Source organism: Boleophthalmus pectinirostris, unplaced genomic scaffold (assembly GCF_026225935.1).
Source record: "Boleophthalmus pectinirostris isolate CB_2022bp ecotype Guang Dong unplaced genomic scaffold, ASM2622593v1 HiC_scaffold_4, whole genome shotgun sequence".
Taxonomy (NCBI): Eukaryota; Metazoa; Chordata; class Actinopteri; order Gobiiformes; family Gobiidae; genus Boleophthalmus; species Boleophthalmus pectinirostris.
In genome coordinates this window covers 30,272,843-30,417,021 of record NW_026571353.1, presented here as the reverse complement: position 1 = coordinate 30,417,021, position 144,179 = coordinate 30,272,843, and the positions used below count along the sequence as shown (strand labels likewise).

General features: G+C 38.6%; 4 protein-coding genes across 9 annotated transcripts in view; 1 reads left to right on the top strand and 3 right to left on the bottom strand.

Annotated features, from left to right (window-relative positions):
* Positions 1-23,519: 23,519 nt before the first annotated feature.
* plk2b (polo-like kinase 2b (Drosophila)) lies at positions 23,520-36,288 on the bottom strand. Its single transcript, XM_020932307.2, is given in 15 exon segments — positions 23,520-24,517; positions 24,519-24,581; positions 27,031-27,141; positions 27,719-27,848; positions 28,626-28,785; positions 29,488-29,568; positions 30,211-30,343; positions 31,177-31,271; positions 31,999-32,146; positions 32,863-33,061; positions 33,608-33,791; positions 34,804-34,933; positions 35,409-35,525; positions 35,616-35,723; positions 36,096-36,288. Coding segments are annotated over 15 exon segments (1,971 nt in total). The 5' UTR covers positions 36,279-36,288; the 3' UTR covers positions 23,520-24,388.
* A 9,265-nt stretch (positions 36,289-45,553) lies between these two features.
* si:dkey-190g11.3 (uncharacterized protein LOC567059 homolog) lies at positions 45,554-55,067 on the bottom strand. Of its 6 annotated transcripts, XM_055161502.1 has the most exons (7): positions 55,010-55,035; positions 52,666-52,927; positions 52,393-52,564; positions 50,109-50,213; positions 48,929-49,069; positions 48,138-48,188; positions 45,554-46,165 (listed from the first exon to the last, which is right to left on the bottom strand). In XM_055161502.1, the coding sequence occupies exons 2-7, from the start codon at positions 52,761-52,763 to the stop codon at positions 45,983-45,985; spliced, it is 750 nt and encodes a 249-aa protein (XP_055017477.1). In that variant the 5' UTR covers positions 52,764-52,927; positions 55,010-55,035; the 3' UTR covers positions 45,554-45,982. The 6 variants fall into 6 exon arrangements, with proteins under 6 accessions (XP_055017477.1, XP_055017479.1, XP_055017476.1 ...); XM_055161504.1 differs by lacking the exon at positions 52,666-52,927 and having other exon boundaries at positions 55,010-55,067; XM_055161501.1 differs by lacking the exon at positions 55,010-55,035 and having other exon boundaries at positions 52,666-53,180.
* A 3,322-nt stretch (positions 55,068-58,389) lies between these two features.
* rab3c (RAB3C, member RAS oncogene family) lies at positions 58,390-99,103 on the top strand. Its single transcript, XM_020932354.1, has 5 exons — positions 58,390-58,407; positions 64,605-64,829; positions 82,529-82,647; positions 95,381-95,505; positions 98,913-99,103. The coding sequence occupies exons 1-5, from the start codon at positions 58,390-58,392 to the stop codon at positions 99,101-99,103; spliced, it is 678 nt and encodes a 225-aa protein (XP_020788013.1).
* A 17,751-nt stretch (positions 99,104-116,854) lies between these two features.
* The window catches only part of pde4d (phosphodiesterase 4D, cAMP-specific), a 563,267-nt gene continuing 535,942 nt past the window's right edge, over positions 116,855-144,179 (bottom strand). The window contains exons 7-16 of the mRNA XM_020932310.2: positions 124,044-124,137; positions 123,131-123,303; positions 121,281-121,379; positions 120,981-121,145; positions 120,315-120,414; positions 119,926-120,080; positions 119,392-119,514; positions 118,622-118,804; positions 117,109-117,496; positions 116,855-116,967 (exon numbers count right to left, since the gene is read on the bottom strand). Coding sequence (XP_020787969.1) covers positions 116,855-116,967; positions 117,109-117,496; positions 118,622-118,804; positions 119,392-119,514; positions 119,926-120,080; positions 120,315-120,414; positions 120,981-121,145; positions 121,281-121,379; positions 123,131-123,303; positions 124,044-124,137 — 1,593 coding nt within the window. The remainder of the gene's footprint in view (positions 116,968-117,108; positions 117,497-118,621; positions 118,805-119,391; positions 119,515-119,925; positions 120,081-120,314; positions 120,415-120,980; positions 121,146-121,280; positions 121,380-123,130; positions 123,304-124,043; positions 124,138-144,179) is intronic.

Sequence of the window (144,179 nt, the reverse complement as noted above, 5' to 3'; positions counted from 1 at the left end):
AGTCTAAGCTTTATAATAAGATATAACATGCCCACGTGAAATATCGGCCCATTTTGACAAGATCTAGGCCGATCGCCGATATGTTTTCAAATGCCCATATCAGCTGATAATATTGGCCAACCGATATATAGCAGCCAGGCCCTAGTAACAATGTTAACTCAGCTTAAAGATTCCAAGAGTCAATTTTAGGAGATATAAGACCTTTAAACTCAAATGGGTACTTACACAATACAGAGTACATGGTGTTTTCCTGATCTAGAGAAAATAAAAATCAGGTTCAGTGTGTTCCATTTTAATCTACTGTTGCCCAAGAAGTAACCATCAGTGCTGTTTATTTCAATAGTGACATTCATATAAGTATTTCCTCACAAGTAATACTTGTAGGTGCCAGGATCAGTAATAAAAATGCATACCAGGGCCCACGATTTTAGAGCAGAGTAACAAGTCTTAAACTGTGCTGTGTCACAACCACACACCCTCTCATTTACTGCTATGCCTGGAATGTGATCACTGCTCTACTCTCAGGCTCCCAAAGTCATTACAAACCAAGGGAGTTTCAATGATTTTCTATGCGACAATTTTAAAGACGTATTGTACTTTTTCAGGTATCACATAAACGATCACTTTGTAGATTCTTGTTTTGCATTTTGTTAATTGTAAAACACACTACTAATTTTCTGATCTATGTTATAATGTTGTTTCCTCATCAAAAACAGACCTGGAGTTGTGTTTTGTTTCTTTCACATGTTTAACTCTCAAATCCTGCATATTTAGGAAGAACTGTAACATGGCTTAAAGCTCACAAGAGTCAGTTTAGTGCTTTTTCAAGTATCAAATAAACTTACTTCTTGTTTTATATTTTATTCATTGTGATGTCTCAATAATTGATTTCCTGTTCAGAGCTGCAGAACTGTCTCTGCTGCCGGCGTTTCATCATTGCAAGTGGCTGATCTTGATGTGAGATGTTTTTATTTTTAAAGGAATAGCTAGTAGTAACGTTCTTAAACATTTTTGTATAATTTTTTTTCCAATGAATTACAAGTAAATACAAGGCAGTGGACAGGATAGGTGATAGGTAGGGAAGTAACAATAACCAAAATATTGTGATATCGTATTGTCAAGTCTCAAAATCATATCGTGGGCTGTCACAATATATCAAATTACAAGTTTCTTTGCTTAAATGCGTTGTTTTATAGTAGTAACAGCTTATAAACATAGGGAACTACATATCCCATGATTCATTTCAGTGCAGACAACATGAAGAAATATGTTTTTGACTTGAATTCTTGGGATTATGATAGAAATAATTCACACCAAAATCGTGTCATGGTATTTTAAAAGCGATAAAATGTCCCGTCTACAATTACATCAGCCTCTCCAAAATACTTTATTTGTATAGCACATTTTATAAACAAAACAGTTTCCAAAGTGCTTCACATAGCAATATAAAACATTTTACTTAAAAAAAAAAAAAATAAATCAGCAGAATTTTGTTTCAACCATAAGGAAACTAATAGAATAAATAAATAAATTTATAAAAATAAAATCAACAAACTAGAAATAATAAAATCAATACATAAAAGCAGTACTAAAAATGAAATAGAAAAAAACAATAAATAAATAAATTAAATAAATGACACAGAGGACCACACACTCACGCGGTTTTAAGAGCCAGAGAATAAAAGTGAGTCTTAAGCTGAGACTTAAAACACTCGACCGTGGGGGCTGATACATATTGGGATAATATCATACTGAGAGATTTGGATATTGTTACATCCCTAGTGATAGGTAAAAACAGACATTTAGACAATACTGAATGACTAAAACATGCATGCCTCATTCAAAATAAAGCACTGAGTAAGGATGTAACCATAGTCGAAATATTGTGACATTTCTCACAATAATATCATGGACCATCACAGTATATCAAATTACAAGTCTCTTTGCTTAAATTAAGAGTTATGGTGCAGCAATAGAAAAGAAAGGGAACTACATAGACCATGACCCTTTGCTCCATTTCAGTGCAGACTACAAGAAGAAATAACAGTTCTAAACACTTTTAAGTCTTAGTTCTTTGGATTAAGTCTTGTCAAGGCATTTTAAGAGGATAAAGAAGCATATTAACAGTTTTAGTTGTTTAGTCTCCACAAAATATTGCAAAAAATATCGTACCGTGAGATGTATATTGTGAAAATATTGTACCGAGAGATTTGGATATTGTTACATCCCTAATCGTGAACCTAACCACCATATCATGAGCTTTCCCACGATATCGCAGTAAATATCGTATCGTGAGGTTCATACCGTGATGATATTGTATCGTGAGACTTGGATATCATTACACCCCTAGCACTAAGTAAACAATTTCATAAAAGTCTATTTGGCTTAATAATGATAATAATAAATCTCCTTTTAACCCACTGTACCACTTTTTTCCATGTATCTGAGTAAAATGTGTCCAAAATGTTGCCCTAGTACAGATATATTGTATTGTACGGTCTGCATATAAGCTGATCTGACCAATCTAATAATCAGGAAGAGTGTGTGAGCATGTAAGCTTTACCCTCATAGCGCAACTATGAAATGGCCTCTGAGTGCAGTAAAAAGCATTTATAAACTCATCGTGGTGAATAATTAAGCTGCTGGGGATGCATAAGGTAAGTGAGGAATAACTTAAAAAAAACGTAAATAAAATAACGTAAAAAAATTGCACAGCTCCTTAAATGACACACAGCAGGGAGAATCATGCTAACAGCTTTCACTTTGTACCATGCATTAAGTCTCAACACCTAACTACAGCCTTCCAGGAAAATCATTGGGGGTTCTGTAGTGATTGCAAATGGTCCTCCTAATTAACACTGTTGAAGAATTGTGTTGGATTGTTTAATTTTTTTTTTTCTTGACGTCATTCGGTTCATTCACTGTGTTGTTAATTCTAAAGCATTTCAGGGTTAGAGTCGCGCACACACATAAAAGAAGCATTACACTGTGTATCTGAAAGCGCTTGGTACTTAAAGTGCATATGACTTCTAAATCTGGCGGAATAAAACTGCTGTAAATTATAGTTTTACACCAATCACAAGGCAATTCATGAAGAAAAGCTGAAAAATATGTTGAAAATTACAAGACATAGAGATGGCATCACACTGGGAGAGCTAAACGTTCTGCACAATTTCCATGCAAGAAACACATTTTTTCTGATACTTTAAACGTGATTTCACCAAATAAAGTTGTTTTCTTACATTTTTATTTGTCAAATCATAATTTCTGTCTACATTAGAAAAGTTTTGGACAACATGGTTGCTAGGTAACAGTTAAGGAATCCCCAAGTATGATGTGATGTTTTCCAAAATTTCAAACCTAAAAATGTCAAACTGGGAAAAAATGTTAATATTTTTGTAAAATTTTAAAGGTGCACTGCGAAACATTTCTATTGGAGGGTCTGCCATTTACTGGTCTTTATGGAGATGTTATTGCTTTGCCTAGAATGTTCCACAGTATCAATTAAACCTATTTATCACGATGAAGACAAGGAGGTTACAGCTCCATGCCACATTACGATTCAGATCTGCGGAGAGTCCCCCCATTCACAGAAGGAATTATTGTGTTTTTGAGCAACAGAAACTCCTGTAAGGATTAAATGATAGATGTATATATTTAATGTAATACCATGGAACATTCCAGGCAAAGCAATAACATCTCCATGGAGACAAATAGGTAGCTGCACCTGCCACCAAAAATTTGTGCAGTGCACCTTTATACCTAATGATTTTATCTGTGTTTTAGTCAAATCATCCAACCTGTCATAGAGACTTTAAATTGGCAAGGAAGGCATAAAAGGTCTGTTGTATTGTTGTACTGTAATGTATTATGCCTTAAAATGCAATTCAAGCAACATCCTCAACATGAATACACAAATGAAACTGTATTTTAAATAGGCTGTGTGCATGTTCTCTGATAACATTGTGAATTAAATGGGCTGGGGGTAGATAAATAAGTGCCTTAACCAAATCCTTGATGATGTTATTGCTTTGTCTGGTGTTCCACAGTGTGACATTAAACAGCTCTACTTTATATTTATTCAATCACAAGTGCTTTTATAGCTCAAAAATACAGAGAAAAACAGGCATTCTGGTACATGGTACATGTATTCATGCTGAACTGTTTCGGTACGGGACCTTCGGTTCGGTGCAGGGCTGTGCACGAGTAAGTTCACTCAATTTGTGTGTGTTTATGTTCTGCCACTACATGTGCAGCTACACAAAGGCTCGGCTCTTTAATATTCATGAGGGAACTCGTCCGCGATTGGGGTGGCAGTATTTACCGCAGCGCTTAATAGTTAGGGTGACCGCCTTGACAACAGTTGCCTTCCACCTTGACTATGTTGCTCCGAACCACATGAATCCTCACAAAACTGCGTTGCGCCGTGGTCCTCACTTTTGTCTTTCGCCAGCACGAAATCTCCAACGTGACAATGTGCACAAGTTGGTTTTTGATTGAATAAAACTTCATGCTGGAACTGTTAGTGCTGCGCTTTACTTTTCGAAAAGTTTTGTTTACTGTTTACAAGGAATTTTATTTTTTTTAATAATATTTCATACATTTGTTGCTTATTTGAGAAGATTTTATTTAACTTATTAGTATTACCAAGCAGCATTTTGCATTTATTTCATTTTCATCCTGTTTGTATAATGTTAAAACAAATTGGTTGGTTTAATAAAAACACAAATAAACAACAAGCAAATGGTTTTGCAGTTTGTTCCCATACTGTACCGAAAATGAACTGAACTGTGAACTCAAAACCGAGGTACCATGATTTTCGTGTACTGTTACACCCCTAATGAGCAGGCTTGCCTCTCCCCAGATCTGACCTATAACTTGGTCTGGTTTGGTCCCCATGAAGTTCAAAAGGTTTAATATCATACTGTGAAACATTCCAGACAAAGTAATAACATCTCCATGGAAAAAAGCATTTGAAGAACCCTCCACCAGAAAAGTTACGCAGTGCATCTTTAAACTAATCTGTTACCAAGGAGAAAAGTAGGTGATGTGACAAACCTCAATGCCATGTTTGGTGATACAATTATGTTGTTTTCTTGCAGTGACATTATTGATGAGTAAAACTGCGTCATCTTGAAACTCAACAACCAAAAATGGCAAACGGAACTCTTCTCATGACGATATGTGAGTCTCTTCTTCTGTAACTGCTGCTGCTAAACTAATGACCAACTTCCCCATGATGTGCTCCACGCTGGTCTCCACTAGTCCGGCTCCTCTGCCCACACAAAGCATCTGATGTCAGCAGACAGAAGGCACAAAGCCAAGAATTTAACAAATCACATTTTGTATTGAGCCTGGGAAATGTAGGACAAAAACTGTTTGATAAAAACTTGAAATAGCACGGCAATGACGCAAGCCTATGCATTTGTTCAATTTGGTTCACTTGCCTCTTTATAAGTTGTTCATTTGACAAAAATAGACAAGAGGAAATATTCTTTGTACCGAAGATGTCACTTGAGAACAAAATAATGTAGTTTTTAATGGGTCTGGCGCAGCTTACAATTCAAATTACATTGTACAAATAGTGCTATTCTAGGTAAATACAGTGTTTTCTTAGATTGCAGAAAATTGTAGGAATCAGAAGAACATAAACGTTATAATATAACGGAAATATAACGTCATTTGGTGAGTCATTTTTAAAGAGGGAAAAATGCAAATACCGTGAACTTTAAGGTAAAGGTCTTTGCATGAAAATGAGGACAGGAATATAAGAATCAATCATGGAAAAATGGAGATGAGTCACAGCTCTAGGTAAAGTTGTTCTTATAGAGAAATGTTCTCTGCATTTGACCCATCCTTCAGGGTCTTGCCATTGTACAGATATATTGTAAAAGCAACTCTTAGGGTCAAATGAGACTGCTGTGTGCTGTCTGTGTATTGCCTGACAAATTGAGACTATCTCTCTGTCTCGTCCTCATGCTCTTTGGGTCACCCATCACTTTGAGCAGAACACATTTTTTCCTATCTATTTCCTCGTAAACAGTCAGATTATGCTTGTCCCTGATTGGCTAATCCACCTGTCAATCATACCCATCTGAACTTGGGGAGATTCAGTGGGGGATTATCACGATTCCGGGTTTTGTGGGTGGGATTTGTTGATTTTGTGCACTTCTGCTTCCGGCACAACAACAACAATGGCTCAAATGACGGTCAGATGTCACTGCTCTGTTCCTCTTTGTTTTTCAAATAAACAACGACAACCATACTTTAACTTTCACGGATACCCGACTGAACCTGTATTAGAAAGAGGTGGGTTATAGTGAGTCGCAGAGATGAAGAGCCAAACTTTAAAATTAAGCAAAGGAGTATGTTTGTTTGTAGCTGACACTTTAGTGAATCCGATTATGTTACAGGTAGTACTACCAGGCTAGATTTAGATCGATTGAAGCATCTGAAAAACGTGTCTTTATTTCCAGTGGAATAACTGGGGACTGCCAAGACTCACATCATAAAATTACATTAAGTAAAACATTTAGGAAGTGTGTAATCTGGATTCCAACCAAGTTTGTATCTTATTATTGCATTGCTTATCTTTACCACATACCAGGAAATAATGTTGGTGCACTGTTAGCATGCTAGTTGTTGTTAGCATTACACCCAAACTGTATCTTTCTGGAGGTGGCATGTCCTGCACCTGCATGATTCCATGAAATAGAAAGTTCAAACTATTGACGTTTTACTTTGGAACATTCTCCATAGATATATGTTTTATGCCATACTGTGGAATATTATTAGCCTGATTCATCAGCCGGTTTCACAGCATTAGGATTAGTTTGCTCGATGGTAGGTAGGTACTTTTTTTTTTTTTTTTTTTTTACCAATCTCTGCTATTTGGTTGTAATGTATGTAATGCGCCGCTACCAGGGCTAATTGGTATATTAAGCTTTTCCCAAATCCTGTAGGAAGAAGGGCAATAACGTCTTTCCCCTTGATAAAATTCATCAAACATTCTCTTTGGTCCGGTTTTAAATCCTTGATCTCGGGAATCGCCGACACATGATGTATGGGTCTTTGCTGATTGGCTGGTGCCTGGACTTCGCACTTCCTGGGTTCTTGCAAACTGTTTAGTGTATCCCGATTCCTGACCTAGTCGCTGCAGAGAAAAATGAAATTGAGCGGAAGCACTAGGTGGCGCCCTCCTGCCATGGAGACAAGTCAGTGGAGACCCTCTTTCAGGCCAAGTAAGAGTCAGGTTTGTGGAGATGCAGTCCTCTGTGTGTTTTTTTTCTACATTTTTCAGTGCAATAAAAACAACCATCAGGAAAACCCAAACATGCTTTTATTTTTGTATTTTTGGCTAAATGTTAAAAACTGTGGCGTTAGTGTGATGGAAATATCTGTTGAATTCTACTTAAAACCAGCTGAACTGCTTCTACTGCTCTAAACCCTCTGCTGTCTGGAGCTTGTGCACAGTGTAGGAGTAGAAATTTGATATGCAAAGGTTTTCAAATGCCTGCCACTCCACCTCATGAGGAAGCATCAAAGCCTGCTCCCTGTTGAATTGTTGTTTTTTTTTTTTTTCTTTTATGACTCACGCTGTTGCCTGCAGAGAAAACTTTCACAATCACAAAGCTTTTTGAAAGATTCCGCCTGTGCAGAGTTCCAGAGTACAAGCCCGTTCGGAGCTCCTTTCTCTGGGTACATGACATAAGCGGGGCTGCCTGTGTGGGTGGCTGCACCGGAGAGGAGGAGAGCTCATTTCTACTCACCGTGCTCTACAGACTATAGTGAGCTACAGCTGCTGGGGACTGTCTGGTTTTAATTTTAAAAAATGCTTGATAAAAATTAGGTGCACCATTCTGAGGACATTTGTGATGTGTAATTTGTTGATTGACAATAATAACCGCCCTGAAGGAGTAAATAAATAAATGAAAATAAATGAACATTAGATTATCTCAGAACTCACCCACTCAAATTTCTGACAGTCTGCATACCACCATTATTGTATTCAATTTATTTATCGCTGTGTAGACAAGATAACAAGTAAAATGCCATACTACGGAACTTTCCAGGAAAAGCCAAGGAGACGTGCAGATGGTGGATGAACAATTGGAAAACAGAAAACAACTGGAAAACTCCTCCTGCTCTCTTTATCCGAAATACTGTGAAATTGTATCATCAAAAGTCTCACAATAATGTCGTGGGCTGTCACAATATATCAAATTACAAGTTCCTTTCCTTAAATGCATTTTTTTACTTGAATTCTTGGGATTATGATGTGAATAATTCACACCAAATTCTTGTCAGGGTATTTTAAAAACAAAAAATTGTCCTATCTTGCATATCCATAACCATAATACACAACTCCCGCCGTCTCAGCAGAGTGAGGAACATCATTAAAGACACAATACAATACGCACCCCGGCTTCCACCTCTTCAACCTGTTCAGGCGCTTCAGGTCAGGTCCAACCAGGACAAATAGACTCAGGGACAACATCTTCCCCAAAGCACCATACTGAACTCATCTTTATACTCAGAACTGTTCATTTGTTGTTTTTTTTCTTGCACTTTGATGGAGCAGCTCTGGATTTCATTATACTGTATAATGACAATAAAGGCTTTCTGTTCTGTTCTATTCTATATCATGATCGTACTGTCTGATTTGGATATTGTTACATCCCTATTACAAAAAACATTCACTCAAGTAGAGGTACAAAGCAAGGCTGTGCAATTTATTGAATTTTGATCACGATTTCGATTTATGTGTCAAACGATCTCTAAACTCATCATCTTTTTGGGATATTTGGGATATAAGTTTATTTATTTTATTGAAGAAAGATAGTTAGGACAAAGCTCAGTAAAATAAGAACATCATACTGTTGGACAATGTCAAAATATATGTGTATGTAAATGTTTGTATAATGTTGTATAAAGTAACGCATTTTGGGGTTGCCAAAAGCAAATGAATGAAAGATATGGGAAGGGAATAGAAAATATATAAATGTACATTTTATCTGACAACCTTAAAAATGTAAATACACACATGCAAATACTGCATTGAGAAACTCTGTACTACACCCCCCCCCCCCTTTTTTTTTTTAAATTATTATTATTATAGGTTTTTTTTTTTTTTTTTTATTATTATTTTTTTAGTTGTTTGTTATTATTGTTATTATTTTTTGTTATGCGTGATTAGTTAAGTCTGTCTTGTTGTGGATGTGCTGGGTATCCAATTCCTCAATCTTGACAAATTATAAATAAATGAAAAAAAAAAAAGAAATATATATATATATATATATATATATATATATATATATATATATATATATATATATATGTTTGTCTCTGCCTTATTTCATGTTCAAAGTATATTTTATTCATTTTATGTTTTATACATCGCAACACTGCTCTAAGGTACATATTTGTTGCCTATATTTATTTTCAATTTGAAAGTTTTGTGTAAATTATCAATAAAGTGTTTTTTGAGAGAGAGATGCTAAATAATTGCAATGTGTAACCAAAAAAATAATCGTTTGAATAATTGTGATTTCATTATTGACCGAAATAATCATGATAATGTTTTTTTTCCATAATCGAGCAGCTCTAGTAGAAAGTAGTCATACAAGAAATTGAGTAAAAAAGTAGTAGTAAGGAAAGTACTGAAGTAAGAGTAATTTAATCTATCTGGAGGTGACATCAGGGTTAATTTTATTGGACCACAAAATCCATTATTTTCAAATAAATAGTTCACAAATATGAGAAAAAAAACTATAGACTTTCTGAGGAGCAGTGCAAGGAACATAACCTTGTTGTCACTTACTCACAGTGGAAAGAGAAACCAAAACTTTAAGTAGAAGTAAAGTCTCAGAAACCTACTTCAAGAAGTTCATCTGTACATCCTGTCTGTTTTCTGTAGGGTAAAAAAAAAAATTTGAGCCTGACACAGACCCCAGGACGAATAGTTGCTGTTTTTCAGTAGCTAATGGGGATCTAAATACAAACAAACAAACAAACAAACACTTTTTATTAGAAAATAAACAGAGTGCTTTGTATGTGACCCTCACTGAAGTCTTAGAAAACTGTTAAGGACTTGGCTGATGAGTTACCGATTCTGATCACTGTCCAAGTTATAAAAATACAAAATAGTTAGAGGTGCGTTGTGTCTCCCTGGAGATTAAAGTTAATATTAAAGTTAGATTTCATATTTTATTACTTCTTTTTCTATTTTATTTTGACTTTTACATTATATATAATTATGCCTTATTGACGCGTGACTCTTGCTCTTTTGTGCTACTTATTAAGAATTTATTATTACCATTTACATTTTTGCTATTTGTTATTATATTAAATTGTGATGTGTGAGCTACTGTGTCAAAATAATTTCCCTTGTGGATCAATAAAGTTTGTTTAACTCTAAGTTTAATGCATTCCTGTAACATTGTAAGCAAAGCAATAACTGTGGTGTAAAGCAGGTAGTGGACCTTCCATCAGAAATGTTTTACCTTTAAAAATATTTCACTTCTATGAGATATTAAACAACGCATCAACATGTGTTTATAAGCTTCACTTTTGTCTCCCCTCCCCTTGCTCTCCATGCTAAGTCACACCCCCCTTCAGAGCGCTAACACGAAACCATCAGGGCCTGTTTACACGAGAACGCTTGCGGGTAAAAACAACAAAAGAATTTATCGGAAGTGCTTTTTGTTTAAACGGTGACGGCGTTTTCGGGGCTTAAAACCGCAAAAATCTGAAACCACCCTCCAGAGTGGAAAAGTTGAATACGTTCCGCCGTAGCGTTTCCGTGTACACTTCCCAAGACGCAAAACTCTGGTCACATCTGCTCACACGTTTACGTCACAAACATCATACCCAATCGAATTCCACACACTTTTGCGTCGCCGTATGCACACAGATTTCCTCCCAAAAACGCTCGTCTAAACGTGGAATAAAAAGTGAAGACGCGACGCCACTTTTGCATCTTCTGTTCAGACCATCATCACATAAATGTAGCCTTAGACTGCGTCTCGCTAATCAAACTACTGCACGTTGCATCAGGTTTGTCAAGTTGCTGTGTACAGTTTTGTATTGTGCTTTTGTGTATTTCTGGAGAATATCAATGGAGCATGAGTGATTTAGGCTTGTAGCTTTGGACAGAAACTTACAGCTAATCAAATGTGTCATGAGAGAACTGAATTATAGCATGGTAGAAAACGCCAACTACTATGCACCTGAGTGACCCATATCTATAACTGAGTGACTCATGTGTATCTCTGAACCATACCAAAGCTTTCAAAAACTGTTAATGCACATTTTCTGGCAAAGACTCCTACCTATTCATTATATAAGCTTTAATGTTCCCTCTGTTACATGTAATTCCTTCACATGACCCAGTTTCAGAGTCAGAGCTGTCAAGTGTCCAAATTAGCACAGTCTGAGTCAGTCTCAAATCAGAATAATTGTTAATCAGCTGGAAAAGAACATAATGATGTTACTTACGAACGCCGCCGGGGGCAGTGATTGTACTCTCTTTGTGCTGCCTTTAAATCCAATCATAGCATCAATAGAAACGTTTTCAAGAATCCTGAAGCCTCTATTGTAACTGGCTGTGGTTCTCATTACAACATTCTTGAATAACTGTAGTTTAAAGGTCCTATATTACACATAATTGACTCTTGTTAATTAATGTTAATGATATATACATGTTGTTACCTCATATAACATACCTGTGCTTTGTTTCATTCACACATGTGTGAGCAAATCTGCATCTCCAAAACTAAAATGCTCTTTTCCACCTTATGATGTCATGAAGCAGGGCAGCAAACAGGGATGGACAAAGGGTTTTAGGGGCCCAAAATTAGACTCTCTCTCTATTAATTGATTTTAGAGGGGGCCCATATGAGGCTTCTTGCCCCGGGCCCCAAATTTCTGTCAACGGGCCTGTCATTAAGTGGTATTTTCAAGTTAACCTCTGCCTTTTTCCATCTGTTCCAGCGCTGAAATTATCCAAATGATTCTAGTGAAGGTTTATGGAGTTTAAAAACACAGTGGAGCTCTTCCTGTATTACCACATGACATCACAAGGTGGTAAAGTGTTTTTCATTTGAGATAAGAATGAATGAATGAAACAAAACACAACTCCAAGTATTTTTGTGATGAGGAAACAACATTTTAATACAGGTCAGTAACAGTGTGACAGGTCAGAATGTTATCGTGGAATTTTCTGTTCAGATTGCAGATGTTTTGACCTGGTTTATGGTTATTATCTCTGTAATTACTGGATCTACCCACATGGAGCTAAAACTGGTGGAAGGTTTATAGTCTTCTTTGTTATCATAAATAAACATGAGTCAAATTATCTGTTCAAAATAGCTGCAGAAAGTGGTGCCATTATTCATCTCCAAAGACGTGATTGTTGTCAGTTGAAAGCACTTTGAAGTTTGTGAATACTCAACAAATAATGATAAGGTTCAAAATATGGGGATCAGAAGTTTAGACATTTCTTACAAAAACAGTGAATCTCCTTCAGTTCTTTTCTTCAGTACTTTACAAAGATGTGAGTCTGGTCACTGGAGAATCAGATGGGCGTGACTGAGTGATTGGATTAGCCAATCAGAGACATGCATTGTAGAGTAAATATGGCAGAAAAAGAGAAAACATCACAAGGGACTGAGAAACATCTGCAGAGTCATTAAATTAAGCCTTAAACCCTATTATTTTGAGGTGAGAAAAATGTTAAACAATCTCTCCAGTTAAAACAATAACATCTCCAACATCCTAGAAAAGTTACATAATGTACCTTTAATTGTGTATACTGTATTTGTGTTCAGTCTTGATACTAAGGAACAGAGATGCACCAGTCCAGGTTTATCTGTTCTAATACCGATACTTTGGCTTTAAGTATCTTCTGATATCTGATATCATCTGAGACCGGGGCAAAGACTGAAAATATCATTTATTTCCTTTAAACACAAACAGCATAAGGTATAAGGTATAATAAGGTTAATCCAAATGTCTTTGGTAACTATAGAACATCCATACACCCATTTTGTTCCACTTATCCGTGCCTGGGTCGCGGGGGCAGCAGTCTAAGCAGGGACTCCCAGACTTCCCTCACCCCGGGCACTTCCTCCTGCACCTCCAGGGGGAACCCAAGGCATTCCCAGGCCAGCTGAGAGACATAGTCCCTCCAGGATCTTGGTCTTCCCTGGAGCCTTCTCCCTGTGGGACATGCCCAGAACACCTTCTGAGTGAGGCGCCTGAGCCACCTCAGCCTCTCCTCTCAATGTGGAGGAGCAGCAGCTCTACTCTGAGCTCCTCCGTGTAACTGAGCTCCTCACTCTAGCTCTAAAGGAGCCACTTGTCCTTTCGGTCACCATAGAACAGCTTTGCAAAAAATACAAGTTTAATGTTATGATATTTGGGGCCAGTAAATAGTCTTATTACACCCGTTCATAAACCAAAATGTGCTACTGGACTGAATCGATATCTTGGAAGCTGATATCCAATCCACCAAAATGTTCAACATCTGTGCTGATATCCGATGCCAGCATTGTATTGGTGCATGCCTACAAAGGAATAAACTCAATACTCAATAGCAATTCCAATACCATGAGTATTCTTTAGACCAGGAGTCTCCAGCCTTTTTCCTCTGGTGAGCTACCTTTATAAAACAAAAATGCAAGAGAGCTACTAGTTTCAGTGATCACAAGAAAATGAGTAAATAAGAGCTGCAGCCATAGATGAGGAAACCATTAGCCATTTATTAGTGCACAAAGTTAGGGATACTCATCCACAATGGTAACAGGCATTTAATGAATCAAATTTTGCTTATTCAGCACAATGCATGTAATTCAGAAATCCCTTGGTGAACTACTTGGAAGGGGGTGGAGAACTACCAGTAGTTCCTGAGCTAAAGATTGGAGACCGCTGCTTTAGACATTACGTGATTTTCAATATTAAATAATAGTACTTTCTTTTATATTGTGATGTGATCTTATATCTTTGTAATCCCTCAGTGGTCCAGGTAGGTTCCATAGTGGTCCATGGGCGTGTTATACTAGTCTATGCGCTCTTATACTTGTTCTAGTACAGCTCAAAATCATTCTAAAACTGTTCAAGAAGGTTCATTTCAGTCCTGAGAAGTTTTAATATCAGTACCTGCTCAAATGAGGATCTAGTTTGGACACTAGTTTCAGTGTAGATTAGTATCTTTCAGTCAAAACTTAGATTGGGCTCAGTTGCGTCCCTTGTTTGTGGTGAGTTTTTGTTTTGTTGAAAAGATCATCTGGAGAGGTGAGTCAAACTTCCATGTTGAATTGCTTACATAACAACAAGTGCAGAGGAGTCTACTCAACAGGGGAGACTAAGTTCAAATGTAGGAAGTGATCGGCCAATCAGCTTCAGCGTAGGAGGCCAGGGTATACTTTTAACACGCGCGTCATGTACTTGGCTCATGTGTACATTTGTGTATTTCTGTGTAGTAGTTTGCACACCTCACACTTATTTCCGACCGCGCTGTGCCTTGCCTGTTGCCATGGTGACGCACTGCCTGTGAAAGAATGCCCAAGAATGAATGCAAGCTCTGATGCAATTTGTGTGAGTAATTTTATCACCTTTTTTATCTCTTTATGGTCATTGTTGTCGCGAAACCAGCCGGGGTTCCTCGCCGCTACGCCCCAAATAATGATGGGTAAGATGCGTCACCATGGAGATCGTACGAAAACACCAAATGGACTGAAAACGTAAACAAAAATGTTGAAAGTGAAAGTTGTTTTTGCGCAGCTTATAGTAGGTCAGACTGTAGAAGAGGGTGATTGAGAGGATTTTAGAGAGTTTAAAGAACTTTTATGGAGACTATCACCTGCGTGTCCCTACAGAAAAATACGCCATTGCTTTTCCAGAAATGTTCCACAGTATAACATTAAAGGGCCCATACTACACTGTTTTCTGATTTATGTTATAATGTTTCCTCATCACAAACATACCCAGAGTTGTTTAACACACAAATCCCACATATTTATTTTTTCTCTCAAAAGGAAAACACTCTGCTCCACCTTGTGATGTCATGTGTTAATACAGGAAGTGCTTCACACGGTTTTTAAATCTCATTCATCTTCACTTGAATAATTTGGATGATTTCAGCCCTGGAATTTACTATTTCTACTGAACTAAAAGGAAAAAAAAAAAAAGTAGCTGTTAACTTAAGATGAAAATTGCCACTACATGACATCACAAGGTGGAGCCATTTTGAGTATGGGAAATGTCGACACGTGTGAATGAAACAAACCACAACTCCAGGTATGTTTCTGCTGAGGTAATAACATTAACAACATTAAAATCCAAGTTTATTCCTGGTCTAGTCCAGATTTAGTCCTGGCATAGTCCAAGTCTTGTCCTGGTCTAATTCAGGTTTAGTCCTGGTATAGCCCAAGTCTTGTCCTGGTCTTGTCCAAGTTTAGTCCTTGTCTAGTCCAAGTTCAGTCCTGGTCTAGTCCTGGTCTAGTCCAAGTTTATTCCTGGCCTAATCCAAGTTTAGTCCTGTTATAGTCCAAGTTTATTGGACCATAACAGGTTTAGTCCTGGTCTAGTCCAAATTTAGTCCTGGTCCAATCCTGAATCAGTGGTGGTTTAGTCTGCATTACAATATATTACTGTATATAAACATTATTACAATGAGCAAAAATATAAATTATAATAATAAACTCAAAATAAGCATCAAAAATAGCCTGGTGTCAAATAAGGCATAATTATATAAATGTGTGCAAGTAAAAAATAAAAAAAAAATAGAGAGAAATATAGTAACACAAATATATATCTCTTGACATGACACAAGTTTATCTTTTACGTAAGGGTGAGTTGTTGTACAGTTGTAGGGAGTATTATCTGTTACATAAGAGTATATTTCTGATGAGGTGACAACATTATAAGAGTCATTTTTGCACAATATAGGCCCCTTTAAACTTATCTATCACCATGGAGACAGGTCTGTACAGTTCAAATGTGTTTCTCAAAACATTTATTGGAAATATTTTAATTCTAAGAAAACTGTTGAAATGAAAGTGACTCTCTGACCTACTTTATAGCAGATTCTAAAACCACTTGAACCTCACTGTGTATGCAGTGTTCGTCAATAAACTCTCAAGTCACTCTACTGCAGAGTTTGTACATGTTTAAGCGCTGAGGCTGCACTTAGCTCAAGTAATGTATTAAGTAATGACACTAGGTCTAGTTACTGGTCAGGTCTGTGGAGAGGTGACCCCACTCACAAAAAGTTGTATGTACCAGCATGCTAGCTATTTGATTCTCTTGAAAAATTCTAACATTTTCGCACAGTTTCAACAAATTATTATTATTTTTTTCTAATCTGACCTGAGCTCTTCAAGAGACTGGTCTTAAGAATTAGCTGAGGCTGTAAACACTGTGATACCTGAACAGATTTTGAGTTTAATTGTGAGTTTAATTGTGAGTTTATTTATTTATTTATTGTTATATCTATCACTATTCAATTAGACAATAAATCAATATAGCAAAAAATGCAAAGGTGCATTGTAGTGTCAGAACTCGAGACCGGTCTTGGTCTCGAGACCAGCCTCGAGACAGCTTTTTATGGACTTAGTCTCTTCTCTGACTCAAGCACATTTGGACTCGGTCTTGTCTTGGTCTTGATGGTGCTTGGACTCGATCTTGTCTCTGACTTGAGGTCTGACACTTGAAGAGTGCGATCATATTTCATTACAGCTCGTAAATTTGCAGAAGCTACTAAATATCACAGCAAAACCTGTAAGATAATGTAACTGTAAATGTTAAGAACTTGAAAAAACAAACAAACACTTGATTAACTTTGAAGAAGTTTTCTGTAAAGTGCCAGTGGAAGTGGGTGACGGTCCAAAAAGGGGAGTGCAGAGTGTTTAAGTGCAGTACAGTTTGCTTGGCTTATTTTAATTTTAAATGAACAGATAGATCGAGACAGATTTATAAAAACATTGATATGTGCCAGAATATTTGTAAGAAGCAAATAAATGTAGGAAATGACAAGGATGGTCTTGATTTGGTCTCGATGGGCTGTGGTCTTGGTCTCGGTCTCGACCTTTAAAAGTCTTGGTCTTGTCTTAGTCTCGACCCTCAGAGGTCTTGGTCTTGCCCTGGTCTCGGGACCCTGTGGTCTCGAACTGGTCTTGCTCTCGATTAGTGCGGTCTTGACTGCATCACTAGTGCATTGTGTAACTTTTCTGGTGGAGGATCCATCACCTGCTTCTCTCCATAGATACTGTCTGGAATGTTCTATAGTATGGTATTAAACACTGCAGGACCAAGTTACAAGTCAGATCTGTGGAGAGGCGAGTCCACTCACAGTAAGAATGCAAGTATTTAGGGAAAAAAACTGTTATTGAGTAAATGCAAGATAAATACATTTAATGCCATACCGGGACATTTTAGACAAAACGATAACATCTCCATGGAGACAGAAAAGTTACACAGTGCATCTTTAAATGCCGTACTGTGGAATATTCCAGTCAGTGCAAGGGAGTACAGTACAAATAAGGTTGGAGACCCCTAACATTTTTTAGTTTTTTTAGTTTGTTTATTATTTATCTATTTATTTCATATTTGTTTGTTGGTTTGACACTTCACAAGTAAGAGTCGGTGAGTTCTGCTTCTTTCTTCACAACATGTTTACTTTTCCTGAACCATTTCCCCACTTTTTTTTTTTTTTTTTTTTTTGTCCCGTCTAAGTTCACTCTAGTCCGATGATCAAAGCATAAGTTTATCTCTAGAGCAACAGCATCAAGGCCACTCTCCCTCTCCCTTTTCTTTCATGTGTGGTTCAACTCAAACACTACATCAGCTCTTTTGAACCTGGTTTAGTCCTGATGTGCACACGGTTTGGCCCTGGGCAAGTCCTGGGCATGTCCTGGTCTAGCCCAAGTTCAGTCCTGGTATAGTCCAAGTTCAGTCCTGGTATAGTCCAAGTTCAGTCCTGGTATAGTCCAAGTTTAGTCCTGGTTTAGTCCTCGTCTAATCCATGTTTAGTCCTGGTATAGTCCAAGTTTAGTCCTGGTCTAGTTCAAGTTCAGTCCTGGTATACTCTGTTTAGTCCTGTGATAGTCCAAGTTTATTCCTGGTCTAGTTCAGGTTCAGTCCTGGCCTAGTCCAAGTTTAGTCCAGGTCTAGTCGAAGTTTAGTCCTGATCTAGTTCAAGTTTCTTCCAGGTTTAGTCCTTGTCTAGTCCAAGTTCAGTCCTGGTTTAGTCCAAGTTTAGTTCAAATTTAGTCCTGGCCTAGTCCAAGTTTAGTCCTGTTATAGTTCAAAGTTATTCCTGATCTAGTCCAGGTTTAGTCCTGGTATAGTCCTGGTTTAGTCCAAGTTTATTCCTGGTCTAGCCCAAGTATAGTCCAGGTCTAGTCCATGTTTAGTCCTGGTCTAGCCCAAGTTTAGCCCAAGTTTTGCCCTGGTCTAGCCCAAGTTCAGTCTTGGTTTAGCCCAAGTTTAGCCCAAGTTTTGCCCTGGTCTAGCCCAAGTTCAGTCCTGGTTCAGTCCAAGTTTAGTCCTGTTATTGTCCAAGTTTATTCCTGATATAGTCCAAGTTTAGCCCTGGACTAGTCCAAGTTCAGTCATGGTCTATCCCTGTTTCAGTCTTGAACTAGTCCAAGTTTAGTCCTGATTTATTTGGCATCACAACATATTATAATAACAAAGAGCAAAAATATAAACGATAATAAAATATGCAGCAAAAATATCCAGAAGCTGGTGTCAAATGTCAAATGTGTGAAAGTAAAAATAAAACAAATTTAGAGAAATATAATAGTAACACAAATATATCTCAGCTACATACAAGAGGTCGTGAGGGCGAAAAAAAGATCCAAAGATGAAATGGTGATTGACATGACAGAAGTTTATCTTTTACATAAGGGTGAGTTATTGTACAGTTGTAGGGAGTATTATCTGTCACATAAGGGTGAGTTATTGTACAGTTGTAGGGAGTATTATCTGTCACATAAGGGTGAGTTGTTGTACAGTTGTAGGGAGTATTATCTGTCACATAAGGGTGAGTTGTTGTACAGTTGTAGGGAGTATTATCTGTCACATAAGGGTGAGTTGTTGTACAGTTGTAGGGAGTATTATCTGTCACATAAGGGTGAGTTGTTGTACAGTTGTAGGGAGTATTATCTGTCATGTAAGGGTGAGTTGTTGTACAGTTGTAGGGATTATTATCTGTTACATAAGGGTGAGTTGCTGTACAGTTGTAGGGAATATTATCTGTTACATAAAGGTGAGTTGTTTGACAGTTGTAGGGAGTATTATCTGTTGCATAAAGGTGAGTTTATTGTACAGTTGTAGGGAGTATTATTTTTACATAAGGGTGAGTTGTTGTACAGTTGTAGGAGTATTATCTACATAAGGGTGAGTTGTTGTACAGTTGTAGGGAGTATTATCTGTCACATAAGGGTGAGTTGTTGTACAGTTGTAGGGAGTATTATCTGTCACATAAGGGTGAGTTGTTGTACAGTTGTAGGGAGTATTATCTGTCACATAAGGGTGAGTTGTACAGTTGTAGGGAGTATTATCTGTCATGTAAGGGTGAGTTGTTGTACAGTTGTAGGGATTATTATCTGTTACATAAGGGTGAGTTGTGAATATTATCTGTACATAAAGGTGAGTTGTTTGACAGTTGTAGGGAGTATTATCTGTTGCATAAAGGTGAGTTATTGTACAGTTGTAGGGAGTATTATCTGTTACATGAGGGTGAGTTGTTGTACAGTTGTAAGTTGTAGTTGTAGGGAGTATTATCTTTTACATAAGGGTGAGTTGTTGTACAGTTGTAGGGAGTATTATCTGTCACATAAGGGTGAGTTGTTGTACAGTTGTAGGGAGTATTATCTGTCACATAAGGGTGAGTTGTTGTACAGTTGTAGGGAGTATTATCTGTTACATAAAGGTGAGTTGTTTGACAGTTGTAGGGAGTATTATCTGTTGCATAAAGGTGAGTTGTTGTACAGTTGTAGGGAGTATTATCTGTTACATGAGGGTGAGTTGTTGTACAGTTGTAGGGAGTATTATCTGTTACATAAAGGTGAGTTGTTGTACAGTTGTAGGGAGTATTATCTGTTACATGAGGGTGAGTTGTTGTACAGTTGTAGGGAGTATTATCTGTTACATAAGGGTGAGTTGTTGTACAGTTGTAGGGAGTATTATCTGTTGCATAAAGGTGAGTTGTTGTACAGTTGTAGGGAGTATTATCTGTTCCATAATGGTGAGTTATTGTACAGTTGTAGGGAGTATTATCTGTTACATGAGGGTGAGTTGTTGTACAGTTGTAGGGAGTATTATCTGTTGCATAAAGGTGAGTTGTTGTACATGTGAGTATACTGTTGTAAGTGAGTTGTTTGTACAGTTGTAGGTTGATATTATCTGTTACATGGTGAGTTGTTGTACAGTTGTAGGAGTATTATCTGTTGAGGTGAGTTGTTGTACAGTTGTAGGGAGTATTATCTGTTACATAAAGGTGAGTTGTTGTACAGTTGTAGGGAGTATTATCTGTTACATAAAGGTGAGTTGTTTGACAGTTGTAGGGAGTATTATCTGTTACATGAGGGTGAGTTGTTGTACAGTTGTAGTTGTAGTTGTAGTATTATTCCATAATGGTGAGTTATTGTACAGTTGTAGGGAGTATTATCTGTCACATAAGGGTGAGTTGTTGTACAGTTGTAGGGAGTATTATCTGTACATAGTTGTACAGTTGTAGGGAGTATTATCTGTTCATAATGGTGAGTTATTGTACAGTTGTAGGGAGTATTATCTGTTACATGAGGGTGAGTTGTTGTACAGTTGTAGGGTATTATCTGTTACATAAAGGTGAGTTGTTGACAGTTGTAGGAGTATTATCTGTTACATGAGGGTGAGTTGTTGTACAGTTTGTATTATCTGTTACTAAGGTGAGTTGTTTGACAGTTGTGTATTATCTGTTCCATAATGGTGAGTTATTGTACAGTTGTAGGGAGTATTATCTGTTCACATAAGGGTGAGTTGTTGTACAGTTGTAGGGAGTATTATCTGTACATAAGGTAGTTAGTGTTGTACAGTTGTAGGGAGTATTATCTGTTACATAAGGTGAGTTGTTGTACAGTTGTAGGGAGTATTATCTGTACATAAGGGTGAGTTGTTGTACAGTTGTAGGAGTATTATCTGTACATGAGGGTGAGTTGTTGTACAGTTGTAGGGAGTATTATCTGTTACATTGAGGGTGAGTTGTTGTACAGTTGTAGGGAGTATTATCTGTTACATGAGGGTGAGTTGTTGTACAGTTGTAGGGAGTATTATCTGTTACATAAGGGTGAGTTATTGTACAGTTGTAGGGAGTATTATCTGTCACATAAGGGTGAGTTGTTGTACAGTTGTAGGGAGTATTATCTGTTACATAAGGGTGAGTTGTTGTACAATTGTAGGGAGTATTATCTGTTACATAAGGGTCAATTGTTGTACAGTTTGGAGTCTGTCCTGTATCTCTCCAGTCCTGGTTGAATCCCATTTTAGTCCTAATCTTGATGTGGTTTGTGTGTGTACAAATCGAGTGTAAACAAGTGGACTATCTATACATGCCAGAGTGGAGTCTTCCTGTAGCTAATTCCGTCTTAGGTCTCTGTAATTGCTTCGCTCCGCTCCACTGCAGAGATGGAAAGCTAAATGAACCCTAATTTATCATTGCACGCCATATGAACTGCAATTTGCATAATATATTTGGGTGGAATTGTGATGATCTTGCGCATTCAGAAAAAAAGGGAAAACCGGGTTAAAACACACACACACACAAAAAATCTGGTTATTTCCAACGACAAAGATAAGCTTCAAAGAACTGCCAAAGATTTCAAAGGAGAGGGGAACTGGGAGCTTGTTACCTTGATCTTTTTTCAGAATGCAAAAAGTCACAGCTTAAAAATCCAGGTTTTGCGATTATATCAAAATGTGAGCTATTAGAGCTATTTGCTATTTCAGCTGTAGACTGGAACTAACCACGCTAGACGCCGTGTTCCAAATAGGAAATCTCAAAGGAGGTATTTCCGATGTCCTGTCGATTTGAGCTACCTAGTGCTACTGCCCTTGCGCACAACCCCCAAGCACAGTTACAGTTTAAATGCCGTCGATTTAAGCTCCCAAGAAAAAAGTGGAGTAACAAGAAACATTTTTAAGGTGTGTTGGTTTTATTGTATGTTTTGACCAGTTAAGCAGCGATATGTGCGTGTTAGATTTGCGGCAGAAGACCTACGTTAGATGATTGAATAGTTTGGATTTTATCGTTATCGTTTTCATTTTCATTACATCACATTTTATTTTGTTTACATTTGTAGAAAATGTTGTAACTTTGTTTAGAAAGGTGCTGTATCAGTAAAATATCACTATATTATAATAATAATAGGAAATTCACATTGTAGCCTATGATATTTATTTAATATAAAGATTTTAGTGTTTCCAGTTATTTCTTTCTTTCTCTTATATAGTGGGAGCCTTATTTGATAGAAGATATAGGCCTGTCGAAATGAGCTACCTCTACCCAAATTCATATAAATGAATGAATAATGGTGATTCTACAGTGGGAGCATTATTCGATGGTTACATTGGCCTGGCGATATGTGCTACCTTTAATCTGAGCCCTATTTGACTGTCGAAATTAACTACCTGCACATATTCATATAAATGAGTTGTTTGTGCAAACAGCATCAAACCCGCTGTCTCGAATCCAAAGAAATAGGTTGTAAAACTTGGGAGGTTCGCTTTATTGGATCTATACAACATGAATAAACATAAAGCTTGTCGAAGGGGTAGTGTGAATCGATTACATGTCACTGTCGATTTAGGCTACGGGGAGCTCATTTCAACAGAACACCGGCTCCTCCAGATCCTGGCTCCAATGGATTTACACTGCAATGTTGTCCCTTTCTCTCTCTAACTGCGGCTGTTTGCTCTGTTTGCTCTGTTTTGGTCCTAAAATGTTTGTATTAACCCACTACATGATCCTGAAGGAATCTCAAGCTTCATGAAAACGGAGCACTTACAGTATATGGGCCCTCAGGTTAGCGACTAATCACAGAGCAGTGCTGAGGTTTGTGCAGAAACCAAAGCAGATTGAGTCTGGCTTTAATTCTAGTAAAATCCTAGTTTAGTTTTTTGTGTAGTCCTGGTTTAGTTCTTGCATAGTCCTGGTTTAGTTCTTGTGTAGTCCTGGTTTAGTTTTTGTGTAGTCCTAGTTTAGTTCTTGCAGTCTTGGTTTAGTTGTTGTATAGTCTTGGTTTAGTTGTTGTATAGTCCCGGTTTAGTTGTTGTGTAGTCCTGGTTTAGATCTTGTATAGTTCTGGTTTAGTTCTTGTGTAGTCCTGGTTTAATTCAAGCTCAGGTCCTAGTTTCCTGACATTTTTGATGTGTGAATGTTCTCTTAGTTTGCACCAACCCAAACAGTAAATGTCCTATTTTAATATGTGAAAATTAGAAAAAAAAAGACTCTTTAGAGAAGGAAAAGTACTCCGGGGTAGTTTTTTTTTTTACAAAAAGGTTTTTATTATTAAATAAATAAATACGGCACTTTGAACACAATAAATTATTCTGAACAGTGTTTTTACTAATGGCTTCAGACCAGAATCTGATCTGTTTGTTTTGAACGTCTTTCTCCTCTGGCTCCAATACGCTGTCCATTGTGTCCAATATTAAAACATATCACAGTTTTCAATTTCACTAGCATCATTTACATACACTGTACAAAATTTACAAATGTACAACAAGCCACTTTTAAACTCGTCTCCACTGCAATATAATCTATAAATCAGTCTTTTAATAGATTGCGTTCACTTTCTAGATTTTGACGATGTTATAATTTCGGATGGAGGGCAGGAGTTTTGTAAATCTACGGGAAATTTGCGGTTTTTGAAAGACAAACTTCTGATCCAGAGATATTACAGACATATTAACCATAAACCAGATCAACAAATCTGCAATGTGACAGTCAAACCCGCAAAATCCCACCACAGAACTCTGACACATCCTCCACCTCAATTTCAAAACTCTTGGGATTCTCGAAAGTTGCGAGTATCCGTGAACACAACCTATTTCATCCACATTTGCGCCAGTTCCAGCCCAGCGTTTATACATTTCTGTCTCTTTTACTTTTCAAAACGGTCCATTCACGATAACATACTCCAACTCCTCTTCATCGTCTCCTCCTCTTCAACAGTCGACATACAAAGCAGCCCTTTTTGCATGACCCGCCTCCACATTGCTACATCGCATTGTCCTTATACGTCCGCGGTCTAGCTGGCGTGGGTTTTGCTAATAGACTTGGCTAGCGTCAGTCCCACTCGTTTGCATTGTTCCCAGTGGCATTCTCCGTTCTGTGGTCGGTTCTTTAGCTACACCTCTGCAGCAGCATGTTGAGCGAGTAGACCATGCGCTCGCGTAGATCCGTAGGGCATCCGGACGAAAGGAGAGAGCTGAGTTTGAAGCTCTTGGAAACCCGATCCTCGTTGATGTACGTTCAGCATGTACTCGTCGCGCTGGCAGCAGAGGATGATCTTGGTGTGGTCGTGGTAGAAGTTGACCTGGAAGAGACAAAAAAGGAAAAAAAAACCCGTTAAATACATTTTTTTTTTAAATGTTGTGGATAGTTTTAACATTGTAAAAACGTAAATTAAACATATACATCTCTATTAATGTAAGAAGCAGCGACCAGGCTAAGTTACTAGTCAGATCTGTGGAGAGGCGAGCCCATTCACAAGGCAAATGTTTATCAAGTTTTTTTTTTGTTTTTTGTTTTTTACAATTTTGATAAAAGCAAGATAGATACGTTTAATGTCATACTGCGAAACATTCAAGGCAAAGTAGTAACTGTCGAGAAAAAGTTACACAGTGCACATTTAAATTAACGTGAATTAAAAATAATGAAAAGTCTTGACTAATTTAGGGTTTAGTTATATTTGGATGCAAAAAAATCTTGAAATTACCGAAGTAATATTGGACAAAATGCATAATTGAAACTACTTAAACCAAGTAATTTTCTATGGGTGGGACCAAGTTGTTGTTTTGCAAGTCTCAAGTAAGTCTCAAGTCTTTGACCTCAAGTCCGAGTCAAGTCCCAAGTCAAATACAGGCAAGTCCACAGGCGAGTCACTGGCCCAAAAGTCCAAGTCCAAGTCCAACTTTAAGTCATTTCAAGTCTTTAAACCAAAGTTCCAAACACAGGAAGAGGAGGATGTAAGGGTTGTAGAAATGTTAATTTTTCCTTTTTAAATGTCTTGACAAGATCTTAGTTTGAATCATTAAGTCAAAACAGAAAGAATTCAGATTTAAAAGTGATTCTCAAGTCTTCTCAAGTCCAAGTCAAGTCCCAAGTCTTAGTGCATTTTATCAAGTCAGGTCTCAAGTCCTAAAAATAGTGACTCAAGTCTGACCTGAGTCCAACTCTTGCAAGTCCACACCTCTGCTACAGTAGATGCAAGCAATCCATATAACAATAGTGTATGTCACTTTGAATTGAATCTTGAACAGTTGGATTGTCTTGGCATCATTGTCCTAGTCCAGTTATGCAACGAACAGCTTGGTATCGTGTTGTTGTTTTTTTCTTCTTTCCCTTCAATAAATAACTCGACCAGAAAAACTTCCACTGTCGAGGTGTCAGACAAATTGAACCTGCTCCATTCAAAGTGTCTAAATGTTCCCACAAAACAAACTCGTCCAACTCCTGTGAACCAAAGTGGAGTTCGATTGCATAAATAATTACATAAAAGTGGTCCATGGGCGTATACTAGTCTATGTGCTCTTATACTTGTTCTGACAGCTCAAGATCATTCAGGAAAGGTTCATTTTTGTCCTGTAAATATGACTTTTTTTAGTATAATTTGACATCTGAATTTCAAAACTTTTGACAACCCTAAATTATTGGTTTTCCGGATCCTTTTCAAACCCTTTGCAAAGAAATGACTAAGGTAAAAAAGTCAAATATTTAAGCCATGAGTCACCGTAGGGAGTATTCTTGAGTCTGCAATTGAAGCTCCATCAACATTAGCTTCATTGTAGAACATTTACAGGAAATCCTAATATCCGATTTAGTAGGTGGGCACACCTTTAATTACTTTATGAGTAGTTTCACATATTAGTTGACACAAGTCCATTGTGAGTTGGATAATAATCTTAAAATGCACTTTTACTCTCTGGCTTTTAGCACCGTGTGAGTTGTGTAGTCTTCTATATTTATTTGTATTATTTTTATTTTATTTATGTTTTATTTTTATTTATTTATAGTTTTTTTGTTTTGTTTTGTTGCTTTTTTTTTTTTTTTTTTACATAATTTTTAGCTTCAGCATTTTAACACTTTTTATTTATTGTTTTTATTCATGATTTACTATTGTATTAATTTGTCTGTGCAGCACTTTGGTGACTGTCATGTTTATAAAATGTGTTATACAAAATAAAGTAGATTGGATTAGATTGGCAATTCCCCATGCAAATATTAAGTAGAACTGGATAATTAATAAAACTCAGTTAATAATTTGAGAACTAAATATGACCTACTGTGACCGTCAAGTTTTTTTTCTTTATTTTTTTGTAAATGGTGGTGGGTTTGACACCTATTTTTCTCCATGGATATGCAATTTCTTTGCCTTGAATGTTCTGCAGTAAAGCGCTGAACTTGTCTATTCCGATGAAGATGCAACCATGCCAAGTTACAGGTCTGATTTGTGGAGAGGCAAGCCCGCTCATGGTACAAATTTGTGTTTTTCAAGGCATTCATGAGCAAATAAAGACAATTAAATGTAATAAATGAAAAGCAGATGCAGTTAATGCCACACTGGAGACCATTTCACACAATTATGCCTAAATTGAGACAAGAAGTTGACAGATTCTCCATCAGAAACGTTACAAGTTCACCTTTAAAATGTTTTGTTTAATCCCAAGTCACTGATCTATTCTAATCAATCAATCGTCACAGTGAAATGTTACGGGACCAGCTCCGCCTTCCCTGCGCCAGTGAGTCTACAGTTTGTTATTTACCTGGAAAGTGCCGTCGTTGAAGAGCATCATGAGGGCGCGGTCAGACTTGAGCCACTGCAGCAGGTAGAGCCGAGGCATGTGAGCGTCTGTCATGGTGCCCAGGTCCCCGCCCTGTGCAAGCAAACAGTAACAGCTTTAACATGTGGCAGGCTGGGACACGAAGGCACCACCATACAAATGTTCCAAGTGCACAGAACAGGTTTTCAGGATTTGGTTTGGTGGGGTAGCAGCTCTGGTCAATATTTATCATAGTTTTGTATTAGTTAAGTGGGAGTCGTAAAGAAAAGTTTAGAAAAAGGTGAGAAGTACAAAAGTAGCTCTCAGGAATCCCTCAATCTATGCACAAAACTCCAAGGTATGCAAAAGGAGCAACATTGTTGGTTCAGTTCAAATGTTAATTTAGCAAAATAAAGGTGTTGTAAATGATATATATTCATCAAATTATAACTAGTGTGTAAATTAGATGAGTTTTGGCTCTTTTTAACTGGATGGTTGCTAGGTAACAGTTGTCGAATTACCTCTATATATATATTTCTGCTGCACATGTCCATCCAAGAAGTAAAATTGTAAATCAAAATGTCAAACTAGGCAACATTTTTAGACAATTCTTGTAAAGGTAACTAGAAATGAGTAGTCTAACCTGTTATATGCACTTTGAAGAGGTTGAAAAGACTTAAACTAAACTTACATCCATGAGATTCTCCTCCATGTAGTGGGAGAAATACTTCAAGACGGTGACTTGTCCCACAAAGTGTTCTGGGACCTCACACGTTGGAAAGACAGAACGCTGGCCCAACTCTGCGTAGTAATGGATCGTTCTGAAAAAAAATAAAAAAATAAAAAATGTTAGTAATCATGCCATGCCAACATTTTTTGGCTTCACTATGGGAAAAATATATATTAAAAAAAAACATTTATTGTAGCATTAAATCAGATAGAAAGGCTGCATGACCTACTTCCTTCCTGCCAATCACAGCCTGATATATTTATCTCTCAAACAAATACACAGTACACACAACTACTAATCAATAAGTGTGGGTAAAAAAAAAAAAAAAACTATCTAGAGTCCTTTTTTCTCCATTATCCCAAAGATGTTAAGGCAATCCATCAGAAATGTGCTTAAAAATGCGTGATAGTTTTTTAATTTTCAATATTCTAATTTGCCTTTCATCAAAGCAATTGCAATCTGTGTTTTTGATGAACTTCTTGTCTCTGCGAATAATTTGTGTCCACTGCAAAAACTAAAATCTAGCGAGGTTAAAATGACTTGAAGTAAAAAAAAAATTATCATGATTTGAGTAACTTTCACTTGAACTTTTTGTGCTTAAAATCTGAAAATACATCTTGCTGCACTTAAGAAAAACAACTCTTTGCACTTCAGTGTTATTTTTAATTTTTCCTTCATTTTAATTTATCTAGACATCGTTTTTTGTTTTTGTTTTTTTTCCCTGGTGTCCCTTGTTGACTTTTTATATCCATACACTTTCCCAGTTCTCCCATGTTCAACTACGTAACCAAACATGCACCGACTAATCCAATAATAACTAATAATACCTGAGAAATTAAAAGGTAAAGTTTATTTAAAGGGTGCGTACTTTCTGTCTGGCAGCAGGCTCATATGGGTCCCATTGTTGAACAGGACTCCCACAGTGTGATCCGACAGTTGGTAGCCAAAGCCGTACTTGTTGGAGTAGTCCACCCATTTAGTCACCCACTGCAGGTTACAAGTGCTGGAGCCCTGGGGCATGTTGTCAGCTGTGAAGGAACACAAGAACAATGAGCACAGACTGACAGTTAACCAATAGAATTAGTCCTGTCACGATAATTACTCCATCAATTCTGTACTTGGACTTAAACCGCTCATATTGTTCTGTGTTTTGATCGATGTTATAACGTTGTTTCCTCGTCAAAAAACTGACCTGGAGTTGCGTTTTCTTTCATTCACACATGTTTAAAAACACACAAACGCCGCGTATTTAGGATGTGTTCTTCTCTCACGCTGTTCCAACTGGTGCTCCACTGTGTTTTTAAACTCCATACACCTTAACTAGAATCATTTGGATCATTTCAGTCCTGGAATTGGAAGTCACTACTGAAGAAAAACGAAAAGGTAGATGCGAACTTGAAAACTACCGCTTCATGACGTGAGTTTTGGAGATGGACAAAGTGTGTGAACTCCAGTTATGTTTTTTGAGAGGTAACAACATTAAAACATAGATTAAAGCGCACGAAAGTCAATGTTTTGCAGAATACAGGATCTTTAAGTGCTTCTTTCTGTTCTGACTTCATTGCAAATCATGTTTTTTTATGATAATAGACATTCAGAATTGTTTTTGTGATAATCCTGCCTATAGGACATGGTGTCTGTATCCAATCTGCATCCAATCTAATCCAATATTTGCATAATTCAATAATATAAAGTGCATTAGTCATCATTATTCGCAAGCAGGGACTCACCTTTTGGCATGTTCTCCAGACATCCTCGTAGTACGCTGGCCACGGTTTCTGCTACACTGCAAGTTGTGTTGTCTTCCAAGCCTTTAGGGGCAGAATAAATAAAGTACAGACTGAGCAGAAGTTCGTTACCAAAGAACATGAGAAATAGTTAAACAACATGAGGTTAGAGAAGCATTATTGATGTTTACAGCAAAAATGATTGGATCTTTGAATGAAAATCCCATTATGATGAGTCAACCCTTAGACAAAATTAGTTTTTTGTATCTTGTATCTATTTTTGTTTGTAATTTTTCTTTTAATTATGGACCAAATAATCTTCCGTGTCTGAGAATAAAGTTTGTAGAGGGTTGGACATAAATAGTACAAGATAATTGGTGTTTGAAGAGGACATTATGTTACTTAAAGCTTTACAATGCAACTTTTCTAGTGGAGGATCTGCCATGGAAGAGTATCCACTTTGCAGTATGGCATTAAACATATTTACAGTGCTTTTATTTAATTACGGGTACACCCAAGCAGCTGGCAGACCTTCTATCAGAAAAGTTACACAGTGCTGCTTTAGATAATTGCAGCCTGTACCAATTGCGACCTTTCAAACTGTAATTTAGCTTCGATTTTGATGATAAACCATCTGAAATCCGCCAATAACGTGATAAGATTTTGATAAGTTGAGAATAAAAATGCAATTACTCTGAAATGGGCTTAGCATGAGACACTACTCACATTCACTACTGCTGCTGCAGCTCCCCAGACTGCCTCTCACAATCAGGCGGATTGTGTCCTGCGACGTGGGGGACTGGCTCTCTGTTGCCACGGCGACCGGGCTCTCGGCAGACGGCGGAAGTAGAGCTCCATTCTGAGGAGAGGAGAGATGACGAAAAAAGGACTTTAAGAATCGGGGGGTTTTAGCTCATCCCTGCCTCGTGAGTCAACACACTCCCACTGATGTAAAGCAGGAGGAAATAAGCACTTCTGGATGTGTGTTTCAACTGTGAATGCTGGAAGTTTTTTATCAAGGTGACTCACTCGACTGTTCTCAGGGGAAAAAAAAGGGCTCAAAATATGTCATAAGTGCACCTCAGCTATTTCTGTCTGTGGCTCTATCCACGGTTTGATCATTTCGAGAGGTTTTCAGGTTGAAACTAGATATTATTTGCAGCACATTTCAAATAATTTGTAAGATTCAATATCAAAGCACAAGTATTTTCTGCAGCAAATACTTACTTAATGTACTTTCACATTCGATAGAACAACTTTTACTTATATCAGAGTAATATTTGATCACGTGTATAAGTAATAAAATGCAGTACTTTGACCAACTCTGACCATTTCTTAGTCTAAGTCAGTAAAAGGAAGTACAGAGTTTTAATATTCATTCACTTGATTAGAAATGTTTCATGATTTATATTTTAAAACCACTTGTAATTAAGTAAGCGGCTTGTAATTTCTCTACGTTTTATGGGGGAAAAGATTACACACATTTTTTTATAATTAATTGGAGCAGTAATTGTAATTATGATTAGAATTTGATTAGTTGCACAGGCCTGGGTTTAAGGGTGGTAATTATTTTCTCAAATCCAAAGTTTTTCTGTTTTTATTGGCTAAGACCAAACGGAACATTGCATATCTACAGTGAACTCAAATGCACTTTTAGTCTTATTATTGAAGTTTTATAATGGGACCACAAACCTCGGTGATCCTGCGATTCTGTTGCTGGCTGATAACAGTCCTCTCCAGATTGTGTTGCAGTTTATAGATTTCCTCTTCCTCTTTTGTCAGTTTGTCTACGGGAGAAAAACAATCACATCGTAAAGCGCCAGTCCCACAGCCACCATCGTTTCACTCAACATAATGGTCGTAATTGAGTTTTACAAATGCTCTGGGGAAGAAACTTTGTGATTTTAGGATTAAAACTTACTAAAAATCTACAAAAATCCTTTATTTATCTTCAATTTAATTCACAATAACAATAGCATGTAAGTTTACTTTTATGTGTGCAATTGAAAATAACATTTAAAAATTTAGTTTTCCGCTTTGGGATGTTAAAAGTGATAATCAAGTATGTAAATATATGCTTAAAGCTGCACTATGTGACATTTTACGTGGTCTGACACCTGCTTATCTCCATGGAGTTGTTATAGTTTTACCTGGAATCCCACTGTATGGCATTAAAGTTACCTAAAAACAAACCCTCTAATTGAATAAATGCAAGATAGACAGCTTTAATGCCATACTGTGAAACATTTCAGGTAAGCAACACCATCTCCATGGAGACAAGCAGCTGACAGACCCTCCAAAAAAAGTTACACACCTTAAGATTGCACTTTCATCATTGCTACTAAATATGAAACACTATATTGCAAATAAATCCTAAAACCAATTATCTCTGAAATCATATAGTCATATACAAAGCCATGGATACTTCTAAATACAAATAATATCCTTGTTTTTCTTGCGCAACTCATCGAGGTTTTGAGAAATGCATCAGGTTTTATCAATAGTCGTACTCACTCAGGGTTTCGTAGTATTTAACCTTGTCCCTCCTGCCCCCGAACAGAGCGGCTGCAGCTTTCTTGAAGAAGCTCTTGGCCGGACTAGACACATGGAAGTCTGGAGGAGAGTGACAGCAGCTCGGGGACAGACGGTCTGGACTGAAGCCCTGTAACGAACACACCAAAGTGGGTCAGTGTGCAACCGATGGCAACAAGGTCAACAAAAAACTCTCCAACTGTGGGCTTTGTCAGGAGAGTACATGGTGAAATAGATAATAAGGACAGCACATCATTTTGCAATACAAACTCTCTCTGCAAACACCACGAGCACTGAAATTACACTAAGTAAACTACGTAGACCATGATCCTTTGCTCTTTTGTGCAGTCATTAATCTAATCTTTGAAATTATGTACACCATGACATCACTCAGAGCTTAATTGTGATGAGGTAATGCTCGTAGTCCTCGCCACAGTCGCCCTTTTTCGCACGAGATGTTACGCTTTGCCTGGCATGTTCTATCGAGCTTACTCACAAGTCAGATCTATGGAGAGGCTACCCCGTTTACAGTAAAAAAGCATGTTTTCTAAGGCGTTGCTCCAGTAGTTAAACACATGCAATTGAATAAGTAATAATTGACGAAGTAATAATCTAACTGTGGACACAAGCAGATAAAGAACCACCTGCCAGAAAAGTTACATAGTACACCTTTACCAATAGTAATTTGCCCAACCCATCTCTGTATAATAATAAGATAATAAATAAGATCATATAGATAGTAATAAGTTTGGATATAGTCACATCCTGTTGCGCTATTATGTAATAACTTGGCAAAGCTTTCAAGGATTCACTATTGGAACAAAAAAAATGGCAGCGTTGTCGTACCTGTGTGAAGAAGTCGTGCCTTAGGATATGGTCGAGGTTGGGTCTGTCGTCTGGGATCTTGGCCAGGAGGCTGCTGATCAACTGTTTGGCTTGAGGCGACAGAGACGAGGGGAGGGAGTAGCGCGCCTCTCGGATACAGCGATACGTCTCTTTAAGGTTTGTGGTTTCAAAAGGCGGTCGCCCCAGCAGCATCGTGTACCTGTGGGCAGGAAGTTGAGAACTGTGTAAGAAAACAAGCAGAGAACTTTGCAGAATGGAAGGTATTCGTGGGTTTCAACTGTTATGTGTTATGCCATTTTGAGGACGTTTTTTTTTGCAAAAGCCCCAATTTTTCAAAACTCTGAAACCCATGGACAAGAGCTTTTACATCACAGAGTTTTTTGGTGGGGCGGTGGGAAATACACAAGAGAAAGTCGAAATCTAAAATAAAATAAGAATAAATTAACTTTAAATCTCCAAAATGCAAGCTGATCTTCCAATATTGGGTCATTTTTCTGTATTTTTGTGGTTAATTATATAGTCCTTTCACATTTGTGCAATTCTTGCGCTTGACATTTAGACATATTTGTATCATATACCATTTTTTTAAATAATCTCACTTCAAATTTCATAACCTTTGCCATTTTCGCTGTGTTAATAATCACTGACCAAAAGAACATCTAGAGACATTAACTTCAGTCAGTATCTCTTGCCCCTATTTGCTGCAGCTCTTTAATCCCAACACAAAACAGTTTTGATTACTCACATTACGCAGCCCAGAGCCCATATGTCCGATTCACAGCCATGGCCTTGTTTGTTGAGCACTTCAGGGGACAGATAGTTTGGAGTTCCACAGATCGTCTTTCTTCTGTTCCCCGCCGGCTCCAGTTTGGCAGCAAGACCAAAGTCCCCAACCTTCAGCTCCATGGACTCGCTCACAAAGAAATTACCTAAAGGCGAGAATTGGAGAAGATTAACATTTGATGCACAAGATCAATGAAGAGGCATGAGTCAACACAGGACAGAAGATCAAACACGCCGAGCTTAGTCGGCTACTTTGGAGGCTCAACCAATCACAACTCGGGCTTTTCATGGAAGCGCACTCTCTCTCCTCTGTCAATCTCTCTGTCAACTGTGTGAATCAACTCCCTTTCGCCCAAAGTTAGACACACTGCATGACTTTTTTGATGCTTTACTGTCATGAAACAAGCATGTTAACCTAAATGTTCAATGTGTAACTTTTCTGGGAGGGTCCATCACTTGCTTGTGTCCATTGAGAAGTTACTGCTTTGCCTGGAATGTTCCATAGTAGGACATTAAACATATTTATCTTTCAAGTTATGGTCTTTTAATGCACAAAAGTATGTATACTATATGCCTTGAGGTGCCTCTTTTTTGCTTTTATGAAGAAAAGTAATGTTTAATACCAAATTATGGAGCATTATATACAAAGCTGTAACATCTCAAAGCAAATGGGAGATGCTCCACCAGAAAAGTTACATAGTCCACCTTTAACTGAGTTCATCGTTTCAAAATGATCCACTGATTTTGATCGATCCTTCACTGCTGTTATCTAGAGCAACCTGTGAGGACCCATCTTCACCGAGGTTTGCTCAGAATGACCTTATCTGGAGAAATGCCAATTATTATGCATATTTTGGGTTGATCATACACACCAAGAATGCCTGAATCTAACCCACAACCTTCTAGATGTGAGGCCACTTAGCCACTGTGCCACCATTTCCACCGCAGCGGCAGAACAGTCAACTACCTCAAACCTCTCCTCCTCCTCACCACTATGTCTAAACTTAGACAAACTTTACTGATCCACAAGGGAAATTATTTGGACACAGTAGCTCACACGTCACAAGATAATATAATAACAAAGACAAAAAAGATAAATGGTAATAACATCTCAACATGCCAGAAGTTAATTCACTGTATCGAGTTGCAGTCTCTTACCAAGTTTGAGGTCTCTGTGGAGGATCTCCTGTTCGTGAAGATACTTGAGCCCGGATACGATTTGCCTGAGGTAGTAACGCACTTCTGGCTCTGTGAGGACTTTGCGTGCCTTCAGGATGTGGGCTAACGACTAAAACACAAAACGAAAGACAATGAATAGACTATTTATGCACGTTCTTGTAATAATGCATTTGTAAGAAAGCTCAAAGGTCCTATATTACACAAAATTGACTCTTGTGACCTTCAAGTCACGTTAGGATGCTGTTACTTCACCAAAAACATACCTGGAGTTGTGTTTTGTCTAGATCTCTAAAGCTCAAAATGCTCTGTTCCACCTTGTGATGTCATGCAGTGGTAGTTTTTAAGTCAACAGCTGCCCCTTTTACCTTTTCTTAGGTAAAAATTGGCAATTTCAGAGGTGAAATTAATAATGAAGGTGTACATAGCCTAAAGATGCAGAAATTGTGTGAATGCAACAAAACACATCTCCAGGTATGTTTTGGATGATGTCATGCTCCTAGACTTTATGAGAAAATAGCATAAAATACATGTTTAAGTGCAATGCATGAAAACGTAAGCAGGTAGAAACGTGCAAATTAACATACCTTTCTACTGCAATACTCCAATAGAATGTAGATGTTTTCTTTATCTTCAAAATGGTGGTAAAAGTGCACAATGTGTCTGTGGTTTAACGCCTTGTGCAGCTCGATTTCTCTGTCAATCTTTCGAAAAACAACACAATAATCGCGTTAGAATAAAAAGTACAAATGTCAGTTGTTCAGGAAGTGGTTTCCGTGCGTCAGAGTTTTTACCTTCTCCCTTTGGTGTGGTTTGGAGACGCGAGAATGAGGGATGATTTTGGCTGCGTAAACTTTGCTAGTGGACAAGTCTGTCAGCTCGTAGCATTTTGCAAAACCCCCCTGAAAATAAAACAGCGTTAACACTGCGGGCAAAACTACGACAAAACAGTAAATTAAAGATTTTTTTTCGTTTTAATGATCAAGCATAATTTTGGATTTTACTTTGATCTACTAAAAGCACATCCAATGTCATTTTCCTGAACATTTATAGAGTCAAATCTAAAAATAAAACTTAAATGTCTTAGTCTAAAATCTGAACTCATGCACAAACCAGAAGAAAGAAACATTGGATTAAAAAGACCAATGCAACATGATCGATTAGCGGTGCATTCGATTCAAAATCAATCAATTTCACTGCAGCTCTAGAACTTAACACTGCAGACGCTCTTTCCCTCAGCGATTACATCCAAGTTAGAGGCAAAAAGTAAGTACCTTTCCCAAAACTTTGCCGCGGCAGTAGCATTTCCCCGTGGCCGGATCGGTGATAATCCGGGCCATTTCCGACGGTCCATTGCGCTCGTCCGTGCGTTTACGCCGCGGCTCGCATGCCCGCTGCGTGGACTCGCACATGCTGGCGCTGTGGTTGTGTATGTTGGTGTGTACTTCCATAGACATCACGGTTTACATCCAATACTTTAGAATGAAGCCTAGAGGTCCACGGCGCGCGCTTTTATACCCGGCCAAGAGTCCCTCCCCGCGCGCGCCGCCCTCCCGGTGACGTCACAGTGTTAAACCAGGGCAAACCAGCCTCGTACCGCAGATTTTTAGATTTGAGATTTATTTACTAAAGACTGGCTTGGCAGAAGTCAGCATGACATGGTAATCCTGAATGGTGCCAATCATAACATCAGAAAAAGATAAAAAACGTTCTTGTAAAAGCTTTAAATAGGAATACACGATTAAATACACTTTATATTTGTGTAAAAGCATTGCAAATTACATGCTTAATAACAGTAATGTAGATTTAACTATGAAAAATAGGGTCTAATAACAACTAAACAACAACTAAATCACCAGTTTATCCAAATAAGAAAAATAATCCACACACAAACCAAACTTCTCCAAAACTTCCCACTAATCTAAATACTTTTTAATAGTTTTAGATTTCCACATTTTAAAACACGCATAGCTGGTGGATGTCTTATTCTTTTGCACTGAATGTTCCACAGTATGGCATTAAATAAGTATATTTTGTATTTATTCAATTACAGGTGCTTTTATTTCTCAAAACTACCGCAAAAAAATAAAAAATAAATAAATAATCAGTTCTGTGAGTGGGTCCAGTTCTCCACAGATCTGACCTGCAACTGGGTTTGGTGATGTGGTCTCCTTGTCTCCATGGAGATAGTTGCATTAAATGTCACACTGCAGAACATTTCACGAATAAAACCACCATGGAGTCAAGCAGGTGGCAGACCCTCTATACGAGAAAAGTTACACAGTGCACCTTTAAGTGGACCTGGAAGTACTGAATGAATATGACATGTGTATAAATCTAAAATGTGGGCCTTTTTTGTTACTGTTAATGTAGTTTTCCTTTTTTTTCTGTGTAATAGCAGCATTTTACAAGTGTTGCATAGTCTAGTCTGTGTTACCAGATTCTACCGTGATGTCCCGTTACGTAACATTAAAAAAAGCTTTGTATTGATCACCCTTTTGAGCGTGGAGAGGAGAGGGGGGTCACGGAGGGCAAACCAGACAGATTAAATTGAAAACCCGCTGGATATTGGATTCAATTATGCCCCTGAAATGAATGAATCTACAATACAATCTGTGCGTCACGGTGTTTGAAAGCCTTATTAATGATCTATTTCGAAATTTAAACTGCCTTTGCTTTACAAATAGAAAGTTTTATATCTCTAAGTGTTCTTTTTCTTTGAGACAGAGCAGGATAATGGATTGAAAGGGGCTTCACTTTCATTGACTGCAGCTCTGAGGCGGACTGTCTGGAGCACTGGCGCCCTCCGCTGGACACGATGGCAACAGCAAGCCCTGTTTTGAATGGCAAATCACATCCACCATTAAATTTGTGCACTATATTGATGCAAATAAAAGAGACAAGTGCACACAAATGGACTATCAAATCACTGTGCGGTATATGCGGATCACAGGGCAAAAATAATAACAAAACAGTACACGCTAATCCTTTTGGCCTTATGCTACTCTCCCTGCTACTGTCCTCTTGTGTAATGTTATTTTAATGCAATATTTAAATAGTATTAAATGTACTATTGCGTTTACCTTCCTTTAAAGCATCACTGAAGCCTTCGGGAACATATTTCATTCTGTCATGTTGTTTTTTTCGCATGTTGGAATAATAAATAAGGCAAGTGGTACCTTCAAAAGTCAAATCAAATGGATGTTTTTCTCATTCCTGCTGGATCTCTACCACTTTTACTTTGTTACCTTCCAACACTGCTAGATTTCTGTGCTTAAGTATACATTTTAGGCATCTGTGCTTTAATTAAGTAAAGTGGATACGTTTTATTTTAACGTCACTACATTTGAGAGCATGTATTTGTACTTTCTACTACGTTTTTCAACAGGACTGAAAAGGAAAAGTACTTTGTCATTATAGTTTGAGATCTGCTGATACACCTGAGGGTTTGTTTTCAATGTTCATAGTCTGAGAAAACAAAAATATACACATAAAAATGGAAAAAAACTAAGTGATTCAAATGTTTCTACTGAGCAAAATACAGCACAAATCTTTATCAAAATCACTACAAGCTTCATTGGATCTCCAAATCAAATGTAAATCTAAATCTAAAATGTGAAAGTACTTTGTTATTATAGTTTGACAGCTACTGAAAAGCCTGAGGGTTTATTTTTTTAACACATTCATAGTCTGAGCAAACAAAAATATACAAAGAAAAATGGAAAAAAACAAACTGATACAATTGTTTCTACTGAACAAAAGCACAAATCTATCAAAATCACTACACATCTGAAGCTTCATTAGAACTCAAAATCTGTGTGAAATACTTACATTTTGTACTCTTTAAGTACATTTTTAAACAGGTAGGCTACTAGGTAATAATAGATTATAGATTTTTTCATGTGGACCACTGGACTTACTTATACTGGACTATTTATTTGCTCCAGTATCTGTACTTTTACTTAAGTAACAAAATTTAGTCCTTCTTCCACCAATGATTTCTACAGAGACCAGGTTTCATAAGCCATTGCACACTTATACACTTATTATAATTCTTTTGTAATAAAGTTGCCATGATTAGTCTATAAACAGTTCCCCTTTGCACAGTTGGTTTTATATGTTCATGATAAAGAAGCAAAAATGTTCAGCTTGTTTTACGTTCTATGGGGAAATAAAATGAGTCTGGGTGTGTTTCGTACATCAACATCAACAGTGGGATCAGATCGGCCTCTCTGGGTCTGTGCCACGCCAATAATAACAGAGTAGTAGAAACAAAACACTGTCACATCTCCTGAGGGTTAAAGGCGGTTTTGAATGGAAAATCACATCCACCATTTTATTTGCGTATATATTAAAAATACCCAAAGTGTTTTACTAAAATATCAAACTCGATTTCAATGCAAAGGATTAGACTCAATACTGATTCCAATATCACTGTGTTAATAAAAACATTCTTTAATAAGACAATAGAATGTCATTTTAAACATTAAATCATAGTACTTTCTATTATATTACTATGTGGTTTTATATCTGTGTACTCCCTCATCCTAAAGCTTTAACATGTAATATTTTATTAATGATAGCCCCTTTGCCATCTCTTTTTCAAGGGAGATATATTCATTCAGCTACTGAGGAAAAGTCCATCTCTATCCAGTGAATTTAGTATCAAAACTTGCTCAAAAGAGTGTTTAGTTTTGATACTAGTAGATGCTTTTAGTATCAATTAGTATCTGATTTTCAATACTTCTGACAACCCGTCTGAATTCTGTTATCGAGATACTGTAAAAAAAAATATTACAATATTACTTTTTTGGTTATATCGCCCTAAGTAAGTAAATCTTTATTTATGTAGCACTTTCACAGACATTTTCTGTCCCCAAAGACGCTTTACACAGCATTATTCAGCATTATTCATTCAGCATTCATTCATACAGCATTATTCATTCACTCTATACCTGGTGATGGTAAGCTACTATTGTAGCCACAGCTGCCTATGGGGCGCACTGACAGAGGCGCGACCGCCATGCCACTCGGTGCCATCGGTCCCTCTGACCACCACCATCACTCACACACCACTTTCATACTAGGCAATGTGGGTGAAGTGTCTTGCCTAAGGACACAATGATTGAATTGATTGTATTTAACTAACCATGACTATCAACTGTTTTATGGAGACCTTTGGCATGTTTTGGGTTGATGGGGGAAACCGGAGCACCCGGAGGAAACCCATCCAGACACGGGGAGAAACATGCAAACTCCACACAGAAAGTCCCAGGCGACCTGGGGATCGAACCCAGAACCTTCTTGCTGTGAGGCATGAGGCCCTAGTGCCTCTGCTCAACTTCATTATTCTCCAGCAACTAGGTCAGGAATCGGAATACACTAGACGGTTTGCAAAAAAAAAAACAGAAGTGCAAGTTCAGGCACCAGTCAATCAGCGTAGAGTCATACATTCTGTGTTGGCAGCAATTCCCAAGATCTAGTCTTTAACGCTGGAACATAGAGAATATTTGGTGAATTTTATAAAGGGGAAAGACGTTATTGCCCTTCTTCCTATGGGATTTGGGAAACGCTTAATATACCAGTTAGCCCTGCTAGTGGTGCATTACATATGTCACAACCAAATAGCAGCAATTGGCTTAAATAAAAAAGTACCCGTCTACTGTCGAGTGAACTAATTCTAATGCTGCGAGGCCAGACGGTTCCTACGAAGTGAAACCAACTGATGAATCAGGCTAATATCGCCCACCCTTGCACTTTAGATTCTTGTGAAGGCCCTACATTACACAAAACTGACTCTTGTGAGCTTAAAGCCCTGTTATATATTATGTTATAGCGTTGTTCTCTCATCAAAACAGACCTGGAGTTGTGTTTTGCTTCACTCACATGTTTAAGTGATCCTTTATTATTAGTCTGTCTACATCTAAAAGTTCAAAATGCTCTGTTCCACACAGCTACTAAGAGTTTGTTTTCATACCTGACAGTTTCAACCATTTCTGAAATACGGAAACATGCCCATGCAACTATAAACCGGGATGAGGGGGCTTTTTTACTCTCACACACCTGGGATACAGTCCTGAGGAAGTCGGACTGTAGATGGCGCTGTCTTCCGGCCTCCTCCAGTAGGAAAACAGCGTCAAAACCTGTATAAATCACAGACACGTCACAGCAACATCACGTGACCATTCTGAGGAAAACCACTAGTGAGCAGTCGAAACAATCAGGTATGAAAACAAACTCTTGGTCTGAAAAAAGAACCTAATAACATAAATTATCGGAAAACCAAATGAACCTCATTTAGCTTTAGTTAGGCAGAGATTGGCAGTTCCAGAGCTACAATTATCCAAATGATACTAGTGAAGGTGCATGAAGTTTAAAAACACAGTGTTTTCAGTTTGAGGAAAAAAAAACAACTCTAAATAATGCAGGGTTTGTGTGTTAAACCTCCTCCCACGTGAATGAGATGATACACAACTCCAGGTCTGTTTGCGATGAGGAAACATTATATCAGAAACTAGCGTAATATGGGCCATAGCTGACTATTAACAACACCTGAGCACTTATGATGTCCCTGGTCCTGACTAATACATTTTATAATACTGTACGTGAGTAACTCTGAGTGAAAACCCTGTATCCGGTCTGAGATCAAATGCCCATTATTGGTCCCTCTGTTGGTAGCTCTCCACTGTTAGAATGAGTAACATCAGAGGCTGCACCGCGAACACAGTTTGAAAAGCAATTTCCCACAAATCCATTCGAGATGTGAGATAAGGGCGTAAATTAAAAGCATTGCGTGATGGTGATTGCAAAACTAATGGCGTTTTTGTAATCGTAATTGCGTGAATGTGATAAGAATAATTACCAAAGCAGCCAACAAAGCAAGGGCATGTGCTTCTGGTGGAGGGTTTGCCACCTGCTTGTCTCCATAGAAATGTCATTGTTTAGGCCTAGGAATGTTTTACAGTATGGCATTAACTAATTCATTCAAACTGATCTATCTCATGGAAAGAAATAGGATTACAACAACAGGTAAGATCCGTGAAGAGGCGACAATGGGCAAAAATCATCATTCACAAGATTACATGTTTTTCATCCTATTTTAGTAAAAGTACATTGCATTTTTTTTTTTTTTTCTGGTAGAGGAACCATCAAAAGCTTTTCTCCATGGAGGGTCTTCTTTGTGGCCGACCCCAAACTCTGAAACACTCTGCCCCCCCCCACGTCCAAACAGCTCTCACAGTGGAGTGTTTTTAAGTCTCGTCTTAAGACCCACTTTTATTCTCTGGCTTTTAACACCGCGTGAGTTGTGTGGTCCTTTGTGTCTTTTATTTATTTATTCTATTTATTTATAGTTTTTTTTTTTTTTTATTGTCCATTTTATTTTTTAGTACTGCTTTTATGTATTGATTTTCATTATTTTTGTTCATTGATTATTATTATTATTTTATTTATTGATTATTTTAGTTTCCTCATGGTCTCATGGTTGGAACATAATTTTGCAGATTTTTTTTTTTTTTAGTACTGCTTTTATGTATTGATTTTTTATTATTCTTGTTCATTGATTATTATTATTTTATTTATTGATTATTTTAGTTTCCTCGTGGTCTCATGGATTTTGCTGATTTTTTATTTTTTTATTTTTTTTTAGTACTGCTTTTATGTATTGATTTTTATTATTTTTGTTCATTGATTATTATTATTATTTTATTTATTGATTATTTTAGTTTCCTCATGGTCTCATGGTTGGAACATAATTTTGCAGATTTTTTTTTTTTTTTAGTACTGCTTTTATGTATTGATTTTTTATTATTCTTGTTCATTGATTATTATTATTTTATTTATTGATTATTTTAGTTTCCTCGTGGTCTCATGGATTTTGCTGATTTTTTTTTTTTTTTTTTTTTTTTTTTTTTTTTTTTTTTTTTTTTTAGTACTGCTTTTATGTATTGATTTTTATTATTTTTGTTCATTGATTATTATTATTATTTTATTTATTGATTATTTTAGTTTCCTCATGGTCTTATGGTTGGAACATAATTTTGCTGATTTTTTTTTTTTTTAGTACTGCTTTTATGTATTGATTTTTTATTATTCTTGTTCATTGATTATTATTATTTTATTTATTGATTATTTTAGTTTCCTCGTGGTCTCATGGTTGGAACATAATTCTGCAGATTTTTTTATTTAAAAATTTTTATTTTTTTTTAGTACTGCTTTTATGTATTGATTTTCTTACTTTTGTTCACTGATTTTAAAATGGTTTACATTGCTATGTGAATCGCTTTGGAAACTGTCTTGTTTATAAAATGTGCTATACAAATAAAGTTGGATTGGATTGGACTGGATGTTATTTATTGCTTTGTCTGGACAGCTCCACGTGATTATTTATTTTATTTATTTATTTTATTTTATTCATTGTTTTATAATTTTCAGTTTTATGCAATTTAATACTTGTTATTTATTGTTTTTAAATATGATTTACTGTCTTTTATTGAATTAATTTGTCTGTGCAGCACATTGGAAACTGTCATGTTTATAAAATGTGCTATAGAAATAAAGTGGATTGGACTGGATCGGAATGTTTCACAGTATGGCTTTAACCTTTCTATATTCATGGAGCCCAAACCAAACAAGTTACAGGTCAGATCTGTGGAGAGGCAACCCCACTCACAGTCAGAATTCCTGTTTTTCTAGGTATTTTTAAGCCATAAAACCATCTGTAACTGAAGAAATGTAAGGTAGATCTGTTTAATGTCATACTGTGGAACATTCCCGACACATCCATAGAAACAAGCATGTCACAGACCTCCAAACAAAAAGTTATACTGCAATATTAAGCAAGACTTCCCCACATATACTGAGGAATATTCCAAGTAAAGCAATAACATCTCCATCTCCAAAAATTACATAGTTTATCTTCAAATACGTATCGAAATGACTGCAATAATTCAGTCAGGAAGCATCATTTCTTTAGATGTTTTCTTTAGTCAAACAAAGACACTGAAATCAACCCATGTAACAATGATAAGACAGTTAAAAATAGATCGCACGATTCAACAAAACACAAGATCAAGCCAAGATACTGCTAAATTAGCCCACACTGAATCACCACGTCCCAAATAAAAGGCTATTTCTGTTTGTAGTCTGTTTCTGTACGAGTATTAGCAGCATCAAAGCGTGAAGGGTCCTTAAAAATCTTCCGTCATTCGTGCTGTTGATTTTTTTTCGTATTTTTTGTGGGGATATGAATAAAGATAAGTCAGAACAGGCAGCACACGGGAGTCAAGTTGTCCTGACTTTTACTACGTCTCCCACTCGCCTCCCACTCACCCTCATACGATCCAAGACTTCGCAACACAAAGCAAGTGCAGGGTCCATTTCCGAGACAAAATTCCACATAGAGCACTGAGAGTTTAGAGTCACATTTAGTGTTCCAGTGCAGGACGAAGTAACCATGGCGACACGTTGCTTGCAAGAGGACAGGCAGCCACCTAAAATGTATTACGTGAAATTTACTCTTGTGAGCTTTAAGCCACGGTATACTGCTGTTACCTCCTTAAAACAGACCTGGAGTTGTGTTTTGTTTCGTTCACACGTTTGAGTAATCCTTTATTATTAGTCTGTCTACATCTCCAAAGCTCAAAATGCTCTGTTCCAACTTATGATGTCGTGAGGTGGTAGTTTTCAAGTTAAGAGCTCCTTTTTACCTTTAGTTCAGAAGAGATTGAGAATTCCTGGGCTGAAATGATCCAAATGATTGTAATGAAGTTTATAGAGCACAAAGTGATGAATGTTTTCAGTTTGAGAGAAGAACTCAGCCTAAATATGCAGGGTTTGTGTGTTAAACATGTGTGAATGAAACAAAACACAACTCAAGGTCTGGAGGAAAGAGTATAACATAGATCAGAAAATAGAGTAATATGGGCCCGTTAAAATATTTAGTCTGTTAAAAAAAAAAGCAATGGAATAAGGACATGCAATTTCAACCTGTAATTAATATTTATACCTGATTCTCCAACTATTTACAAAAAATATGTAATTAAAATCCTCAAAACCTGGCACAGAAACTACCACCTAGTGCCTCTGCTCAATTTCATTTCTCTCCAGTGATTAGGTCAGGAAACAGAATACACTGGATGGTTTGTAAGAACCCTGGAAGTTGTAGACCGCGCATCGGCCAGTCAGTGAAAAACTGTGAAGCCATGACGTCAAACTCAAACACCTGTCTGGGTCCCTTTTGTGGAACAGCACAACAGTAAACAAAGCGGTCGAGATGGATGTAGACGAAGACAGACGTTCTCTGTTGGCGACGATTCCTAAGATCGAGGATTTAAAGCTGGAACAAAGAGAATGTTTGGTGAATTTTATTAAGGGGAAAGACATTACTGCTCTTCTTCCTACGGGATTTGATGCATTACATACGCCACAACTAATAGCAGGAATTGGTTAAATAAAAAAGTACCCGCGTACCGTTGAGCGAACGAATCCTAATGCTGCGAGGTCAGACGGTTTCCACGAAGTGAAACCCTCTGATGAATTAGGCCACACAGAAACATGTCAACTTGATAATACATAAACCTATGAATTTCAGTTGTGACCCTTTGTTTTTGATGCCAAGGAAGCCCTAACTAGGAATTATTATACGCCATTTGCGGACTGCAGGAAGAATAGTCATCTCTATGGTAATAACTAACTGCGATCCATAATAAAGAACATGTGTGGAACCTTTATTATTATCAGGCAGTGGCGGCGAGTACATGTACACCCAAAAAAGATCAAATTCTGATGTTGGTCCCTCTGATTATTTGTATCAGATTTTGCTATTTACCTGTCATTTATGTAATCTTGCATATCCAGAAATTAGATTATAATCAGATTTTGGTGTGCATATGAACAAGGCCACTGTTATTCGGTTTAGATTTTTATTTTCCAACATAAAAAGAAAAACAATCTATTATACAACTATACAAATACAAATTGGCTCAATTAAGTTCATGAAAGTAATGCAATTTGGCAGCAACTCATTAAAACTATTAGAACAAAACCCGGTGTCTTTATGCTACAGACATTGCGGTGCTTCCAGTTAGCTCTAACCTCCATCCGTTGTCATGGAGATTGATGATAGTGCAAGAAGAAGAAGAACTGATCCGAGATGTCCGCTTTACTCCGTAGCTATTGTCTTTTTTAAACTTTCTCTCACGGCGCTGATGTCGTAGGCGAATGTTTGGTCCAGATTGGAGCCGATGGAAGAGTGAGGAGTCCAGCGAGGAACCGGGAATCTGCAGGAGACCACGAACGCACCATCGGGAAGCTCCTTCAGCAGTTTGTCACTCAGCGCCTCCATCTGTCAATCAAATAACAGGATTCCGCACTAGCACTATCCAGGCGGGGTAATTTTGACAATGCATTTCATCTAGAATTAGTTTTAGTGTAATAGGACTTTGTGAAATTTTCTTAGTCTCGAGCTGGAGCTTGTGGTGGTTAAGACGAGACTTAAAACCAGCGGGGACAGGGTCTTCTCTGTGGTCTGCCCCAAACTCTAGAACATTCTGCCCCCCCACATTTGAACAATCCCCACAGTGGAGTGTTTTAAGTCGCGTCTTAAGACCCATTTTTATTCTGTGGCTTTTCAGAATGTTTTTTTTTTTTTTTTTTTTTGTAATATATTTATTTATCTATTTATTTATTTTTTATTGTATTCATTTTTATTTATTTATTATTTTATTTATGTATTTATTTATTTTTTATTGTTTTTTTTCTATTATATTTTCTTAGTACTGCCTTTATTTATTTATTTCATTTTTTTTCATTTATTATTATTATTATTATTTAATTTTTTAATTTTTATTTTTTTTAATCTTTTGATTCTATTAGTTCCTTTTGTTTTGATATAATTCTGTTGACTTTTTAAAGTGAAATGTTTTACACTGTTATGTGAAGCACTTTGGAAACGGTCTTGTTTATAAAATGTGCTATACAAATAAATTTGGAGCTATTAAGTCACTTTCTTGAAATCCCATAATAGTTTAAGGATACAGGGAACATTCATTTTCTAATGTTTGTGTGCTAATGCAATTTCTGCGAGCGATTATAATATGAAGCTCGTGATTTTTCCTCTGACACTGGGAGACGCTACATTTTCTATTCAAATGATTTTGTAAGACAACAGAGGATTATTATGATCAAATATAAACTTAAAACTTTGCTCATTTTCCACCTTTTAAATACTTTGTTTTACTAATCTCATTCGATCTCTGCGGTCCTTTGCTGTTGAAATTTAGTTAAAAAAAATGTCCTCATATCTTATCCTGTTTAGTTGTCTTAATATTCTATAATGTAATTTGAAGTCTTGCATTTATGGAATTTAGAATGAATTAATTTTGATTGTTTTAAATGTTTAATGATGAATTGGATTGCGGTTATTTTAAGGACATACAATTTCTGATAAAATGTTTTTATTAGAGTTGGTTTAATGTAAATTGTTTCTTTAATGTAGTTTGTACCCCCCCAAGGACTGCAGATGGAAAGTAACTTTTAGCCAAATCTGGCACAGAGCATCTTTTCTCTCTAAGATTAATGTTTTCTGTGCACTGTCCTTGTTTTAAATAAATAAAATAAATAAATCAATCAATAAAATAATCTTTGCTTAAATAAATATTGCTTTGTACTTCTGTTTGCATTAACTTACACTATTTCAATCAATAGGACCGTATAATCAATCAAGATGACTGAAGTAACTGGCGATACTTTCCAGTAACATTATGCAGGGGAAGGTTCTACGTGTATGTCTATGGCAGAATGTTGAGCAGTCATATTAGTAAACAGAGCCAAAAAAGTTTGAAGAGTCAGAAAATGCTACAAAAAATACAAAATTGATTTAAATGAGACTAAACTTTCAGGAACTTGTGAGCAATACGAGCCTCCATGGTGCTGTTCAGGTGTTTGATTTTTAACAAAAAAGGTGAGTGTGACTAACACGAGCTCGCTTGTGACTGTCATTTTATGTAAGAAGGAACACAAAATCGGTTCACCTGTTGTAGCTCCAACTAAGTCAGTTCTTTATATTCAGATAATGCTCAAATTGAAGTCTAACTTGAGGTGTGTGTGGTATAAAATGTTCAACTTCAGCCTAAATGGTTTAAGTCTACTCTGCGTTGTCTGTTGTCATTTATTCTAGTTTCTTTAGTTTAAGGAGTTATTAAGTTAACTAAGAAAACTTTTATATATCCACAAAAGTATCACATTGTCGCTTATCTTTGTCCGTGCCAGTTCACACTTAAAATAATCACTTCTTTGTGAGGAAGAAACGTTCTCACCGCTCCAGGAGCAAGAAAGGCTGTCACGTTGTTGTATGAGGACAGATCAGTCTGGAAACAAAAGATAAAACTTAATATTTTATCTAAAAGAAGAGAAACTCATTCTTAATACACTTGGTTGGGGGTCCGTCACCTGCTTATTTCTAGGGATACGTAATTTCTCTGCCTGGAATGTTCCACAGTATGACATTAAACCTTACATTTATTAAATTACAGGTGGTTTTATAACTCAAAAATACCTAAAAGAAAGATAGAAAGGACAGAAAGGTTTAATACTGTGAAACATTCCAGACAAAGCAATAACATCTCCATGGAGACAAGCATTTGACAGACCCTCCACCGGAAAAGTTACACAATGCACCTTTAACATACACTCCAAAAGCTGATCAATATGGGATTTCTGGACCTTTAAGATTCCCTAAATGAAACGTAAACTGCAAAATCCGATCAGAGTCTTTTTAAATTTCATTTCAATAAGACCACAATCAAGATAAAATTTTCAAACACAAAATAATAATACTTTCTTCATATTAGCATGAAGTCTTGTGTTTGTTCTGATAAGGCTCAAAACTGTTCAGGAAAGCTCAAATTTTGTCCTCTTAATGTGTTTTTTTGCAGTATTTTTTGCAGATACTTGCTCAAATGAGTGTCTAGTTTCGCTATTAGTTTTAGTATTGATTAGTATTCGATATTTTATATTTTTGACAACCGTATTTCCAGAACAACTGACTAACATGGAGGTCTCACAGGATTTAATAATACAGGTTTTTATAAGAGTTACTGGGACAAACCTTCCAGAAGTCAGTCTTAACAAAGTTGGCCTGGCTGGAGGGCAGGCCTGTCCACTGGGCCTTGGCTCGGGCGTAGGCCACGAGGATGGAGTTGATCTCAAAGCCGGTGCACTGGAACCCAGCAGAGGAGGCTGCAAACACCTACAGTACAACACAGATGGTTAGGGTTAGAGGGCAGATATTACTAGGATGTGATGCTACAGTGGAAAAGTATTGTGATTGCAATTAGACGTGCCATAGATGTTTTTTTTGTTTTGTTTAGTTTTTTTTTTTTATTTACTGAGGCTTGGACTGCAAATGTTTTATTGTATCTAAACTTAAGGGCTAACAGGCTTTTCTTTTGTAAAATTGTCCAGATTGTTCCTTGCAGTAGATACTTCAGTAATTGCAACCTACGTAATTTTGTCTAATTTACTGAACTAACTTATAAGGGCATTTCTACAATAATGTGAGCCTATACTCATAATATTGCTATAAAAATGTTACTGCTCAAATAAACATATAATCAGAAAATGTCTCTGAAGTCAGACTTGACATACAGTATTAATATTAACAATGATTTTTAGGCATGTAACAATAACCGAAATACAGTGATATTGTATCGTCAAAAGTCTCACAATAATATCATGGGCTGTCAATATATCGAATTACATGTTTCTTTGCTTAAATGGATGGTTTTATAGTAGCAACAGCTTATAAACCTCGGGAACTACATATCCCATGATTCATTTCAGTGCAGACAACATGAAGAAATATGTTTTTTACTTGAATTTTTGGGATTATGACAGAAATAATTCACCAAAATCTTGTCAACGTATTTTAAAAGAAGAAACATGTCCTATCTACAATTATATTAACCTCTTCATAATTAAATATTGCAATAAATATCGTACCGTGAGAAGATGCATATCGTGATAATATTGTACTGAGAGATTTGGATATCGTTACATCTCTAATGATTTTACATGATATTGTACAGCCTTTGTTATGGAGAGCATGAAGACAAATGTCCTCTGTCTGAAGTCAGATGGAAGACCTTGGCATTTGAGTGACCTATATAATCCTTGAGATAAGGTTAATCTATTATCTGACATTACAACAATAAAGCTTTTACATTATAGTAAGAGACAGATCTCGTTATGAATAGAAAGTACAGAAATACAAAGGTCTGTCCACTCACCAGTCTGCCGTCCCCTGAGCCCAGGTCTGCCAGACGACCTGAACGTCCGTGCAGGTGCCTCATCACGTTCACTGTCTGCTGTTTACTCGAGGGCAAATATGGAACCTACAAAGTCCATGTGATTCTTATTATTACACTCAATTTAGTAGTTTCTTCAGCTACTTTTCTGGTGGAGGGTGTACCACTTGCTTGTCTCTATGAAGATATTAATGTTTTGCATGAAATGTTCCGCAGTGTGGCATTTAATGCATCGATCTCTATGGTGAGGAGCAGGGAGAGTCACTAGGCTAAATTACAGGTGGTTTAAATTACAAACTGTCGAGAAGCGATTCAGCTAAAACACAGAAATAATATGTTTTCAAGATATTGTTTCACAATAAAAACACCTACTGTATTTTTCGTACTGTAAGTGGCTCTGGAGTCACACCAGCCAAAAAATGCATAATGAAGAAAAAAAAAAAAAACATGTAAGTCACACCGGACTATGAGTCGCACTTTTTGGGGGAAATTTATTTTATAAAATGAGAGACCGACATTTCATCTTGAAAGGCAAGTTATAGTAATAACAACAGAACAGAGAACAACAGACTGTTAACGTCACACATGAACAGTTCTTCAGATAAACTATAGCATAAACAACAGAACAAGTTTACCAAACTCTCCATCTCACTCCAAATCACTAAATCCATTGAATTCTTCATCCTCCCTATCACTTCTGAGCAACTCCACAACCTCCGGAGGTAAACAGAGCGCTGCTTCCTCTTCTGTGTCGCCGTCGTCAGACTTGGCATCAGTTCCAGTTACAATTATTCCGGCCTTTCTGAATCCCAACAGGATGGTTTCGGTTGTTTTTATGTTTGTTTAAATTTTAAATTGTCAGTGATACAGAAGTAATGGTGCGATCGACTGACATGATACCAGACGGGACAGTGGCTCTGTCTCTTCTGCAGCTGACATGCGCAGTAGAGTGAAGTGACAGTGGCACAGGAGCACACAAGCCTAGAGCCTCTCGCAGACGTCAGTGTGAAAATTTTAACATATAAGTTGCACCGGAGTATAAGCCGCAGGGCCACCCACACTATGAAAAAAAGTGCAATTTATAGTATAGAAAAGTACGGTGCTTGGATCTATACTTGAATGTACTGTAAAGATTAGATTAATGCCTTACTGTGGACCATTACAGGCATCAATAACATCACCATGGAGACAAGCAGGCATCTAATATATTCAAGATTTTTGTGTCTGAATTAAATATATTACATAACATATTTGATAGTTGTAGGAAACAGGAACCATTCATTTTCTATTGGCTTGATTTGTGTAACTAAAATGTGTTCTGTGCTAATACGATTTCTGCATGCAATTATAAAATGAAGCTTGCAATTTTTTCCACTGTCATTTTCTATTCAAGTCATTTTTATAAGAAATGAGGTGATTATTATGATCAAATGTAGACTTACCACTTTGCTCCTTTTCCTTTTCCACATTTGTTGCGCCAAAATAAGCAAATCATTACCGTGCAAGTTATGATAATTGTGCAGATCGTACACATCAGGCATGCAAAATGTAAACTTGGGAAGCGCTGTACATTTATAGATCACATTCCAGGGATGGCACAAATTAAAACTGATACAGAGAATATGTAGAAATATACTTGTAGAATTACTTGTACTAAAACTGCAACAATGTAGGAAAAAAAATAACTAAAATGAAGAATATTTTCAGAGTCATGCATTATATAATCCCACACCAATAGTTGTCAGTTTTTAATTGCCAAGTTCTTAAGACAGAATGACTCCCAATTCTAAACAAAAATAGTGTCTTGTTGTTGACAAGTATAAACCCCCTACTAGGGATGCAACAATAACCAAAATACCGTGATATTGTATTGTCAAACATATCGAAGTACAAGTTCCTTTGCTTAAATGCATTGTTTTATAATAGAAAAAGCTCATACACATTGGGAACTACATTTCCCATGATTCATTTCAGTGCAGACAACATCAAGAAATATGTTTTTTTACTGGAATTTTTGGGATTATGACAGTAATAATTCACACTAATATCTTGTATTTTAAAAGAAAAAAAAAAAAAGTGTTCTATCTATAATTATATCAGCCTCTCCAAAATATTGCAATAAATATCATACCGTGAGATGCATATCGTGAAAATATCGTACCAAGAGATTTACATATTGTTACATCCCTACCTCTGTATTTAATTTGAACTGTTTATATTCTCTCATTTGCCACAACTCAGACTGTAAACGAAGCCTCTCTCTGACCTTTAGTTTCCATGGCACCCTTCGGAAGCCGGGCACAGCGAACAGGCTCCAGAGGCCGTACATGCCGGTGAGCAGAGCCCCGGAGCAGGCTGTGACCACAGGGTGCTCCCTCTGCAGAGACAGGGGGGAGTCCTGGAGAATCACCTCAATGCAGTCCTCCATCACAAACCTGCTATGTAGAATAATACGAGAATAATACATGCATCATAAATTTCCAGTCATTGCGCAATGCATACTGGGAAGGATTTTCCAAAAAAGTGAGCATCAAACCACCATGTTTGATTTCCCAGTGGGATGCGTCTATTGACAAAGTCGATCTTTTCTAGTCTTTTGAACCATATCGCTTTTGTTTCTGGTTCTGATATCGTCATATTTTAGTTATCGGATTCGGACATCGTAATTGTGTGGTTGTTGGATGTCCTAACAGTGGAAAACGGCTCGAGAAAGAAAGAAGTTTGTGAACTCCATTAATGAAAAAGGGAATCAGATCTGTCACTGCAAACCTCCGTTCAAACTGTTTTCCTTCCCAACGGAACTGAAAAATAGTGAAAAGTGAAGGCGATGGTTAGTATTGATACACAGGAAGGACGAAAAAGGTAATTTTTGGCTGCCATCCCGAGTTTGCAGTGAACATTTTGTATGTGGTCTGAAATTCATGATGCATGTATACAAAACAAAGTTATTTCTGAATATTTATACATAAAATACATGTACACAGGTATGAAACCAATGCATTAAAGGTGCATTGTGTAACTTTTGTGGTGGAGACATCTTCAAGGAGATGTTACTGCTTTGTCTGGAATGTTTCACAGTATGGTATTAAACATTTCTATCTTCATGGAGACCAAACCAAACCAATTACAGGTCACATCTGTGGAGAGATGAACCCATTCCCAGTAACGCCTGTTTTTCTAGGTATTTTTGAGCTATCAAACCACCCGTAGAGCTGTTTAATGCCATGCTGTGGGACATTTCAAGCAGAGTAATGACATATTGACAGAAACAAGCATGTGACAGACCCCCAGCCAAGAAGTGTACAGATTTTTGACTAACTAATTGAGACAATGGAAAGTTGTTCATAATTAGGAAGACTGATAGTAATAAAACACCCTCTGGAAATGGTCTAGTTGTATTTTTATAAAGAATCAAAGTACTTTCTGTTCTACACACCATGCTGTTTCATGGTGGCTTCACAGCTTTGAGAAGGAAATATGAGATTAATCTAATTTAAAAGGGCCCACATTATTATCTATCTGATCTATGTTATAATGTTTTTCCTCATCACAAACAGACCTGGAGTTGTGTTTTGTTTTTTTTTTTTTTTTTTGTTTCATTCACACCTTTAACACACAAACCCTACAAATTTAGGCCAAGTTCTTCTGTCTAGACTAAAAACAATCTGTTCCATCTTGTCATGTCATGTTGTAATACAAGAAGTGCTCCACTGTGTTTTTAAACTCCACACACTTTCACTAGAATCACTTGGATGATACCAGCCCTGGAATTTCCAATCACTACTGAACAAAAGTGTTGTTGATGAGGTACCAACATGACTAAAAGCTCACGATAGTCAATTTTGCATAATATACTAGCTTTACAGAAAAATGTGTATATGTATTTGTTATGCCTAGAATATTTCACAGTGAGAAATGTATATATCTTCTTTCTGTGATCTCCTTGGAAACAGTAATAATAGTAATTCAATGTGCAATGTAGAAAAATTTTAATCATAGTGGAACCAGGCAAAGCAATAACATATCCAGTGCGTCATGGTGTGAACTGAGTAGAAATGATTTATATTCTACGCCGGAAATCGACATGTTTGATTAATTTACATAATTTCCAACAGATAAACTGATTCCCAACATGCGTCAGACTGGGCAATTTTTTATTTTATTTTATTTTTTTTCCATGGGGCCACATGAGAAACAGAAAATATTGTGGAGGACTGGGCTCAATTCTGTGTAATATTAATTGTATTTCTTTATAAAAATCATTAAATATCATTGTTCTGACAAGTGTAAGAGTTTATGTTATGACTAAGCAATGAAAAAGTGAGGTTGCCTTACAAAAAATTTAAAAAAAAAACAAATCTAAAATAAAAGTAATGCAGATTTAGTCCATGCATGAGGTAAAATTATAAAATATGTTTATTTTGTAATTCCAAATGGAGCCAGAGTCAACCAAATGGCCGGATAATGCGCCAGGCAGAGCTCAGACTGGAGTTATTTTTCCAACCAGCAGATGGCGCCGGAGTGACCTTAGTAACATTCTAGAAAAGCATGTTTACCACCACAATCTCGCCTGGTTCTAACAGTTTTTGAGGGTTTGTGAATTACTTTTTTTGTCCACTCAAAGCCATCACAGCCTGTACAATTATGAACGTGCGTTTTTTAGGGCACGAAATACAAAATAAACAACCACTTTTCTGGAAAACCCCAAGTTTGTCAAGGCATTTTTGTTGCAGAGATCAACATCAGACCAACATGACAACGCTACGATCCAAATTATAACATTAAAAACCATGCAACGTGATGTTTTAGTAAAGTTTGACGGATTTTTGTAAGTAATATTTGCACATGCGTTGCAGAGAAAGTGTTTGGAGTCTGGAGCTCACCTGGCACGCCCCCTGTTCTGGACGTTACGCACGCTGCACGGCACGTACTCCAGCCCAGCGCACGGATACGGTTTCATCGCCCGCCCTGTGACTTTAATACCGCCCTATCAAATGAATACGCTCTGCTGCTATTGGGAAACGCGCCTGTCAGATAAAGCACACACCCAATCTATAACCAGTTGCTCTTGCGCAATCATTGTTGTGTTTGGTAGTCACTTTTTGATACTACTTTGGATTAAAGGTGGATCAAAGTGGCCAAAGTGAAAACAAGAAGGCAGGCTACTCAAGTCAAAATGAAAGTGGTCGTCCAAGTTATAAGATATGAATATTTGGAAAGTATTTGGTCATAATTCCTAGTAGTAATTTTCAGTTTGAGAGTAGAACTCAATCTGAATAAACGTGTGAATGAAACAAAACACAACTCCAGGTCTGTTTATGATGAGGAAACAATATCATAACGTAGCTCAGAAAATATATGACCAGTTTTTCTTTACTGTTTATTGTGTCATTGCACTCTGAAATGAAAAAACATAGAACAAATAAGCTATTTGAGTTGAAAAAGAAATTATGGAATCAATTTATTGACCAAAACATGTTCTAAACTTTTGATTCATCGAAGTGTTCACCTTTGGCAGATATTACAGCTGAACACTCGTGGCTCGTTCTTTTTACAATAGAAATCAAATATTTTTCGGAAAGTTCTTCCCAAGTCTGTTGCAGGAGTTCCCATAAATGTGTGACACTTGTAGGTTGTTTGTCTTTCACTCTTCTGTCCAGTTCATCCCAAACCAACTCGATGGGGTTTAAGTCTGGAGACTGTGCTGGACACTCCATGTTTTCAAGTTTACCATCTTGTTCTTTTTTTGTGAGTTTTTAGCAGAGCTTGGACTTGTGTTTTGTCATTACAGTTTATTTATTTTTTTAACCTCTGGCTGTTCTGTTCTTACCTTTGTACCATTTCAAGCTCTTCATTGGACTTCCACGACTTGAAACGCAATAAATAACTGGAAAAATTAGGGTTTTCTAAAACTTTTGATAGTGTATTTTTAACTGTTTTAATGCGATATCTTGTTTTATTTTGTTTTTTTGTTGATTTAAGACATACATGCATTAGGCCTTTGTTATTACTTAAATGTGCACTGTGTAACTTTTTGGTGGAAGGGTCTGCCACCTGCTTGTCTCCATGGAGATGTTATTGCCTTGTCTGGAATATTTCTCAGTGTGGCATTAAGCTCTATCTAATCTATAGCTTAGTCCAGTGGGGTTCATTTGGTCTTCCGATAATTTATGTTATTAGGTTCTTTTTTCATACTGAAGAAGAGTTTGTTTTCATACGTGACAGTTTCGATTGCTCTTCCTCAGAGTGGTCACTTGATGTTACTGTGACGTGTCCGGTCAGCTGATTTAAATAGGTTTTGGCGCTGTCTTCCTATTGCTAGTGAGCAGTCGAAACTGTCAGGTATGAAAACCAACTTTTGGTCTGAAAAAAAAAACAACAACTTAATAACATAAATTATCTATAGTTTCATTGAGACAAGCAGGTGACTTTGTCAGGTGATACAAGTCGAATCTGTGCTGAGAATCGTGTTTTTCATCAGAAATCATGCAGAATCCAGGCCAGATTGACATGTTTATGTTTAGTGTGGGACATTCAAAGCAGGTAGCATCTCCATATAGAAAAGTTACATAGTGCACCTTTAAACTAACTTTAAAGGGCCCTCATTACGTTATTTTTATGTTATAATGTTGTTTCCTCATCAAAAATATCCACAGAATTGCATTTTGTTTCATTCATGTTTAACACACAAACCTGCATATTTAGCCTGTGGTCGTCTCTCAAACGGAAAACACTCTGTTCCACTTTGTGATGTCATGTGGTAATACAGGAAGTGCTCCACTGTGTTTTTAAACTCCACACACCTTCATTAGAATCATTTGGATTGGATTTCAGGCCTGGAATTGCCCATCTCTATTGGACAAAAAGTTAAAAGTAGCTGTTAACTTGAAAACTACCACTACATGACATTACAAGGTGGACCAGAGCCTTGGAAGATGTAGACAGACTAATAATAAAGGATTACGCAAGCTCCAGGTATTCTTTTAGTGAGGTAACAGCATTATAACATATCTTAAAACTCACAAGAGGCAATTTTGTGTAATATAGGACCTTAAAAACATTTTGCAGGTCCTGAGGTACTTGGCCTGTATAAAAAGAATAGAATAACATCACCATTTGATTTTCTCTTATGCGTTTTGTAAACTCTATGGGAGAGTTTATGTTCAGTATAACCTATAATATCCAGTCCTGCATTCGTGTGACGCAAATGTAGCTCCTGTAATCCAGTTGCATTCGTTTCCCCTCCTGCTCATCCGCCCTGGCCTCACCGTGCACCCGCTCCATTTGAAAGGCCTCTAATGATAATATTCATCAGCACTCAAGCGGCTCTTATTCACTCCCTCCCTCCCTCTCTCTCCCTCTCTTTCTCTGTGTGTATGTGTTTCTCTCTCCCTACCTCTCTCTCCATCTCCCTCTCTCCCCCTCTCTCTCCTCTCTCTGTCTGTCTACCTCTCTCTCTCCATCTCTCTCTCCCTCCCCCCTCTCTTTCTCTCTCCATCTCTCGCTCTAACTCTCCCTCCATCTCTCTCTCCCTCCTCTCCATCTCTCTCTCTCTCTCCATCTCTCTCTCCCTCTCTCCATCTCTCGCTCTAACTCTCCCTCCATCTCTCTCTCTCTCCCTCCATCTCTCTCTCCCTCTCTCCATCTCTCACTGTAACTCTCCCTCCATCTCTCTCTCCCTCCTCTCCATCTCTCTCTCTCTCTATCTCTCCATCTCTCGCTCTAACTCTCCCTCCATCTCTCTCTCCCCCTCTCCATTTCTCTCTCTCCATCTCCCTCTCTCGCTCTCTTTGTCTGTCTCTCTACCTCTCTCTCTCCATCTCTCTCTCTCCTTCCTCCTCTCTCTCCCTTTCTTCACCTCTCTCTCCCTCCTCTCCCTCTCTCTTCATCTCTCTCTCTCTCTCTCTTTCCATCTCTCTATCTCTTTCTAGCTGTATCGCTTTCTCTTTCTCTCTCTCTCCCTGTCTTTCTCTCCATCTCTCTCTCTCTCTCCTCCTCCTCCTCTCTCCATTTCTCGCTCTCTGTCTCTCCATCTCTCTTTCTCCACCTCTTTCTTTTCCTTCCTCTCTCTCTCTCTCTCTTTCACTGGTTGTTGCAGATGCACGAGGAGAGGAGGGGGGAGGAGGGGACGCACGGCAACCAGCAGTGACGCAAACACGACTCAGGCCATTCAGGTTCTTGAAAGAAATGAAATAGGCCTCCCAGCTGTTTTATGTTTGTTATATCATCGATTTTAAAGTAGCTGCAGCCGGACCGCGCTCTCATGGAGCTGTACGGCAAGGTAAGACCAGACACAAGATACACTGTTTACGTTTAATAAGACTGAAAACACACTTAAAAACTACTAATGTGGGTAAAGAATAAAATAATGTAGCCTATATATCTCTACAAATGTTTTACAGCTGGTTAAACTATATTGTTATTCGTGTTTGTTTAAAATAACTCAATTTGACAGAACCACATTTACGCACAGCACGTGAAAGATGAGATGACATTAAAACATAAATTAAACGCAATAGATGTTGGTAATTAATGACACTGAGTAGGGAATAAGGCTACTAATAACTCCTACAGTATTTTTATTAAGCTATAGGCTAGTTTATGACACGTGCATGGTCAAAATAACTTAATTTGATAATCAAACCACATTTACGCACGTTTAAGATTAGCTGTCGTTTAGATACAAACAAATTCAATGCTTTAGATGTTGCTAATTAATGACATTGTGTAGGGAATAAGGCTGCTAATAACTCGTACAATATTTTTATTAAGGTATAGTTTATGACACGTGCATCAAAATAACTCCATTTGATAACAAAACAAGCAAGTTTAATGCTGTAGATGTTGGTAATTAATGATATTATATAGGGGATAAGGCTACTAATAACGATTCGTATAGTATTTTTTATTATGCTATAGTTTATGGCACGTGTTTGGTACAAAATAACAAAATAATTTGATAATAAGACCAAATTTACGCATGCGAAAGATTAGTTCAGCTGTCATTAAAGATCAAGCACAAACTGAATGCTACGGATTTGGTAATTAATGTCATTATGCTAGCTACTAATAGGGTTATGCTAATGTTTATTTGTACAATATAAGCTATTATTTTATGATTCATAGTTGGTCAAAATAACTTAATTTGATTTTAGTCCTTGATTTACATTTACGCACGTCAAAATCATAAAATAAACAACGCTGCCAGACGGATATCGCACAACAAGGAAATCGACCGTATCCCCCGTTGCATTCTGGGAAACGTAGTGCAATTATGGCCCGGCCAACCGTCTGACCCATTCCTCGTTATCCTCCGTAAAACTACACGGGCTTTCTTTCTTTCCTAATGAAAAGAGCGTTCACGGTGACGCTCCATTTACGCACACACGCACGAGACCGGCTCGCTCCTGCGCGTGCCTCGTCAGCTCGGGGCGCGTGCAGGCGGCAGCAGCTGAGGCACAGTGGACAGCTCCGGTGCTGAAGCAGTCTGCAGCGCACGGGAGGAGACCAGCGCAGAGCGGAGGGGAAAAAAAACGCCTGCGATCACAAAAGCCATTTCAAAGCGTCATTTTGCAGATAGTTCAGGGCTTGCACTGATCCGAGGCGTGCGAAACAGGTTAGTTACTTTACTGTATTCGTTTCTGAAAGGAAATATTAACGCTATTTTGCTCGTTGGAAGGTGAAATGACCTCCTGGATTGAGGAATAGCCAGTTTACACGTCAGCGTCGCTCGGAATTGGCGACATTTTTTTTAACGAATCAGTTCTTTAGCTCAACATCTCAACATTGCACGGTCTTGTCCTTGCCCCATTTGTGATTTTATTTAAGGGGCGGGGGGAGAAGAAGGAATGGGAGGAAGGGAGGGAGGGCAGGTGCAGGCCCGATATAGGTCCGATATTTTTTTGTTTTTTTTTTCCTTTGCTTGGGCTGAAATCAGTTCTTTATCGCGTTTGGCACGGGAGGAGCGCGCAAGCTTTGTCATAACATTTCACCTTGGAGAAAAGATGACTGCTCTTGTCATGCTACCAGTACTCAGCCCTCCAGCGAAGGGGCTTTACTGCATAGGCAACCCAAAAGGCGTTTCACATATGGGTGAATGAAAATGATGTGACCTCCTTACGTCTACTCTGGTTGAGCGTCTGAAATGGTGTGAAACTCGTAAGAAACACATGACATAACATCTGATAGAGCAACCTTAAACATGTCCGCCGGATATGCAAGTCCTTGTATGCCTGGTTTGTATTCCAAATATTGATTTTCTGTGTACATTTCATAAGCAGTTATTTGATACCTTTACGGTCTATTGCTTCGTGGGTTAAAGTGAATTTCTATTACGGAAATGGAACACAACAGGAGCCAAAATGCATCCTTGAAAACCGCTTTTAGGATGCGTTCATACTTTTCCCGACTTGATTTTGGTTTCTTCCCATTTTAATCCTGGTCTAGGCTTGGTTTAGATCAATTTTAGTTCCAGTTTAGTCCCAGTTTTGGTGTGGTGTGCAAATGTGACTGCAGTTGATTAAGCTTTGGCTTTGTAACCATTGGCTCACATTGTGTCCATGAGCAAGACACTTAATTCCCCATTCCACTCAGTTATATTGCTGGGACAGGAATTGGATCTGTGAAAAAAAACTGTCACACTCTTATTTTTTTGGTATGAAATCAACCCATAATGACAAAGAAGGCAGCCAATATGATTCTACTATTGACAGAAATACAATTAATATTCAGATAAATAGCATAAAGTAGTAGTAGTAGTGGTGGTGGTAGTACTAGTCATCTTGTAATCAATGTTACTTTAAAAATGGAAAAATCACATTATCTATTTAACCTGCATATTGTTGAGTATGTCCAAATGAGCATAAATACAACCAAAATAGATGCCATTTATGTGTAAAATGCTACAGCAGATCAAAACTTAAGATTAAAAAAAAAAAAAAATTACATCTGTGGTTTTAGTATCACGTTTTTTCAAATTTTAATAGTTTTTATCATGTTTTTCTTATTAAGACTAATATATAGAAGTGCTCCAATCGAGCAAGGTAAAAAAAAAAAATAACATGATTGATGTTGGTGATTCGTGGTTCCTGATTGATTTTGATTCTTTGTTTAGAATAATTCATTAAAATCAAAATTCCTGTTTGGCACAAGTAGAAAATGCATCCAGTTTAGTTCATCTAGACCCTTATACAGAAAACTCATCATGTCTTCTCACTGTAGAACTATCGGCAAACCATTTAGGGCACACGTCTCGAAAATGTTTGTGATTACTCCCTTATCCTTTCTAAAAATATATGTTTAAAGGCCCCATATTAGACTATTTTCTGATCTCTGTTGTAATGTATTTCCCTCATCACAAACAGACCCGGAGTTGTGTTTTGTTTAATTCCCACATGCTACACACACAAACCCTGCATATTCAGGCTGATTTCTTGTCTCAAACACAAAACACTCAGTACAGGAAGTGCTCCAAAGGGTTTTTAAACTCCATACAGCTTCACTAGAATCGTTTGAATAGTTTCAGCCCTGGAACTGTCAATCTCTACTGAATAAAAGCTAAAACGAGTTGTTAACTTGAAAACTATGACTACATGACATCACAAGGTGGAACAGAGCATTTTGAGCTTCAGAGATGTAGACAGACTAATAATAAAGTGTTACTCAAACATGTGTAAATGAAATAAAACACAACTGTTTTTTGAGGAGGTAACAACATTATAACATGTCTTAAAAATCCATGTATCAATCGTTCATTAGTTTTTTCAATATAAAACCAAAAATAAGAAAATGAAAAAACAACTATTTTCTTTATTGTTTTCTTTATTATTACCCAAATGAAAAAATGGATAATGATTCTTTTTTTTTTTTTTTTTTTTTATGAATAATGGAAAAAAATGGATAATGGCCATTTCCATGACTTAAACTGCGATGACGAACTTTTATGGTTCGGACTGAACCAGGACTGAACCAAGTCTAAACCAAGTCTAAACCAGGTCTAAACCAGGACAAAACAGGTGTCAGTTCTGGTCTGCTCCCAGTCTCAGTCCTGGTCTCCTTTCTGGTCTGGTCCTGGTTCCAGTCTCAGTCCCGGTCTGGTCCTGGTCTGGTCCCGATCTCAGTCCTGTTCACCCGACGGGCTCACCTCCTGGGCCTATCCTGACACTCAGTACTGGTTTAGTCTTGGTTTAGTCCTGGTTCAGTCCGTATGCCGCGCAAAAGTCCGGCATCACAGCTTAAATCACGGAAATGAGAAACGGCCCTTATCCGTGTTTTTTTTTGTTTTGTTTGTTGTTTGTTGTTTTTTTTCCATTTTAGTTTTGGAGACAAATAATGAAGAAATTAGTGTTTTTTCATTTTCTTATTTTTGGTTTTATTTTGAAAAACAAATGAACGAATGATACATGGATTCTTAAAGCTCATAAGAGTCAGTTCAGTTTTGCGTAGGATGGGACCTTTAAAATAGCAATTACACATTTTCCTAATCAAAACCAGCGCCATTACCTGCACCTCATTGATACCACGTTAACACATCACTGCACGCTGTTCTGAGCTAAGAGTCATGCTGGTTTCCCTGACGCAGCCTTCTGTCACCTCTGATCAGCGGAGTAAACTACCAGCTCCTCTCTGCTCCTGCTCTTTGCCCTATTGTACTATATATTCTACACCATATATACGATATACAGGGACTCGTCAATACAACTGTTCTTCAGATGAAACTCAAGCTGTTGTGTAACATAATCACCACAGCAACATTCTGGGTGACTTCAAGGTGAGCCTCTCAAAGTCTTTCCGTTGATTGGCCTGTTTTTACAGCGTTTCTACAATTAGATCAGACTGAGGATAGACGGGTTTTTGTTTAACTCCGGGAGAAATTCACTGTTTAATAAGAAATCAGCAAAACAGAAAATCTACTAATGTAACTTTTCCTGTGGAGGATCAATCACCGTCATGTTCCAATAACTCTACTTTACATTTATTCAGTTACAGGTGGTTTTATCTCTCAAAAATACCTAGAAAAACAAGCATTCTGTTTGTGAGCGGGGTTGCCTCTCCACAGGTCTGACCTGTAACTTGGTCTGGTTTGGTCTCTGTGAAGATTTAAAGTTTTAATGCCATACTGTGAAACATTTCAGACAAAACAATAACATGCAGATCAGCTGGAAAGTCCCCTTGGCTGGAAGGTCCCCAAGCTGGAACATCTCTTTGAATTGTACACTTTATGAAGTTAGTTAATCTACATATACATAAAAAAAAAAAAAAAAATCATTATATGTTGTTGTTGTTGTATTAATTATATTATAATTATGAATTGCCAATACTCTCCTCAGTCCATCTGCAGTATTTGGGATGTGGCTCTTAAGATGATAAAATTTTCTAAAAGGTTCTATGTGTTCATGTTTATGGCAGCAAGTAAGAAAATAATTACTATTTCTTCCAAAATCAACAGTTACAGATGCTATAGGACATGATGAACAAGAGAAAAAGATTTAAAATACGATTTAGTAGTAAACGTCTGCAAGGAAATGAGGATTATATTGATATTACTTACTGAAATATGTGCTCCACTTCAGGACGATGGGTAAAATGACATAAACAAGGACCGATATTTGGTCTCACTACATTCACATCACAGTTCCCGCCGATGAGAATGGGACACTCGAGCTGGGACTTTCAAGCCAGGGGGATGATCGAGCTGGTATTCAGATGTTTTTCCATGAAGAAAACCATTTGACAGACCCTCCACCAGATAAGTTACACAATGCACTTTTTCAATTGCAGATGTTTTCATGGCTAGAATAAACCTTGAAAAGCGTGCAGTCATACATCCAAGTGGGCTCATTTCTTCACAGATCTGACTTGTAACTTGGCCTGGTGGCATCACATGCTTGTTCTCATGTTAATAGATAAGTTTAATGCAAGACTGTGGAACATTTTAGGCATAGCAACAACATTTCAACAGAGACAAGCAGGTAGAGGTAGCCAGAATGGCACCACCTATTGCCTCCGCTCAATTTCATTTCTCTCCATTGACTAGGTCAGGAATCAGAATACACTAGACGGTGGAGACAAATTAAATTGAGCAGAGGCACTAGGTGGTGCCAGCCTGGCTACGATGTTTCACAGTATGGCAATAAATCGTTCTATCATCACGGAGACCAAACCAGACCAAGTTACATATATGTCAGATCTGCAGAGGGTCGGCTCCGCACACAGTCAGTATGCATATATATATATTTTTTTAGGTATTTCTGAGCTGTCAAAAAAGCTGTAATTGAATAAATGTAACATAGAGCTGTTTAATGTCATACTGTGGAACATTCCAGGCAGAGCAATGGCATATCCTTAGAAACAAGAACGTGACAAACTCCCAACCAAAAAGTTAAACAGTTTTGGATCGTTAAACTGTTCTGCTCTCCAGTTTTTCAGCTTTGACTTTACCATGACATGAATCTAACTTGCCTTCTTTCTTCTCCACAGATGGCTGCCACTCAGGACATGAAAGGGAAGGGCGAGGGAGGAGACCAGAACTTTGACTACATGTTTAAACTCCTGATCATTGGGAACAGCAGCGTGGGCAAAACCTCCTTCCTTTTTCGGTACGCGGACGACGCCTTCACCTCCGCCTTCGTCAGCACCGTGGGGATCGACTTTAAAGTGAAAACTGTCTACAAGAACGACAAAAGGATCAAGCTACAGATCTGGGTATGAAACAGAATACACACAACGCAATGTCCAGGAATAGATGGTATAGATGGAAGTTATTGCTGGTGGAATTGGAGAAGGCTGTGTGCGTGTGTTTGTGAAGTCTATAAGAGTTGGAGTTAGGGAATAGTGCAAAATATTAAAGTGATATCATGATTTTTTGGGAGAACTTCACTGTGATTGGTTAGATGACCCAGAGTACTCTATTTTCTGATCTATGTTGTAATGTTTTGTCATCACAAGCATTAGGAAGTGCTCCACTGTGTTTTTAAACTCCGTACACCTTCACTAGAATCATTTGGATGATTTCAGTCCTGGAAGTGCCGGTCTCTACCAAACTAAAGGTAAAGGTAGCTGCTAACTTGAAAACCACTGCTTCATGACCAGTGTTGAGAGTAACGAATTATTGTAATGCATTACAGAGAAAAAATTGTAATATTTTACTCAGTACAAATGTCAGTAACGCGTGTTGGAATGCATTTTTTACCTTGATTGAAGTGGTGGGTTTTTCATTTTTCTTCATACAAAAATCGTTAAAATCACCATGATATCAGCAGAGGTGAAACGCCATCGCTACGGTTCCTAGTGCCAGGACGGGCCTGGAGGTGCGCCCGTGTAGACCGTCGGGTAACTGCGAGAAAAGGACTGGTGCACAGCTCCACACTCCACGGGGCTAATCGCAGCTGACGCCCGATCACGCTTTGCGGACACCCTGCTCCACTGGTCCAAGATTCCAAGTCCTAGTCCAAGATTAGTCCTGGTTTAGACCTGATTTTGACCTGGTTTAGTCCTGGGTTACTCCTGGTTTAGACTTGGTTTAGACCTGGTTCATTCCTGGTTCAGCTCTGGTTTAGTCCTAGTTTAGTCCAGATGTAGTCCTGGTTCAGTCCTCGGTTCAGCCCTAGTTTAGACCTGGTTTAGTCCTGGTTCAGTTCTGGTTCAGTTCAGATTCCGTCCTGGTTCAGTCCTTGGTTCAGTCCTTGGTTCAGTCCTGGTTTAGTCCTGGTTCAGTCCTCGGTTCAGTCCTGGTTTAGTCCTGGTTCAGTCATTGGTTCAGTCCTTCATTCAGTCCTCGGTTCAGTCCTGGTTTAGACCTGGTTTAGTCCTGGTTCAGTTCTGGTTCAATTCAGGTTCAGTCCTGGTTTAGTCCTGGTTTAGACCTGGTTTAGTCCTCGGTTCAGTCTTAGTTTAGTCCTAGTTCAGTCCTTGGTTGAGTCCTTGGTTCAGTCCTGGTTTAGTCCTGGTTCAGTTCATATACGGCGCGAAAGTCTGGCATTTTCGCTTGCTGATTGTTATTTGACAGCATCAGTTGTTTTGGTGAGAGTAAAAAGTGCTGCAATAGTCGTGTAATGCCTTACATTTTAAATGCAGTAATATTGTAATGTAATGAATTACTTTGAAATGACAGTAACAAGTCATAAATAACACATTACAGTTTTGGAGCATTTTGAGATGGAGACAGACTAACTCCAGGTGTGTTTTTTTAGGAGGTAACAATGTTCTTACATGACTAAAACCTCTCAAGAGTCAGTTTTGTGTAATATAGGACCTTTAAATCCATCGGTCAGTCACTCAGAATCAAATCGAAGTCACAATTTGAGTTGGGACAAGTTAAATCGCAAAGGCTGTCATTATTTAGATAATATATTCCTCTGCAAAGAACGAAAGATCCTGTCCTTTTTATAGAAGGATCTTGTAGCTGTAGTTTAAATCTCTACACCATGTTCTGTGTGGAAAAGTGTGTTTGAGAACAGAGCTGCTTTAGACATAGAAGCATGAATCACAATGTACCATCTCGTCACATAAGAACAACCAGAGCTGTTTAAATACACTATTGTAAACTTAAATGTTTACAGTGGAACTTTCCTGACATTTCTGTTTTATTTATGTAGGATAAGTTTGTTCGTTCATTTTGCAGCACTACAAAAAACATAAACTACAACCTCATGGATCATGACCGAAAGGGTTTAGGCTGAAGTAAAAGTGCAAATCAATGACAGAATTCCAAGAAAGAAAAACAGCTTATGAACAGCAAGTTTGCGTTTACAATTTCACTTACAACTTAGTGTAGAAATGTGACAAAATAAAAATAAAAACAACTCTAACTCTAACAAAATTGAATGCATGGTTCATTCATTCCAGAGCTCTATAGCTTTTAAAACATAACGCTTTATAACCTTTTGAAAGACCTCTACAGTGTAAAATCGTCATTCAGGTTATTCCATATACTAACCCCTCTATAAGAAACACAATCTTCATTTCATTTTTTTAAAGATGACTGTTCTTCTAAGGTTACACTGAGCCTCTCTGCTAAAATAACTCCTGTAAACAAGGACAGAGCAGATGATTATAGGACCTTGTACATCACTGCAGTTGTACTTTGGTCAACAAGATAAAAAAAACAAAAAAAAAAAACTTAAATAAACAAAAAGAGGATTTGTTGGTGCATAGTAATTCACTTGATTCATAATCGTGATAACCTTCTTTTGGAGTAGAAAAATGTTATTAATATTTGATTTATACGTTTTCCCCCATATTTCCACACAGAAATATTCCCACATCCTTCTTGCATTGATTCAAGTACAGGAGCTTTATTTGCTGAACGATATCTTGAAAAACATGCATACTGACTAGAGGTGGGACCAAGTCGTTGTTTTACAAGTCTCAAGTAAGTCTCAAGTCTTTGACCTCAAGTTCAAGTCAAGTCCAAAGTAAAAAACGGGCAAGTCCAAGTTGAGTCTTAAGTCACTGGTCCATAAGTCCAAGTCAAGTCCAAGTCATCTGCTTTGAGTTTCAAGTCATTTCAAGTCCTTTAAACTAAAATACTAATTATATCTTAGATTTTTGCAGTTTATATGACTTTTAAACTAAATTGTACTCAAAAATCTTGTAGAAGAAGACAAAAAGAGTTGCAGAAATGCTGATTTTTCCTTTTTAAATGTCTTGACAAAAGTGCAAATTATTACGGTCAGAATAGAAAGAGTGCAGATTTAAGAGTGCTTAATAACAGTTAATTTGTCAACAAGTCTAAGCATCAAGTCTTCTGAAGTCACAGGCTGTGTCGAGTCCCAAGTTTTTATCTATTTTATCAAGTCAAGTCCTAAAAATAGTGACTCAAGTCTGATTTGAGTCCAAGTCACAACTTGCAAGTGCTCAATTCTGATTCTCACAATGAGTGGGCTTGCCTCTCCACAGATCTGACCTGTAACATGGCTTGGTGACGTCTGCATAGAGATACATACACATCAAAGCAGGTAGTGACCCGAAAAGTTACATAATGTACCTTTAAGGCACTATACATTATGGAATATGAAAGCTTTTGAGTATAAAGGACTACATTGACCATGATACTTTGCTTCATTTATATTCCTACGAGTTGCAAAATGCGATTTTGCAACTCAAATACTTCCTTTATCTGAGACATCCTATGCATTTTTAAATCTGCATTGGTATTTTTAGAACTCATGCTTTTAGTCATTCATCCCAAGGTCTGTTAGAAGCCTCCAGAATCTGTAAAAGGGGGAAGAGTTTTTGCGTTATGCCCCGCCCCTTTACCTTCTCCTGCCTGAATGACACGTGTCCGTATAAGGTCGTCTCTGGCTGTTTTCTGACCCTGGATCTATCTCTTCTCTCTGTGCGGATCAATACAGCTGAAGGTCTGTGACAGGAGGAGAATGATGCAGTACAGAGGACAAGGCAAGGGCTTTACCACAAAAACACCACATATCTAACAAAATACTATGATGTTAAGTGGTACAGTATGTGTAAAATGGTAAAGAAAACATGCTTTTCTCTGGTACAGTTCTAATCTAAACACCTAGGATCATTATTTAGTATTCTGAACATCTTAAAATTAGAATATAAAACCACTTAATTAGAGAAACAGGTGTACTGACTTCTGGTTGAAAACTGTGCTAAAGATTTACAGTACAGTCACACACACAAAAAACAAACAAACAAACAAAAAAAAGACCCTGGAGATGGTTAGTTTAAGCAGCAGTTTAATTCCATACACTGGAACATTCCAGGCCAAATCCTAACGTCTTCTAGCCTGTTTCATCAGCCGGTTTCACTTCATGGAAACTGTCTGACCTCACAGTATTAAGGGCCGTTCACACCAAAGCGTCAAAGCATCCAGTTTCTATGTAAAGTCTATGTGGATGTGCGACTAGAGCGTCCTGTGTTTTTGCGGCGCGTCTTCGGCGTCAGCGCGGCGCGAATCTGGCGTCAACGCGGCACGTCTTGAGCGTTTTCGCGTCGACGCTCTAGACGCGCGTCCAAGGCATCAGCGTCAAGAAGTTGAAAATGCTGAACTTTTCGCGTCAGACGCACCAACCAATCAGGGACGAGTATCCAGTGACGCAGCGACGTTATTATCAGGAAGCAAGACCCGAGAACCAGAGCGAGAACCACAAACATGAGCGGAGCATGAATATATACACCACAATCACCGAGCCGATCGCGAGGAATACACCAGGACCGGACCAGGACTAAACCAGGACTAGACCAGGACTAAACAAGGACTAGACCAGGACTAACAAGGACTAGACCAGGACTAAACAAGAACTAGATCGAGACTAGACCGGGACTAAACCAGGACTAGACCGCGACTAAACCAGGACTAGACCGGGAATAGACCGGGACTAAATCAGGACTAGACCGGGACTAGACCGGGACCAGACCGGGACTAAACCAGGACTGATCCAGTGTCATTAGCGCAGTATAAATATATATACGTCCCAGTCGTCGACCCGATCTCCTCCGCTGATGTTTTATGTCATGAAAACACTCTCTCAGTCTGGTCTGACAATGCTTCGGGAAAAGAGCGGGATCGGGCTCTTGTTTCCAGGGCAACGGACGCGCGTCAAGTATTTTTCTCCCGTTCGTCCACGGCGTCAAAGACGCGCATCGGGGGCGTCTAAACTCAAATGCAAAGGCGTCCAAATAGAGGCGTCAAGGCATTTTTTGATGCTTTGTTGTGAACGGCCCTTTAGGATTCGTTTGCTCGACGGTAGCAGGCAATTTTTTTATTTAACCAATAATACGCAAAATCCTGTACAAAGAAGGGCAATAACGCCTTTCCCTTTGATAAAATTCACCAAACATTCTCTTTGTTCCAGCTTTAAATCCTCAATCTCGGGAATCGTTGCCAACACAGAATGTCTGTCTTTGTCTGCATCCATCTCAGCCGCTGTGTTTACTGTTGTGCTGTACCACAAAAGGCACCCAGACAGGAGCTTGTGTTTGACGTCATGGCTTCAAAGCTCTTCGCTGATTGGCCAGTGCGTGGTTTACAACTTCTGGGGTTCTTGCAAACCATCTAGTGTATTCCAATTTCTGACCTAGTTGCTGGAGAGAAATGAAATCGAGTGGAGGCACTAGGTGGCGCCAGCCTGGCTAAATGTCTTCATGGAAACAAGTACTATGTAACTCTGTACAAGTTACATAGAGGACCTACAGTTTGTTCAAGCAGTCATTGATACTGAGATACATATTATTCTTCCCAACATTATTATATATGGTTCTTCCTGCTTTCTTAGATGACCAAAAATACATAAAAAGTGTTAGCAGAAGACATATGAGCAAACATTCAACAGATAATTATCTCTATTTATTCATGTAGAACAGACATGGGCATTGTAAAGCTCCCGGGCCACATACGACCTTTTGGTTGACTCTGAATGGCCCATGTAAGATAATTTGGAATTACAAATTAAACATATTTTGTAATTTTCCCTCATGCATGGACTAAAGCTGCATTGTTTTTATTTTTGAGGTGTTTTTTTAAATGACTTTTTTTTTTTTTTGTAAGGCAACCTCACTTTTTCATTGCTTAGTCATAACATAAACTCTTTCCAGTCTTACCAGCTCATCAAAACAATGATATTTACTGCTTTTTAAAAAGAAATACAATTAATATTACACAGAACTGAGTTAAGCATTTTGGCCCGACCCTCCACAATATTTTCTGTTTCTCCTGTGGCCCCATTGAAAAAATAATGATTGCCCACCCCTGATGTAGAACGTAGTCAGAGTTAAATGAACTCTCTTGAGCTCTGGTGTGTGTGGGTGCATGTGTGTGTGTTTGCGTTTGTCAGTTCTAATGTGAGCTTAGAGGCATGTGTGTGTGTCTCTGTGTGTGTGTGTGTGTGTGTGTGTGTATCAGTTGTGAGCTCAGAGGCAGATGGAGGTGTGGACTTTAGTGTCAGGAGCAGAGAACGTGTGAATGCGGAGCACAGCAGGACTACAGCTCAAACAACACTTCACTGTGAGAGTGTGTGGACCCATCAACGGACTGCTTAAGGACTGCACTACACTCCTCTATCTGCGTGGAAGAGATAACAGGGCATCTGGTCTAGTTACTCCAAATTAAATTACATCACATGAGTCAATAGATTACATTTAGAATCTACAATTTGATGTTGTCAAAATCAGCAGCAGCCAGTATTTATTTTTGTCCTCTTTTTGGTTAGGATTAAACTAATATAGCAAAAGTGTAAAGTTACACCTTTTTTTTTTTTTTTTTTAGGTCTTGGTTTATCACAGTTTAGTCCCAGTTCTGATGTGGTAGGTGGGTATTTAACACACTGAGGGGCATAAATTCTGCACACCTACCGTACCTCCCTTATGGGGACAAAGATCAGGCCCCCTTGACATCAGTTTTTCAGTATTAGATCAAAAATTTAAGTTAAAGTTTACATTTTAAAAAGGGTTTAGGTTAAGGCTAGGCATGTGGAGAATTTATTATGGTCAGGTTTAGTGTCCGGGAAATAAATAAATCAAGAACTATACATATAGGCTTTATTCACGGTTACCTGAAGACGTTTGGAAACATGTGGATGACGACTTCCAGTGAAGTTCTCGTGATAAAACCGTGGATTCAGCAGCAGCGTCTTCACAACCTGTGACTCAAATCACATCAATGAAAAATGAAAGAATACAATTACATCTAGATGAACAAAACCAGGCCATTTTTTCAAATGTTCCAGATTTTGTTATACTATTGCCAAAAGAGCCCAAAGGAGATCTGTTGTTACCACTTTTGATGCTATAAATGCAGTTAATATGATTAACTGAGATTCAGGAGCAGGACCACGCCTCAGCCGCCCTCTCCTTCTCACCAGCGAACCACAACTCACCTCGACCATGCCTCTAATTTCCCAGAAGCCTATATGTAGCAGCCTTTCCCATCATCCCAGTTTGTCTCGGCTAACTCGACCCCACCCTCCCATCCCCTATTCTGTCTTTCAGTCATAAGACCCCTACAAGGGGGGTCCCCTTCCAGCTGGGCCAATTGAAGATTGAGATGGAGCCCCCACCTAGAATATAAACCCAGCCATCTCTGCCCCGCTTCGTACATTATCAATAAAATTCTTCGCACTATGTCGTTGTTGGTGTGGTCCTAGCTAGTGAATGTTAAAATATTGTTTTGGTTTCAGATTGGCAGTGTGCTATATGGTTAAGCAAACAGACTTGCAATTTGATATATTGTGATGGTCCTCGATATTATTGTGAGAACTTTGATGTCAATACGATATCACGATATTTCGGTTATTATTACATCCCTAAATATATATATATATATATATATATATATATATATATATATATATATATATATATATATATATTATATTATATATATATATATATATTATATATATATATTGTAAAATATACCAAAACATATACCAAAAACTTCTTGGCGAAATACTGATACAGCAGCCCACGATATCAACACTGTATCATTATATTAAACTATATGATATACTGATATTTCGATATTTTGGCACACCCCTATTTATCACATACATTTTGTAAACAGAACATATAATATATTAATATATATATATTTATTTATAAATGGAGCCACTATCAATTAAAATACAGATAATACATGTTACAGTTAGCTACCTCTCCTGTTACTACAAACACCAAGAAAACAAAATGATTACATTCAACTTTCTTACATGATTTTAGGATTTTACATGGAAACTAAACACCATCATCTGAACAGGGTTTTGGGCAAATTTATTGTATATTTTTTAGTTCATTGTATTTCTCTTGAAGCTCAAGTTTTAATTTCCTTTTACACATGAACAAAGATGAGAAATTTGTACTGTTTCTACCCAGCTTATCCCAAATCGGTGGTCTTTACGTGCCGCAATAAAACTAGAACACTTCAGTTTTGGATCTGAGGAGACAGAGGTTAAAATATGTGAGCACACGGGGAGCTGTATACAGGAGACTCTTTGGCTTTGTCAGTTATAATGAGACCTCAGACAGAGAGGCCGCTCACTGTAAACGCCCATTTAAGGTAATGGCTATCTGCAGTTGTCGCTCTATTCATTTGCTAAAAGGTAAAGTGCTGGTGCTGTCCTGTCGTATGGATCCTCTCTCTTTTGTCCCCGGATACAAGAAAGGATGTGGCTGTGTAGAGTCGGGGTAAGCTCTAATGAATATTTGTACTTATGCTTCCTTTTCCTTTTATGGCATTTTTTATTTGTTTGCAACTGAAGTTTATTGGAACTATGGAGCACCAAAACAGACATAATTAGAAACAGATAAATACAAGAATCAATGCTATAAAGTATTAAATGAAATGGTGGATAAAGGTATAAATAAATAAAATGCTGTTACACTAATGCATTAATGCTTACATTCTAGGGATTAAAAACATAATAATAATAATAAAATAAAATAGGCTTGTTTTCCAAAAAAATTAAATACATTTATTTTTTTTTACAATTATTTATTTACACTTTTACACAAATTTTATTATATTTATTCATTTGTACATGTATTCATTTACTTATTTCTACATTTTTATTTTTTACTTTTATCTAGAATGTATGCATTAATGCGTCCATCCATCCATTTTCTTCTGCTTATCCGGGGTCGGGTTGTGGGGGCAGCAGTCTAAGCAGGGACTCCCAGACTTCGTTCACCCCGGACACTTCCTTCAGGTCTTCCAGGGGGACCCCGAGGCGTTCTCAGGCCGAGAGACATAGTCTAACATGCCGGTCTAACATGCCCGGAACACCTCCCGAACGAGGCGTCCAGGAGGCATCTAGAGCAGATGTCCAAGCCGCCTCAGCTGGCTCCTCTCAACGTGGAGGAGCAGCGGCTCTACTCCGAGCTCCTCCTGTGTTATGGAGCTCCTCACCCTGCAGAGGAAAGTCATTTCGGCCACTTGTATCCGTGATCTTGTCCTTTTGGTCATTACCCAAAGCTCATGACCATAGGTGAGGGTAGGAATATAGATTGACTACTAAATTGAGAGCTTTACCTTTTCACCACAACGGCTCAATACAGCGACCGCATCACTGCCGACGCTGCACCGTTGTGCATGTCAATCTCATGCTCCATCCTCCCCTCACTCGTGAACAAGACTCCGAGATACCTGAATCCCTCCACTTGAGGCAGGGACTCTCCACCCACCTGGAGAGGGCATTAATGTGTAAGAGAATTTATTTATTTACACATATGTATACATATTTTTCACCATTTAATTGAATTCTTTCCAACACTTATTCTTGTATTTATTCATTTCTAATCATGTAATTTTTGGTGCTCCATACGGCCTGTGAATAATGGCTTATTCACTGTTCAAATTTAAAAATGCAAACGCCATGATAATGGCTATAAATAATAAAATCGTGCTACGAATCTGCTGTCCTAATGCAATGCGGTGGTGAGCTCTTGCAGAATTGTGAGTTTGAGAATCTCATCATTATTTTACGTCCAGTTAGGATACTGATATCAACGTGTTCCTGACAGAAAATCATCATTCACACGCTACTGCACTGTTCGCAAACCTCCCTGTGGACTGATTAATGCTGTAACTGACAATATATTGATCGCAATTAGGTCAGCAATTTGTTAAATCAATGTACACCGCCCATTTAAGCTCAAAAATATAGGAAAACAGGCATTCTGTCTATGAGCGGGGTCGCCTCTCCACAGATCTGACATGTAGCTTGGTCTGGTTTGGTCTCCATGAAGATAGAAAGGTTTAATGCCATACTGTGAATCATTCCGGACAAAGCAATAACATCTCCATGGAGAAAAGCATTGGACCCTCCTCTAGAGAAGTTACACAATGCACATTTAAATTTAACTTCATTAATCAGCACTGTAGAACTTTAGTTGCTTGTTATTGTTTTGCCTTATCTATCTTGTGTTTATTCATTTACAAGAGTTTAAGGCTAAAAAAATACCTTGAAAACCATTTCTACTTGTGGGTCACTTCTCCACAAATCTAGCTTAACTTTAAGCGGTGGGCCTAAGGTTTGAGTCCTTCCTAAGGTTTGATAAGAACACTGAGCAAATTATCAAACGAGGACAGCAGCCGGTTCACTTGATGCAGAAGCTCCACTCTTTTAATGTGTCGCCTAACATTTTAAATAATTTTTATCATTCCTTTATTGAAAGTTTGCTGACCTTTTCTTTTATTTGTTGGTTTTATGGGTTATCTGTGAAGGACAAGAACAGTCTGAGCCAGATAGTAAAGGTGTGCGGCAAAATCAGTGGTGTTCAGATGCAGGGTTTGGCCTCTGTGTGGAGATATCGGCTGCTCCAAAAGACTAAGGCCATACTGAGCCAGACTAACCATGTACTGCACTCACAGTTTGTGCAAATGCCCTCTGGGAAGCGCTATGTCACCCCACAGCAAAAGACTAACCACTACGCCAAATCTTTTATTCCTTCTGCCATAAAGCTTTTAAATGGAAAGTAAATTTGCTATTGTGTCGCCTGATGCACTGAGGTTTGAATGTATGGCGTCTGTTTTTCTTTCTATTTTATTATTTATAGATGTGCAAACAGAATTGCCCTTTGGGATTAATAAAGTTGTTGATTGATTGATTGATTGGTGTGTCTAGTTTGTCTACATAGAGACACATAGGTTTATCGCCATATTGTGGAACATTCTAGGTGAGGGGTCTCCAATCTACCAGTAGCTCTCCCCCCTTTCCAAGTAACTCAACAAGGGATTTTGAAGTTATGCCATTGTGCTGAATAACAACAGTTTGGTTAATTTTATGCCTATTTCCTTTGTACACGTATCATTTTGAAGTCCAACTTTGTGCACTAATAAATGGACAATGGACAGTGGTTTATGTTTTATGGGCATCTAACTGTATCCCAAGGTTTGCCCTCTTTCTTATAATCGTCTTTATTTCTGGTGACCCCTAAAATGAGTAGCTCTGTGGCATTTTCGTTTTGTAAAGATAGCTCACGGAGGAAAAAGGTTGGAGACCCCTGTTCTAAGTGTTGCATGGACAGAATGGTCACAGCAGAGAGGATTCTTTTTGCAGGTTAAAAGGTTCTATATTTTGCGAAATTGACTCTTGTGAGCCTCAAGTCATGTTATAATGCTGCTACTTCATCAAAAACAGACCTGAAGTTGTGTTTTGTTTCATTCACACTTGTTTGAATAACCCTTTATTATTAGTCTGTCTACATCTCCAAAACTCACATGATGTCATGTAGTGGTAGTTTTCAAGTTAACAGCTCCTTTTACCTTTATTTCAGTAATGATTGGCAGTTTCAGGGCTGAAATTATGCAAATGCAGAGTCGGACTGGGAACAAAATTCGGCCCTGGCAGTTTTTCTCTGGACCGGTTCACCCCGCTCATTTCGAAATTGAGCCCAAATGTGGTCTGAGGTGGACCAGCTCGGTAGTACAGGCCAGTCTGAGCCTGCATATTTATATAGTATTTAGTCAAATGAGACTGTGAGACTAAATGAGACTGCACTGCCACGGAAATATATTCACATAGAAGCCCAGTGTTTTGAAAGCCTTTTGACCAACAGAAGATGTCTCTTGTATATTTAAAACTGTTATGTGTAAATAATACATTTGAAGTGCATCACTACTTAGTAATTAAGTAAATAAAATATAGAAACTGCAAATTGAGACATTTGTAAATAGATGATGAACAAACAGGCAGCCTCATTCCTGTGCTCATCAAATGCAACATCAATTCAAGCTTTATAAGATCCTGGCTTTATGCTTTTTATTATTTTTTAAGTTGCATAATATTTCTATTTTACATTGAATATTATCTGCCATTATAAGAAAGTTTGTGATTTTGTGATTTGTTTTTGCACTATCCATATGCAGGCACACACATATTCTAATGATCAAAAGGCCTTTGAAGTAATATTTTTGTAGACCTTCACTTAATGGAATAAAGTTATAATAACCAATGCATCTACAAAATACTTTATTTTCACAGAGCAGCACAAGAGGACACATCTTCACGACAAAAAATGAACTGTTACAGAAGTGGTTATGTTGGGGAGCTTTCCTGCTGCTAATAAACAAACAGTAATACAATTAAAATCAATTCAGATTGTCCAAAGTACCTCTTTGTTGAACAGGGCCTTACATTTGCCTTCTGGCTTCAAACAGGCCTGTAAACTTTAAACTCTGCTGGAAACTCATCCTCGGAGTAAAGTCTATCAGAGAAATATCCTCCATATGGCACATGGCATGGGTCTAGAATGAATATTATAATTGTAAGAGAGTGCAGCAGTCTACATGATGTTGCCACAGTATCCAGTGTACGTACCTGTACCCTTAATGTAATTGGTTCCGTACACTCTCCTGGTGAAGTCCGAAAGGTTGAACTGAATCTTGTTCCAACCATTTTCAAGCTGCATCGACATCATGCAAGAAAAAGGGTTCACTCTTGTCGTGGTCTGATAGTTACTCACCCTGAACCTCCGCCGAACCTTTTTGTTATCTAACACCTGACAAATAAGATTCTTCTTCAAAAAGCAGCAAGATGTTTGAGTGTCTATGAACTGTTGAAGACTGGACTTCAAAGATGTAATATTTCTTTAGATTTTTGGCAGGACTGTATATTGCAGACCTACATGCAGATCGTGACAAGGCGACCCAAAAAAAATCTCTTGCGACCCACCTGAGTGTCGTAACCCAGTCTTTGAGAAACAATGGTTTACCATGCAGAAAAGTTATACAGTGCACTATGATGTAAAAACAATATTTAATATTTTTTTCTTACCTTAAATGCAGCAAGATGCATTTTCATATTTTAAGTACAAAAGTCTTGGTAGATAATTTTACTTGTAAAGTCAAATTTACTCAAATCTTGATCAAATGTTCTTAATTAACTTGGCTAGATTTTAGTTTTTGCAGTGTTTTAACCTTCTTTAGTTTTAAGACACTTTATTCTAATATTCTGGAGACTTCACTTCTTGAATTGATTTCTTAAGCTCACAGACCTCGCCAAATGCTCTCAGAACAGTCTGGTACTCAGCACTTTTCTTCTTCGTCTTTGTTTTAATTGAGCTAGTTGGAAGCAGCTCGAGAATTTAAAGGTCACTGTCAAGATTAGAGACAAAACATGACAGCAAAATGCCTCTCAAACCTCGCACATAATAATTAACCGAACAAAAGCTGTCAACACGAAATGGGATAAAGGGCTTTGCATAATAGCTGTGATGTTATTGTGTGCTAATGTCGGTCGTGTGGTGGGGTTTTGGCACGCGTGGAGCTTGGTTCTGTGGTCTGAAGGTCATCTGTTTCCCCTGGCAGATGAAACCAGTGTTATAACGAATAATATGCGCAGAGGACACACAGGGAGAGATGCATTGTGGGTCATGACAAACCGGTCCGATTCCTCGTTTTCGTCATCGCCAAGTGGAGCAGCCAGAGCCTCCCCAGACGTACCAAACACACGGCCGTGGGCGGGACAAAATATACAAGGATTTATTCAGACATTATGCAACTCTTGGATTGTGAGAAACTGTTAAAATGTGTTGGGGTTTTGCATAATAAGTCTGACTCTACTCGAAATCTGTTATCAGTATCTGAACAGAAATGATTACATAATTTGGATTTTCACAATAACAATAATAATCATACAGGTTTTTTATGACCCATCAGAAATGTAAGGTAATAAATATAAAAAATGAATAATGTTTCAGCTTTTTGAATGTTTTTTTCAACTACAAAATGCAAATACCTAACCTAACCAACTGTGTATGTGGACTGCAAAAATTTAAATCTAACCATGTTAAGAAGACTTGAATTAAGAAAGTTTTATCACGATTTGAGTAAATTTCACTTGACAAGTAAAATTATCTGACAATGGAAGACTTTTTGAACTTAAAAATGAAAATGCATCTTAAGTTAAAGATGTTTGTTTTATCTTCTTATGTACTTTAACTTCTTGGGTTCCTTTTTAAAGACTAGACAGTGAAGTGTATTTACCTTGTTGACATGTTTTGGCTGTTAGCTGCAAACCATCTTCAGAACTGTCACTGGTGTTGGTGGTGACGTGTTGTGTATCAGCCGTGTAGACAAAGCAGAACAGGAAAACCTAAAATATCAGAGCACTGTAAAAGAAATAACTACATTATGGATTGGGATGGGGCTCGGAAAACAACAAATTCAAACTCTGGTTCAAGGAGGACAGTGAAACCTGGAAAAGAGGCACGGGCAGCGTTAACCGTGATGATGGAGCGTTCCTCCTTTCACACACCTGGGACGCCCTCCTCCAGAGAACTTAGGGCGACAGGAGGCGTGGTCAGTCTGAGCGATCTGCAGGTCCATCAGGCTGAGTACACCAACACCGGGGACAGTTCTGAAGATGGCTTGCAGCAACAGCCGAAACATGTCAACGAGGTCAATACACTTTACTCTGTTGTCTTTAAAAAGAACTCAAGAAGAAAATGCATCTTGCTACACTTAAGATGAGAAAAACAACAACTCTTTGCACTTCAAATAAGAAACAAAATCTAATATTGCTTGAATTAAAAAAAAAAAAAACCCTTATAGGCACTTATAGGCTCTGTTCACGCTTACGTCACAAACCAGGGAGACGTTTGGAAAAATGAGATTACAACTTCCGGTTGGCTCTGTTCTAGGAAAAATGAGAAAATGGCCCAGTTTTCTTCATTTACAAGTCACTAGACCAATAGAACCTATTGCATTGGTAGGTATTTTACTTGACAAGTTGAATCTACTCAGATGTTCTTAATTAAGTCATTTAAACTTCGCTAGATCTTGATCCTGATTTTTACTGTCAGAACTAGTTCATTCTTAAACAGTTTATAGTTGTCCAAAATTATTCCTTGCTTACCTTATGCGTTCAGAGCATCCTAAATACTCACCACATTGAGTTTATAAGTGCTTATGCCCACTATCGTAGACCAGCAGAGGTGAAGTGAGACCAAAAAATGGCCCTGGACTTTTCCCCCACAAATTGGCCCACGGAAAATTTGAGGCCCCAATCAGTCCCACTGTCGGACAGCCATTCTGGACTTTTCCAAAACACACAGATTGCCAGTCCGCCCCCGTAGCCCAGTGTGACCCAATGTGCACTGGCAAGAAAAGTACTGCTAAATTTGTTTGGGAAAAAAATGGGTCATCAAAGGCACAAATCACCGATTAATCAACTATTACTTCAGGCAATCTCCCTATTGATACTTTGCGATGCCATCACGCTGGGGGTGTTCTACATGTGTCTCTCTTGGTGGGATGTTCAGCAGTTGCCATGGAGACACAACACACACATTAGTAAACGCAGTCAGAAAAGCTTTAAGACGCTCTGAAAATAATACAAAAAGGATTTATACAACAGATTTTTAGGAGCCTGTGATTAAAACAAGCGTTCATGTTTCTGTTTAAGTGTTTGATTTTCTACAGGTGCCAGTGACCTGTTGTAGTGAACTTTTTCTGGGCAGATTGTGTTAAAATAAAGCTCAGATTCAAGTCTAACAAAGCTTCAGACAGAGCAGCGCCTCTAGTTAGGGCTCACCCACCAAATAATGTTGATAACGTCAGCTGCAAAGTATCAGTATATATGCTTGTGTATACTCTGTTTTCAAATATGGCACGGGTTTTTGAATGCACATCAGCTTGTGTTTATTCTGGCTGAGTGATTAATGTAATGAGGTGAGGAGACGATCGAAGCCATCAGATAAAACAGACACAAAATTTGGCGTTATGTCAATGCAGAGGCAGTGAGACAGAGAGTCCAATGATTATACTCACACAATGGATTCTCCACTCGGACATGCGTTATCATTACGGGATGTCTAATCGTTATTACAGAAATGTGCTAATGTTTGTGACAATAGTGAGATGAATCAACGTTTGTGCGAGGTTTAAAAGTCCTATGTTACACAAAATGGATTCTGGAAAGCTTTAAGCCATGTTATAATGAAACAAAACACAACTCCAGGTATGTTTTGATACATAAACAACATTATATCGGAGCAGAAAATAGCGTAGTATTGGCTTTTATCATTCACACATGTAGAAAAAAATCCACCAGCTATTAAGAGCAAGAACTGGAGTTTTATTTTTGTAAATACTTTCTACAGATTTTATTGCTGAAAATAATGTTGTGTGGATTGGAACATGGAAGCCTGGAAAAGGATTTGAATTACCAGATTTGCTTTATAGAGCAAAGTGCAGGGCTCACGTTGGGAGTCCACCATCTGGTTATCTCCATGGGGATGTAATTGCTTTGCCTGAAATGTTACCCAATATGGCGTTAAACTTCTATCTCCATGGAGACAAGCAGACAGCACCAAGATGGTCAGATCTGTGGAGACTTGGCAAGCTTGCGCATACTAAGAAGGCATGAATATTTTAAGAAGTTAAGAATAAAAACTGTATTTGAATATATGCAAGATAGATATAGGTTTAATACCAATCAGTCGATCAATATCACTTTATTTGTTCATGCGCCTGATTCATCAGCCAGTTTCACTTGGTGGAAACTATCTGACCTTGTAGCATTAGGATTTGTTCGCTTGATGGTAGGCGGGTACTTTTTTTTATTTAACCAATCGCTGCTACTTGGTCGTGACATATGTAATGCACCAAATCCCATAGGAAGAAGGGCAATAACGTCTTTCGCCTTGGTAAAATTCACCAAACATTCTCCTCGTTCCAGCTTTAAATCCTTGATCTCGAGAATTGTTGCCAACACAGAATGTATGGCTTTGTCTACATCTAGTGTATTCCAATTCCTGAACTAGTTGCTGGAAAGAAATGAAATTGAGCGGAGGCACTAAGAAATTCAGGACATTGAGCAGTAAAATACAATAATAATAGAAAACCTCACTTTAGCAGGTCATCAGATCCAGTGTCAGTTTAGGGAAAACAGCAGCCCTCAGGACAAAAGTGTCCCTCTTCTCTGTTCTTTAGTCCAAGTATCACAGCAGCCTAGACACTTTTAAGCCTCACTCTCTCACTTCACACTGTTGTTTCAGTTGGTGATGAGAGTGTTTCCTCTGGAAGATCTGGTCTTCTGCCATATCTGGTGTAAAAAATCAGGCATTTCAGAGTTAGATGTTTAGCATAGGTGGCTCCATGTCACCATGCATACAGGAAAAAAGAAAATGCTGAAATCACACAGTCCTTAACTTCTGTCTTTTGAACTGCACAAGCTGCACTTCTTAGTTCATCTAAATCCTAAAAAATAAGTACAAAATTTAAAATAAAAAATATAAAAGTTTAAAAATTGGTCACTTTGCCAACCAGTCAGCCACAAGAGCAGTCAACCACAACAATGGCAACCACCACAAATACTGTGGAATATTCCTCAGCATTCAATTCATTTTATCACTGAATTTCTGTTCTATAAATTGAGCATTTGATATTATTTGTAAAGACGTGTGAATCAAAGTGCATTCATGTGTTTTGTGTGCAGGACACAGCGGGGCAGGAGCGTTACCGCACCATCACCACGGCGTATTACCGCGGCGCCATGGGCTTCATCCTCATGTACGACATCACCAACGAGGAGTCCTTTGGAGCCGTGCAGGACTGGTACAGTACTTTAACTTTCTCTATTATACTCAACGGGTGGGGCACACTGACAAGAAGTCTGTATATTTTAGATTATATTCCCAGTAACAATAATCAGATTCAATCCATTAAAAAAATTTCTAATTGTGTCTGTAAATTAGTTGAGATTAGTATAGAAATGCTCACATTTCACTACAGCTACTGGTCATTCAGAGCACAAGTGGATGGAAATAGATTGTAAAACTCTACACTCTAATGTTGTTCCCTCATCATATATTCCTGGAAATCATTTTTGATTCACTCATGTTTCAGTGATCCAAATCAGACTTGTCCTGGTTTGGTTCTGGTTTGAGCCCAGTTTAGTCCTGATGTAGACTTGGTTTGGTCCTGTTCTAGTCTTGGTTTAGTTCCAGGTTTAGTCCATGTTTAGAGGGACTGTACTGATATAATGTTTCCTCATCTCATAATACCTGGAGTTGTGTTTTGTTTCATTAACACATGTTTGACAGACAAATCCAATATATTTAGTGTCTTACAGTTCTCCTCTCAAACTAAAAACACTCTGAAACACCTTGTGATGTCATGTGGTGATACAGGAAAAGCTACAGCTACATGATATCCCAAAGTGGAACAGAGCATTTGGAGCTTTGTGACTTATATGGAATAAATTTTGAGTCAAATAGTTCAAAGAATGCTTTTGAAAACATCAAGCAAACCAGTATAAATCAAAATACCAAATAAAAAAGATCAAACAAAAAAGTGAAATAAAATAAACACATTTGTAATCAGATTATTTGTGTAATCTAAAATATCTGTCTTTGCCTCTTTGGAAACATTTTATTTTGTTCCGTGTCTTTCTCAGTTTTCTTTTGTCCCATTTTCTTTGGTTATGATTTCAGCTTTCTCATTTGCTCTCTCTGACTTTGTGGTTGCAGTTTTGGCACAGACGTGGCAGGAGGGTGGGACTTCCATGGGTGCATTCCCATTAGTTAATTTATGTCTGACAGACAATACTGCAAGCAAAAAGTCAGGGAGTGCCTCAAGCAAAACTGAAGCAGACGTGGAACAAAAATAAAAGAGGCAAAGATGGATATTTCAGATGTTTACAGAAATAATTTGATTGCAATCTTATGTATTTTATTATTACAATTTCATTTATTGATTTATTTATTTGGTATTTTGATATATAATTTTTTGCTTGATGTTTTACAAGTGTTCTTTGAACTATATGACTCAAAATTGATTCCACAGATTAACAATAATAATAATAATAAATGGTTAGTCAAATGAATGAAACAAAACACTCCACTCCAGGTATGTTTTTGAGGAGGTAACACGATTCTAACATGTTTTAAAGTTCACAAGAGTCAAATGTGGGTAATATAGGACCTTTAAAGTGAACATACTCCATCATTTCAGTGCTCAAATTTCCTTCACTGATCATGCTGAGTGTGGCATATATAGTTTTGAGCTTAGTTTAAATTCCTTCAGTTTGCAGATCTTGTTGACATGTTTCTTGCACGCAAAACCAAAGACAGTGTTGTGTAGTGTTGTGGGCTAGAGTGTAAGAGCAGTAGTTTATTGGCACAAGATAAAGTAAAGTAAATGTCCTGGTGCACAGAGACGCAGCAGCTCTCAATGTCAATATGTCATGTGCCTGTCTAATGAAATCTGAACAGACTGCATCAGATTATAACACAGACATTAACTGACTGCACGCCCCACAAAACACAATCAATGTCTGGCCTGTGGCAGCGAATAAACCAAGCGCATCCACCAGGACCTAGCAGCACCCACCAGGCCCAACAAGGACCTACCAGCACCCATCAGGCCCAACAAGGACCTACCAGCACCCATCAGGCCCAACAAGGACCTACCAGCACCCACCAGACCCAACCAAGACCTACCATAAAACTACAGCACCCACCAGCACCTACCAGAAGCCTGCAGCACCCACCAGAGCCCACCAGCACCCAACAGCAAACTCCAGCAACCACCAGCACCCAACAGCACCCACCAGGATCAACCAGGACCAACCAGGACCTACTAAAAACCAGCAGCACCCAACAGCAAACACCGACAACCATTAGCACCTACTAGAAACCAGCAGTAACCAACAGCACCCACCAAGCCCAACCAGGACCAACTAGAAACCACCAGCACCCACCAGAACCCACCAGCACCCAACAGCAAACACCACCAACCACCAGCACCTACCAGAAACCTGCAGCACCCAACAGCACCCACCAGGCAAAACCAGGACCTAACAGAATCCTACAGCACCCACCAGAACCCACCAGCACCAAACAGCAAACACCAGCAAACACCACCAACCACCAGCACCTACCAGAAACCTGCAACATCCAACAGCACCCACCTGGTCCAACCAGGACCTACCAAAAACCTACAGCACCCACCAGCATCTACTAGAAACCAGCACCCACCAGAGCCCACCAGCACCAAACAGCAAACACCAGCACCCACCAGAAATCTGTAGCACCCACCAGCAAACACCAGCAACCACTAACACCTACCAGGACCTACCACAAACCAGCAGCACCCACCAACAAACACCGGCAACCACTAGCACCTTCTAGGACCTACCAGAAACCTGCAGCACCCAACAGCACCCAACAGCACCCAACAGCAATACCAGCAACTGCCACCACCCACCAGAAACCTGCAGCACCAACCAGGACTCACCGGAGCCCACCAGCATCCACCAGAAACCAGCAGCACCGACCAGCACCTACCAGAAACCTGCAGAACCCAACAGCACCCACCAGGCCCAACCAGGACCTACCAGAAACCTACAGCACCCACCAGCACCCACCAGCACCCACCAGCAGAACCCACCAACACCAGCAACCACCAGCACCAACGAAATTTAAACAGACTGCATTAGATAACAGAAACAACTCACTTCATGCCCCACAAAACACAATGAATGTCAGGCCTGTGGCAGCGAATAAACCAAGCGCACCCACCAGTAAACATCAGCACCCAACAGCAATTTTTATTCTGAAAAACTTCACTGAAAAACACACATTCTACTCTCGACAGAACCTGTAAACTTGGCCGTTTCACCTGCTAATCTGGATACAAAACAACATCCTCATTATTACATAGATGCTACTGGATTCTCATTTGCAAAACGTCTTAAAATTCTTCTCCTCCTTAACGTTAAGTATCATTGTTTAAAAATGCGCCCTCATCAAAAAAGTGTATTCACATGTAAATTTATGACAATTTCCGCAAAATCGCAAATGCTCCAGACTCCAGAGAGATGTTGGTTGGAGGAGAGCTGTGGGCTGGAGCAGGTCCGTGCTGCAGTGCCTCATCAGCAGCTTAAGCATCTCCTGAATGGGCCTAATCCTCGAAGTGATTCATGTTCAAACCTATGTCCTCGTTTTAGCTCCAAACTGCACTTTTATTATCACTCTCTGGGATGGGCTGGGTCCATCTGCTCCCATTATCTCTGGGGAAATAAAGACACATTTTTCATTCAGGGCTGCTTGATCATCATAAAAGTCATTAACACAACTGTAGGTCATATTTAAATGATGATTAGTAAACAAATGATGTATTGTCCAAAGATGATTTTATAATAAGAGCGAGATAAAACTCTGTATATAGTTTGTACTGAGCTCCCATTGCAGATTTTTCTCACTGAGTAATGATGTGGTGTTTAGGCCTTGATTATTCTTCTGGTCACAGGAGTAAACTTGGTTTGGCCTTAGTCTTGGTTCAGTCCTGGTTCAGTCCTGGATTAGTGCGTGTTTAGTCCTAGTTTAGTCCTGGTTTAGTCTTGGTTTCGTCCTGGTTTAGTTGTTGTTTAATCCTAGTTTAGACCTGGTTTAGTCTTGAATTAGTTTGTGTTTAGTCCTAATTTAGGCCTGGTTTAGTCTTGGTTTAGTCCTAGTTTAGTCCTGGTTTAGTCCTGGTTTAATCCTGGTTTAGTTGTTGTTTAATCCTAGTTTAGGCCTGGTTTAGTCCTGGTTTAGACCAGGATTAGTCCAGGTTTAGTCCTGGTTTAGTAAATTGTTTAATCCTAGTTTAGGTCTAGTTTAGTCCTGGTTTAGTCCTGGTTTAGTCGTTATTTAATCCTAGTTTAAACCTGGTTTAGTCTTGGTTTTGTCCTAGTTTAGGCCTGGTTTAGTTATGATTTTATCCTGGTTTAGACCTGGTTTAATCCTGGTTTAATCCTTTTTCAGTCGTTGTTAGTTTAGTCCTGGTTTAGTCCTGGTTTAATCTTGGTTTAGTCGTTGTTTTATTCTAGTTTAGGCCTGGTTTAAATCTGATTTAGTAATTGTTTAATCCTAGTTTAGGCCCGATTTATTCCTGGTTTAATTCTGGTTTAGTCATTGTTTAATCCTAGTTTAGGCCTGGTTTAGTCCTGGTTTAGTCATTGTTTAATCCTAGTTTAGGCCTGGTTTAGTCCTGGTTTAGTCATTGTTTAATCCTAGTTTAGGCCTGATTAAATCCTGGTTTAATCCTGGTTCAGTCGTTGTTAGTTTAGTCCTGGTTTAATCCTGGTTTAATTCTGGTTTAGTCATTGTTTAATCCTAGTTTAGGCCTGGTTTAATCATGGATTTTTTCTGGTTTAGTCCTAGTTTAGTCCAGGTTTAGTTCATCCCCCACACCCTAGAGTAAACATGTTAAAGTCTCACACAGAAGCAGGTTTCTGGGTTATATTCTCTCTTTCTCTCTTTTTCTCTTTCTCCCTTTCTCTCTTTCTGTCTCTCTTTCTCTGTCTCTCTCCCTCTCTCTCTCTTGGTTTGTTTGTGCTGATAAATGTGTCTCTTTTTGTGTGCAGCCGCCGTGTGCTCAGAGTGTCATTCTCACCTTCACTCCGGTCTCACCTCACCTCACTGACACCAGGAGAACAGAGAGAGAGGGAGGAAGAGGAGGGAGAGGGGGAGAGGGGTGACAGAAAGAGAGAGGGGCATGGAGGGAAGCGAGAGAGAGAGAGAGTAATGAGAGGAGTGGAGAGGATGTGACGGGGAGGGAGAGGAGAAGGAGAGAAAAGTACATGAAAAATGAACATGTGCTAATATTAGCAGCCTAATGCTTGACACACAGAGAGCCTGCAGAGGAGTTTGGATTACACTCATACACTCATACAGAGGTGTAATGCTGCTCTAGTCCCATCTCCTGTGGTGAGGATAAATGCTTCAGTCCTGCAGATCTATAATTGGTATTCATAGCAAAAATATTTAGTTTATTTGTTAATAGTTTTATTTCAACATTTTCATAGTTCATGTATTTTTCTAAAACACATTTTGTTTAAAGGGGCAGTTTGGAGTTTTGGATATAGGGCCTCATTTCCTAGTGAGTGTTGGAGACGTGCGGAGACACTTTTTTAAATATTTCATCCGGTCCTTGTATTTGCAGAGGTCACTGGTGCTAGGCTAGTGCATGTCAATGGCCATAGTTATCCTGTCTTACCCACTCCACAAAACACCCGAAGCAAAACTATTATTACGCCAGACTGTCCATGTAAATGTCTGCGTCGATAGAATAATTTTAGAAATAAAACCAACCTTGCATTTGAAGGATTTATGTCTGAGCAGCAGCAGCAAGTTGTACTTCCTGATAGAAAGTTTGGCAGTGGCGGACTGATATCACCTTGCACCTGTCTTACTGGCAAAGTAAAATTCTGCTGCTGCTGAGAAAATAGTCCCTCAACAAGTGACGATTCATGCGAAGGTTAGTTTTATTTCAAACATTATTCTATCAACAGAGACATTTACATCGATAGTCTGGCCTAATAATAGATTTTCTTCAGGTGTTTTGTGGAGTGGGTAAGACTGTTTTTAGTGGCAGGATAACTATGGCCATTGACATGCACTAGCCTAGCACCAGCGACCTCTGCAAATACAAGGACTGGATGGAATATTTTAAAAAGTGTCTCCACACGTTTCCAACACTCTGGCTCACTAGGGAAGGAGGTCCAATGTCCAAAATTCCCAACTGTCCCTTTAAGTATTAATGCATTACATGTATTAGTGTAATGTAATGTTCACTTGTTGGTGAGAGTCGCTCAGTGTCGGTGTTGATCTGTGCAGTGACAAACACACAGCAGTCCATCATGGCCTCCTCTAGAGCTCACTCAAAGCATCATCAGACCACCTGCAGTGTGCACACAGCCGCTCTGTAGTTAGTGCAGAGGTGGGCCGTGTACAACAGTGTGTACTGTAGTATGACTAAACACTAAAACACGACATGTGTCCGCACATGAACCAAAGATACAAATAACACTATAAAATCACAACAGGCTTAATGGAAGTGTCGCCTCCAGACACACAGATGTGATGTGACCGTCCTCCTCTGTCCTCACTGAGTCCATTCTCCTGACTCCTATTATACACACACAGCCTATTATACACACAGACTGTTATACACACACAGCCTGTTACACACACAGCCTGTTACACACACAGCCTATTATACACACAGAGACTGTTATACACACACAGTCTATTATACACACACAGTCTATTATACACACACAGCCTATTATACACACACAGCCTATTATACACACAGCCTATTACACACACAGCCTATTATACACACACAGCCTATTATAACACACAGCCTGTTACACACAGTCTATTATACACACACAGCCTGTTACACACACAGCCTATTATACACACACAGCCTATTATACACACACAGCCTATTATACACACCTGTTACACACACAGCCTATTTATCACACACAGCCTATTATACACACAGCCTGTTACTGTTATACACACACAGCCTGTTACACACACAGCCTATTATACACACAGCCTGTTACACACACAGTCTGTTACACACACAGACTGTTATACACACACAGCCTATTATACACACACAGCCTATTATACACACAGCCTGTTACACACACAGTCTATTATTCACACACAGCCTGTTACACACACAGCCTATTATACACACACAGCCTATTATACACACAGCCTGTTACACACACAGTCTATTATACACACACAGCCTGTTACACACACAGCCTATTATAACACACAGCCTGTTACACACACACCCTGTTACACACACAGCCTATTATACACACACAGCCTATTATACACACACAGTCTATTATACACACACAGCCTGTTACACACACAGCCTATTATACACACACACTGTTACACACACAGCCTGTTACACACACAGCCTATTATACACACACAGCCTGTTACACACACAGCCTATTATACACACACAGCCTATTATACACACACAGCCTATTATACACACACAGCCTGTTACACACACAGCCTATTATACACACACAGCCTATTATACACACACAGCCTATTATACACACACAGCCTGTTACACACACACAGCCTATTATACACACACAGCCTGTTACACACACAGCCTATTATACACACACAGCCTATTATACACACAGCCTGTTACACACACAGCCTGTTACACACACAGCCTATTATACACACACAGCCTATTATACACACACAGTCTATTATACACACACAGCCTGTTACACACACAGCCTATTATACACACAGCCTGTTACACACACAGCCTGTTACACACACACAGCCTGTTATACACACACAGCCTGTTACACACACAGCCTGTTACACACACAGCCTGTTACACACACAGCCTGTTACACACACAGCCTGTTACACACACAGCCTGTTACACACACAGCCGTTAACACACACAGCCTGTTACACACACAGCCTGTTATACACACAGCCTGTTACACACACAGCCTGTTACACACACAGCCTGTTACACACAGCCTATTATACACACACAGCCTGTTACACACACAGCCTGTTACACACACAGCCTGTTACACACACAGCCTATTATACACACACAGCCTGTTACACACACAGCCTGTTATACACAGCCTGTTACACACACACTGTTACACACAGCCTGTTACACACACACAGCCTGTTAGCCTGTTACACACACAGCCTGTTACACACACAGCCTGTTACACACACAGCCTGTTACACACACAGCCTGTTGTAGAGAGCTCACTCACTCAGAGCCAGAGGAGCCGCCTGGACTGAGACAGAGGGGACATAAAGACCATAACCCTGAGTCTAAACAGAGCTATTAAAGTCCTCGTGTCTTTTTAGAGCCAGACTTGTTCTTTTTAAAGGCACTCGGACACTTTGATGGAGCACTTCTGTCCACAGCTGTGCGCTCTTAAAAAAGAACTCACTTGTCTGGATCTGCTATTTTTCTGATTTACTGTGAATGCAGGGACTAAACCAGGGCTAAACCAGGACTAAAATAGGACTAAACCAGGACTAAAATAGGACTAAACCAGGACTAAAATAGGACTAAAACAGGACTAAAACAGGATTAAAACAGGACTAAAACAGGATTAAAACAGGACTAGGACTAGATCAGGACTAAACAAAGAATAAAACAGGAAAAAAGAGGGCTAATCCAGGACTAAAACATAACTAAAACAGGACTAGGATTAAACCGGGACTAAAACAGGTTTAAACAGGACTAGAACTAGACCAGGACTAAAACAGGTTTAAAACAGGACCAAAACAGGACTAGGACTAAACCAGGACTAAAACAGGTTTAAAACAGGACCAAAACAGGACTAGGACTAAACCAGGACTAAAACAGGTTTAAAACAGGACCAAAACAGGACTAGGACTAAACCAGGACTAAAACAGGTTTAAAATAGGACTAGGATTAAACCAGGACTAAAACAGGTTTAAAACAGGATTAAAACAAGACTTGGACTAAACCAGGACTTAAACAGGATTAAAACAGGACTAGAACTAGATCACGACTAAAGCAGGATTAAAACAGGACTAAAACAGGACTTGGACTAAACCAGGACTAAAACAGGACTAGTATTAGACCAGGACTAAAACAGGACTAAGCCAGGACTAGTACTAAAACAGGAATAAAGAGGGCTAAGGCAGAACTAAACCAGGACTAAACCAGACTAAACAGGTCCCAGTCAGATGTCAATCAAGACTAAATCATATTTTTAAAAGGTCTAAATCAGGACTAAATTTGATCTGAAAGTGCCTAAACTGGACTAAACCAGGACTGGGCAAAATAAAAACAGGACCAAAACTAAAGGTCTTAACTAAAAACTAAAGGCAAGGTCTTAAAAATGAGGTCAGGTCTAAGGTAAAACTAATCCAAGTCTATAGCAAGATGCATTTCAAATAAAATTGGAACTAGACCAAGACTGAACCAGATGTAAACCAGGACTAAACCAGGTCTCAGTGGTCTATTAATGTCTGTGTACACTCCTGCGGTGCATATGATCCTACGCACATGTCCACCAGGCCTCAGACGGCACAGACCCCACCCCTCCACTCCTCTTTCTCTCTCTCCCTCTCTCCATTTTGCCTTTCCCTCAGGCGTTAAATCCACTCTCCCTCGCTCCCTCCTTCTTTGTGACAAGGTTGCAGAAAAAAAAGACGGTTTCTATGGCAACCTCTCCTTCTTCCCGCTCCGCATTAGACGATGACGTTTCCATTTCCTGCCCGTGACATGGACAAATGGAACAGTATTACGCTTATTACAGTTAGCAGACCATTCATCTAATTGTTTTATATTTAGGATTGCAAATGGCATTCTGTATCTTATCCAGTGTATAAATCATATTAGAGAGCTGTGTTTTTAGATACAAGAACCGGAACTTGTAGCTGTAGTTACGCTGCAGTTTTATTTCAGATGAGCTAAATGAGACCAGACAGGCTCTATACGTAAGCAATGATATTCTGTTGAAAGGCCTTGCTGTAGCCATATATATTATACAATTTTATAGCCTTTTAAAGCTACTGTTTACCATGTTATGTTGGTTTATCAGAGTCTGATTCATCAGACGGTTGGTGACCTCGCAGCATTAGGATTCGTTCGTTCGATGACTTTTTTATTTAACCAATCACTGCTATTTGGTCGTGACGTATGTAATGTGAAGGGCAATAACGTCTTTCTCCTTGATAAAATTCACCAAACATTCTCTTTGTTCCCTTTAAATCCTCGATCTCGGGAATCGTTGCCAACACAGAATGTATGTCTTCATCTACATCAATCTCAACCGCTTTGTTTACTGTTGTGCTGCACCACAAAATGGACCCAGACAGGGGCTTGAGTTTGACGTCATGGCTTCACAGCTCTTCGTGGTCCACAACTTCCGAGGTTCTTGCAAACCATCAAGTGTATTCTGATTTCTGACTTAGTTACTGGAGAGAAATGAAATTGAGCGGAGGCACTAGGTGGCGCCAGCCTGGCTAGGTTTATCTTTCTCAAAAAAAAAAAAAAAAAAACACAGGAGAGTTTTCATTTGCACACATATGAGTAATAAGTGGGTAACAGTGACAAAATTGTTGGTGTGTTCTTAGGCAAGACACTTTTCTAAGACTTGCAAGACTATTCCATATTACTTACTATGAAAGTGATGTGTGTTGGTGGTGGTGTGAGAGGCTGATGGTGCAGATTGGCAGCCACACTTCCATCAATGAATTAACGTAATTGAGACTTTGAGCTAATAAAACTAATACTATAATGGCCAGACCTCCTTGTCAGATCTGCAGAAGCTAAGCAGGGCCGGGCCTGGTCTGGACTTGGAGGGGAGACCGCTGGGAATATCTGGTGCCACAGTGGAGCAGCAGTGGCAAAAACTGTTGTTGTGTCTGTAAGCAAGACACTTCGCCCACATTGTCTAGTATGAATGTGGTGTGAGAGTGTAGGTGGTGTATGGAGAGGACGATTGTGTAGATTTTCAACCGTGGGGCTTCTGGTTCTTTCTGGCTCCAATTGACTTACATTAGAATCTTGACGCCCTCTCTATAACTGCTGCAGTGAGCCTCGTCATTTTGATCTTAAAATGTTCATATTAACCCGCTTTACATGATCCAGATTTTTTCCCACTATTTTATCTGCCAAAAAAATCCTATTCATAACACAGAGCCGGGCTCCAGATTCACTCCTGTAACCATGAGCATCGCAAGCCTCATTTGAGCGGCAGGTAACATCACACTCACTTAGCCCACTTTTTTTTTTACAGTCTGTCATAGTAATTCACCTTCACCAACTGTGGAGTGACTGAATGATGCACGGAAGAGTAAAGCAACATTGAGTTTCAGGAAGAGCACTACATACGACTAATACTGTTAAAACTAATACTACTAATTATTAATATGAAAGGATATCTATAACTGGGCTCGGTCAAGCAGAAGTAAACAGCAAGGCCAAAAATTCAAGTTAATGCGTTTGATATAAAAATGTATTCAACAGATACATATGTACTCTAGTTTATGAAACTGTTGACCTTTTTTCTGTACCATTTTTGGTTCTAAAGTTACATACGTTTTAAACAGACCATGTATGAAACATGGAACAAAAATTATTTCCCAAATTTCAAAGACCTGCAAATCATGTAAATAAATGGATGTATTTCATCATATCTTGTGTTATTCGATCTTTGAACTGTTGATGAAGGTACATGATAAAAAAAAAAAAAAAGTATTTAAAATGATAATATAATATTTTATAGAAATAGTTTCCTTTCATTTTGAAGTAATATTAAAGTATTCGGAAGAAAAAAGCGACAAATTATACAAAATCATGCACCTTCTACTTGTTTGCACAATTTTCCCTCCGTTACTTTTCCCTCCGTTACCATGACCTTTCTTAATAAAAAATCTCATTACTCAAAAAGTAAGAGGTTTTTCAACTTAATCTTGTACCATATGGTAGAAAACTATATGAAGCAAATATTCAAACCAGTTTGTTAAGGATATGTAAGTGAGAACCGCTAGTTATCACTGTTTATATTTATTGCCCAAAAAGTGCTGCATATTTCAATCCCTCCGTTATAGACATGAGTTTTTAAATTTTTGGTCAACAACTTGAAAGAATATCACAGGTTTAACTTTACCCTGTTGGAGTGTTAACTCTTTCCTACATTCTGATACTTTATTTATTTCAATAGTCCCTCTAGTTTCTGAATAAGAGCTATTTGAATGTAAAAAATCTGCCCCTGTTTCCCTCCGTTACTGCTTGACCGGACCCAATTTTATAAGTATAATGATCAGTTCTCAGCTCTGCATTTTGTTACATTATGTATTTGTGGCTCTCACACCAAGTAATACCTAAGAAAATATTAGAATTTCGAGTACCACTAGATATGAATCAAATATATAAATATAACAGGACTATACCAGGTCTAATAAGGCTAAACCAGGTCTAAACATGGGTTACATCATTTCCACTGTAGTTCTAAACAAGAACTGATCCAGGAGATGATATGAAAAGTGGATAAAATGAAATGGACAAAGTGAAGCGCTGTCCAAGCACCGCCTGAAGCAGCTCACGCACCACAGTTTGAGAAACACTGATCTAAAACACACCAGGAGACCAGAGCGGAGCCGGACCGGTCATAACCTCCTCTCTCCCTCTTCCCCTGCCCTACTTTCACTTCAGCACCACCATCACTGCTTCATTTCCTCTCCGTCTCACATATGAACAAATGACTCAAGCGTTGTATTTTCTCCTCATTATGTCACCATGCAATTGGCTTCGGCGCTTTTTGAATTTCTAGGTCAATTTTGTTTTTGAATGACGATTTGGAGAAAGTAGCCAAGGATCTGATCCACTTTTGTGCAACCGGCAATGAGTCAATGTCTTCTAAGGATGCTGTGTTATGTAATGGGACATGTTCAAATTTTCTGTTGTTGTGCGTTGTTTGTTTGTGCGATAGGTCGACCCAGATAAAGACGTATTCTTGGGATAACGCGCAGGTGGTGCTGGCTGGAAACAAATGTGATATGGAGGAGGAGCGGGTGGTGTCTGTGGACAGTGGACGTCTGCTCGCTGAACAGCTCGGTAAGTCCTGAGAGAAACAGGAAGAGAAAGTATGATATGAGAATTTGAACATGTTAGACAGATAGTGTAAAAAATAAAAAAATACTAGACACGGAAAGACATAATTAGATTCAACTGTGTTAAAAATGTTAGGTGCACTTCCAGGTTATAAAAGCGTAATCCATCATCAATACTCTCTGGGGAGTGATGTTAACTGTGGACACTAGGGGGGTCACGGTAAACAAAAATCATGGTTCGGTATGTACCTCGGTTTTGAGGTCACAGTATGGGAGCAAAATGCAAAACCATTTGTGTGTTTATTAAACCAACAATTTGTTTTAACATTATGCAAACGGGAAAATAAAATAAATACAAAGTGCTGATTGGTAATAGTAATAAGTTAAATAAAATATTCTCAAATAAGCAACAAATGTGTGATGTTGTATGTGCGATATTACAAAAAATAAATTCCTTGTAAACAGTAAGCAAAATTTTTCAAAACTTAAAGCGCAGCAATAAAAGTTCCAGCATGAAGTTTTACTCAGTCTTCATATTTTTGGCCAGAGAAAACAACTTGTCCACTTTGTTTGCAATAGCTGAGATTCCGTGTTTTAAATGACTAAAAGGCGAAAGTGAGGACCAGGGTGCGACAGGTTTCGGAGGGAGGTAGTCAAGGTGTTGGGCAATTGTTGTCAAGGCGGCCACCCTAACGATAAAGCACTGCAGGAAACACTGCCACCCCAATTACTGTCGAGTTTCCTTGTGAATATTAAAGAGCCGAGCCTTGCATGTAGCGGCACATGTAGTGGTGGAATGTAAACACACACTAACTGCATGAACTCACTCGTGCACAGCCCCGAACGCCTGGCACGAATACCTATATGTTTTTTTTTTTTGTTTTTTTTTCCAGTTTTTTCCCCACACATAATATCAATATAAATGTAAAACGTACATAAAGGAAAAAATAAAATAAAATAAGATAAAATAAATGACTTATAATAATGCAATAGAATATGTATATGTAGGGTTACACCGAGAGTAAACACTGCTCTGTCTGAAGCTCTGTTACACACTTTTATAAAATTTTAACACAATCTCACCAGAAACAACTGACTTAGTTGGAACTACAACAGGTGAGCTGATTTGTGCTCTTTCTAATAAAATTAAACAAAATTACAGTCACAAGCTCGCTAGCAGTGACCAACAGTTTTTCAGTCAGTCACTTTCACTTTTTGTTGAAAATCAAACTCCTAAACACGATCATGAACCTTCGTGTGGATCTCAGGCTCCAGAAAATATGTTGTTTAAATCCATTTTCCATCCAATTTGTTTTTCTTGAATTTTCACAGAATCTTAAAACTTTTTGTATGTGTTTGCCAATGTGTGCATTGTGTCACCATGGTAACTAACATCCTGCCAACAGAAATACACGTAGAACACCCCCAGCGCGATGTCACTGCAAAGTATCAGTATTACTCATAGGTCACAGCTTCCATTTTGAGGACATTTTCCAATTCAAAAGATATAATATTTAGTTTTAAATTACTAATTACTAACAACCATTTTGAAACCCATGGTACCTGACATTATTTTCATCAGTGAGTACATTTTGTTATGTTTGTCTGCATCTGATTTCTAACTCAAACTCATTAGCCAGAATAAAGAGACTGATATATTGTTAAAATATGCTGTGAAAAAGCAGATCTAAATGTGTGTACATGGCCAGATGTCAATGCTGAGAAACTGAGTGAGTTTGACAAGTGCTAATGAGGAAATATTAAAAGGTATGATACATATAAACTGTTATTATCAGTCATATTCATCTGATAAGAATTTATCTGCTGCATCTGCTAGGATACAGACAGGCCTATAAGAAGTAACAGTGGCTGCCTATTTCTTCCATACGCTGCTCAACATGTAATTTACACCTCCAGACTTGTCTTGTAACTTGTCTCCAGATGGAAAAGGTGATAAAAATAATGTATGATCTGAAAAGAAATAAAAACAGCAATAAAAACAGCAATTTAAAACAACATACTTAATATATTTGAGGTTGTGGCGCTGTCAGTGTTGTGGGTTCAACTCCCAATTTCGATACTTACTGAATGTCTCTCTGCTCTCTCTCCCCATTTTACACTTTATCTGTACAGTGTGTTACATCAGAGTCCTGCACGGGTACATTTTTGGAAACCTGCACCCGCGTAGTACAGCTCCACACCCGCCCATTAACCCATGATTATATCAAAGTTAAATCCACACCCGCCCGGACAAGTTAACATTGCACCCGTTACCCGCCCATGCTCGAGATAAATTGGGATCAGCCCATTAGTCCGACCACCCAGTAGTCCAAGACTAAACCAGGACTAAACCAGGAATTTAACCTATGCTGTGTCATTAGCGGATTATAAATATATAAACCCCACAAATCATAGAGCTGATTGCCAAAACTACACCAGGACTGGACCAGGACTACAACAGGACTGATCCAGGTCTAAGCCAAGACTAAACCAGTGTCATTAGCATAAATATATGCACACCGCAACAGCTGAGCCGATCGCCAGGACTACACCAGGTCTAAACCAGGACTAAACCAGGTCTAAACTAGGACTCAACCAGGTCTAAACCAGGACTCAACCAGGTCTAAACTAGGACTCAACCAGGTCTAAACCAGGACTAAACCAGGTCTAAACCAGGACTAAACCAGGTCTAAACTAGGACTCAACCAGGTCTAAACCAGGACTACACCAGGTCTAAACCAGGACTAAACCAGGTCTAAACCAGGACTAAACCAGGTCTAAACTAGGACTCAACCAGGTCTAAACCAGGACTCAACCAGGTCTAAACCAGGACTAAACCAGGTCTAAACCAGGACTAAACCAGGTCTAAACCAGGACTAAACCAGGTCTAAACCAGGACTAAATCAGGAGCGCAGCCGCGAGCCCATCACCTCCGTTGATGTTTGTATGAAATAAATATACAAAAGTCACTCTCTCAGCCTGATCCATTGTGCTGGGAAAAGATTGGAAAATGGCACTTGTTTCCAGGGCAATGGACATCAAGTATTTTTCTCCTGTTTGTCACACCCGCCCGCATACCCGCCCGTAAAACCCGCCCGTTTCAGCAACTACCCATTGCAGGATTCTGTATTACCTACACATACATTTTGTTCCAGTTCATCTTGTCCCTCTGTAAAAAAATACATAAATAAATATATGAATGAATAAATAAATAACTTTCCAACATTTGTTTTAGCCCCTGAATGTCTCTACACGCTCTCCCCCCACATTATCTATGCAGCAGATAGTAGTTGACCAATAGCTTGAAATTTGGGGTTTTCTCATCTTGTTGTCCAAAAACAGAAAACATAATACAATATATAAATACATACATTATCACTTGATCTTTTACATTTCCTTTGCATTTTCCAGGTTTTGAATTCTTCGAGACAAGCGCCAAAGACAACATCAACGTGAAGCAGACGTTCGAGCGCCTGGTGGACCTGATCTGCGACAAGATGTCCGAAAGCTTGGACAGTGACCCCGCCGTGACCTCCGGAGCCCCCACCGCCAAACTGACGGACAGCGCCCCCCCTCTGCAGCAGCAGGGGTGCAACTGTTAGCGACTCTGTTCTCTTCAGCATTCGCCTCCTGCTAGCAAGCGCTTCTCTGGACACTTCAATCCTTCAATACAATAGTGACCTAAACCTAACCTGAATACTTACCTATAGGAACAATAGACGTAAACACATAGGCAGACTCTCACTCTCAATAGAACAGTTTAACAATGCAAAAAGGAATTATCTAAGGCAGTTAAATTACTTGTATTCCGCATTATTGTTATAATTTTTTGTCATTTTGTCATGGAAAAAAATCTATGTAGTTAAACGCAGATAGGCCACAGTTTTGAGGGCTACTTTTACAATATACTGAGGCAAAAATAATGTTCAAAATACAATACAAAACATTTAAATACGCCATATAAGCAAATGAATCTCTCTAGTATGTATCAACGTACAAAACAGTGAAATTTCTCAAAAAATACACTTTTTAATCAAAATTTGTACTTATTTTTGAATTGTATTGCTTATATTTTAGTCATATCTGCTCAAATATTAAACTTGGTGGAGGGAAGCCAAGTTAAAATACTATCATAAAGGTGTTTTAATGCATACAAACTCGTTAGTATTTTAACGCAACAAATCGTTAACGCAGTACTTGACTCGCCATAGTATTATTTGTTGTCAAAACACAACAAAATTTCAAGTATTGTCTATCACTGACACGAAAATTCAGATTTAAATGCGGAATTCAAGCCATTTTAACTAAGAATATTCACTTTTTGCAGCTTACCGTCATTGATAAAACTGAGACTAGCTGATATAGTAATACTGTACAGTCCACCTTAAGACCTTTAATCTTGATGTCCTAAAGTAATATAAGGAATAGTGTGTTTAGCTTTGAGAATTTTCCTCTTTTTATTTTTGTACATGTGATTTTCTAGGTTGGGTTTAGTCTCCAGAAGCTGCCAGAGTCCCCCTCTCTCCTAGAACATGTAGCAGCTTTCATTGCATCGTGTGTTTGTTGATACTGTAGACTGTAATGACGCGTGCATGGGTGAGTCCAAAACAGTCACGAGAGAGAAGAAGAGATTTGCCATTGAAAATATTCTACCTTGGATTAAAGATGTACTAGGTAACTTTTCTGGTGGAGGGTGTGCTGTTATGCTTGTTCCAGTGGAGGTGTTATAGTGTTGCCTTAGATGTTTTACAGTACAGCTTTAATATTATCTATCTCCATGGACACCAGGTCAAGTTATAGGTCTGATCTGTGGAGAGGTGACCCTGCTCTTAGTAAGCTATGTTGTATTCATAGCCAAAAATAAATAAATAATAATAAAAATAATGTTTTTATTACAGTGAAAAGTGTTTAATTCATCTCTGAGTGGGCTTAAACCTCCACAAAACGACTTTTTTCTCAATGGAAATGCCGTTCCTTTGGCTATAATATTTCACAGTATGGCGCAAAATGTGTCTGTCTCCATGGAGAATATTCCAGAGTATGGCTTTAACTTTCTATTTCCACCATTAGTTAAAAAATTACATGGTGTTTTGTAAGGAATAAAGCCCCTGTTGAAAAAAAATGCAAGATAGATACATATCATTGCAAAGACATCTCCATGGAGACAGGGAGGTAGCGGGCCCCTCACCAGAAAAGTTACATAGTGTAGCTTTAAAGGTGCATTGTGTAAATTTTGTGGTGGAGGGTCTGTCTTCTCGATGGACACGTTATTGCTTTGGAATGTTTCACAGTATGGCATTAAACCTTTCTATCTTCATGGAGACCAAGACTATGTTCAGACTGCAGCCTGAAGTGACCCAAATCAGTTTTTTTCACCCCAATGTGATCTGTATCTGATTTTTTAATGACAGTTTGAACGACACAGATCCGATTTTTTCAAATGCGACCCAGGACACTTGGATATGTGCTCCTAAAACCGATACATATCCGATCTTTTGACATGTGACTTAAGTCTGAACGGTCAGGTCACATCCCACATACACGTCAGGCTCGGAGTCTAGTCAAGGGAGGGAACGCGAGGTTAGTGAGTTCATTAATATTTTAGGGGATCGCTGTGTTCAGGCCAAATTGGAGGGGTTTTATTGGAACCGGGCATTTTTTGAAATGACTGCCAAAGAAATGTCCTGACTCCAATGTCAACAAAAAAAAAAGAGCCTACGAGCCAAATACAAGGAGGCTCAAGAGTCAAACAAACGATGGACGTGGATGTGTAACCTGTCCATTTTACGAAGAACTGGACCATATTTTGGGAGACAAGCCGAGCCCGTTTAAAGTTCACACTGGAGATCACATACAAATCGCATTTAATTGGAAATGTGAACGACCTCGCAAAAAAAATCCGAATTGAGCATTAAGCCCTGCAGTCTGAACGTAACCCAAATCAGACCAAGTTACAGGTCAAATCTGTGGAGAGGCAACCCCGCTCACAGTCAGAATGCCTGTTTTTCTAGACATTTTGAGCTATAAATCCACCTGTAAATGAATAAATGTAAGGTCGATTTGTTTCATGTTATTCTGTGGAACATTCCAGGCAGCGCAACGACATCTCCACAGAAACAAGCAGGTAGCGGACCCCTCACCAGAAAAGCCATGCGGTGCAGCTTTACGTGGCCTTTTATCATCCTCACCCGGCCTTCCTCGCTTCTCTGCTCTACGAACCAAGTCCATGTGATAATAGTCCGTTTTTTTTGCTGTCTGTAGATGTCTTGATGATTGTTTTTTTGGATTTTGAGTTGAATGAGACTAGCATGCTGCCAAACGTCAATCATATGCGCTGTTAAATCTAAAGACAAGCCTTAGCCGTTCTATGGTCAGCTGGTCAGTGAGCTCGGGCAGGGGAAATACAGCCATACTATTAAAAATGACCCTTCACTTCGCGCCTAGCATGCTATCGTTTATGTTGTCGTAGTAACGGTAAAGAATGGAGTCAGTGCTGTGTAGGAGTTGATGCGAAATCACTCGGGATTATGGTGGTCCAGAAGGTTACGCTGATTCGTTATGAAAGACAGTTACGCAAATGAAGGGTGAAATTACGAGATCAAATATTTCAGTTCGAGTATTTTAAAAAGAGACTTCATTTCGTCACTACTTTCTAATGAAAATTACTAAAGATTAGGGACGTAACGATATCAAAATCCCCCGTGATACATATCTCAAGGTTCGATATTTATTGCGATATTTTGTAGAGGTTTACAAAACTTTTTCCATTTAAAAGCCTTGGAAAACCTTTGGTGCTGTTGTAATATGAAGAATTAAGATTTAAAAGTGCTTAATAACAGCTTTTCTCCATGGAGTCTACACTGACAACACCAAAGGATCATGGTCTATGTAGTTCCCTCTGTATTTTTAGTTACTACACCACAAGTTTAGCAAAGTCTGTACGTTTTACAGAATAAGAAAGACGTTAAAATGACAAAGAAAGACATTAGAATCACCATAATTATTCATTTAAGCAAACAGACTTGCAATTCGATTTATTGTGATGGGCTTTGATCTGTGAGACTTTTGACGATGCAATATCACTATATTTCGGTTATTGTTACATCCCTACTAAAGATGCTTGATAGTACAATGAGGTTCATTTGGTCTTCCGATAATTTATGTTATCAGGTTCTTTTTTCAGACCAAGAGTTTGTTTTCATACCTGACAGTTTCGACGGATTGAAGAGGCAATCGAAATATAGAAACGTACCCATGAGACTATAAACCGGGACGAGGGGGCTTTTTTACTCTCACACACCGGGGATATTGTCCTGAGGAAGTCGGACTGCAGATGGCGCTGTCGTCCTGCCTCCACCGGTAGAAAAACAGTGCCCAAACCTGTTTAAATCAGTTGACCAGACAGCACCATCACATGACCATTCTGAAGAAGACCGCTAGTGACCAGTCGAAAACAAATTCTTGGTCTGAAAAAAGAACCTAATAACACAAAGATGCTTGAATTTGATTGAGAAAGTTAAATGTTTTGCACTAAAATACATGCTCTATGCAAAGAGTATCTTAAATTAAAACACAAAATTGGTTTAAATTGCTCTTATCTCTTACCTGATTTTTCCTTTAGCACATTTTAACACTTTCAAATGTTAAAAATAGTCAAAAAAGGCATTTTGAAATATATAAATGATTTCAAAACAAATGACACCAAAGCAACACAATTTTTGCAATTTTGAAGACTAGAATAATTTTTTTCCCACACTTAATCAGATTTCCGCAATTTGACTCTTCAAGTGTTTAAACATGGAAAAATAACAAAATCGGCTACAGAAAATTTCAAAACACAATTAAATTATGACAAAAATTACTCGTAACAGTTGGAAAACTTGTGGACCACCATATGCCCCAACGAGTGAAGCCTTTTCCAAAATATTGTCAAAATACGTTTTTCTATTTTAGTCTCTTTCCATTGAAGAAAAACACGTGTGCCAAACATGTCCCTCCCACACATCGTTCGTACGTTGCATAGTTTAATAAGAAGACGAAGAACTCCAAAAAGAAATGCATGACTTATTCCCATTATATTGTAGATTCTATCCAAATAATGTAAATATATATATATACATCACTATATGTTAAAAATTTAGGAGCATTCTCGTAGCGATCGCTGTGAGATGCAATGGGCCAACAAGTGCAATATTTTATGAATGAACCTTGTACATAGATTTTCCTGATTTGAATGAGGTGGATGCAGCGTTATGAGGTCTTCGCACAGTTTTTTTTCCATCGCTTTCGAACTAAAGTCAAAATTTGTAATCGAGAGAGGCCTGTTCGAACCAGAAAGAGTCATTTTTACAAGGGAGTGATATGTTTTTGTCTGATTTGTGTCCAAAGCGATTGAAAAAAACTGCAACGTGAGACTTGTAAAACGCTTGTGTGAATGAGAAGTACTATGAAGATATAAAAATGAGTGGATATTCAGTGTTTGTGAATACCTTTTGTACAAATGTATCCACGTGGTATAACCGCTAACTGTTGTGCTCATGTCCAATGCAGTGTTGTCCAGTCTGGGAGGTGACTGTCCACTCCTTAACATAGAAAAACAATGAGGGACGAATCTTTAACTAGAAGAGTGTATGCGTACCATTATTATTGCTATAGCCATCCATTGAAAGACCTTAATCAGAATAAGAACAAATAAAGCCACTACACATTCCCTTGTAACTGATAAGTGCAGGCAATGTATGAAGTATGTTTTGAAATTATAATAAATAATACAGTATTATCTGGGATTCTTGCTGTTTTGTGCTCTTTGGTAAGGTTAAAATGGGAGTCTGTGGAAATGCATGTAGTATCCTGTAGGTGTGGGCGCCCTCTAGTGTTCAGTGAGTTAAACTAGATATGTGACAAAGCAGAATTTCTCACACTGAAGCTTTTATTCACAGAAAGCTCTTCAGTAGTGAGATGAACGATAATAATAGTCACATAACACAACTGGATCTCTAATAAGTGAAATGTGTTTTAAGGAAATAAGAGCCATTTTTCATCTTGACACTAGTATCGGTTAATCCTCCTGCACCTCTAGGTACATTTTTGTACATCTCAGTTTTTCTTTTTTGCATAACTTTGACTATATTGCACCAAATAGCACCAAAATTGACAAGTTTGTGTATTTTGTGGTGTGTTTTAATTTTTTTGTGTGTGCTTTACTTCAAGATCACATTAATTGAACGGTCTATAATTAAAATACTCACACTTCTGGTCCTTAGGTACATTTATGTCCCATTGACTTCCATTCAAATTCAAATTTTTTTATTTTAAAAATTTTTTAAGGGGTGCACAAGGGTTAATCCAAACCAGTCCAAACCAACTTTATTTGTACAGCACATATTATAAACAAGACAGTTTCCAAAGTGCTTTACAAAATCTGCATAATTATGTTTCAACCATGAGCAAACTAATACAATAAAAATCAATAATAATAATAATAATAATAATAATAATAAAATCAATGAACAAAAATGATCAAATCCATACATTAAAGCAGTACTAAAAACAAAAATTGATTAAAAACTATAAATAAATAAACAGATAAATAAAAGATACAGAGGACCACACAATTCACGTGGTGTTAAAAGCCAGAGAATAAAAGTGGGTCTTAACACAAGACTTAAAACACTCCACTCAGACAACAAAAGCTGAATCAGTGAATTCCTAAGACCAAGTTTTGGCAAAAAGGCAAATTTAGTCTTAAGATGCTGTAAGTATCAGTTACCATTGTTTTGAGTTCATAGTTTATTTCTTCATACAAAGATCACACAAAGAATCTAAATTGTGTTTCTCACTATACCATAAGTAATAAATAAATAAATAAATAATGCAAAAGGCATAGTGCAAGGCATAAGAATTTTTGAGGGGGAGAGTCAAGGGTGGTCTGAGTCCAAGTGCTCTTTGGGGAGTTCTGTTCTTGGGGAGACACAGATTTCAAGCTTCGTGGCAGCCTGGTGAGTAAAGAGGGGAGAGAGTTCAGCATCCTAACAGCCTGGTGGATGAAGCTGTTAGTGAGTCTGGTAGTGCAGGAACGGTAACTCCCGTACCTTCTCCCAGAGGGCAGGAGGCATGAACAGATGGTGTGCGGGATGGCTTAAACTTATCTATCTTGAATTTGTTTATTACAGATGTATTTTAATGCCAGAAAGTATGCGTTCTCACTGTGAGCAGGCTCCAGTCTCCACAGATATGACCTGTAACTTGGTCTGTTTGCATCACCTGCTTGTCTCCATGGAGCTGGATGAGTTTGATGTCATACTGTGGAATATGATGAGACAGTCAACCTAACAAGTTACATACAAATATAATACAAAATGGAATAATGTTTTGAGTATAGAGCAGCATCAAAGATATATATTGCAGTTTATATTGAATTATTCATTCTCTGAGCTACAACTACATAAGCTACAACTGCCCTGGGGCTGACTGACTGAAGTTTGGCTGCCAATCTCTGACCACCACCAACCTCTCACACATCACATTTGATACAGATGATGAGTGAAGTGTCCTGCTCAATGACTCAACAACAGTATGCACTGGTTAGAAGTGGGACTGAACCTTGTGGATGCAAACTCTAACCACTAAGCTTCATATAAGGGATTTATCTGTGTCCTTTTTGTTATTTTCTAGAGACAAAGCAGATGTGAAGCACTAGTCTGGGTAAATTACATGATTATATGATTACCTGATTAAATTGAATACTGCAGGGACCAGACACCACTGAATTCTTTTTAAATCATTTATGGATCTCATGCACAAAAGCTGCTTAAGGCCTGTGACATTTAGGTTTGACTCAGGCGCCATCTAGTGGGGAAAAGTTCATATAACCTCATGCACTGGATGTAGAAAAAGACAATCAAATGTGGTGGGACATGCAGGGCAAACTCTGGAAGCTTAAGACAAATAAAAACTGCAAAAGTGCCACATAATTTGAATCATTATCAGTTGTCAATATATCACGATATATCCTGATACTAAAACAATGGATTATATGTTGCGATTTATCAATAATTACTACTAATAATAATTTAGTCAACTACACCTTCAAGAGAACACAATTGTATGACTTTTTTTTAAAATCATGAGAACAGTGAATGTTATTAATGAACTTTTATGAAAAATATTATTTAAGAATTCGATTCAGATACATTTTGAATCGATTTGAGAATTGTGCAATGAAGTATCACGATATATCATTATTTTCTTTTACACCCCCAATGCTGACTGACCAAAATGTCTTGTGAGGAAAACAAATGTAAATGTTCATTAATATATGTTGTAGCTTTACAAATAAATAAATAAATGAATAAATAGGAAAGTGTATAAATGTCACTTTCTATAATTTATGTGCAGAAAAGTGTGACAAGGGGCAGGCGGCAAAATGGCAACCAAAAGAGAGACAATACTATGAAAATAAATAAATAAAATAAATTAAATGAAAATGACAATAAGAAGCTGGAGGAGCTGGAGGAAGTGTCTGGGGTGAGGGAAACCCGGGAGCCTGTACTTAGACTGTTGCCCCACGACCCGGCCCTGCAAGCAGAAGAAAATGGATGGATGGACGATAAGAAGCAGGAGGTGTTCCGGGCATGTCCCACTGGGAGGAGACCCCGGTGAAGTACCCAGGACACGCTGGAGGGACTATGTCTCTGGGCTGGCCTGGGAACACCTTGGGGTTCCCCTGGAGGAGCTGGAGGAAGTGTCCGGGGTGAAGGAAGTCTGGGAGTCCCTGCTTAGACTGCTGCCCCTGATAAGTGGAAGAAAATGGACTGATGGACAATAAGAATGTGTGTTTACTCTCAGAAAAAGTGACAAAGTATTAATAGAAGCCAAAATAGCATAAAAATTCGCTCTTTCTGGTTCAGCCTATTCACTTATGGTTCAAACAGGCCCTTTCATTATTATGGTACAAATGAATGAAGAGCCAGGAGTCAGTCTTAGGCAGAATCAACCCATGCTTTTATTGAATCCATTGCATATAAAACTTTTTTTCATGTTTTTTATCGTTTTATACGTAAAGTCGTATGATCTACAGTGCTATCCAATAGACTGCAATTAACAAGGAATCCATTAAAATAACATTTTTAATTGTCCTGTGAAAACTTCCAGACAAGTTGGCATTCTAAAGACGTAACCCAAAAATAATTTGTCCTGAAGACCTTTAAAGTTACAGTTTGTGTATCTCTCATACCATAAAAAATAGAACACAGAATGACAAAAGAACCCACTGTTTCCATTGGTCCAGGGCTGTTTTAAATCTACAGTATGCGTGTCAACATAAGAGCTCTCGTTGGGCGGGGCGGCTGTCAACTACCCCCTATCCCCGCCCCTTTTTGTACACAAGCCCCATCCGCCTCCCGAAGAGCCCCGCCCAGGCAGAAAGATGTCAGTGATAGTATTTTTTGGGATATTGCAAGTCGTGTGGGTGGAGTGTAGAGCGTGAGGATACTGAACGGACAGCTGTCTGTGCAGGTGCAGCCAGAATGAATGCAGCAGTGGCTCAACTGACAGGTGCTCTCCAGGACTGTGCTTTGTAAACAGTGGCAGGTGTTAGGGCCTGAACGCATGAAAGGTCCGGCTGTGGTTTAACATCTACGGAGGCTCTGGAGGGACAAAGTGAAAAGAAAAAAATATAGGGAACCTGCAAAACAAATACAAATAATAACAAAAAAGTAAAATAAAATAAATAAAAAGGTAATAAAAATAAAAAAATAAAAAAAATCTATGTGACATTAAAACACACACAAAAAATACTAAAATAAAATGAAAATAAAAATAAATTAAATAAAATGTAAAGAAGACATAAAAATATCCAAAATAAAAAATAAAATAAAAATCTATGTGGCATTAAAACACACAAATAATAATAATAAAATAAAATAAAATGAAAATAAAAAATAAATAAAATAACAAAAATGTGAAGAAGACAAAAAAATATACAAAATAAAAAATAAAAAAAACTTATGTGGCATTAAAAAAACACAAAAAATAATAATAATAAAATGAAAATAAAAATAAATAAAATAAAACAAATATGTAAAGAAGACATAAAAAAAAAAAAAAGCTAATTTAAGTGGCATTGAAACAAACCAACAAAAAATTGCTCAAATGTTTTAAACTCAAAAGATTCTTAATCACCTTGTTATGTTATGATTAGTTGTGCTTTGTGATCTGTTGTTATGACTCGTCCATCAGCATCACCCCCATAGCGCCCCCTGTCTACAGCTTGTGTCAGCGTCACCAGACCTTTCAGGCGCTCGGCTCGTCCAGACCATGTTTACATCAAATCCAAAAGCGTCCACACTCCACCCAGGGAGCAAACCTAAGACTAGAGGCTGTGATGGATCTCTGCGAGCTTCACCTTATGTTATCTTACATCATCGCCTTTTTTCAGTTTCTCCTTGTTTTTCTATTTCCGTAAAAAGGCATTTGAATCATGAGACCAGGACAACCCAAGTCGAGAGGTTCGCCAATGCAGCAATAAAACGACAGAAAGAAAACGCTAAATGACATGGTTTAAGGCACAGCCCATGGGCCAAGGAACAGTTAGTATTAAGAAAAAACATAATTTGGCTTTCCCCTCAACGTCACTGAGCTAGTTCTCAGATAAGCAACATGTTGATGGATCAATTTTACACTGAAGCTCATGTGGAATAAACATTCTCTTAACAAGAGGTACGTAATACAGCCACACCATCACCAAAAGGGATGATAAGTTCAACCATTTACAACAAACGGCGTTATGATAGTAATAACATTAATAATTATACTTTATATATACAGCACAATAAATATGTTTGTAAACAGCAATAAACCAGGAGTCTTATTACAGGTAAGGGCATCAGGTGAGCATGGAGAAGGGTCCGATCTTGGCACTAAATCAAGTGAAACAAAGATGTGAAATGGCAGAAGAGAGGAGCACTTTTGGAGCTGTGCATTGGTGAGTTATGTTCAGGTATAGACAGTTTTAATGAAGGCTACAGTCGAGTGTTCACTGTACCATTTAGAACTGCAAAAACAAGAGCCTGGCCAGCCATACACGTGCACTGTGGAGCTTAGAATGATAACGCATTCTATTTTAAATGATTTTATTATTTTTTAGTGACTGACTGGTTGGTGTTAGCCTGATTCATCAACCGGTTTTACTTTCGTTTCACTTCGTACAAACCGTCTGACCTTGCAGCCTTAGATTGCGTTCGCTCGACAGTAGGCGGGTAATTTCATCATTTAACCAATCACATATTAAGCTTTTTCCAAATTCCATAGGAAGAAGGGCAATAACGTCTTTCCCTTTGATAAAATTCACCAAACTTTCTCTTTATTCCAGCTGTAAATCCTCGATCTCGGGAAACTTCGACAACACAGAATATATGACTCTTCGCTGATTGGCTGGTGCCCGAACTCGGACTTCCGGGGTTTTTGGGAACCATCTATTGTATTCTGATTCCTGACCTAGTTGCTGGAGAGAAATTAAATTGAGTGGAGGCATTAGGTGGCATCAGCCTGGCTAGGTTGGTGTAGCATATAGTTTAAAGGTGCATTGTGTAACTTTTCCGGTGGAGGGTCTGTCAAATGCGATTTTTGCTATTTTGCTTTGTCTGAAATGTTTCACAGTATGGTATTAAGTGTTTTTATCTTCACGTAGACCAAACCACACTAAGCTAAAGGTCAGATCTGTGGAGAGGCGACTCTGCTCACAGTCAGAATGGTTGTTTTTCTAGGTATTTTTCAACTATAAAACCATCTGTAAGTAAACAAATGTAAAGTAGAGCTGTTTAAAATCATACTGTGGAACATTCTACACAAAGCAATGACATCTCCATAGAAACAGGCCAAGAAAAAAGCTACACAGTGCACATTTAAGCTCTACTTTAAAGGTGCACTATGTAACTTTGAATCGAGGCTCTGCTATACCTGCTCATTTCCATGGCGATGCTTCTGCTTAACCTGGAATGTTCCACAGTATGACATTAAACTTATGTATCTGCTTCTAAAAACAGCTACAGGTCAGATCTGTGGAGAAGCGAGTCCACTCACAATAAGAATCCAAGTTTTTGTGGTTATTTATGCAATTGAATCTATGCAAAATGTGTCTTTTATTTATTTATTTGATTTATTTAATTATTGTTTTTATCTACTTAATTTTTTTAGTACTGCTTTTATGTATTGATTTTATTATTTTTGTTCATTGATTTTATTATTATTATTTTTTATTTATTGATTTTATTAGTTTTCTCATGGTTGAAACATAATTCTGCTGATTTTTAAGTAAAATGTTGAAGCACTGGATTGGAAAATACATAAATTATTTGTCATATTGTGAAACATCTCAAGCAAAGTTGGTGGAAGACCTTTCACTAGAAATGTTACATAGTACACCTTTAATAATATGAATAAGAAAGTAAAAATTCAATTTTCTGAAATCAAACTTTTTCTAAAGTCCAACAAATTACCAACAAACTACTTAGCCACCAGCTTTTCATTTTTATTTTATAGTAAGTTGTATTAAATTCTTTGTTTCTGTGGGAGTCATTTGAATATGGTTTGTCCACTTAAAAAAAATCAAATTTAGAAACATTAAACCCAAACATCTCTTCGTGTTTCAAAACTTTCAGATGGCTGACCAGGCCTGTAGAACTTGAAAACTAAAACGCCTGCTTGAACGGGTCCGAATGAGCTGTAGAAACATGCACACCGAGTACAAAACCATAATAAATAATATGAGGTGAGATGTGCACATTTTTAGACAGCATTCTGAGTTTGCGACGTACTACTTCAGTGCATTCTACGCTCTATCACGTCCGATGAAGACCATGCAAGAATGAAGACCAAGCTGATTGTCTTGCTAAAAGAAAAGACAGCGGCCGGTATCACGCGATGGCAAAGTAAAGCGACGTAAAATAAATTAAAAAGCACGTTAGCAGAGAAGGCATACAGGGACAAAACAGGCAGTATGCAGACACTCCAGTAGTTCTATCGTATCTAAAAAGGTGCAAAATGCAACAACTACAAGCATTGCATTGTCTGATGTGTTCAAACCGAACTGCAGGCAACAATAAGGAAATTTAAAGGCTTCGCCCACATCATAGATTTGAATGAGCGTCAAACATTTTTGTCAATAAAATAAAAAAATAAAATGAGAAGATGGGTTGATGGGTTTAGTAGTATAAATGCTATTTGGAGCAAGTGCAATATCACTCCCGTTATAAGCCCCATTCACACACAGTTCCCGGGAAATTGCCGGGTACAAAATGCCAGAACACTCAGCAGTGACCCCGATTCACACATGCGTTTGACCCAGAACAAAGCCGGGTCTGGTCTGTTCACATACGCAATGCACAATTTCAGTAATTTAAAGAGGGAGTATTAACTCCTAACATGTAACATTTAAATCAGCATGTTACCTTTTATTGTTTTGAAAATGCTATATGGATTTAGAATTTTAAATCACTTTGAATTTTTTTACTCATGCTTGAATTATTTATATTATGAATGGCAGTTGATGAAATTTTAAGAGTACATTTTCACATTTTCAAAGTGTTTAAAATTCAATATATAAAAAAAATCACCTTTTAAATATTCAGTATATTTTCAAGCCCTCAAATTTAGCAGTCAAAATTCAGAGCGTAAAATTTGCAGTTAAAAATATTTGCAGCAAAAATCCAAGATGTCAAGACAGAAGCAATCGATCCAAAATGATTCAATCAAATTTTGTAACAAGCGGGAAATGGTGTAGTGAAGCGATCCGATTGGTCAAAATTAGCCTCATCCACTAGTCTGATTCATCAACCGGTTTCACTTCATGGAAACCGTCTGACCTCACAGCATTAGGATTCATTCGCTTGACAGTAGGCAGGTACTATTTTCATTTAACCAATCGCTGCTATTTGGTCATGACGTATGTAATGCATCGCTAACGGGGATAACTGGTATATTAAACTTTTTCCAAATCTCGTAGGAAGAAGGGACAATAACGTCTTTCCCCTTGATAAAATTCACCAAACATGCTCTTTGTTCCAGCTTTAAGTCCTTGATCTCGGGAATCGTTGCCAACACAGAATGTATGACTCTTCGCTGGACTCGCACCTCCAGGGTTCTTGCAAACCGTTTAGTATATTTCGATTCCTGACCTAGTCGCTGGAGAGAAATGAAACTGAGCGGAGGCACTAGGCGGCGCCAGCCTGGCTACTCATCCACACCTCATCTCTTTTATTTCTCTAAGTGTAAACCCCGCCCACAGATGAGAACAGCCAATAGGAAACAGCCTCCTCCTCAGTCATATGATCGATTGCTTCTGTCTTGACATCTTCGACATTTGCTGAGAAAATTTTCACTGCGAATTTTACTCTCTGAATTTTGACTGCTGAATTTGAGGGCTTGAAAATATATGTGCTCATAGTTAAAATTTTATTCTGAATTTGAAACATATTGAAAACGTATACTTAAAATTTCAGCAACTAAAATTCTGAATAAAATTAATTCAAACATTTTTTAGAGTTTTTAGAGTAAAAAAATTCAAAGTGAGAAATTCAATGGTATTTAAAATTCTATAATGGAACAAATTACACAAACTTCCATAATGCTATATTTGCCGAAAACAATGTAGGTTTAATTTTCATTTTTGACACTCTGGGGCTCCCATCTTTTTGCTCTCTGTGCTAAGACAGTCTCCTTTCAGAGCGCTGACAAAACCCAATCAGCGTGCCTCCCGCTAATGAAACTACTGTACATCAAATCAGGTTTGTGAAGTCGTAGTGTGTTGTTTTGTATCATACTTTTGTATATTTATGGAGAATTGTCGCGTGTGAGCGTGGATGACGTAGGCTTGTGGGCGGAGCACTGGACAGATTCTTACAGCGAACCGTAAGGAGGGTCTGAAAAGTGGCCAGGAGAGATCGCTAAATAACTCAAACTGCAAAAATGACATCTAAAACCTCTTCAGGCATGTTTTCGATGATGGAACATAACCTTATAACATGTTAGAAAGCTAAAAAACAAATCAATTTCGTATAATACTCCCCCTTTAAAGTCTTTAAATTGAATGATAAAAGAATTCAACCACATAGTATCACCAAGGTTGTAACCCAGGAGAGTAATTTTCTGGCGTTATTCACATGTGACTCTGTTCTGGCAAAATGCAGGTAAATTCCCGGGTCAGGCTGCATGTGTGAATGGGGTTTTATATATATATATAGCTATGTCGATTTTTATATCCCTTCAAACACTGGCAAACGTCTTTCAATGAACTCCAAAAAACTATTTGCTAAGAAAAGAAAGATTGCAAAAGTAAATTCTAGAAAATCTCTTAATCTTACATACAGTACGATACAAAATAATCGGAGGTTGAGGACAGCGTCAACAGCTGTAAGGTTCGAGCTTGTGTCAGTCACGGTTTTGAGTTTTTTTCCAGGAAGACTTCCATTTCGGATGTTCGTAAAGCTCCCCATGTGCTGCAGCTTACGGCGGTAATTGTTTCTTTCGTTTCTTGAGGGAAAACAGCAGAATCTGGGTTCACAGTGGGACAAATGACCTATATCAGAGCAACATTCTCTGCAGTGGAGTCGAATGGGCACTTGTCAGAACACAGGCAAAGATGTGAAGGGAATGCTCGGATGTTTTTAACTATAGGTTGAGTTCACGGTCATGATTTAGAATTGGATTTTATCGTTTCAGATAGAGGGAAGGGGACCTGTGCAACTCTATTCACAATTGGCTGTTGATGTTGAAAGAAATTGAAATAATACTCTTATAATTTTGTTTGGGATTGGGCCCATAAACTCGCCATTTTGAAGGAGCTTTGCGTAACTTTTCTAATGTTACTGCTTTGCTTCGAATGTTCCGCAGTATGGCATTAAACCAATCTATGTCCATGAAGACAAGCGGCTACTAGCAAGCCCAAGTTACAGGTCAGGTCTGTGGAGAGGCGAGCCCACTCACTCGCTCACTCACTCGCTCACTCACAGCAACAACGCATGTTTTTAAAAAAGCAACATAGATTTGATTCATGCCATATTACGAAACATTCCAGGCAATGTAAAAACATCTCCATGGAAACTAGAAGACAGTGTACACCTTACTTGTTACACAGTCTTGAGAAAATTGTGCCTTTTTAGAATCAATATTTCTCCCTAGTTCTTTACACTTTGTTTCAGTTTTTGTTTTATGTGGATAGGCCCAAGAATTACAGCGAAATTAACCAAAAACTAGGTCAACAAATCAGCATTTTGACAGTTAAATTAGTAAATTCCATCGTAGTTTTCTAACCAATATTAAACATAGTCGTTTTAAAAATGTAAAGTCACGTGAACCCAACCTATAGGAGGCGACAGAGGGACACACCGTTTGAGTTCGGTATAGGACAGGAATGAAAAGAAGATTTCCTGAGTGCAAAAATAAGTGGGGAGTACCAGTGGGCGTGTCTGAAGAGAAAGGGGGAGTGGTCAAAGTGGAGAGCAGCACGCGCTTTGGAATAAAATATAAACAAAACACCACGACTACGTCCACGCTAACACATCTCTCTGTTTCCTTGACATTGAAACAAAATGGGGCAGCTAAAGACGCTAAAAATGACTTTCTAGTTACACTGAACCAGGCTAATAGTTGCCAGTATACATTTCATCAAAATTTTTTAGTTTTGTCTATATATTGTTGAAACTTTTATGGGCGACAGCTAATTTCAAAAGTGCACATTTCATGTTTAATTACATTTTGAGCATGCATACCTTACTGGGATTTTTAAATAGACTAAATTATAATGACATAGTTCTAAAATTCGTATTCATAAAGGTCAATGCTAACATTTTATTCAATGGTCGGTAACACGTTATAAAAACTAAACCTTAATTAGCCTTAGTAACACAACAAATACTTAATTCATCGTGGACAAATGGTTTTATTAAGAAGGATTCAGGCTTAGTACCTACGCAATTAAAATCCTAACCCGTATAATCAGTTCTTGAGGTCAAAATAAGTCAGCTGTACGCGTGTTTATAGTCGGAGAGAGTTATTGTGAATGATTTGCATGCTAACGCCACGCTAGTTGTGAAACGCGCTTATAAACTCATCGCGGTGAATAATTAGGATGCTCAGAATGCGTAAAAGTAAGTGAGGAATAACTTTGGACCTCTGAAAAACATTTAAAAATGAACCAGTTCTGTTTTTAGTGTTTTTAAAACAGTAAAAATCATATGCAAAGCCTTTAAGAATGACTTAGGGCCTGTATACACGAAAATGCTTGCGGGTAAAAGCGACCAAATATTTTTTGAGAAGTGCTGACCAGGGGTGAGCAAACTTTTTGACTCGAGGGCCACAAAGGGTTGTAAAATTTAACGAAAGGGCCGGACCAGGAGCAGATGGATGGAGTTTAGTAATCCACCTCATAAGAGAAAAAAATTACATGGAATATGACAGAAAACATATCCCATAATTGAAAAACAGAACGCATTACAACAGAATATCTGTCTTTCAGGTCCCATGGTATTTACTATGTATTACTCGGGTCGTACTTTGCCCACCCCTGGTTTAGACGGTGACAGTGTTTGGGGCTTAAAAACGCAAACATCTGAAACCACCCTCCAGATTGGAAAAGTTGAATACGCTCCGCCATATCGTTTTCGTCTACACTGCCTAAGACGCAAAACTCTGGTCGCGTACGTGTTTACGTCACATATGTACAGTACACAGAAACCTGTCATGCATACGCAATCGAATTCCACACTTTTGCGTCACCGTATGCATGCAGATTTCCTCCTGAAAACCCTCGTCTAAACGCGGAATAAAAAACGAAGACGCGACGCCACTTTTGCGTCTTCAGTTCAGTCCGTTATCATATAAACGTCGCCTTACTTAATACCGTAACCCTAACTCCTAAAACTAACCCTTTATTTAAGTAGTTACTAAGCCTGAGTCAGTCTTAATAAACAATTTAGTTCATTATGAATTAAGTCTTTGCTCATACTTCATTAGGTCTTATTAAGTTGTAGTTAATATAAGTGGAACCCAATGGTCTAATTCTTTTCACTTAGCCTAAAACGCTAGTCGGTAATCACATCCACATCCACAATTATAATTACAACACACACATGTGAAAAGCACCCATGCTATATAAAGTTCTTTTGTATATTGCACTTTGAAAACTACCGCTCTGAAGTTTTAGACGTGTAGTGCAGTGTGGACTCTGTTTAAAAACACAGTAAAACGTACGATGTGTTAGCGTGGACGTAATCGCAGACTCCCAGACCCCCCCAAAAATATTCTATAAATAATTCTCTGTCATTACTAAGAAGAGTACTTTAGGTGCGTATAAACTGCTATGTGTCAGGGGTCCTGTCTTCTTCTGCGTCCTCCTCGTCTTCCTCAGGGACACAAGACGAAGAGCACAGAGCGTCTCCCTCCTCCGCCGCCCGCTCCTCCTCTTCCTCCTCTTGGACACAGGAGGGAGAGCAGGCCGTCCCCGTCTCCTCCTCCTCTTCCGGGCCAGACGGAGAGCAGTGTGTCCCTCTCTCCTCTTCCTCCTCTTGAACACACGGAGAGCACAGTGTCCCCTCCTCTTCATCGTCGTCGCCCTCCTCCTCGTCGTCCCCCACCTGCTCGTCCAGGGGGATCTCAGTGCACTCGGAGTCCTGCGTACACAGCGTTTTGGAGTCGGTACAGCTGTTCTCCTCTTCCTCCTCCTCCTCCTCCTCCTCCTCGGGCTGGCTGGCGCTGTCTTTCTCCGTGTCCGACTCTCCGTCCTCCTCTAGGGTGAGTTCGAACTGGAATTTGTCTCCCCCTGGTGGGCGCCCGCTGCCATCGTCGGTCTGGTCGAGTGCGGGGGAGGGGCTCTGGGGGATGGTGCTCTGGTACCACTCGCGGTTGTCCTCCAGAGTGTCCAGGATGTCCTGCGCGTCAGGGTGCACCAGGTCGGCCCACGTCTCCCACAGCGGGTGCACGATGTAGTCGATGAAGCCCACCTACGACACAGCAACACCAGTTTGAGTTTTACAAGGAAATCACTATTTAAATTTTAGATTTAACTAGGAAAATCTTACTAAATGTTACATTTTCATATTGGTGCTGATAAATATAAGTGTGTGTTTTAACACGGTCAAGGTCTTATAAACCCCTTCTACATTCAGTTCAAATCTAGAAGTCTGGAATCGGACCACAGAGCGTGAAAAATCTCCGTCCCAACTTAAGACTTGAACTGCCAATTTATTAGCCTGATTCATCAGCCAGTTTCAGTTCGTGGAAACCGTCTGACCTTGCAGCAACAGTAGGCGAGTACTTTTTCATTTAACCAATCGCTGCTATGTGGTCGTGACGTATGTAATGCGTCGGAATGCTCAGCGGTGTCCAAGTATTTGCTGGCACAACAGCAAACAAAGCAGAAAGTGAACTTGCAAATTAAAGGTGCAATACAAAATGTGAAGTTTGTATTTGACAAAGGAAATCCAAAGGAGGATAGCGTATGCCGTCCGCAGTCGTAACTTGGGCTGGCTCAGCTCTTCGCTGATTGGCCGGTGCGCGGTCTACAACTTCTGGGGTTCTTGCAAACTGTCTAGTGTATTCTGATTCCTGACCTAGTCGCTGGAAAGAAATTACATTGAGCGGAGGCACTAGGTGGCGCCAGCCTGACTACTAATTTATAGCAAGTGTCTCACAAATACGGAAGACACCTCGTCTCCAAAATTCTATCATTCAGTATAATATATATATATAACTGTTTTAGAAGATATTGTTTTATGTTTAAAAAATCTTGTAAACATAATTTACTATCACACACAAATGTGATACAGTGTGGATTTCTGCAGAATCAGCAAGTGAAAGACAAATTAGGCGGCTCTGAATTAAAATAAGTTATATATTTTGTTCTGTATGATATGAGAATTTGCATTTGAGAGATGGATGTTACAGATTAGCGGCTGTGATTGAGATTGTCCCTATTTAGGATATGTGATGTCTTTAATGGTCCAGTTTAAGACATTTCTTCATTTGAATGTAGGCTTCAATATCTCTGTGTATCTTCTACCCTTGTGTTTATCTCATATGTTTCTATGTGTCTGTGTGTCTCTTCTGCCCTTGTGCGTTTAATGTACCTGGCTCTTCTCCACAGAGGCGTTGTGTTTGTCACACATGGGGCTGATCTCCATGCCCCGCTCCCTCTCTCTGTCGCCCTGGCTGAAGAACTCCTCCATGATGCGGTCCGTCCACTGTCTGTACAGCTGCAGGGGCTTGGTGGGGTTACTCAGGTCTGCACAGTGCACCATGTTCTGAAGAACCTACAACACAAAACACAAGATCATGTTTAATCTGTCTGGTGTGTGGCCACCAGAGGGAGCTGTGGGATCACTGATGAGGAAAACTGCTACTGCCGACTGCCGTGTTGTTAAGGCCAGACTGCAATGTTCGCTGTTGTTCCTTGATATCAATGATCAGAATAAATAAATGAAAATAATGAATGATAATAAATAATAAATGATTTTCTAACTTTCCATTGGCTAAATTAACAATTTCGTAAAGCCCTGCAGAGTGATTCTTTTGTGAATTTGAGCTCTACAGAATTGTACTGATTTGAATTAAACAGGTCAACATGAGAAAACAATAATACAATTTTTTACAGGCAACAACTTTGCCAGTGGGTCTCATTTTGGCTCAGATCGAGTTAAAAGTAATTCATGAGTTCACTCCAACATTTTCTCGAGTGTAGCGTTTAAAATGTCTACGCAAGTATAATCTCTTTACAATCATGTGAAGTTTTTTGGGGGGATTTTTAGACCCTCAACAAATAGTTGCAGCCATTGTATACATGTTTGTCACTGAGTCAAAGTAAAGAAGTAACTGAGAGGACATCATTTGCAGGACTCACCTGTATCCTGTCAGAGTAGTTGTCCAGTAGCAGCACTCCGGAGCTTGTCACCTTCTTAGTCTCCACCATGGTCTTCAGATCAGCCAGGAGGTTCATGTGCTTAGACATGTCTGTGGCCAACACCTATTCACATAAACAAAAAACCAAAACAACAACAAAACATTTAGTACTGATATATAGAGAAACAGTATAAATAGTACGTGGGAGATGTTTTCCTGTCATCTGTCTGTAGGTCAGTCATGAATATATCGACTATTGATTATCAACTTAGAGTTTAATAAATAAATAAATGCTAGATCATTTTTTATGTCTTTTTTTTTGTAATTCCATACAATTTACTATGTAGAGGGTCAAATAATAACATATATGACCCATGACCCATTAATGTCACCACTTAAGTGTTTTATTACGCTTTTATTCATGCAAACACGGACCAAAACAATCTGATTTATTTACTGAGTTATGCATTTTTACTGGGCATGTACATGTACTCTCTTGGCGTCTCTCAAAGTTGAGGTGTGTTCCTGTACTTACGATGTCGATGACCATCTTTCTCAGTGATTGTCTCTGTTTTTTGGTCAGGTTCTGGAAGATGTCACAGTTCTCCTCCTGGAGCAGTTTGAAGCCCACGGCCAAATGGTGATTCTCCAGCACAGACGAATCGTTGTACATCAGAGCCAGCTCAGAGTCTGGGGGGAGGAACATTTACATTATCATTTATATTTTCGCTCTTTGTTATTATAAAACATTGTGACGTGCGAGCTACTGTGCCCAAAGAATTTCCCTTGTGGATCAATAAAGTTATGTCACAGTGTTAAAGGGACTGTTAAAAAACTCTAAAGTCCTTTTCTTTTCTATAATGATTTTTCAGAAAGAGCTGACATTTCTTGAGAATAAACAAGCATATTTCTTTTTGTACTCACTTGTGTTGATGAGAAACTGGTTGGAGACTCCTGGATGGTCGACATCGTGGATCGCACTGGCAAAGATGGCAGCCAAGATCTCCAGGTCGGTGAACACAGCCTAAAACAGAAAACAAAGAGACGATGAGGCCCTGGACACACACATCCAGCCTATACCAAATGTACTATTAATGGATTGTATTTATTTATTTGATCAGAGAAACACAAAAAATAACCTGATGGAAAGAGAAATCAGGTGCTCCTAAAGGACTAACTAGAAACATTAAAATGGCAAAATCAAGTCTCCTATTGTATATCTTGCACTGTAAATTAGTTTGAAGGGTTTAAAAAGATTGAAAGTTCAAGTCCTTTATTACAAAACGTGGGATACAAAAGTGTTTTGACCAATACAGATCTTCTTCAGAGCTCTGTGTAGGCTGAAATGTGCTGGCAGGTTGGACAATCTTTTTACGCCTCTCAAATATTTTAACTGTAAGCTACACAATAGGAGGATTTTGCCATTTTAATAAAAACAAGCTTGTTGATGCAGGTTGATGTTACAGTTACATATGAATTTGTCAAATCAACCAATCTTATAAAATAGAAGGGTTCTGGCAGCTTTATGTCAGAGAGGGAGGGTTCTTGAAGGTAAAGGTTAGGGTAAAGGTCATCTGACTGGAGCCGTACCTCGAGGGCAGGGGTGGACAGCAGCACGTGCGTGGACTGGGTGACGTCGGCAGCGTGGATGTTGTTGTGATAGGCCACATCGCCGTGGTAATGGTCCTCTAAGGTCATCAGGTACGTTATAAAGGTGTCCAGGGGGATTTTAAAAGTCTTCAATAGGTCTCGCTCCTACAAGGAACAAGGGAGGAGGACAGAAGTTTGTTGTAAGTAATTTTTGTAATGTAATACAATTTGGAGATATAAAAAGCAATACATTACTGATGTGTATTACTGTTAAGGTAACATAATAAGATGGAGCCATACCTGGAATATGGTGTACATCATGACTGTCAGCGGCCGATTCCCAGAAAACTCAGAGATTTTAAAAACATTAAGGCCCCATTTATTTACATGTTCCAGCTCCTGAAAAAGAAGAAAGACGGTAGACTCGAGTTATGATTTTGTCTTTGAATACAAATGTTTTGACCTGGTTTATGTTACTGGGCCTATTCAAATGAAACAAAACCTGACACAAATTCCAATCTCTTCCCTGTCGTTATAAAGAAACAAAAGTGACTTTTTCCCCCCCACAAAAGCTTTAGAAAGTGATGCCATTATCCAACACAAAAGACAGGATGATCTGACTTGAAGCCATAAGATTGATTGCTGTGCTGTTGCTGTGCTGTTGTGGTGACTTTATGATGGACTGTGCCAAAAACTGAAAGATCTACTTCGGTTGATCTCAGTGACAAGGCATGCACATTTTTGTTTAGGAAAAAGCAGCCTGAGTCACAGCACGTCTTTTTATGTCTCCTTAGGTATTCACAAGTTTTGACTTAAATCTGCACAATTTCATAAAAAGTCCAGTCTCTCTCTCCCTCTGTCTCTGTGTGTGTGTCTGTTTGTGTGATGCCGTCTTTTCTCTTCTGGTGCTTCTCATCTTTATCATCCAAGATACAGAAAGTAAACGACTATTTTCTCACTGTTGAGTGATAGTGGTAGTGTGCATGTGCGTGTGTCTGCAGATAGCATTTAACATATTGTACAAACTCATTACGGCCTTTAAATGTGAGTTTCTCCAGAATTATTGGTTAAAAACTGCAGTGACCCAACACCCTTTTCTTTATGGCTGAAGTCCACATGTCTATGTTTTAAATAGGATGAATGAAGACTGATTCGAAAATTCAGATCGATCAATACGGAGGGAAATTCTTTTTTTTCCCCATATTGCCCAGCGTTATGTTATGGTGATGTCATGTTGATATTATGGTGATGTCAGGATGATGTTATGATGATGTTATGGTGATATTATGGTCATGTTATGGGGATGCCATGATGATATTAAGGTGATGTTGTGGTGATGTCATGGTGATGTCATGGTGATGTCATGGTGATGTCATGATCATGTCATGGTCATGTCATGGTCATGTTATTGTCATGTTATGGTCATGTTATGGTAATGTTATTGTCATGTTATTGTCATGTTATGGTCATGTTGTTGTCATGTATTGGTCATGTTATGGTAATGTAATGGTCATGTTATTGTCATGTTATTGTCATGTTATGGTCATGTTATGGTCATGTTATGGTCATGTTATGGGGATGCCATGATGATATTAAGGTGATGTTGTGGTGATGTCATGGTGATGTCATGGTGTCATGTCATGATCATGTCATGGTCATGTCATGGTCATGTTATTGTCATGTTATTGTCATGTTATGGTCATGTTGTTGTCATGTAATGGTCATGTTATGTCATGTATTGGTCATGTTATGGTCATGTTATGGTCATGTTATGGTCATGTTATGGTCATGTTATGGTCATGTTATTGTCATGTTATGGTCATGTTATGGTCATGTTATGGTCATGTTATGGGGATGCCATGATGATATTAAGGTGATGTTGTGGTGATGTCATGGTGATGTCATGGTGATGTCATCATGTCATGTCATCATGGTCATGTTGTGGTCATGTTATGGTCATGTTATGGTAATGTTATGGTTATGTTATGGTCATGTTGTGGTGATGTCATGGTCATGTAATGGTCATGTTATGGTCATGTAATGGTCATGTTATGGTCATGTTATGGTCATGTTATGGTCATGTTATGGTCATGCTATGGTAATGTTATGGTAATGTTGTGGTCATGTTTTGTTCCTGCTTGGACTAAGACCTTCGCCAGCGCGTCCTCAGTCTCCGTCTTGACTCCGAAGCGTGGGATGTTGGAGTTGGTGAGACTGGACGAGTGCTGCAGCTTCTTCACTCCGCTGATTTGAGACATGGGTTTGTTCTTCTCTTTGTCCTTTTGAGTTTGAGGACACGGCATCTCCACCTCATGCTGCTTATCTGAAATACACACAGTAACACACATTAGGAACTGTGGACTTGATTCTTCTTCTATACACACTACAAAGCCATAGAATCTGTGCAGTGTTGAATTGTTGGTGAACATGAACTTCAAACATACACAAATCAACCTAGTTTTAACTTTACTTTATAACTTTTTTAGTTCTCCAAGAATGGGATTCCTGCTAAACTGGAAGTGCCAGTAGCAGCAGTCACAAAGGTGGACAGGAATTAGGTGGTATAAGGTGGATATTATTAAATTAATTGTACTATATTTCAGTCAGTCATGGGAGCTCTAATGTTAAAGGTGTACTGTGTAACTTTTTGGTTGGGGGTCCGTCACCTGCTTGTTTCTATGGATATTATGGTCATTGTTCTGCCTGGAATGTTCCACAGTATGACATTAAACAGATCTGCCTTACATTTATTCACTTACAAGTGGTTCTAAAGCTCAAAAATAACCAGAAAAAAAAAGGTATTCTGACTGTGAGCGGGGTTGCCTTCTCCACAGATCTGACCTGTAGCCTGGTTTGATCTGGTCTCCATGATGATATAGAAAGGTTTAATTCCATACTGTGAGACATTCCAGACAAAGTCATTTTTTTCAAGAAAGAAACAAACTTATTGCAGGCTATAACTTGAATGAAGGAGTTGTACTGATGGGCTTTCAGATTCCTGTTAATTCTGTAAATTTATAATGTATTTTTTCAAACACATGGATTGTAGGACATAATACAGACCTAAGAAAGTGCTGGAGATGAACTCGGAGACCTGGTTTCCGGAGCGGCTCATCTCGGAAAGGTGTGTGAGCTCGCGATTCAACATCCTCTTGAACTGAAACACAGAGACACAAACACATGAGAAGAGATCTTATGTTTATACACACATACATGTCAAAGATGCACTACGCAACTTTTTGGTTATGGGTCCCTCACCTGCTTGTTTCTATGGAGATGTCACTGCTCTACTTCGAACGTTCCACAGTATGACATTAAACAGATCTACCGTACTTTTATTCAATTACAGGTGGTTTTACAGCTCAAAAAATCCCAGAAAGTCATGCATTCTGACTGTGAGCGGGGTCACCCTTCCACAGATATGACCTGTAACATGGTTTGTTTTGGTCTCCATGTTGGTAAAAAGGTTTAATACCACACTGTGAAACATTCTAGATGAGGCAATAACATCTCCACGGAGAAAAGCATTTGATTTGATGGACCCTTCACCAGAAAAGTTAGACAATGCACCTTTAACATCCACAAACATGAGCAGAGGTCTTGTTATGTTGTATAATATGTGTTAACATTATGCTGGTGCACAACAATGCACTGTCAAGTATTGTTCTGTAGGTATAAATAGACGGTGAATAAGCAACAAGTCCACAAGAGATGTTATAAGATATACAGGTGTGACATACATAACACATGTACAAAAATAAATAAATAAATACTCAGACGGAATAGTATATTTTAGATTCCTGGTTTAATTTGACTTTTTTTTTTTTACATTGTAAAAGCAAATATTGATTACAATAATAATTTAAGAAGATTTTTACATGTTTTTCTTGTTTTAAATTGAATCTGATTTTATTGTTGCATAGTGAAAACACACTGAAATCATCTTTTTTGTAGTGTATCCACATTTGAGTTCTTCTCTGGAAAGTAACCACGTGTACTCTGTCAGAGGAGCTATGGATAAGATATATTTATGTAACCCGGTTAAAAAAAAAACAAATCCATGTGATAAAAGTACATTTGCAAAAGCATATTTCATAGTTATAAATGGTTTTAAAAAAAAAGACAATTCATTTTATTTTATTCTTCATTCATTAAAATATAGTTCATGTTATGGTTAAAAACATATTTGCTAAAACTAAAAAAAGAGATAAGAAATATTAATATTTTATTTTACAATACTGTACAAGTGGTAAAGTGGTTTTCCTATTCTAATATAGTCTGGAAAGTGACGTGAATCTCGTGAGAAGACGCGCGGGTTAGAGATAGAGGGAGAGATCCGAGGGAGATGCCCGAAAAACAGCTACAGCTAAAGTTGTCTCGTGTTTTTTGCTTTTTTGGTAAAGATTTGTGGTTTGTCACCCAGAGAATCCACCGTGAGTTATGTGTGTGATTTGCGGTCAAAAACAGTGTAGTTTCAACGCGAAACTTGCGGACTGTACTTTCTCCGCTTATTACTCGCTTATTGAGAAGTCATCGTCGCTAAAGTGACTGTGAGCTGCTGTTCGCTAACCACGCGGTACAAGGAGCTTACAGTGGATCGTTACCGGACAGGACAACGAAGAACGGACCCCAGACAGTCCTCTGAGTGCCCGCGACGATCGGAGTACCTCTGGCAACGTGGGATACGGGGACGAGACGTTCGGAGCGGGTGTGGACGCCGCACCTGGATCGCTGTTGGAGACGCGCTGTAGCCGGGGGCGCTGAGCTTGGTTATCGGAGCAGACGAGGAGCCACGGAACTGGACCGGACGATTCGGGTGGGATTAACACGATTATCGAGGTACCCTGCTTTTATTTTGTTTTTGCTCTTTGAGTGAAGTGACCCGGAGGTTTTGGTCACACCGTACCCGAGCATCGATACAGGGTGAATTTAGATGCCGGCATTAGGACTAGTAAATGAACAATAGAGTTGTTGTACATTTTTGTGAAGCTTGAAAGCATTTCAATGTGCATTTTTATTTAATTTTTCTTTATTAAAGGGAGGGTTATTTTAAATCTACTTTGTGTCTGGTGTTAATTTGGTACCCCATAGACTATCTGCTTTTGGTCATTTCCTGTCTGGTATTAAAGGTGCTGTACTGCTGTCCCAAAATATTAGAAGTAGTTTAGGTTTAGTACGAGAGTACACTGTAAAAGAACCCAGAGCCCACTCAAGTAATTAATGAGTACCAAAGGGCTACATTTAGTTTGGGACGCAACTTCAATGCTGATTGGATCATATTTCCAAGTAGTAATCATCATGAGAAATCATTATTACTCTTACGTTGGTGCTGTTAGACACGTATTACTGGAGTAACACAAAAAACATAAAATTTGAATTACGTATCAGTGACTTTTGAATCACTTATCTCTTCTTTTGGATGTTTTTTTCTTCATCCAGCAAACCTACACTTATGCAAAATGATTGTTTGTACTGTAATATGTTATATGCCTCTCCTTTAAACCCTTATCTAGCTCAGTCCTTGAATGGGTGTTTTCATTTGTAGGTTGAGAATATCAGGTCAGGAGAAAGGCCTGTTTCTTCATTCATTCCCTCCCCTCCTCCTCTCTCTCGCTCTCTCCCTCTCTTTCATCCTCTGCTCCTCTCCCTCTCCTCTCAATCTCCCTCTCCTCATGCTCTCCTCTCCCTTTCTCTCTCCTCATACTCTCCTGCCCTCCACTCTCCTCTCCTCTCCCTCTTCGCCTGTTCGTCATCTCCTTCTTCATCCTCTCCTTTTCTCTCCCTCTCCTCATCTCCTCTCTCTCCCCTCTCTTTCTCTTGTCCTCTTCCTCTCCCTCTCTTCTCCGATTCCCCTTCTTTCCATCTTCCTCTCCTCATCCCTTTCCCCCTCGTCCTCTCCCTCTCTTTTCATCCTCTCTCTCTCTCCTTCTCTCACCTCTGCTCCTCTACCTTTCTCTCTCCTCTTCCCTTTCTCCTCTCCCTCTTCACCTCTTCATCATCTGCTTCTTCATCCTCTCTACCTCTACTCATCTCTTCTTTCTCTCCTCTCTCTTTCTCTTCTCCTCTTCATCTCCCTCTCTCCTCTCCTCACCCCTTTTCCCCTCATCCTCTCATCTTCCGCTCTCTCTCTCCTTCTCTCTCCTCTGCTCCTCTACCTCTCCTCTCAATCTCTCTCAACCTCTCCCTCCCCTCTACCTTTCTCTCTCCTCATTCTCTCCTCCCTTCCACTCTCCTCTCCCTCTTCACCTCTCCATCATCTCATTCTTCATCCTCTCTCCCTCTCCCCATCTCCTCTCTCTTTCTCTTGTCCTCTATCGTCCCCCCCTTCACCTCTTTGTCATCTTCTCTCTCTCTTTCTTCATCTTCTCCTTTTCTCATCCTCTCTACCTCTCCTCGTCTCTCTCTCTTCTTTCTCCCCGCTTTCTCCTTATCCTCTTCATCTCCCTCTCTTCTCCCTCTCCCCTCCTTTCCCTCTTCCTCTCCCTCTCATCTTCCATTCGCTCTCTCTCTCCTTCTCTCTCCCCTCAATCTCTCTCAACCTCTCCCTTCCCTCTACCTTTCTCTCTCCTCATAACCTTCTCCTCTCCCTCTCCTCTCCCTCTTCATCATCTGCTTCTTCATCCTGTCCTCTCTCCCTCTCCTCATCTCCTCTCTCCCCTCTCTTTCTCTTGTCCTCCATCATTTCCCTCCTCTCCCCCCTTCACCTCTTCGCCATCTTCTCCCTCCCCTTCTTCATCCTCTCCTTTTCTCATCCTCTCTCCCCCTCCTCGTCGTCTATCATTTCCCTCCTCTCCCTCTCTTCTCCCTCTTCCTCCCTCTCCCTTCCTTTCCCTCTCCCTATACCCTCCTCCCCTTCACTCCACTCTCCTCCTCGCCCTCTCAGCCCCCCCTTCACTTCTTTATCATCCCCCCCTCCTGTTCTCATCCTCTCTCCCCTCCTCGTCGTCTATCATTTCCCTCCTCTCCCTCTCTTCTCCCTCTCCCTTCCTTTCCCTCTCCCTATACCCTCCTCCCCTTCACTCCACTCTCCTTTCCCTCTCCTCCTCGCCCTCTCAGCCCCCCCTTCACTTCTTTATCATCCCCCCCTCCTGTTCTCATCCTCTCTCCCTCTCCTCGTCTCTTCTCCCTCTCCCCTCCTTTCCCTCTTCCTCTCCTCACCCCTTCCCCCCTCTCTCCCTCTCTTCCTCTCCCTCTCCTCTCATCTGCTCCTCTTAAAATAACCTGGCAGTGCTGTGACTGATGTGGACTGAGGCTGCACAGGCCCATTCACAAAACATCAAACATAAGCGCAAATCAATCTTCAGATTAAACATGGAAATGATGGAGTCACTGTGTTACGTTCACTCGTTTATACCTTAGTTTCTCATGTGATCTGTTTGGGAAAATGTGCATTTGATGAATGTGAATGAAAATGAGATCGACACACATGGCCTGGAAATAACACAGATAGCTATCGTAAATATGGTAATAATTAATATGACTCTTTATGAAATCCACTTTGGCTTTTTTTTTTTTTTATCTGTGGGCTGCTGCTTTAACAAAGCAATGAGATGAAAATAGCTTTCACTGTTACATACTAGGTTTATTTGATTTGGCTAACTGGATTTATCAATATATGCCATTAGATACAAGATACAATTACGAGAAATTCTAATTAACTTGAACTGAAGATGTGCTCCCTTCAGAATGTATTAGCCATGTTCATAATGAAGCCAAAATACTGCAAAGTTCATTCTTAGCTCTGACGTTAATGGGTTTCATATTTAGTACTTCCTTCAAAATAAACACAGTATTTTTTAAAGAATAAGTTGGCATGAAATCTCACAAAACAAAAAACAATCTCCTTTTGTAATTGGGAAAGTACATGTAATCAACTTGAATAAATTAGACAGAAAAATAGAAAAAAAGATAGTATGCAGGACTTTTTAGGTCAGTAACCTAAGTTAAAATATTGTAAAAAATAAGCTAAAATAAAAAATAAATAAAGCACATGCATACACTAAACACGGGGCAAATCAAAATTTGTCAAAAAACTGACTAAAACACATTTCCAATCATCTCATCTGGCAACAAAAATATTGCGAATGTTTGCAAAATTTATACTGTACATACTACACTTGAAAAAAACAATATCTAGGTAAGTTAAAATGACTTAAATTAAGAATCTTCAACTTTATTTGAGTAGATTCAACTTGAAAACTAAAATTAATTACCAATGGAATAAGTGTGTTTGTCTTAATTCAAGCAACATCAGATTTTGTTTCTTATTTTAAGTGCAAAAAATTGTTGTTTTTCTTTTTTTAAGTAAAGCAAGATATCCCAAATATCCCAAATATGTTCATGTACATATCACTGTTTTTGTTATTGTTTTTGAATTTTTTTGTACCTGGCTCAAGCAAATAAATAAATAAAATAAAATTAAGTATAGCAAGATGGGTTAAGTAAAAAAAAAAATTAAAAAAATCTTGTTCCACTGGCAGATAATTTTACTTGTCAATTGAAATTTACTTAAATCATGATAAAACTTTCTTAATTCAAGTCATCTTAACTTGACTAGACTCTGTTTTTTGCAGTGTAAGGTTGTCAGAAGTATCGAAAATCTGAAACAAATTGATACTAAAACTCGCATCAAAACTAAATACTCATTTAAGCAGGTATTGATACTAAAAAGTCACAGGACAGAAATGGACATTTCTTGAATAGTTTTAGGATGATCTTGAGCTGTATCAGAGCACACAGACTATTACACGCCCATAGACCACTGAGGGATTACACATTTGTAAGACCACATGGTAAAATAAAATTAAGTACTATGATTTAATATTGAAAATCACATTCTAATGTCTAAATACAAAGTGTATTTATAATCAACAGGGCATCAGATTCAGTACTGAGTATCGAGTCTACTCCTTAGTATCGAAATCTCTTACCTTTATGTACCCCCATGACACTGACAGGAGATAATTCGCTTCAGGCATTTTGGCAAAACAACAAGAAGTCCACACGGACTCTATAATAACAAAAAATATGCTCCAAAAACTGTTCAATATTTAGGTCCCTTTTAGCGTCAGTCTGATACAAAATGTGCTAAAAGAAAAACTGAAAAAACGCTGCATCCTTCTCTTAAAATCCAACAAAACCAAGCCATGCTCCTGGGACGGACTCCACTTCCCTGAACGCTCCATGAAAACATCTGCACGGGTACGATTATGATTATATTTTATGCTACCCTGATGTTTTCTTTTCTTTTTTTTTTTCTGTTTTTTATCCTAGCAGTGATTCTCCCCCTCTCCTCTCGTCTGCTCCCATGTGAAGAACCGAGTCTGCTCGCATCCTCCCCGACGTGTCACGCAGCCCCGGGCCAATCGCCGAGGAGCACGAGCCCGGCCCCGGCTTCCGATTGGCCGCGGCGCCGAGGCCCGCCCACTGCGCGATTGGACGGGCGGGTGGGGATGGATGGAGGGAGGGAGTGGGAGGGAAGTGGAAGGGGGGGGGAGTATTTGGGAGCGGTGCCCTCGGTGGGTGTGATTGCAATGACCTACTGTACGGTACAAATGTGATGAGAGGAGAAAAGGAGAGAGATGGAGAGGAGGAGAGAGGGAATGGATAATAGGGAGAAGAGAGAGAGGGAAAGAGAGAAAGAGAGAGACAGACATGCAACTTGAAAATGAAAATGAGTTAAAAAAGGGATGGGGAGAGAGAAGGTGCACAGAACAGAGAAAAGAAGAAAGTGAAAGAGTTAGAAAGGGAGAGTACAAAAGCGAGGGATGGAGAAGAAAAGGACAATTATGGAGAGCTAGAGCGAGAGACGGAGGTAGAGATAGAAAATGGGAGAGATATGGTAGAGAGAGGGAGAAAAAGAGAGCAAGGGACTGGAGAGAAAGCTTGATAAATGGTGATTTAGAGAGAGAGAGAGAGAGGAAGAGGGAGAAAGGCATACAACTTAAAAATGAAAGAGTGAAAGAGGAGAGAGAATGAGAGAGGAAAAACAAAGGGATGTTGTCAGATGGAGAGAGAATTAGAGAGAGAGAAAGAGAGCAGGAGAGTACAACAACAGGGATGGAAAAGGAAAGATGGAGAGCTAGAGAAGGAGGTAGAGAAAGAAAACAGGAGGTAGAGAGAGACAAAGAAGGAGCGGGAGGAACTGGAGCAAGAGAAAGAAAGAGGGAGAAAGAGAGAAGGACTGCAGAGAGAAAAGGAGGAAGGGGCGGGAGAAGGGAGAGAGAGACAGACATACAACTTGAAAATGAAAATGAGTAAGAGACATGGGAGGAAGGGAAGAGAGAAAGAGAGAGGAAAAAGAAAGGGATGATGTGAACAGAGACAGGAGGGATGATGCAAAGAGAAAAAGAGAACGCAAGAGAGTTAGAGAAAGAGAGCAGGGGAGTGCAAAAGCAACGGGTGGAGAAGACAGGGATCGAGAAAGAAAGATGAAGCGCTGGAGTGAGAGAAGGAGGTAGAAAGAGAATGGGAGGTAGAGAGAGAGAAAGAAAGAAAGAAAGACAGAGAGGGGACTGGAGCGAGGGAGGGGGGGGCAGAAAGCTGGATAAATGGTGAGTTAGTAGAGAGAGAGGATGAGAGCAAGAGAGTACAAAAGCGAGGGAATAGAGGCAGAAAGATGGAGAGCTGGAATGAGAGAAGGAGTTAGAGAGCGAGAGAGACAAAGAAAAAGTAGGAGGGACTGGAGTGAAAGAAAGAGAGAGGAAAAGAAAGGGATGCTGTGAGCTCAGGAGAGAGAGATAGAAGGTGTAAAAAGAAAAGGAGAAAGCAAGAGAGTTAGAGAGAAAAGAGAGCAGGAGAGTACAAAAGAGGGATAGGGAAGACAAGGATAGATAGAGAGAGAGAGAGAGAGAAGGAAGGAGGGATGATGCAAAGAGAAAAGGAGAAATCAAGAGAGTTAGAGAGAAAGAAAGAGCAGGGGGTGCAAAAGCGAGGGACAGAGGAAGAAAGATGGAGAGAAGGAGGTAGAAAGAGAACGGGAGGTAGAGAGTGAGAAAGAAAAAGAGGGACTGGAGAGAGAGAGAGAGAGAGGATAAAAAAGAGAGAGAAAGAATAGGGAGAAAGAGGGAAAGACTGAAAATAAAAAAGGAGGAAGGGGGAGAGAGAGACATACAACTTGAAAATGAAAATGAGTAAGAGACATGGGAGGAAGTGGCGAAGGAGTGAGGGGTGAGAGAAAGAAAGAGGGATAGAGAAAAAAGAAAGACATGTGTGAGCTGGAGAGAGAGAGAGAGAGAGAGAGAAGGTGCAAAGAGAAAAGGAGAAAGCAAGAGAGTTAGAGAGAGAGAAAGAGAGCAGGAGAGTACAAGCAACAGGGATGGAAAAGGAAAGATGGAGAGCTAGAGAAGGAGGTAGAGAAAGAAAACGGGAGGTATAGAGAGAGAGACAAAGAAGCAAGCGAGAGAGGGAGAAAAAGAGAGAAAGAGGGAAGTAAAGAGAAAGAGACATGGGAGGAGGGGAAGGGAAGAGAGAAATCGAGAGGGATAGAGGAAAAAGAAAGGGATGATGTGAACTGGGGAAAGAGAGAGAGAGAAGAGGGAAGATGCAAAGAGAAAGAAAAGGAAAAAGCAAGAGAGTTAGAGAGAGGGGGGAAGAGAGCAGGAGAGTACAAAAGCGAGGGATGGAGAAGACAAGGATAGATTTGAAGGGATAGTGGAGGGACAATGGAGAGCTTGAGCGAGAGAAGGATGTCGAGAGAGAGAAAGAAAGAGGGACTGGAGCAAGAGGGAGAGAGAGAAAGAGAGGAAAGCTTGATGAATGGCGAGTTAGAGAGAGGAAGAGAGCAGGAGAGTACAAAACCAAGGGATGGAGAAGACAAAGAGAGAGGAAGAAAGGTGGAGAGCCAGAGCGGGAGAAGGAGGTAGAGAGAGACAACGGGAAGTAGAAAGAGAGAGACAAAGAAAGAGAGAGAGGGGGACTGGAGAGAGAGAGAAAAAGGGAAGGACTGCAGAGAGAAATGGAGGAAGGGAGAGAGAAAGATAGGGAGAGCTGGAGAGAGAAAAGGAGGTAGAGAGCTTGATAACCGGTGAGTTAGAGAGACAAAAGGAGGAGAGAGAGAGAGACTAGATGGAGAGAGAGAAGGTGGGAGAGAGGTAGCACGACAAAAACAGAAGAAAGACGGGAGGTGGAGAGACAAAGAGAGGTCGTAAAAACAGAGGGATGAGGAAGGAGGCGGGATGAACACACACACGGGAGAACAAAAGTAACAGAAAGCGCGATGGATGGAGAGATGGAGAGAGACGAGTGGAGGTCTGTAATAAAGGGGCGGGGTCATCGGGCCACAGTCCTGACTCATGCGTACATCACTGGAGTGTGTGTAAATAAACAGGGCCGTGGTGCTGTGATGGAAAACGTCAGTGGTTTTAAAGAGCTCTGAATGAAGTGAAGGACATGGGCAGGCCCGGACAATACACGTTACATCAGCACGTTTATAACACCACAACAATAAAAGCACATATCGGGACATCAGGTATGAACTGGCTCTTTCTATTGTTCTATAAACACACACAGGGCTTAAAATGAAGAACCGGCGAGTTTAAAGGTTCTATATTACACAAAAGTGATTCTTGGGAGCTTTAAGTTGGGTTCTAATTTAAGGTTCTCATCAAAAACAGACCTGGAGTTGTGTTTTGTTTCATTCACACCTGTCTGAGTGTTCCTTTGGAGTATTGGCGTAAGAAAAAAATCGATTCAGTGATATATTGTCATACTTCATTGCTCAATTCTCGTATCGATTTAAAAAAGTCTTTCGAATTGATTTTTTAAAGTCCTCTTTTAAAGTTTTTCTACTGATTCTTACGGTTCTCATGATTTAAAAGTTTAATACATTGTATTTCATCCGGTTTTGTTCTTGAGACTGTGTCCTTTACCATAATATTATGTGTAATTATTGATAAATCACAATATATTGTCCTTTGTTTTAGTAAATGGTAAACGGTCACATTTTTCTATAGCGCTTTTCCACCTTCAAGGCTTTAAAACAAGGAACCACTCACCCATTCACACACACATTCACACACTAGCGTACGCAGAGAGTGGGCAAGGTGGGTTAAGTGTCTTGCCCAAGGACACAACGACAGCATTCACCTGTGTGAGCTGGAATCACACCAGCCAACCTGTGGGTCAGTGGACGAACGCTCTACAAACCGAGCTACTGCCACCTTAGCATCGGGATATAACGTGATATATTGAGTCCTGACGTGCATAGCGTGATACTACTGTGATCATATCGCCAGATTCATGGCAATGCTCTCCCCTACTTTACAGTATTTTAGGAGTCTACATCTTCAATGCTCAAAATGCTCTGTTCCACCTTGTGATGTCACTGTTTCTAAGGATGTGACAATAACCAAAATATTGTGACATCGTATAGTCAGAAGTCTCACAATAATATCGTGGGGCGTTGCAGTGTATCAAGTTACAAGTTCCTTAGCTTAAATGCGTTGTTTTATAGTAGCACTAGCTAATAAACATTGGGAACTACATATCCCATCATTCATTTCAGCGCAAACAACATGAAGTTATATGTTTTTTACTTGAATTCTTGGAATTATAACAGCAATAATTCACACCAAAATCTTGTCAGGGTTTTTTTTAAAGCAAAAAAGTGTCCTATCCACAAATATACCAGCCTCTTCAAAATATCGCAATAAATATCTTACCGTGAGATCCATATCGTGATAATATCGTACCGAGAGATTTGGATTTCGTTACAGCCCAAGTAGTTTCCATGTTAACAGCTATTTTTAGTTCAGTAGAGATGAAATGATCCAAATAATTCTAGTGAAGGTGTATGGAATTTAAAAACACAGTGGGGCACTTCTTGTATTGCCACATGACATCACAAAGTGGAACAGTGTTTTCCATTTGAGAGGAGATAAGCCTAAATATGCAGGGTTTGTGTGATAAACACGTGTGAATGAAACAAAACAAAACTCCAGGTACGTCTATGATGAGTAAACAACATGATAACATAGATTTTTTTGGCAACTTCAGTGCAATTTCCAGCTTTCTAGTCAAAAATACCAACATCTAAACTTGTGCTGCCTTCAGTGGCCTTTCCAATTTGCGGTAGTAGGTGACATCACAAAAGACTGTCCTATTACAGCCAAGTGTTCATAAGAATTCAAAATGGTGGCAACATTCACCCTCTTATTGACTTTGTTTTTTGTCCATACCTTTTTAAAGACAGTAATATTTGCAATCAGCATAATTCAATCCATTCAAATCAATTACAACAGATGCCCTTCCCCATTGCCTCCTCCTTTTGTCCCGGCATGTTATGACAACTGCTGTGACAAAGACCTCAAAACATTACAATGCTTTATATTTAGGCTGCTAATCGGCTAATCAGTGGGCAGATCGGTTCACTGTCATCGTGAGGGCGGAGGTTTGGAAACAACAACTCATGTCAGACGAGAATGAAGTCAAGAGGAGAGTCAAGAGAGGAACTGTACGTCAGCGAGGCCCATTCATTAAGTCAGTCTTTAAATGGTCCATGTTACGCTATTTTCTGATCTTTGTTAAACCTGCAAACTCCTCAGAGAAAAAAAGGTGACAGTGTCCGGTGGTATTATTCGGAATTTAACTTATTTGGAATTAAACTTAAATCCGAATTAAGTGGGTGGTTTATTCTGATTTTAAAGCTGAATTAATGTATTCCGCGATCATGCAAAAAGTGTGCGTTTTCTTCCGGTCGACGTAAATAAGTTGGTGTCCCTCTCCAATCAGAACCCTTCTCCATCCCCAGACGCTGAGCGGAATTAAATAAAGACAATTTAACATGATTTAACCCTACAAAAAAACTGGTTCTATGCAATTCACGCAAATGACCAAACTGACCAAGAAAAAGGCGACTGTAGCCGAAAAGCCACAACTTTCCTCATTACAAACATACCTGGAGTTCTGTTTTGTTTCATTTATACACGTTCAACACACAAAACCTGCATATTTAGGCTGAGTTCTTTTCTCAAACTGGAAATTATTGCATGTTGTGATGTCATGTCGTAATACAGGAAGTGCTCCAGTGTGTTTTTAAACTCTATTCACCTTCACTAGAATCATTTAAGCAATTTCAGCCTTGGAAACTCTACTGAACAAAAGGTAAAAGAAGATGTTATCTTGAAAACTACCACTACATGACATCACAAGGTGGAACAGAGCATTTTGAGCTTTGGAGATGTAGACAGACTAATAATAAAGGATTACTCAAAACATAACTCCAGGTATGTTTACTGATTTTGAGAAGGTAGCAACATTTCAACATGGCTTAAATCTCATCTATCTAAATGCAAAAGAATGTCTGTCTGTGTGTCCCCATTGGTTTGTTGGTTTGTCTGTTTTAAAAACATAACTCTCGAACTGCTCATTCGAGTGATCTCAAATTTGGAAGGTCTCATCCTAATGGCATGGGTGTGTGCAGTGCCAAGTTTCATGTTGTCAGAGCAAAAAATGCCAAAGATCTGGCCAAAGATCTGGTTTTCTTTAATTACGCACTCATTTTTTGTCTAATATAGGCCCTGTACATAAATAAATTCAATGACAAAAGACAAGTAGGCTCGATTCTCAAGTTAGATCTCTATCTCCACAACAGACAATAAAGGCAGTGGGTATTTTACTTCTACGGCATATTAACTGCTAACACATAACATATTTACATCACCTTGTTACCTTTAATTGTTTTGAAAATGCTATATTCACCAAAATACAACATATTAATTAACATGATCTATGAGTTTTCACTTTTGTTTTTAATGCCCTGTCGCCCTAGCCTGATTCATCAGCCAGTTTCACTTCACAGAAACCTTCTGACCTCGCAGCATTAGGATTAATTTGCTCGATGAAGGCGGGTACTTTTTTATTTAACCAATCGTTGCTGATTTGGTCGTGATGTATGTAATGCACCAAATCCCATAGGAAAAAGGGCAATAACATCTTTCCCCCTTGATAAAATTCATCAAACATTCTCTTTGTTTCCGCCTTTAAATTCTTGATCTCGGAAATCGTTGCCAACACAGAATGCATGTCTTCGTCTACATCCATCTCGACCGCTTTGTTTACTGTTGTGCTGTACCACAAAAGGGATTGAGACAGGCTCTTGAGTTGACGTCATGGCTTCACAGCTCTTCGCTGATCGGCCAATGCACGGTCTACAACTTTCAGGGTTCTTGCAAACCATCTAGTGTATTCTGATTCTTGACCTAGTCGCAGGAGAGAAATTAAATTGAGCAGAGGCACTAGGTGGCGTCAGCCTGGCTACTGTTGCTCCCCCTTCAAAGCTCCATCACAACACAATCAGCCTACATCCCGCAAATGAAACTACTGCACATCGCATCAGGTTTGTGAAGTTGTTGTGTACAGTTTTGTGTCATGTTTTTGTATATTTATGGAGAATTGTCATGTGGGAGCGTGGGGTGATGTAGGTTTGTGGGCGGAGCATAACTGAAGAACCTAACTGTGAGGAGGGTTTGAATAGGGCTTAAAATGAACCTGAAAATGAAACATGGATGGAAGACATATAAAACCTCTTGAGGCGTGTTTGTGATAAGGGGACAGTACCCCCCTTTAAAGCAATGTGTGTGAAACATTAAATCTACTACGGGATTAAAAAATGTACTGGTAGATACTCAGAATTAGTCCTTCACATAATCAAACATGCAAGCAGACAAGTCATCAGCGTTACTTCTCTTGAGACAGATTTAGACAGATAGACCAGTGAATCCAACGGGGATACTGGATGTTAAACCCAGTTGGAGCAGAGGCTGTGGGCCCCGTTGAGCTTGTGCACGTGTCACTTCTGCTTCACACCTCGTCTTCATTTACAGCTGCTCCAGATGGGACACTGGAGACACTGGCATCAGTGACTAATGTGGATGAATGTCAGGCAGTATACAGTAGACTTAAATACATCTGAAAATGAGGTTAAATGTGCTTTAAATGTAAATGTACCAGTGAATGAGAACTACACAAAGCCAAGGTTTAGTTTATACAATCAATTTAGCCTAAAACAAAAACCAAAACCATGACTAACCAAGGACTACAGAACAAAGTCAAACATAAGTAAATAAGTATAACTATAGTGATAAGAATGAATCTGACTTAAAGGTTTCTAGTGGTGTGTCTGCCTCCTGCATGTCTCCATAGATATGTTATTGCTTTGCTGTAATGTTCTGCAGTGTGGCATCTATCTATCTCCATGGAGACAAGAGTAAAAATGTAGGCTCATCATGGTATTTTCTTGTCAGCAACAACATTTGCAACTGAATCAATATAAGACAGATACGTTTACTGCCATATTGTGGAATCTAAAACATGTGCAATAGGTCAAATCCTCCAGCCAAGGTGTTTCTGACCAAGACTAGACCAAGATCTGGAGATGCGTGTCAGGTGCACACTGCTCCGGTGACGGGTCAAATGCAGAGAATGAATTTCCCTCATGAAGGATCAATGAAGTTAACTTTAACCTTAATTCCTGGTAAAACAATCACATCTCCATGGACTAGAGGTGAGCAAAAATATTGAAATGTCAATATATTGTTATCGATGATACCGTATCGATATTGTGAGCTGCTCTTTTGATATATATCCATAAATATTTTTGGTTTATTTTACTATATTCTTTTGTTACAGCGCTACATTTTTGTTGCTTGTTTAGAGGAAGGAAACTCGTTTATGGGACATATTTGACATTTTCACTGTTTTGATGATTTAAATGTTTGTGTTTCATATGAACTTTGCACAAGAAGTGGTTTAACAAAGACTAATTGAACCGTATAGATTCAATTTGAAATATATCGCATCAGATCACAAGCTCACTGTATCGAGATCATACATCATATCGTGGCCTATGCATCGAGGCAACTTCTTAATAATACCCAACCCTAATGGAGGTGTCAGACAATCCATTACAATTCACAATTTCACATCTGTTTCCTTGGATATTAAACATGTTTAAACAAGAAAATTTAATCTAACATGGACTAAAATGAGGACAAAATCATGTCTAAGCTTGAAGAATAAATTGGGAGTTGGGATTTGACTCCTGTGAGCTTTAAGCCATGTCACAATGCTGTTGCCTCATCAAATACTTGTTATACTGTACTTGGAGTTATGTTTTGTTTCATTCACATCTGTTTTTTTTCTGTTTGTCTACATCTCCAAAGCTCATAATGTTCTGTTCAACTTTGTGATGTCATGTAATGGTAATTTTCAAGATAGCAGCAACCTTTTACATTTTATTTAGTAGAGATTGGCAATTCCAGGTCTGAAATCATCCAAATGATTCTAGTTAAGGTGTGTGGGGTTTAAAAACACAGTGAAGCACCTCCTGTACTAACACATGACATTACAAGGTGGAACAGATCGCTTTCTATTAAGAGAAAACTCCTAAAAATGCAGGGTTTGTGTGTTAAACATGTGTGAATGAAACAAAACACAACTCCAGGTCTGTTTGTGATGAGGAAACAACAATTTAACATAGATCAGAAAACAGCGTAATATGGGCCCTTTAACTAAAACTGACTAAAAATAGCTACTGCCCAGTACAACTTAATAATTTATAATCATGCCGGGACAAGCCCACCTGTCCTCACACACACACACACACACACTCACACACACACAGAGTCGTATTGATGGGCTATTCTGAGGTGTGAGGACAAACTATTGGGTAAAAATTGCACAGAGTCACACTAGGGCCAGAGCGTTAAATGTGTTTGGACAGAAATAGAGCGCTCCCTCTTGTCTATAACGCACCACACGTCCACAATGCCGTTCTGTATGCGCCTTTTGAAACCTATTCTGTGCATAGACTCTCAACAACTGGGCCATGGGGAGTTAATGCCGCAAACAGAGACAGATCATGCGGCGGACATGCACAGTTGTGGGTTTAAAAGAGGGTATTAGCGCGGCAGGTATAAAGCGTACGCCCAAAATTGTCAGATGGTGCTTTATTTATTATTATTATTATTTCTATTATTATATTTATTTATTTATTAGTTTGACAGGGACAGTGCAATCATACGTAGTTAGAAGTCGAGCACGCAGCTGATCAGACGCATGCAGAAGTGTTCTACGTGTATGTGTAGGGGAGAATGTTCAGCAGTTACCGTGGTGACACAGTGTACGCATTAGTACATTAACACTGCCATAAAGTTTAAGGAAATTTGAAAATGTTAAAAAAAAAAAAAAACTTACAAAAATTTTAAGAAATCTGAAAATGCAAAAAAAAAATAAAAATAAAAATAAAAAAAACATACAAAAGTTTTAAGAAATCTGAAAATGCAAAAAAAAAAAACATACAAAAGTTTTAAGAAATCTGAAAACGCAAAAAAAAAAAAAACATACAAAAATTTCGAGAAATCTGAAAATGCAAAAAAAAAACATATAAAAGTTTTAAGAAATCTGAAAACGCAAAAAAAATTACAAAAGTTTTAAGAAATCTGAAAATGCAAAAAAAAAAAAATATACAAAAGTTTTAAGAAATCTGAAAATGCAAAAAAAATTTACAAAAGTTTTAAGAAATCTGAAAATGCAAAAAAAAAAAAAAAAAAAAATGGACAAAACAAAATGGATTAAAACCGCACATTTTCAGGACCCTCTGATAAATATGAGTATTCGTGGTCGTGTTCACGTGTTTGATTTTTGACAAAAATGTGAGAGTGACTCAATGAAAAACTTAAAAAAAATAATAAAAATTGTGACTGTAATTTTATGTGTGAGAGACGTGTTTAACAGCACAAACTATCTCATCTGATGCCGTTTCAACCAAGTCAGCTCTCCAATTCCAACTGAGTTCAAATAAATAAAGTCTAACCAAGCTTCAGACAGAGTAGTGCCTAAAGTTAGCATCACAAACCCAGGAAATGTTGATGACATCAGTTGCAAAGTATTAATAACTAGTGCTTGGTTCGGCTTTTCCCTAAAAACATGTCTACTTCCTCAGATATTAAGTACAAGTGAAATATTTCAGTATGAATTTGAGTGGTTTCTGTTTACTGTTTGTGTATTGGTTCTTAAAGTGCGTATGACAGATTTTTATGATTCTCAAATTTAGACTTAATTTGGTGGGATTATAACTATTGTAAATGTAAATTATAGTTTTACACCGATCAAGAAGAAATTTGCAATGAAAAGTTAAAAATAAAAAAGTTGAAAATTACAGGAAGTAGAGAATTCTAAGACATTGAGTACATCATGCTAGGGAGAATTCTGTCCAAAGGTTCATCACAGTTTACATTTAATAAACCATGTTTTATTTTATTATTATTACTTCAACGAAATAAATATCCTTTCTCATATCAGTATTTGTCAGATAATCATTCTGTTTACATTAGAGGAGTTTTTCTAGGTAATGGAATTCCCTAACGTAATGTCACAATTTCCAACCTGTCATAAGGGGTTAAGGCACCTTAAGGGGACAATATGTTTCCTGCATTCTTACTGGTTATTACACTCACAATTGAACCTGTGTTGCCAGTGCTTTAACCTGCAGATCGAGGACAAATACAAGTCTTCCTCATTCTTCAGTATATTCAGTACATGACCAGGCCATGCCAAATGTGAAAGCTCAAACCTCCAGATTTCACCATCAACATGCAGTTGCTGTTCATTATCATATGTGAACATAGCACTGTTTAACTGAATGCACGACAGAGAATCTAGTCAAGAGTTCATCTGGTAATCCTCATTCATGAGCCTGTGTGATTGTGTTGTGCTTGTTGTTGGCGTCATCTAGTGGGAATGTCATGAATTGCAATTATGTCTCAAGGTTATGAAGTGTTGTTAACAAAAGACACAAGCCAAACATACGTTTGTCATTTTGTATAGACTGCATTTGGAACAAGAGGTCACTGGAACACATCAATGTAAAATAATTGTCAGGAGCCATCTATTTTGTGAACATGGTTCACATTTCTCTCTTCAGAATGATTATTTAAAACACAGAAGTATGTCAGTAAATGCTCTTATTCCAACAAGCTGGTCACAAGACTATATCAGGTGTTAATGTGTTCAAAGCTGTAGTAAACAAACTAAAGGGGTTTGCTAAGGATCTCTCTATAATCCTCATTCACATGTTTATTAGTGCTACTCACCACATGTTATCTACATACACTAGGTCTAAAATAATTAAATCCATAAACATTTATGTGTGCATATTCTAAAAAGTATGGGATTACTGATGTGATTAGTATGTGATTTGTATGTGATTGATATGTGATGTAGATGTGATGTACATGTGTTGTGATGCATTATGAGGCCTCAGACTCCACAGTCTGTGATGTGACAGATCTGAGCAGATCCACACTGTCCTTATACTAACAGAAGGTGAGTGTATATGTGATGTACATGTGATGTTGTCTGTATATTGTCTGTATATTCTCTGTGATGTATTCTGAGGCGTCAGACTCTGATGTGATGTAAAAACTCTCCGTCGCTGCATACACACTGTTTTATGTTGGCAGATCCACACTGCCCTTAGTCGCAGAAGGTGAGTGTGTTGTGCGTCTGTCCTCACTGCGCATGTGTGTGAGTAATTCAAATTGTGTTGAGAGCGAGGGCTGAGCTGGGCCGGAGCCTGTTGCTATGACAACCACGGTTAGCTATGTGTGAGGGAGCCGTGATGAGGCATACAGTAGCATGTTGTACTTGTACACAAACTGTAGCCGCCATGCTAACGCTAACACATGTGCTGTCACACAGACTGACCCTCCTCCACAGACAAAGAAGGAGCTGTGTCCGACCGCTGCACCCGCGTGACATCACCCTCTGTGACATCATCAGCTCATCAGCATTCAGACAGCACCCGCTCCAGCACCCTGCTACTGAGCATGCTCAGAGCACAGCTCCCAGGCCGCATGACGATGCTATCACTAACACACTTAGCCAATACAAACAATACAGACAGAGGGCAGAGCGGCCGGAGACACCACCGCACTGTCATCACTACATGTACAAGACACATGTACACCATGTACTACATGGACTACATGTACTACATGGACTACATGTACTACATGGACTACATGGACTACATGGACTACATGTACTACATGGACTACATGTACTACATGTACTACATGTACACAAACATGACTGATGTGTAGGCCTGCACTACAGTCTACAGTGACATCAGCTCCCATCAGGCATCAGCCCTTAGAACATGATAATACCATATGTAACTGTGAATCCTTCAAACAGAGAAAAGCTCATCCCCAGCAGTGTCTCACCAAACAGGTCAACAACATGGTGTTTTAACAACATATAGTATAAGGGTCATTTTGTGTCCAGAGGGTTATCGAGTTTACAAATGATCCAAAGCAGGAGGGGACTTTACTTATAAAAATCTACCACACATGCAGATCCTGTGCCTGTTCAGCCTGGTATTTCTCTGTTTATTTACAGCATCTGAACTTTAGTTACTCAAATTACAGCAAAACGTTATAATGAATATTTAGAACAATCAATAAGAAGCAGCAGCATAAACCAAGCCAAGAGCCAGTATCACATATCACATACAGTTAACATTCAGGAACAGAGCAATAACACTGTTCTAAGGTTTTGACTTGAGGTCTGTAAGCACAGGCCTGTTCATATCCTCATTACAATAACAGACTTATTTAACACTCTTTGGACCTGAGACAAAGGGAAACAGCTTAGTTTTTGTGGATAAACACTGATGCTGTAAAATGACTTCAGTTCATCCTTTTGGGGGAGTTTGGAAGGAAAGTTTAGGCCCAGCTTCTTTGACCTGATCCAGACATTTCATTCATATAATCAGCAACATTTTCTACCATCAAATATAGTTTACTGTGATTCCCAACTGCATTTTGACAGACATAATGATTATCCTTGAAAATGTATAAAAAATATTCAAAGGTTTAATGAAACAAATTGATTTATTACAAATGGTCGTCCTACTGAAAATGTATTATCATCATTTTTTTTTTTTTTTTTCCCCCAATTTTCACTTTTTGATTCATAGAATTTCAAGTTTAAGATGATCTTTTCACAAAATTTCATATTTTGAGAATATAGGCATTACATGAACATCATAAAAAGGTTGGTGGTGCAATTCCAGCTTCCACAGATAAAAAATAAAAATAATGCATTGGTTTTCTGCAGCACTTTTCACATTAACTCAAAGACAAAACAAGTAGTGATGAAGCAGTCATTTGTGGAGGTCATAGGCTATGAGGAAAA

Excerpts from the sequence above, each read along its gene's own strand:
- si:dkey-190g11.3 (XM_055161502.1), bottom strand. The coding sequence starts at position 52,763 with ATGACGATATCAGAACCAGAAACAAAAGCGATATGGTTCAAAAGACTA. Across the intron at positions 52,565-52,665 it reads CCACTGGGAAATCAAACATG|CAGGTTTGTGATGGAGGACT; the intron begins GTGGTTTGATGC and ends TATTCTACATAG. Across the intron at positions 48,189-48,928 it reads TTAAGACTGACTTCTGGAAG|ACTGATCTGTCCTCATACAA; the intron begins GTTTGTCCCAGT and ends TTTTGTTTCCAG.
- rab3c (XM_020932354.1), top strand. Across the intron at positions 64,830-82,528 it reads GGATCAAGCTACAGATCTGG|GACACAGCGGGGCAGGAGCG; the intron begins GTATGAAACAGA and ends TTTTGTGTGCAG. Across the intron at positions 95,506-98,912 it reads TCTGCTCGCTGAACAGCTCG|GTTTTGAATTCTTCGAGACA; the intron begins GTAAGTCCTGAG and ends TGCATTTTCCAG.